This window comes from Bidens hawaiensis, unplaced genomic scaffold, assembly GCF_021521415.1.
Source record: "Bidens hawaiensis isolate Kalapana, Puna unplaced genomic scaffold, B.hawaiensis_p1.1 tig00002236_1, whole genome shotgun sequence".
In the NCBI taxonomy this organism is placed as follows: Eukaryota; Viridiplantae; Streptophyta; class Magnoliopsida; order Asterales; family Asteraceae; genus Bidens; species Bidens hawaiensis.
In genome coordinates this window covers 2,612,464-2,756,642 of record NW_027491119.1, presented here as the reverse complement: position 1 = coordinate 2,756,642, position 144,179 = coordinate 2,612,464, and the positions used below count along the sequence as shown (strand labels likewise).

At 36.1% G+C, this 144,179-nt stretch overlaps 7 protein-coding genes and 8 pseudogenes across 8 annotated transcripts; 12 read left to right on the top strand and 3 right to left on the bottom strand.

Annotated features, from left to right (window-relative positions):
- The first annotated feature begins 4,351 nt into the window (after nucleotides 1-4,351).
- LOC143611319 (uncharacterized) lies at nucleotides 4,352-7,274 on the top strand (annotated as a pseudogene).
- Nucleotides 7,275-14,998: 7,724 nt separating this feature from the next.
- On the top strand, nucleotides 14,999-23,398 carry LOC143611309 (lysophospholipid acyltransferase LPEAT2-like; annotated as a pseudogene).
- A 33,389-nt stretch (nucleotides 23,399-56,787) lies between these two features.
- Nucleotides 56,788-62,505, top strand: LOC143612405 (MADS-box protein SOC1-like; annotated as a pseudogene). Its single transcript, XR_013149939.1, has 8 exons — nucleotides 56,788-56,897; nucleotides 57,171-57,361; nucleotides 59,772-59,850; nucleotides 59,946-60,007; nucleotides 61,377-61,476; nucleotides 61,578-61,619; nucleotides 61,727-61,768; nucleotides 62,107-62,505. The product of XR_013149939.1 is annotated as an MADS-box protein SOC1-like (transcript).
- A 1,475-nt stretch (nucleotides 62,506-63,980) lies between these two features.
- Nucleotides 63,981-66,936, top strand: LOC143612396 (histone deacetylase complex subunit SAP18-like). The gene is made up of 6 exons (XM_077086391.1): nucleotides 63,981-64,113; nucleotides 65,675-65,707; nucleotides 65,819-65,929; nucleotides 66,013-66,108; nucleotides 66,581-66,658; nucleotides 66,758-66,936. The coding sequence occupies exons 1-6, from the start codon at nucleotides 63,991-63,993 to the stop codon at nucleotides 66,788-66,790; spliced, it is 474 nt and encodes a 157-aa protein (XP_076942506.1). The 5' UTR covers nucleotides 63,981-63,990; the 3' UTR covers nucleotides 66,791-66,936.
- A 4,346-nt stretch (nucleotides 66,937-71,282) lies between these two features.
- On the top strand, nucleotides 71,283-72,633 carry LOC143611301 (gibberellin 20 oxidase 1-D-like). Its single transcript, XM_077085534.1, has 3 exons — nucleotides 71,283-71,803; nucleotides 71,921-72,242; nucleotides 72,351-72,633. The coding sequence occupies exons 1-3, from the start codon at nucleotides 71,283-71,285 to the stop codon at nucleotides 72,612-72,614; spliced, it is 1,107 nt and encodes a 368-aa protein (XP_076941649.1). The 3' UTR covers nucleotides 72,615-72,633.
- An 8,180-nt stretch (nucleotides 72,634-80,813) lies between these two features.
- On the top strand, nucleotides 80,814-83,291 carry LOC143611290 (glyoxylate/hydroxypyruvate reductase HPR3-like). Its single transcript, XM_077085525.1, has 2 exons — nucleotides 80,814-81,257; nucleotides 83,211-83,291. The coding sequence occupies exons 1-2, from the start codon at nucleotides 80,814-80,816 to the stop codon at nucleotides 83,289-83,291; spliced, it is 525 nt and encodes a 174-aa protein (XP_076941640.1).
- A 1,196-nt stretch (nucleotides 83,292-84,487) lies between these two features.
- Nucleotides 84,488-89,136, top strand: LOC143611281 (glyoxylate/hydroxypyruvate reductase HPR3 pseudogene; annotated as a pseudogene).
- Nucleotides 89,137-96,524: 7,388 nt separating this feature from the next.
- On the bottom strand, nucleotides 96,525-97,295 carry LOC143611260 (zinc finger BED domain-containing protein RICESLEEPER 3-like). The gene is made up of 2 exons (XM_077085511.1): nucleotides 97,001-97,295; nucleotides 96,525-96,931 (listed from the first exon to the last, which is right to left on the bottom strand). The coding sequence occupies exons 1-2, from the start codon at nucleotides 97,293-97,295 to the stop codon at nucleotides 96,525-96,527; spliced, it is 702 nt and encodes a 233-aa protein (XP_076941626.1).
- A 2,241-nt stretch (nucleotides 97,296-99,536) lies between these two features.
- On the top strand, nucleotides 99,537-103,276 carry LOC143611250 (glyoxylate/hydroxypyruvate reductase HPR3 pseudogene; annotated as a pseudogene).
- A 768-nt stretch (nucleotides 103,277-104,044) lies between these two features.
- On the top strand, nucleotides 104,045-106,065 carry LOC143612387 (glyoxylate/hydroxypyruvate reductase HPR3-like). The gene is made up of 2 exons (XM_077086383.1): nucleotides 104,045-104,479; nucleotides 105,538-106,065. The coding sequence occupies exons 1-2, from the start codon at nucleotides 104,045-104,047 to the stop codon at nucleotides 106,063-106,065; spliced, it is 963 nt and encodes a 320-aa protein (XP_076942498.1).
- On the bottom strand, nucleotides 106,039-107,221 carry LOC143612378 (putative carboxylesterase 8 pseudogene; annotated as a pseudogene).
- A 4,849-nt stretch (nucleotides 107,222-112,070) lies between these two features.
- Nucleotides 112,071-114,217, top strand: LOC143611241 (glyoxylate/hydroxypyruvate reductase HPR3 pseudogene; annotated as a pseudogene).
- Nucleotides 114,218-114,985: 768 nt separating this feature from the next.
- LOC143612368 (glyoxylate/hydroxypyruvate reductase HPR3-like) lies at nucleotides 114,986-117,048 on the top strand (annotated as a pseudogene).
- Nucleotides 117,022-118,137, bottom strand: LOC143612360 (putative carboxylesterase 8). Its single transcript, XM_077086369.1, has one exon. It carries the CDS (start codon nucleotides 118,104-118,106, stop codon nucleotides 117,114-117,116), a length of 993 nt encoding a protein of 330 aa, XP_076942484.1. The 5' UTR covers nucleotides 118,107-118,137; the 3' UTR covers nucleotides 117,022-117,113.
- Nucleotides 118,138-131,990: 13,853 nt separating this feature from the next.
- LOC143612350 (zinc finger protein CONSTANS-LIKE 16-like) lies at nucleotides 131,991-133,651 on the top strand. The gene is made up of 2 exons (XM_077086359.1): nucleotides 131,991-133,065; nucleotides 133,243-133,651. Exons 1-2 carry the CDS (start codon nucleotides 132,025-132,027, stop codon nucleotides 133,441-133,443), a joined length of 1,242 nt encoding a protein of 413 aa, XP_076942474.1. The 5' UTR covers nucleotides 131,991-132,024; the 3' UTR covers nucleotides 133,444-133,651.
- The last annotated feature ends 10,528 nt before the right edge of the window (nucleotides 133,652-144,179 follow it).

Below are 144,179 nucleotides of genomic sequence, written 5' to 3'. Positions count from 1 at the left end.
GTTTCAGGTTTGATTACTTAGTTGCAAAATCTAATATGTGATAAAATTAAAGTGTTTGATCGACTCATAGACATTGATTCCACATTTATATTAAGATAATATATAGCCAACTCCACCAACATGGCATCTACAACACATCCTGAGTTTCTTTATGTTGAATTACATAATTGGGAAATTAACAACAATCCATCACGAATCATTGAGTCATAACAAACGACACTAACGAGAAATGCGCTCCACTTCTAAAGTCTCTCTACGGTGGAATGGCACTAATGAGAAGTTCGTTATCAACTGAATAATCAATAACATAAACACCATTACACCACATTCACTAGTTCATGAATGCGGTCCTTCAAATGTTTAAACACGAGTCTATTCTATGTATCTAGTCCGTAGCCCTAAAGATTTTTTATTGTAGATGCCTAGATGGTAGTAATTTACTATACCTTACTAAAGCTGTTATCTAATCAGAATTATTAGTCGGGTAACATTTAATAGGATAGCTCAAAATGTTACTTTAGCGTAATCTTTTTTATTACAAATTGTTATTTAGTCTTTGTTCTAGTAAAAGTTATTTGAAAATTTCAAAACATTACTTAAATCCTCATAAAAGTTTACTTTACAATTAAGAAGTCCTAAATACACATGATGGATATTTTAACTTTACTTTTTAGACGATTCCAAATAATAGATACCTGATTTTAAAGAATCTCAAGCCTTAATAAGTAGGCCAGAGGCCCGGAGTCACTTGCACAGTTTATGATCGTAATACAAATCTCATCATGAACTATTTGTGTTAAGGTCGTGTTTATGGCATCCTAGACAAATCTCACGTAGTTATGTTTATGTTACGAGAAATGCCGCCGAGGCTAGGGTTGATAATTTCCGACACGAGTAATAGTATGACAATAAGTAATTAAATTATGTTATCCTATCAAACTTATAATTTAATAAAAGGGTCGTGTAAGGGGGGCGTTAAATAGGGTGTGTTAGCGGGTCGGTGGGCTCAACCTGAACACAACCCATACCCGAAATTGTGGGAGACACATGAAAGCCACACGTCCTTTGCAAATTCAACATGTTAAAAACGTTACCCGAATTAGCAGTGAAGTCGTCTAGTCAACAAACACCAAAGGTTATTTGCTTCATAAACTTATGTAAATTTTGTACCCAACTTTTTGGCTTATTATCTGGAGATGTTAACCTTGTAACTTGTAGGCCTGAATTAGTCAATGCATCATGCATTATTGGTATGTACTTTGTGCACTGTAATCGCACGCAGAACAAAATAAAAGATGGTAACTGCACACTAGGGGTGTGTATGGTTCGGTTCGGTTCAGTTCAGTTATTAGCTTCAATCGATTTTTGGACAACTGGTTTTCGGTTAGTTTGTCGGTTTTCGGTTCGGTTAATAACCAAAATCAAACCTGGGATAAGACTTAGGCTTAGAAATATATGAAATGGAGATATAAATATATAAAATAGAGGTATAAATACATTATACAGGGAATGTAGGTATAGAAGCTAGAAATATATGAAATATGAGAGGCAAGCTTCGGTTAAATGAGGGTAAAAAAACGATAATTGATTTTTAGTTAATCCGGTTTATTTGGGCTCATCCCATTCCACATTAATTGTCTATAGGAGGATAGGGCTGTTCACGAGCCGAGCTGAACCAAGCGAAGGCTTGCTCGTTGCTTGGCTCGTTTACAACCGGACCGAACCGAATGGCTGAATTTCGAACCGAACGAAAATCAAAAAGAGCCAAAATCGAATTGAGCATTTTTTGATCGAACATCGAGCGATTTTCGAGCATTATTTATTACTTTTTCACTCTAAAATATTCAATAAAAAAAAATTTTTAAGGCTGTAAATAATATATTTTATACGCAAATTAGTAGTTTTTAGATAAGTGCGTAACAGGTTGTAAATTTTTAGAAGAAATAAGCTTGAAGTGAGATATAATAAGCATGCAAACAAACTTCTGTAATTCTGAACACCTGAATCAAACTAATAAAACTATAAACTGACGTAATATGAACAATTTAAAAGGGCTTAAAAAATTATATACTTATATTTTATGTGTGTTGTCTATATATTTATATATTGTTCATATATAATTAGATATAAAATAAATTAAAATTAATCGAGCCGAACCGAACCGAACCGAACCGAGCAGACCTTTGCTCGTTGCTTGGCTCGTTTACAAACCGAACCGAGCAGAGTGGCTCGCTTAGCGAAAAAACGAGCGAGCATTTTCCGAACGAGTGGCGAGCGGTTTGGACGGCCCTACGTATAGGAGCATTCTATTAATAATAGGGCTTGAGCTTAGAAGTAAAGACCAACCCACATTGTCAAAAGAATTGAAATCCACAAGACCACAACTATCTTAAAACAATATTGTGAATTTGTGATCATCACACATTCTAAGCATACTGCATACATAAAGATTAACAAACACAATTAGAGAACAATGGCCAAATGCATATGAAACCCGTTGTGTTTTCTCCGCTGCTTAAATTCCGATCTGTTGTAAGCATTCAATTACTCGTATAAGGTTATAAGACTCGTATAGGTGTATTTTGTATATATGACACATAGACATATACGATGCGTATATTTTACTAGTTAACATCTCTTAACACACTCTGCCATCTATACCACCCATATAAGTCAATACAAGTCGTACAGATAGTGGTGAAAAAAAACCAAAAATCGAATTACTAATTACTAATATATATATAATTATAAACTTTGGTGTCGCAAGTGTCATATTGGGCCACTTGGCAGCACCATATTGGTCGTGATTTTTTTTTTGTTTTTGTTTTTGTTCAGTTACCATAACAAACTTATTGGAAACCAACCTAATGTCATGTTTTTTTTGTTTTAGTTTCGGTAGCATAACAAACCTCACAGAAACCGACCAAATTCACGTAGGCTCGCCGCCTCAATGCCCGTGACCGAAAACGCTCGGGTTTTACCAACGCGCAAGTTTACCGACCGCCCCCAAATTGGCCATTGGTCCACCTCAATTTTTACATTTTTTTTGTTTGTTAGCTCCAATACCGTAACGCACGTAACCAAAACTAACTGAATATGTGTCGAGTTACCGCTTCAATGCCGAGACCGATAACACAAGTTTTACCACCGTCCGGGTTTGCCGACCAAATAAACATCGTTTTAAGTATTTTGCATTTTAATATGTTGATTTGGCAAATTAATTTTTTAGGTTTTAACGCTCAAATTTTACAATAGTGTGTATACTGTCACGAACGTAACGGATACCGACCAAATTCGTGTGGACCCACAATAGTAACGTTCGGGTTTTACCGACAGCTGGATTTCAACGCTTGTGTTTTGCCAGCTGCTCCGGCGCATTGCGCCGGGTAAAAAAGCTAGTTACTAATATATAAATAAGAAATTTTGTGCCGCTTAAGCCCCCATTGGGGCGCGTTGCGCACCTTATTGGTGCAATGTATTTTTTTAGTTCCAGTTGTAACGAAACCAATCGAATGACAATTTTGTTTTTGTTTTGTTGTAGTTCCGGTATTGTAACGAACATGACGAAAACCAACCAAATTCGCATAGACTCACCGCATTTTGTTTTAGTTTCAATACCGTAACGAACGTTACGAAAACCGACCGAATGTCATTTTCTTTTGTTTTAGTTTCGGTACCATAAAGAACATGACGCAAACCGATCGAAATTACATAGACCAGCCGCCTCAACGCCCGACATCGACAACGGTCGGGTTTTACAAACGCTCCAGTTTTACCAGCCGACGCCACCCTATTGGTCCGTCCATCTCATTTTCTATAATTTTTTGTTTCAGTCTCGGTAAAATAACACACGTAACCGAAACTAACCGAACTCGAACTCGAACTCGGTCTCCCTTCCAATTCTTCCAAGATCCCCCTTTCTTCTTAGGTTGCAGTTGCTGCTGCAAACACCTGATAACTTCAACCTATTCATCATCACATTAACAATGATGATAAGAGCAGCATTCACCCTCGGTAACCTTTCATTCCTACACCCAGAATAAAGGCTTCCCTGCCGTAGTTGGGTTCATTAGGTCGTTTGCCTTCGGCCATTTAAGAATGATCCATTTATATAGATGAAACTAATCATCTTTTTTTTAGATGGAAGCCGGTTCCACGACTTTAGTGGAAATGATGATCCTCCTCCCCCTGAAAGTATCAACTACCTGAGGCTAAGGCGGATTTGTCAACGGCTGCGCTGCTGGCAATGATTAGAATAGCTATGTTGCTCAAACCTACCGGCGCCTTTTTTTAATAGAATGAAGTTCCCGAATAGAAAAAAGAAGGATATCTGGTTTCAAACTAGATATAGATGTCCGGGAAGTGCTTCCTTGCATTAAAGCACATTCCGGGAGTGAAAGGTCATAGGGCTCATAGACATTATCTATTTCTTATCTTTCCTTTATGGGGATCATAGATCTCTCTTTTCAAAGTTGGCAAAGTGAGAACGCTGGTTCCGCAATAACCAAGTCAATCCAATCCTCAAGGGGAGAGGGGCCCGTATCCTGGGACTTAACTTAAGGATTTAGGGATCCCTCAAAGGACCGGGTTCAGGCTCAACCAAGTCTTCGTCCACCCTTTCTCGAACCAGATCCATGCCTTGGGCTTGTGTCAAAACAATCCACACATCCATTCAACACCAACTTCAAATCTTTCTCACCATCTCTTCTCAAATCCCCTGTTTCACCATCACACTCTTCACCACCAATTGAACCCAATTTCACCTCAAACATACTCACCCTCTTATCCTCACCCAATTGGCGCCAAAACCCACTTCTCAAAACCCTAATCTCATCAATCTCACCATCCCATATCACCTCTTTCTTCACCAAGAACCCTAATTTCAACCCACACACAATTCTTGAAATTCTTGAAATTTTCAATCTTTTTTCAAAAAGACCCAGTTTTAAACCCAGTGTTGAGTCTTTTGCATCGTTGGTAACAATCTTGATCAAGAATCGGCTTCTGGGTCTCGCCGAAAACACCCGGATTTCGATGGTGAAAGTGTGCGAAACAGAGGAGGATGCAAGGTTTGTTTTAGGGGTTTTGAGGAAAATGAATTGTGGTAATAATGATGATAAAGATGTTAAATTTTAAGCTTAGTGTTAGGTGTTATAATACATTGTTAATGTGTTTGTCGAGGTTTTCGATGGTTGACGATATGAAATGTGTGTTTTTCGAGATGTTGGATGATGAAATTATGCCGAATATTTACACGTATAATTCGATGGTGAACGGGTATTGTAAATTGGGGATGGTTGATGTGGCTAGTGTGTATGTGAGTAAGATTGTTCAAGCCGGGCTTAGTCCCGATACGCATACGTACACGTCGTTGATTTTGGGGTATTGTAGGAATAAAGATGTTGATAGTGCGTATAAGGTGTTTGATGAAATGAATAAGAAAGGGTGTCAGAGAAACGATGTTTCGTATACGAATTTAATACAGGGGTTTTGTGAAGACGGGCGGGTTGACGAAGGTCTGATGATAATTGCTCCCCGACGGTACACATGTTTACTGTTTTGATATCGGCGTTAAGTAGGTTAGGTAGAATAGGAGAAGCATGGGGATTGTTTAACGAGATGAGTGGAAGAGGGTGTGTGCCGAATGCTCACACGTACACGGTTCTCATTGATGGATTGAAGCGAGAAAGTTATTAGACGTGATGGAAGAGAAACGTGTGGTTGGGATCGTGGCGGCATACAATGCTTTTATCGATGGATATTGTAAGGAAGGAAAGATGGATGATGCGGTCGAGTTGTTTGAAAAAATGGGAGTAAAACCGAATGTGCGTACTTACAATGAGTTGATCGGTGGATATTGTAAAGCCGGTCACATTCACAAAGCTATGGCTTTACTTGATAAGATGACGAAGATGAAGATATCACCGACCGTTATGACCTACAATTTGCTAGTTAATGGATATTGTAAGCACAACGATGCCGATAACGCGTATAGGTTGATTAGTTTGATGAAAGAGAACGGTGTTGTTCCCGACGAGTGGACCTACGGTGCGTTTATACAGGCTTTATGTAAACGAGGGAGCGTAGAAGAAGCTCATGAGTTGGTAAATTTTTTAAAACTGAAAGGCGTAAATGTTAATGAAGTTATCTTTACAACTCTTATAGATGGATATTCCCAAATTGGGAAAATCGATATCGGGTTGACTTTATTTGACCAAATGCTTATTAACGACTGCTTACCGAATTCTTGGACGTATAATGTGCTTATTCATGGCTTGTGTAAGGAAGACAAGATTCGAGAAGCTACGGTTTTTATAGGGAAGATGATAAAGATAGGTTTCAAGCCGGATATTACTACATACACGGTTTTTATCGAAGGGTTGTTAAAAAGATTCGATTTTGTTGATGCCCGTAAGCTTTTCTTTGAGATTTTTTCGTCTGGATTGAAACCCGATGTTTGTACATACACTTCGTTTATTCTTGTGTATTGTAGTCAAGGGATGGCCAAAGAAGCAGAAGAGATAATGAATAATATGACAGAAGGTGTAGAACCCGATACAGCAACGTATACGGTTTTCATTGATGCGTATTTTCGTGCAGGAAGGTTAGATTCGGCTTTTGACGTTTTAAAGCGCATGATGGACGCTAAACATGAACCGTCTCACCATACGTATGCTATAATAGTGAAGCATCTTTTAATCTTGCCACAAAAGGAAAACATAAAGTTTCAAACTTTTGATGTTAATATCGGTAGCGTGTGGAAGTTAATCGATTTAGAGACCGCTATGAGTCTGTTTTCAGAAATGGTCAAAAGGGGATGTGGACCGAATGTCAAAACGTTTGAGGCGTTAGCCGTTGGGCTTTGTAAAGAAAGTCGGCTCGAAGAAGCTTGTAGATTGGTTCGTCATATGCTAACACTCAGGCTTTATCCGAACGAACATATATACACTTCTTTAGTAAACTGTTCTTGTTACTTGCGGATGTTTGACCAAGCGTTGACTTTACTCAATACCATGGTTGAACACAGGATTTTACCTCATTTAGAATCGTATAAATCGCTGATTTGTGGGTTATATGATGAAGGAAAACACGAAAAGGGTAAGGAGGTTTTTTGTAGTTTGCTTGACGGGTATAAATACAATGCGGACGAAGTTGCTTGGAAGATTTTTCTTGACTGGTTGTTGAAACGAGGGTTACGTGACGAGTGCTCGGAGCTTGCTGATGTCATGGAGGAAAAGGGTTGTCATTTAAAATCAAGAAATCTTGAATTTTAATATCTGCATTTATCATTTTGGGATCTTCGGGTCCTATTCAACGAAAATAAACGCGGGGCCCGTAAATGATGGGCTTTTTGAACAAAAGATCATTGAAAGCTTGTAGACAATTTCACTAGTGCAGATTGGCATCTTGGAGCACATATTGTTTACAGGTAATGTTTTTTATTCTTTTTAAAATTGTGTTTAAAGTTGTTGAAATAGATTTAATACCTCTTGAATTTGTTTGTAGATTTTTTTTTCTAAACATCTATAAATCTATTATTAATAAAATTGCTTTTATAAAAATTTGAATTTATGGACGCAAGTGGTTTCGGGTCAACCCGACCCATTTCGATCCTTACCAAAAAAATGGCATGCATTGCAATGTTTGTTATCTGACTGTACTTGCATTTCCATTGAAACTGGGGTACAGACGAGCCAAGCCGCTCGCAAGCTATTCGAGCTCGGATCAATAAAAAGTTCAAAGCGAGCCGAGCTTTTTCGAGCTCGAGCCGAGCCCGAGCCTAAAATAAAGCTTGTTTAATTATCGAGCCCAAGCTCAAACCTTGTATGAGAGCTCGTTTAGGCTCGTCGAGCCTTTTGTATTTTTAAGTTTTACCTATTTTGGACTTCTATGTATTAAATTCACACACAGCCGAGCTCGATCCGAACTTTGACTTGTTTAAGGTACTACACGAGCCCGAGCCCGAGCCGAGCTTAGGCTCATTTAAGGTTTTTCTCAAATATATAAAAATAATTAAAACCAAATATAAATTAATTAATGAATAATAAACGAACTGAGCCCGACTTGAAAAATCAACTCACAAGCCGAGCTTGAGCTTTAGAAAAAGAGCTCGAAATGAGCTGAGCTCAAGCTCCCATAAGTCAAAACGAACCAAGATCGAGCCTAGTCGAGCTTAGGCTCGTATCGTTTGCATCCCTAATATTTGAAATGCTTGGATTTAATATTTAATTAATTAATAATTCAATTGCAGGTGAAGGTGAAATTTGTTATAAAGTTTGTTGTTCTTGGCAACATATGAGACAGGATTTCTTTTTACAAGATTTTATGGGGTTAGAGCAAATTTATACATATTTGTAATCAAATATTAATTTTGTGAATTGTAATGAGAATCATTAACTCTAATCCAGTTGCAGGTTTGGTTAGTATGTTTGTACAACAGTTGATATGAGTTGTATGAAAATAAACGCAAAACATGAGCATTATCGTTCGTTTGATTGGTACGAGTTAAGCTCGTTATGATACCGACAATAAATGGCATAAAATTAATATTTTGACATTGTAACTACACTCATATAGCTTATAATAAAAAACTAAAAAAGTTCAAAAAGAAACAACTTATGATCAAAGAGACATTAAGTTAGTTGATATTTGTTAGCTTCGTTACAGTTCTGACACTAAACCAAAAAATTAATTTACTAAACGCCTAGAGTACTCATATGGCTTATAATACAAATGAATAACATATTTAAAACAACGTTTATTCAATCAGTAAAACCCAGGTGGTTGCTTCAACTTTCAACCTATAACTTGTATAACTTCAAAACAGAATGTTGTGTTTTAAAGGTATTAACCAGTCTGAGTCAACCCATCCCATATAACCCTTACTAAAATGACATGTTCTTGAATCGTTATTCGATAGACCGATTTTACCATCGATAGAAAATTCCAACGGAATAGACATGGAATTCGATTCACATTAACAATCGTATTGGTAAAAAAAAACCTATCATAAACCGGTCAAGAACCTGAGAGACCATTTTAACCTGAACCGGTTTTAACTTTGGAACTATTTGTGTACCTCTAGCTTTAACCGAAACTAGTTTGGTACCTGCGCTTTGCAGCAAAGTCGACAATGTTGGGGAGGGGGGGGGGGGGGTTGGGTTAGTTTCTCAACTATTTCGTTTTGTGGTTGGTTATGAATGACTTAAAAAAGAATTAGCAATCAACAATTTAGTAATAGCATGAGTAATAATAGCACATGAGAACAGTGTCCACATAAGAGATTAGTAATAGCATGCTTCAACCCCCAAAAGTTTACATAAGATGTTGTCACCGTTGAAAGTATGGTTTAACTAATCAATCTTTTAAACCGGAACATTACCATTATTATGAAGCAAAAGTTAAATAAACATCCGGGTGGGAAGAGCTGATACGCTGCAAGATTAGTTTCTGTCATAAGATTTGCACATCTCGAGTATCTCCTCCATATGGGTCGACCACCATTCCTCGTTCCAATCGGTTGTCGTTTGTTACTGGGTCATGTCTTTGTTTACATGTGTGGACACCGAATCACGAGTTTCCTGTTCGGTTGGTGTAGTGGTTATTGGATGAGGGGACGCTGCAAAAAAAAAAAATAAATAAATAAATAAACCGTTAAACTTGTTAGTAACAATGAAATGTATGATGTGTAGATGTATGAGAAGAAGTGTATTGGGTAATGTAGAATACCAGCTGAGCTTTTGGTTGGTGTAGTAGTTGTCGGGTTAGTCGTTGGAGCAGGTTGGGCCTGATCGTTCATTGCGAGATTACACGATTGTCCAGCGATTTTGCATGACTCATAATATGCATAATATCGTTTGGTACCTTCCTTTCGTAGTGAAAAAGAGGCCGCTGGATCGGGCCGACTTGTTTTGCTAGTAGTTGTTGGGTTGGTCGTTGGAGCTGTTTTGCTAGTAGTTGTCTGGTGTGTCGTTGGAGCAGCCTGGGGCTCATTGCTCGTTGCGAGATTAAGCAATAACTTAGCGGCTTTGCGTGACTCATAGTATCGTTTGTTACGTGCGCTTCGTAGTGCAAGTGAGACCACTGGATCGAGCGGGACTTTTCTTGTGCGTGTTCGCATTTTGGGCGGATGTGTACGCTGTAACTGTGAAAAAAATTGTCATACTCCATCAATGTGTGTGACAATCATTGTAATTACATGTAAAAATTTTTTGGGACACATAGTACACAACAAAAGATAAATTGATAAAGTTTCGCATATTTAGTCAAAACCCTAAATAGCATTAATCATAAGTTTTAAACAAATGATTTCTTTAAATGTAATGATGGCCTACCAAGAATTATGTTTCAAACGAGCCAAGCTGCTCGCGAGCTACTCGAGCTCGGATCGATAAAACGCTCGAAATGAGCTGAGCCTGAGCCTCGAGTAAAGCTCGTTTAGGCTCGTCAAGCCTTAAAGAGCCTTGTGTATTTTTAGGTTTTACCTATTCTGTACTTCTATGTGGTAATTTCACACTCCACAACCGAGCTCAAGCTGAGTTTTGGCTAAGTTACTACACAAGCTCGAGCCAAGCTTAAACTCGTTTATGGTTTTCTCCAAACATATAAAAATAAATAAAAACACACATAAATTAATTAACAAATAATAAACGCGCTCGATCCCTCGTAAGTCAAAACCAGCCGAGCTCAGCTGAGCTCGGGCTCGGCTTGTTTGGACCCCTAAATGACTTATATTTTGTTGATTTAACAATTCATATATAATTATTAGAAGGTTTAGATCTATCCATGAAATTCAAAAATTACTTACTAATTTATAACTTATCTAATTTGCCATGTACGTAATTATAGAACCTTAACAATTGTTTTTTTTTGTTGTTTTTAACGATAACCACTAAACAATTATATAAGAAATATAAAAAAAGCATCATGCAATAAACATATAAGCATATGCCTCAAATGTCATAGATAACACATTTATAGAAGTTGTAACTAAACAGTTATAAATTACGACTTTGCAGGCTTAATATTTACTACATCCTGCTAGATAAAGTTAAAATGCAGATTCTTATTAATAATTATTCACGGTAGTAAAGCTAACCTTTGAAAACGTGGGCGAAAGATCGTAGATTCCTGGAAACACACCCTGAAACAAAAACCAATATCATTTCACATGTTTACACATACCCCAATATCCACATATCACAGCAAATTGATGAAATAAGCAAAAGCTTTAACATTAATGCATACGATTAATACTAACACTAACACTAACATGGATCATGTTGTTTATCTCTGCAGATTGCTTAATACTTAAAAAACAAACTAACATACACTCATAGGCACACAAATGTTTTAAGGGAAAAAAACTTTTTAGCTGCATTATAGATATATATATCATCTGTAGTATTTGCAAACGACTCACGGTTTATATTTTGGTTACTAATTTTGATTTAAAGGTAGTCCAGGAATTACGCAATCTGAGTTTAAACAAATTTCAACAAAATGGCCCATATGAAATTATTATTATGTTCATGGTCGTGATGTGACCGATTAAGCATTCAGTGTTCTAACTTCTAAGTTATCATCTCCTTACACGTTAATCTACAAAATTCTAACATTAACTATCTATGGCTATAATGACAGTTGACTTATTGGATTTCAAAATTTCATAATATCTTCCTAGAGCCATTGGACTTTTGACTGACATATAAACATATCTTATGATGTGCTACAGATTTGACTAAAAATATAACATATTAGACAATCATCCTTATCATCAGTTCGGCTCGTTTACATCCCTAAAACCAGAAAATCAGAAACATATACACAATGAAGCAATCTAAACCAGAAGCATATCAATATACTGCATTATAAGCAAAAGCAAATTTAAAACACAAGTATATCAATATACTTTACATTAACAGATACAGTACCGGTACCATGCCGAAAACGAGTGAAACTGCATACCGATTTTTTTGGTTCGGTACTGGTACCATTGAAAATAACATAAAAAACGAGTACCCATACCGACACCAATTGTGTTCGGTGGTAGTAAAATATATTTTACCACCTAACACAATCGCTACCGGTACCGGTTTAAACAAGCCGAGGCAAGCCCAGGCTAGACTAGGCTCGAGCTCGGCTCGTTTTGACTTACTTGAGCTCGGCTCGTGAGTTGTTTCTTCAAGCTCGAGCACGGCTCGTTTATTATTTATTAATTAATTTATACATGCTTTTAATTATTTTCATATATTTTGATTAAAACCATAAACGAGCCAAAGCTAAGCTCGAGCTCGCGCAGTACCTTAGATGAACCAAAGCTCAGCTCGAGCTCAAGTGTGAAGCTCGGGCTCGATAACTAAACGAGCTTTATTTGATAACTAAACGCGCTTTATTTAAGGCTCAGGCTCAGCTGGTTTCGAGCTTTTTATCGATACTAGTACTATTAAAAATAACATATAAAACAAGTACCGGTACCGGTTATATTATGTGGTAAAATATGATACATCATCTCTATTTATTGTTTAGGCAGAAGCAAACTTAACAAATATAACATATTAATGTACAGAATAAAAGCAAATAAATCGAAAATTACAAGTTAAACACATATCGAAATGAGAAATTAGAAGATATAAATTGAAATTAGAAATCGGATCGAATAATAGGACCTGTGAATTGGAAGAATTGGAAGATGAATTCGCCGATTTAGGGTTTCATTCGACAGGTAGAAGAGAAGCGTCTTAATAATAATCAAGCGTTTTAAAAAGAGAGAAACTTTACTATCTTACCCATGAGAGTAGGTGGGGGTGTTTACGAAAACCGAAACCGAAATAAACCGATCTGATTAACTACTTGTCGAATTCATAGAGGTGCACATACTAGTTTAAAACTTAGTTCAAACCGGTTCGGTTTAGTCAACAAAAGTCAAAACCGGTTTATGATCGGTTTCGGTTCGGGTTGAAACCGGTTTCTTACAATGTTTCGATCAGTTTCAGTTCGGTTTTGTTCGGTTTCGGTTCGGGTTTTGACCGGTTTTTGCCCGGATTTGGCCGGTTTTGGTTCGGTTAACCGGTTTGGAACCGGTTTTGGTGGAGAAAACTACAAACCGGTTTCGAACCTACGGTTTCAATCGGTTCCAAACCGGTTTCTACATAATCGGTTTCAAACCAGTTCGGTTTCGGTTTAGTTTTCGGGTCGGTTCGGTTAACTGGTTTATTTGCCCACCTCTACGAATTCGGATGAAATTTTAAAAAATTAGCCTAATAAATAGCATGTTCTTTTTAACAGTGTAATGGTATGGTGTGATGGTTAAAGTTGAGAATTTCTTTGAACTCGTGTTCAAAACATTACTCAGTGAGGTTTTTAAGTGAATCGGGTATGAAGTGTCAAAATCTATATGAGCGGTTAGCATCTCGTCTAAAAGAGATTCACTCGAGTATTTGAGATAGTTTCAAACTTAGTAAAAAAATGAAAAACAAAAAAGACAAAGTTAAAAAGTTATTCCCTAATGTTTCCCTAAAGTAACAAGATTGGGTACTAAGGTTTAAAAGTTGCAAGTTTGGGTACTAAGGACTTAATTTTGTAACATTGTTAGATACTAACTTTAACTCCAGTTAAAAGTTAATGGAATTTGCGTCAACTCGCCACCGTAATGCTCGGGTTTACCAATGCCCAGGCTTCAACGCTCGGATTTTAACAACGCCCGAGCATTGAAGCGGCGAGTTGACGAAATCCCGTTAACTTTTAACGGGAGTTAAGGTTGGTACCTAAAATTTATACTAAATTAAAACCTTAGTACCTACACTTGCAACCTTTAAACCTTAGTGTACAATTTTGTTACTTTTAAAAACGCTAGGGACTAATTTTATAATTATGTCAAAAAAAAAAAGCATGATGATGTGGGCTCAACTACTGAAGCCTATTAAGGACTTATTTCTACATTCTTCATTTTTTTTAAGTGCGAATTTTATTAACAAGAAAACACCAACACTTTCTACCGAGAAGCTAGTAAGGGTTAGGTAAACAAAGACCAAACAGATTGCATAACCAAGTTTTTCCATCAATCCCAATCTATATCTATGATCTCCTTTTTTTCTACTCTCACTCTAACATACTTATTATTACTATTACTTTTACCATAACTATTGAACTGAAGAGCTCAAGTTTAAGGGTCCTCTCTAAAGGGTTTCTTGTTATTGCAACTTCTATTTCTACTTAGAGAAGAGAAAAATGAAATACATCACGCTTGAATTGGTCGAGTCACCCTCTTGCATTACTACACGAGCCCTTATTTTAGCCATGCATGGAGGGTTACTGAAATAAATTTGATGTCATCCGCGGGACAATGATGAGCCGTGCTTTGTGTTCTCTACAAAAAGTTTGGATGTGTGCTTTCATATGATACATGACCACACTAAGTTTTGAAAGAACAACATAAAAGATGTTCTAATTACACAATTAAATTTCATAACCCTTAGTGGCCTATGGTTGATATGTCATACAATAGACTGACTAATCTTGTTACATGAAATTATAATAGTTTTTAGGTGCTTAGAATCAAGTTACACAAAAGACAACATGGCAAACATCTATTGAGCATATCATTTATGTAAAATTTATTAAATAACACTAGTTTTGTACTTAATACTTTATGGTTTTGCTCGTAAGTTGAAAATGTTTTTTTTAATAGTTACAAATGCTCATCTATTTTTACTCCTAAACTATAAAAAAATCTACTTTCATACCAAGATTTAAATCTAATTTCTTAAGTTGGAGTTATTAAAATCTAATATTCCTGTGATTGTTATTATTGTTATTGTTTCTTGTTGTTTAATTGATTGACAATCTCTATTCCAAATGCACCACAACCATAAACACAAATTAAAGCACCCTTAAAACACTCCATGGTGTCCCAAATCATACAAATTATTATCATCTCTCTTTCTTTTTTAAACTTTTTGCATGCAAAATTCCACCACCTTTGCATGATCATCTCCCAGCAATGGCAGCGATTTCCGATCTCCGATGCCCGCTAATCCTCACGACACACAGCCTCACACACACCTTCGCCGACGACAACTCCCCCTCCCAACACATCCTCACCATCAACGACCACCCGCACACAACCGAGTCCTCCCGTTTCGCAAATGCTTTTGCAAGAACGGATGAGAACCCGTTTGAGGTGCTCGGGTCCGATGGATTTGAAGCTCCCGTGTCCACCACGGTCGACCCGTTTAGAAATCAAACGCCGAAAGTTGAAGGAGTTTACGAGTGGCTTAAGATGTTGATTTGTTTGCCCATAGCTGTGGTTCGCCTTGTGTTGTTTGTATTGTTTTGTATTATTGGGTATATCGCGACCAAATGTGCCTTGCATGGTTGGAAAGATAATCAGAACACCATGCCGAGATGGAGATGTAGGGTTATGTATGTCACAAGGTTGTGTGGGAGGGCCATTCTTTTTTCATTTGGGTAAGATTGAATGTTTATTTCTTAGGCAAATTAAACGGGTTGTATTTGGTTGGCTTGGTTAACCCGTTTAGTTAAACAGGTTGGGTTAGCAGGTCAACATGTGTAATTAAATAGGTCAACCCACTAACCCGTTTATGATTTATTAAGGGCTGTTCCAAAAGCTTGAAGCTCGGACTCGTGGCTCGCTCGATAAAAACTCGAATAAAACTAGCTATAACAAGTTGATTTCAAACATCCTTAGCTGATTTGGATCATTTTTGTAACCGAGCCAAAATCGAGCTAGAGCCTAGCTAAGTTGCCTCGTTTAATTTTGAGCCCGAGCTTGAAACCACCCTGGCTCGTGAACAACCCTAATTTATTTTACCCATTTTTTACAACCCTAATAACAAGCTTACAACTTGATTATTACCCGCCAACCTGTTTGACACGTTTAACTAAACAGAGTAAATAGGCCGACTTCGGATTACATGACTTTGTAGTGTGTATGGGTTAGGGTTGATGTTTTTTACACAATAGATATATGGGTTGTGTTCGAGTTGATTTGTTTAATTAAATGGGCCGTCTTTGGCCTGACATGTTTAACCCGCTTAGTTAAGTAGGTTGACATGACCTGTTTAATTAAAAAGGTTGACTCACTAATCTGTTTATGACCTATCTAACCCATTTTTATTAAATTAAACGGGTCGTGTTTGGTTGGCCCAGTTAATCCTTCTAGTTAAATAGGTTGGCATGTCAGCCGGTTTATGATGTATTTAATTTAACACATATTTCCAACCTGATCAGCAAGTTTACAACTTGATTATCTGCCAACCCGTTTGATACGTTACAAAAATGGGGTCACACTATTTCAAGGTTAGGGTTAATGCTTTTCACACGAATAATAAAGCGGGTGGTGTTCGGTTGAGCCGTTTAACTTGTTTAGTTAAACAGGTTGACCAGCCAACATGCTTAATTAAATAGGTCGACCCATTATCCCGATTATGACCTATCTAACCCGTTTTTTACAAACCAGTTAACAAGTTTACAACTTAATTAAGTACTACCTGTCAACCTATTTGACACGTTTAATTAAATGGAATAAACAGGTTTGTTAGGGTTGATGTTTTTTACACGAATAAAAATACAGGTCGTGTTTTGTTTAAACGTTCAACACAACAAGATTGACCGCCCCCCCGCCCCCCCTAGTTTTCTTACATTTGGAGCCTATTAAGATTAATGATTATATTGATGCTTACCTATTTATAACTTAAATGATGCAGCTACCATTGGATTAAAAGAAAAGGAAAACCTGTTCCAAGGGAAGCTGCTCCTATGGTTATATCTAATCATGTGTCATATATTGATCCAATTTTCTTCTTTTATGAATTATGTCCAACAATTGTCACATCTGAGTCCCATGATTCCATGCCATTTGTAGAGTCATAATTAGAGCAATGCAGGTAATATTATAGTTATTAAAAGTTTTGTAATGTTATTAATAATTTAATATCATGACTTTGTTACATTAAATTTGAATTTTGTTATAATGTTTAATTTTCAGGTGATATATGTGAATAGATTCTCGTATCAGTCACGGAAGCAGGCTGTAAGTGAAATAAAGGTAACAAGCCTTCGTTCCTGATCTTTATCGTTACGCATTATTTGATTTTTGTGCAAATGTGGTTTACTAGCTTCAAGTTTTTGCCTTGAGTTATTATAAGTTATGGACTTATGGGTATGTGATAAGTTCTTTTTTTGGACTTCATGAAGTTATAGATAAAAGTAGTTGAAAATTGGTGAGTTGACTTTGTTGACCAAAATATGTTCAAAGTTATAGAAGTATAAAACACTTGCATTTTAGTCAAAAACACAGGGAACCTTTTTTTTTTAATTATGAAGCTGTGGAGCTACTTACCTGTGTTCAGCGGGTCATGCATAGTAATGTTATGACTCCAAGATCAGCAAATATAGTTTTTAAAATATTGGGTTTTGCGATTCAAAAAGGGGTAGCGGCGCAGCTTGTTACCCGCTTGCCTTCTGTTTCGATGTAATCCAATAAACAATCATATATTTTATGTTTAGATGAGCGGGTTAAAAAAAAAATTATGAACTTAATAGAAAACGTTATAAAAAACTTGCATTCAATCAAAACTTATAGAAAAAAGTAGGTGAAAAATTGGTCAGTTGACTATTGTGGACCAAGATATGTTCAAAATTAAAACTTAGTTAAAAGTGTTTCTTTTGGACTTCATGAACTAAGAAAAAAACAATATTTTCATAACCGGATCGGACAATGAACTAGACGGGTAACCGGTTCACCAGTCTGACCTGCCGAACAACTTTCGTCTAAAAATGGCGGCTAGGGATAAAAATAAAAATTTTCAAAAAAAAATATTTTTTTTATAGTAAAATCGGCTCATTGGTCTAGTTTTCCGGTCTGACCGGTTCAGACCGGCCAATTCTCTGGGAACCGACCGAACTGCATAGAACAGGACCGGTTAATAGACCGAATCCCGGTCGGACCGGTCTGGTCTCAACAACACTGGAAAAAAGTAGTTGAAAATTTGTGACTTGACTTCTGTTGACCAAAATATCTTCAAAATTACAAAAACACTTGTATTCAGTCAAAGCATAGGGAAAAGTTGTATTTTTGGACTTCATGAACTTATATAAAAAGTAGTTGAAATTTAGTCAGTTGACTTTTGTTGACCAAAATATTTTCAAAGTTATAAAACAATTGTAGTCAATCAAACACAGTTAAAAGTTTTGTTTTTGGGACTTCATGAACTTTTAGAAAAAAAATAGTTGAAAAATGGTGAGTTGACTTTAGTTGACCAAAACATTTTCAAAATTACAAAACACTTGCATTGAATCAAAACATAGGGAATTTGATACAGATGTGTAATATCAAGGATTTCAATACAGAGAAAGGCCTCAACCAACGCCTATCCTCGCGTACTTATATTTCCCGAGGGAACCACAACAAATGGGAAGCAACTCATATCGTTCCAACTCGGTGCATTCATCCCCGGTTATCCTATACAACCGGTGGTCATTCGTTATCCTCATGTACATTTCGACCAATCATGGTAAAACCGTCTCTCGTTTATAGTTTCATACTTTCATTTGGATTGTTGAATGTTAAATGTTAATAACTTAATATTAGCTTTACTTGGTATATCATGTTTATACAGGGGCCATATCGCGTTAACGAGCCTCATGGTTAGAATGTTCATGCAGTTTCACAATTTCATGGAGGTATGCAATTATGCATAAGTTGAAGGCATTTTAGTTTTTAAACTTTTATAATATGTGTTTTTGTTTTAAACAAAACAGGTTGAATATCTTCCTGTTATGTCACCCTCTATACATTATAAGGAAAGTACTGCAAGGTTTGCTGAAAGGGTTAGTTTATTTCTTTATTTAAAATTTAAAATGTTTTTGGTGGTATAAAAAAGTTAATAATAATAATAATAATTTAAGTACTATATGTATGTGTTGGTGCAGACTGGGAGAGCAATGGCTTCGGCTCTAAACGTTGCACAAACACACCATTCGTTTGCAGATTATGTGCTTCTTTCAAAGGCAAACAAAGCTGGACAGGTATATGTTAGGGTATATATATATGCATATGCATGCAGAAGCAACAACACACAATCACGATCAAACAAAGAACATAAACGAACACGAGAACACAAGGATTTTACGTTGTTCGGTTCCAACGAGAAACCTACGTCCATAGGCTTCAACTAGGATTTTTATTGCTTTATACCTCTCACTACTCGTGATGAGAAATTACAAGTACAAGCCGCCTATTTATATTCACATGTTAGGATTAAAAATCTTGTTAAAAAAAAAAACATAAACGAGCTAGATATAAATTAAAACCGGGCTGCCCGCCCCTTTAGTTCACTGTCAATAATTTAGTCTTCTAAACGAACCGGGGCCAATACCAATCAAGCCTCCATAGGGGTGCAAACGAGCCGAGCCGAGCTCAGCTCGTTTCGAGCTCTATTTTCAAAGCTCGCGCTCGGCTCGTGAGTAGATATTCAAGCTCGAGCTCGGCTCAGGCTCGGGCTCGGGCTCGGCTTGTTTACTATATATCAACTATTTTTTATATAATTATAATTATTTTTATATATTTTTTTCTATTATAATTTTATGTATAAAATAATATATATTATTGAGTTATTTTTATTTATTTTTTCATAACATTATATATATTAATTAATAATTATTAAATATATATTTTAATAATTTATATAAATGATAGGCTCGTTTAGGCTCGCGAGCCGGCTCAATCTCGATAAGTGAAGCACGGGCTCGGGCATGTTTATTAAACGAGCTTACTTTTAGGCTCGATCTCGATGAAGCTAAGCTCAATCGAACTTTTTAACGAGCCGATCTCAAGTAGCTCGGCTCATTTGCACCCCTAAGCCTCGACGCATAACCCACCGGGATATTATACTAAAGTTACATTGTTTGACCAATGCACATAGTCAAAGAAAATGGTTGACTTTTTGTCAAATGTTAAGCATTATTATTTGTTCTTTTTGCAGGAGAATTTCTCACCCTTTATGGTTGAAATGGCACAAGTTCAAAAGGTAAGTTATTTGTATTATTTTTCTCTTATAAAACCAAACCAAATTTATAGACATGGTTATAAGTTATAACTTATAAATACATATGTTTGACTTTATGTCAAATGTCTAAAATACCCTTGAATCTTCACTTGAAATCTTGAATATTTGCCTTTTACATGAAGTAAATAGTTACAATGTTTATGATTTTCAGTTATATCAGTTGAGCTCTGCAGAAGCTGTACAATTCTTGGAAAGATTTCTTGCCATGAATCCAGACAGCAGGTATATAGCTACAAATCATTTTTTTTATCAAATTATTAATTATTTATGTTTTGTAAACTACAATATGATTTTGTTTGCAGTGGCTATGTTGCATATCAAGATTTTATAAGGGGTTTAAGATTGAAACATTCTCGCCTTTCGGAACATGTCAGTTAACGTACTCCTTCCATTATTATTATATCTAGGGGTGGCAAATGTGACCCATTCGGTTGAATGGGTTGCAATAAAATGTATATAATGGGTGAGAATAAGTCAAACTAAAAAAAAAGGATTGAAACGGGTCAAAACGGGTTGACATTTCTTGATTTTTTTTAATGGAACGAGAAAAATGGAGGAAACTTTTTAGTTTTTTTACTTTTTTAGTTTTTGATTTATATTTCGAGTTATGATTTTTTAATTATTTTTTTTTAAAAAAATTTTTAATGAGGGGCATTTGAAATGGGTCAAAATGGGTTGAGATTTCAAAAACTCAGCATTAAAAAATTCAAAATAAATAAATAAATAAATAGTTAAAAAATCATAACTCGAAATATAAATCAAAAACTACAAAAGTAAAAAAACTAAAAAGTTTCCTCCGTTTTTCTCGTTCCATTAAAAAAAGTCAACCCGTTTTGACCCATTTCAATCATTTTTTTTAGTTTGACCTATTGTACACATTTTATTACAGCTCATTCAACCCAATGAGTCACATTTGCCATCCCTATATTTATAACTTATCAAATAACAAAAGAAAAACATAGAATGTAATTTATTAAATTATTTTGTGCTTCAAGTTCTCTTCTTTGTGACAGATTTTTGGATTTGTTGATGGTGACAAAGATGGATTCATAACCTACAAAGAGGTAACCATAGGTGCATAAATTCCATTTAATCAGCCTTCATGTTGTGGGTCTCATTTCTCTTTATAATTTAAATAAAACAATGGGATCCACGATACGAAATGAATCTCATAAGTCATTTTTACGGGGTCCCCTTTGGTTATGTGGTTATGTACCGACACGAGTTAAACTGGCCTGAAAGAACAGGACTTGTAGGGCATATTCTTTGTGTCATCAATGGGGTATGCAACAAAACATTAAAGCTGGTGTTATGTTGAAAACAACCTTTTCCAACCAAGACACTTAGGTGATGTTTGTTTTTCCTGAAAGAACAGGACTTGTAGGTGATGTTTGTTTTTCTGGAAAAGGTCTGCGCAGGTTTTTTTGTCTGCGCCGTGCAGACCACGCGCAGACCATCTGCAGATTGTTTGTTTTCTTGGGTTTCATTAAAAAACGCTTGTGCAAGCTTTGCTTGCTGCAGACTTGGCTCATCCACTTCTGAGATTTTTAAAGGTTGCAGAGGGTTAAAACACCACACCCTACTAACACCCACTGTCCACCACCACCACCGTCCACCACCCACCCACCACCCACCACCCATCACCACCACCCACCATTACTGTCTGCCGCCACCACCACCAATGTCCACCACCCACCACCACCAACCACCATTGCTTTCTACCACCACCACCGTCCGCCACCACCACCCACCACTACCACTACCACCATCCAACACCCCCCCACCCCCCACCCACCTACTACCACAGTTAGTACACCATTACCAGTTTATTTTAGCCATCTACAGACTTTAACAAACAAACAATCTTATTCTTACAGAATGAAGAGGTTTGGTCCAACTCTTCTTCTACAGATGTCTGCGGATGTGGTCCGCAGACCATATATATTTTACCTCTGAAAAAACGAACATCACCTAAATTTACTCAAACATTTTACACCAAAAATGAAACTCGACTAGTACAAAATATTTTGAAAATAATGTTATTGAAATCTTTGTATGATCCCGGCCAGTATTGAATATAGATTAATATACCTTTGTTACTTTTGCAGATAGTTTAATCTTGTACATATAATTCAATTCACCTTTACAAGTAAAAAAGTACTCATTTTAATTAGTATCACCATGTGTGTCAGGGTGGACCACTGGAGGTCCAAATGTCCAATTTCTCTGATTATATGTGGTTCTTACTTCATAGTAGGATGACTCTATAGGTTGCTTATTTTTTGTGGGCCCCACTTTGATATTTACCAATAGGCTTAACTCGTCTCGTTTGGATCACACAGTTCTTGGTCGGGTCTATTCACGTTCTGAAGCTGCCTTTTTTCCAACGCGCATGTGAAGTGGCTTTTAATGAAAGCGACGAAGACAAAGACCGTTACATTTCATTGTTCGAAGTAATACTAACTATTAATAAACTTTTCTTATATTTTGGTTGGTTTCTACTTTCTTAAATAACTTTTATCTTATGCATAATAAACAGTTTGGAGGATCAACCACACGAGCTATCCCCGACTTGACCACAAGCGAGGTCATTAATCCGTTTTCATTCACTCAAAACCATAAAAATGATTCTCTTTCGAGTAAACTGCGGTTTTCGTCCCTATGGTTTGTTCAAATACGTGGTTTTAGTCAAATAGTTTCAAATTTACGATTTTCGTCCTTGTGGTTTCATTTCATTTGCAATTAAACCCGAATGCACTAATCTTGTTAAGTCTGGTAGTTAAACCCATCAGCGTGTCCTTCATGTGGGAGGCAGTTTTGTCCCTTTTCTCCCCAAATAAACCCCAGTCCTAATTTGCAAGGCCCCTCACGTGAGGGGCTGGGGTGCATTTTGGTTTTTGGTGGGGGGGGGGGGATAAAACTACCCCTCGCGTGAAAGGCACGCTGATGGGTTTAACGGTTAGACTTTACGAGTTTAGTGAATTCGGGTTTAATTGCAAGTGAAATGAAACCACAGGGATGAAAATCGCAAATTTGAAACTATTGGACTAAAACCGTAGATTTGGACAAACCACAGGGACGAAAAACGCAGTTCACTCTTCTCTTTCGGTTCTTTGTGTTAAAAGGTTTGGATTTGTAAACAGGTACAAGGACTCTTTGAGTTGTTTGACATTGATGGTGATGGTAAGATTAGCAAGGATGATTTCATGACTTGCTTAAAAAGAAATCCATTGCTCATTGCACATTTCAATCAGCTTTTCATGCATAAAGATTTGGAAGCAGAAACAAGTTTAGAGGAAAGGACTTGATGATAAAACTCTCTTACATCTTCCTTATTTTTGCTGTTTTATAAATATTCTTTAGTGTATAAGTTTTGTACTTTTGTATACCTTAGCAATTCATGAAAACATCACCATTAAAAAATTGTATATTATGGAGTGTGTTCAACTGTTCACAAATAAATATATTTATACGGTTTTTACAATTCTCTTTTTAAAATTGATGTTGAGCGTCTCTCTCTGTAGAGAAGGAAAGAGATAAGTGGATTTAAACGAGAACCCATTTAGACTGCTAGTGAATGAGAGGATTCAGGAGAAAACAAAAAATACGAGAGAACTACTATTGATCAATTAGGTTTAAAAAAAAACTTTTTATTCATTTATTTTTATTTATAAGATTAGAAATGTAAAAAATATAAAAAAAAATAAATAAATATGTTGCACACAAAGTTACATATAAGTGACGTAGAAGTTATATTTAAATTCATGAGCTACGTACTTTTATTTTTATTTTTTATCTTATTTTAATTCTAACTTTTTAAAAAAATCGAAAAGGAAATTATTTTGTTAGTAGTAGTTTTACAGGTTTTCTCGTAAATTTTTCACGACTCCTCTTCATTTTAGTGAATATATATTACATTATAGTTTTACAATTTCCAAGGCCGGCTCTAAGGGAGGGCCGGGTGGTTGACGGACCCCAACTCGACACTTTTCTAGGCCTGATTTTTTTTTAATTATATGTATTTTTATGAAAAATAATATGTATATTTAATGTTTAAACTTAATTACAACCACTAGTTTGGTTTAGTTGTAAATGGGTATGACTTTCAACCAAAAGGTTGTGGGTTCTAGGCTCACTTGAAATCTTTTAACCTTATTTTTATCCAAAAAGTTTTTTACACAACCCAACCCCAATCATAACCAAATAAGCTTATTTAAAAATTAAATTTTTTAAACCCAACAAAATACCACTTTTATCTAAGGCCCAAATATTTTTTCGTCTTTAACCCAAAATTTTTTGACAATTCTCGAAGACGGCCCTTACAATTTCTAAACTCTCCCAAAAAATTAGTAAATATATTTGAAGTATTAGTGATTAAACAATATTTAGCTGTAAAAAAATACAATTTAATATTTTCAGAACAATTTAATTGACGAGACATATTATAGGCTTTTAGCCTTTATGAAAAGAGAAATGAAACCACCAACTTAATTCAATGGTTCACATATTTCATTAGTCAACAACATTTAACACCCCTCCCCCACCTCACGTATTTCTAACCTTAATAATCAATTTACTATTATCATAATTATAATAAAACACACATGGCTTGCTTATACAGACTCATGCATAAACAGATAAACTTATATTAAAGTTAAATACTACAAATAACAATTTGTTTTCAAACGAAAAGTTAAACAAAAAAACTTAAATAATAATAAGTGATATAGAGCCCGAATAATAAATTTATAGTGAACGAATTATATAATCATCTATTATAACATTTTCCAGTTACAATTAGAATGCTTAAGTTAATTAATGTGGGCGAGTAAGAGGCCTTGAGTTTATAACTCAACCGTCACAAAGTAGTTATCGTGTACGAGTCTTACTACGACATAGTCACATATTTTTGAGACTAAACGTGTTAAACATGTCAAATTTCCTCGAATGCTTACAAAATGAACTACCATGTCATACATTGAAATAATTAGCTACCCATGAGTATGGTAAATTCAGCAAGTGATATATTTGTTTCAGAACATTGAATCCGAATATATTATTGCATTCTTTCTAAGACAATGTGTCGTGGAAGGCCCATGAACACGTGGCTTGTTTTTAGTGGTTGACAACTTGACATCCCTCCTCTTTGAAGTCTGCCAAATGATTGGCACCTCCGCTCTAATTAGCATCCCCGGGTTATGCTCTTGAGTAATGGTTTTAACCCTCTTTGGCGCCCTGGAAGGTGCTAACATGGCCAAGGAGTGGTGCCCCTCTTGCAACCACAACACTCAGCCTAATGTTATTAGTGTAACTCATCCGATGAATGTTTTTTCAAGATAAGTATATATTCAAAATCCCAATTCCACATTTCCATGCGTCTCCGCATCTTGTATAAAGTATATGCAAGATGTTTTGCTCAACCATAATTATATGGAAAATATAAAGAGAAAATCACGAAACTAGTTATTTTGATACATGATACATCTATATAATAATATTACAAATAAATCAATGTTATAATCAGAAATTGCACAATAGTGTCGCATGTGATTTTTAATTCACTTATTCCGAGTTATCATATGAAACGCTGATTTAAGTGTCCTACACGGTTAGTTCACTATTCACAAATCACATTTTTCGTATCAACATTTAAGTGTTTTTAAACTTACAATGAGGTCGAGTTTTTCTTCGCACGATACATTTTTAATGTTAATTGCTTTTGAAAAAAAGGTATTATCACAAAACCTAAAGTTGATTTGACAGGTGTAGTTATTTGAAATAAAGTCATACTAAATGTAACTTCTAGGTTTCAATAACATCTTTCTTATGTGTCTTAAATTATCTAGCATATCTAAATAAAGATTTAGGATGAGCTAGTAAGTAATTATAAGAAGATAGATAGGGAGAGGTAGGATGGAGGCACGATACTGACAATTGAATATAACTGAATTTAAGTGTTGATAGAACATTATATTCATAAGTTGAAAATGAGGTATTGGCTAGTTATTGTTGGAAATAATTTCCAACTTAATAGGTCCGTCATGTGTATATGACCAATTTGGACCTATTGGGCAAATGGAATTACGGTTTTATTATATTTGGTAATGTTTTGGCTAGCAAGTTTGGTTAATCTATATAAGCCGAGTTATAGTTAGACATTAGAATAAATGAAGTTGGTGCAACCAAGTTAGGATTCATCAAGAGTCAAACCGAGTTAGGGTTTGAGAGTTGTAATCAGTTTTTTGAGTTATATTTTCTGATTAATATAAACGAGTGTTATTCGTTTACTTAAGTGTTTGATTATCGATCCGGGACTTGAGTAATCTCATAAAGTTTAAATTAACGAGATGTTTATTAACTTATTATCTCACTGTAAAAGCGACAGTAACGTGATACGATAACTAGCAGCTATCTCATAACACACAATCTTACAATTCTATAATATATTAATTTCTTATGAATCATGTTAATTGATATAATTTTTAAGGATCCAAAAATATATAAAATCTATTGAAGATATAGCATCAGTCATTTTCGTTTTCATTTAGTAATTGATCCACCCTACCCTATCCAACCTATGATCTTATAGCCTTCCTAAAAGCATTCTTAATAAGTACTCTATTTTCCTCACAACAAGATCCAACATAGTAGACGTTATAAGTTCTTAAAAAGCCTCTAAAGCGCCCGGGAACACCCCTTCCCATCCCATGCCCCAGGCGCTTTGGACTGAAGGTTGGTGATGGGCGTTTTGTGGAAAGCGCTGGGTGGTGGTGGGGTTTTCAAAATAAGCCGTTAACCAACGACTAGTTTTAATTTAAAAAAAATTCAACTTATTTATTAAAATATACACTATATAAACCAAACTATCAAAATTAAATAAACACAACTATTTCTCTCATTCACTACCAATATTATATAACAAATTTTAACCAAAAATTTCAAACCAATATGAATCCATTCAACCATTCAATGTTTGGTTTTGGACAATTTGTAACCAGCCTACGCACGAATACCCCCCAACCGAACACTACTCAACTGACTCAACTGAACACCACCCAAGCGAGTCTACCAACCCCAACTTCTCGGTCGGTGTTAATTTCGACCATAACATGTTGTCGTACATGCAATATTTAGGGATGCCCAACTTCCAAGTCGGTGTTTTTAACCCACTATCTCAACCGAACTTCCCAGTGACACAAGACGAGACGGTGTCGGGACACAACCCGGTTCGAGCAAACCTAAAAATCCGGCTCGAGCAAATCCGGACGAGGACAGTCACACAAAACGGAAGACGCAAGCGAGTCTAGAGTAAAAAACAACTTTGTCGTGGACACCCGAGGAGTATTTGACCTTGCACGATTGTGGACCGCGGTATCGGGATATCACAATTGCCGTAAGTGTTGAATATTTATCTTATTTATGTACTAATTTTTCCTTTAACAAAATATTAGCGGTTACTAATATGTTTTCTAAGTTTTTTTTATAGCAAACTGTCAAAGATTTGGCCTATTTTGAGACAAAGTTCAGGATTTTGTTTTCAAACTAATGGCCAAATGGGATGTACCAAAAGTCCGATTCCATATCGAAAAAATGGTCCGATATAAACACCAAATGCCAAACTTTTCAATCGGTTTACAATTTGCTTTTTAACTCGTGGGGTAGTGGTGCTGGTGATGTGGACATCATTGCGGCGATGTTGCCTGGGTACCAAAGTACTCGACGGACCGTTATTTACATGAATTGTTGGTATGATATTCGTAATCATCCCCCCCGGTGGGTTCGGAAGTAGGCGGCAATAAAAAATGCCCAAAACCTCGTCATCGCTTGATCTAGAAACGCCGCAGCCTGATGCTCGAAAATCGACTTAAACGATGATGAAGTCGGTGATTACGGTGATAAGTATGCGGAGTTGCCTCGACCAGGGATAGAAGAAGTCGTAGAAAGGGGAAAGGGGCGGGGTCGTCATCGGCGGGTACGAATGTGAAAATGAAAGAACTCAACGAAGTGAACCACCGACTTGCCGATATACACGGCCTTGGGAATCAACGTTTTTAAGTGATGCAAGAAAATTCTAAATTCAACAAGGTGTTCTCTTGGATATTGAACGAGAGGCAAATGGACAAAGATATCGTGTTTTTTTTTTCAGGAATTGATACCAGACATACCCGAAGACTAGCCGAAATAAAAAGAGATAAAGTTATTAAATGTATAAGCTTGATCAGTGATATTTATTATTAGTACTAGTTTTGTGTTTTTTTAATTATTATTTTAATATATTGTTTTAATTTTAATGTTCTTTTTTTTTAATTTATTTTATTTAATGAAACTTTATTTGTTTTATTTCCATTAAAAATAAATAAATAATGAGATAATGATTAGAAGATGTTCCATCCATCACACCTTTTTTTAACGCAAAAACTTATATAGTGATGCGGCGTTACATGACGCAAATGTCTCTCATAGGGGCTCTATTCACTAAACATGATCTAATTAAACTAAAAGTCACTATATTTTTTCACTCTAAAAATAATGTTTTTTATATTTTTGTTATTAACTTTTTTTCTTTTTTCCTTACAACCACTTTCAAAAAATATTAAAAAAATTATAGAGTATGAACAATATTTCTTCAAATTCACTTATATACAGTAACAATTTCTTTTGTTTCTGCTCAACCACCTACCAGAGCCGGTCCTAGGGGGGGGCTAGGTGGTCGACAGCCTCCGGCCTGACACCCTGTTAGGCCCGGATTTTTTTAAACATACGTATTTTTATGAAAAATAATATGTATATTTAATGTTTGAACTCAATTACATAACAACTAGCTTGGCCTACTGGCAAATGGGTATGACTTCCAACTAAAAGGTAACATGTTCTAGTCTCATTTGAGACATGCTTAAGCTTATTTTTATACAAAAGTTTTTTATACAACCTAAATTATAACCAAGTATGCCCATTTAAAAATTAAATTGTTTAAACCCAAAAAAATACTCATTTTACTTAAGACCCAAAATATTTGTCACCTCCGGCCCAAAATACTCCTTTTACTTATGTCACGCCCCATTAAGCGAATTGCGGAAGTGTAAAACGGAAATGCAACAGATACAACTAGTATCTAATACATTGTTCATAAAGAAACATTACTAACTAATTTACAATATATTACATCGTTCTAACATCTTTTACAAACTAGGTGATACAATCAAACCGGTTCTTCAATTACTTTACTTCTAACTCAAATGCCCACGACATCAATCACCAATCAGACACGTAACGCACAGAAAATTACTTCTCATATCTGATTACCTGAAAAGCATGTTAAAACAGGTCAACTACGAATAGTTGGTGAGTTTCATAAGTTTTAATGAAATCAATTCTGCGCAGCATATAGTCATAGTTTGTATGTACGCACGTATATAAGAAAATGTATTTACATTTATATATGTATATCTACGTCTTTGTATACTGATATGTATGTGTATAAGTTTATGATAGAGTTTGAAACTACGATAAAATCGTGACTGCTCATTCGTACTTCGTGCCTTCATTTTCCAAATAAAATCAACCACTATGGCTCATTTTTCACCCACAACGGTTCCACGTAAAATCACCACTATGGTCCCTCTTCTGACCATTATGGTTTCACGTAAACTCAAACATTACACATTGTATACACAAACAATTATTATTTTCTACACATAGAATTTCCTACGCCTATCCACATAGTATGTATATATATATATATATACACACAACACACACACACATATATATAGTATTTATCACGTATTATAAATCACTATGGCCCCCTTTCCGCCCACAACATATATAATCATAATATTTTCTTAACACTCATGTCATAATCAAGTTATTTCTTTTAATAAGTTGCAGCAGAACTTGGCTCATAGGCCATACTCAACTTTACTTTACAAGTTGCAGCAGAACTTGGCTCATAGGCCATACTCAACTTTAGTTTATAAGTTGCAGCAGAATTTGGCTCATAGGTCATACTCAACTTTAGTTTAGCAAGTTGTAGCAGAACTTGGCTTATAGGTTATACTCAACTTTAGTTTACAAGTTGCAACAGAACTTGGCTCATAGACCATACTCAACTTTAGTTTAGCAAGTTGCAGCAGAACTTGGCTCATAGGCCATACTCAACTTTAGTTTAGTACTATTGTGGCCCCCCTTTCACCCACAATAGTCCCATGGCCATTACAGACCACATTATTCCCAAATTAGTTATGTTTAACATTACATGACGTATTTGTATAAACAAGTTGTCACGTGTAATTTCATTATGTTTTGTCATTCGTACCATCTCCACTTAATATACCGATCAATGATAATAATCACCTTTCATTAGTACGTAGTTAATCATTATGGTTGTAGGGACTTTTCATATATACATGTTCAGATAATCTATATCCTGAACCGTTTTCAGATAGATAATGTATATAAACACGCTTTTAGGTTTGTAAACAGTTTGAAAAGAGAGGTCATGAAACTCACGGTTTTGTAGGCACTCAATGCGAGGTCAGCTCAGGGTTCGTTCCCTTGTTATCACTTAGTCCCTATAGTCCATATTATAATAATATTAATATTTTAATATTATTATAATTTTTATACTAAGCTGGGCTGTATAGCTAGTCTGGGTGTGGCTGTAACACCCAGAAAGTGGCAATAGGCTTAGGTTGTTATGTTGTTCAGTGTCTAATACTTAAAACTGAACTTGGCTCAGTTTCCCCGTTTTCCCAGCTGGCCAAGTTGTTCGTTTACAAGTTCATAAAACAGTTATGGGGAAATAAACTTGGGTAAATGTGTTGGTTAATAAAATGATTAAGTTATAAAGAAAGATCACATATTGGGGTCCTGATTAGCTACGGGGCTCGTTTCCGTTTATTCAGTTTGATTTGAAGAAAAACGCCCACAATCTATCCAAATTGTCTGGATTTCTCACAAAAAGTTCGTTTTCACATAATTAATCCGAAAATATGCTTCTTTATCGTTGTTGATGTTCTGATATTCCAACAGGTTCGTTAATCACGAACTTGCCGGTTTTCGTCATAATTGAATTTGTTTAATCTTCAAATTAGCATAATTAATTATCCGTTAATCATTAGATCATGAAAATTTAGAAACTTATCAAATAAAATATGTAGATTTTTATAGAAATATTTATGGAATTATTTACCGATTTATAAATTTATAAAAAATCATTTTATATGCTATATTTAGCCCGAAAATCATCCGTTTATACCAAATAATTTTCAAAAAATCCGCCAAAATTCCTGAGTGATTAAAACTCTTCCCAAAATAACCTGTAGCAATTCCAGAAGCTAAGAATCTTTCCAAATACCATTTTCGAGCCAAAAACGACTATGAAAATCTGAATAAGCGCAATTACACAAAACATACCTAGGGTATTTCAAATGACCCAAAACTTCATATGTAAACATAATATATCAAATCTGATTTCCCCACAAAATTTCATAATTTTTCCAGCATTTGAAGTATTTTTCCCAAATAAACGCCCCAAATCGGTAATAAATTCGCCAAATATTATCGGATGGTTGAAAAATTACCAAATTTGGACAGGGACTCAATGATATGGTCCCTGATGTCCCTGAAAAATTTCATGACCTAACAATATGCACGTCACAACCTTAACCTAAACAGCCTGTAATCGAACATTTCGGCACTACCTTTGCGGTTTTCGCCCGTTTTCCCTCTCTTAATCCAATTTCTGGGTTCTTGTGCTTCTATATAATCTAAGTACAAGTCCTATATCACAAACCAAGCATGTATCATCAAGAGACCAGCCATGAAAGTTAGGGTTTCGGTTAGGGTTCTAAACCGAACTTTTGAGCCATAAAAACATCGTTTAAACCCTCTAATCCGTGTTTATGGCCAAAAAAAACTATCAAACCAGGTTACTAACCATGTGTAGGATGAAAACATGTTTTTGGACCCTTTTTAGAGTTTTTACATGGTTAGAAGTGATTTTTGGCAATCAAACTATGTTTATATGAATTCAAACATGTTTAAACATGCATAAATTTGATCAAAATAAAAACTTTACCTTAGGGTTTGTTATGGATGAGTAAGAACAGTAGGTTTATGGTCCATAAGATGCAAGAAGGTATTGATAAAATATCTTGGAACTTGTTTAAATATGAAAAGGGTTTAAGGGGGGGAAAGTCTTCTTTGGCGGGCTGGGCTTGTTGGGCCCCCTTTTGGGCCCATTTGGCCCACTTTTCTCGATTTAAGTGCCCGAACGTGAAATTCCAAGTCCAAGTTTATTTCGGGTTCGGTTTTTGGCACGAAAAATATAACGGGTACAACAAACAGTGCGAAAACGAGTGTTTTCGGCTATTTTTGTGTAAATTTATAAAAACATAGTATTTGTTTGTAAAAAATGAAAATATTTTCACGGATCACTTAAAACATTCCCACTAAGTGTTTTGTAAGTCTTTTCCGGCTTAACGGATGATACAATGCTTGTTTCGGAACTATCTTTCGCGTTTAAATTTATAGCGGGTAGTTAAACGAGCATGTTTTCGTTTAACTAGTTTACTATCATACTAAGGCCTTAATATCAATATATTGGCTTATAATAGACATATATCACTTACAGATGGCCCCCCGGGACATCCGGGTCATAACCAGACCCGTTCGGTTATTCATTCATTCGTTACGCAATAAGCCGTTAATCGATTATTCGATAAACGAATACTAAGGTATACTTGATTTTGTCGCGAATGTCACAACTTAAGCCGATGATGAATGGTGTTTGAAAAATCAATATGAGATAATTAAGAAGTACAAGAAGTATGACTAAAATTTATTATCCTTGTTTTAGTTTATTGCATCGCCATAATAGTTTACGAAAGAAGATAATAATTTTAATGTTAAATTATTATTTATTTCAAGAGTTGACTTATGAACCAACATACATGACTATAGCGTTGTAAATTATCAGCGCCGCATTGTGCGGGCACTCCTATAGTATATACAACCAACAGAACTATAAAATAGTATACCCGATACAATTTTCGCATAGTGGACTAAACATTTTTTTCTTGTGAATGACATTTAAAAAGTATAACAGTATTTACTGTCATACTAAAGAGGGTAAAATCCCAAATTTATGGTATAATATATATGCTTTTTTAAATGTATAGGGATTTTCTAACATATGTTCTGAGGGTACATATAAAAAATTTATTATATAAATATTCATGTTACATTAATCTTATAATAATTACCATATTTAACCTTTTATTCTTCCCTCCTTTTTTTTTTTTTTTCATTTATGACTATTAAATAGAATTTTTCTAATTCCCTCAAAGATCTAAATTTACTCTTTCGTCATTTTTAATTTCCTACCATTTTTCTATTCATTTACATGTAAAAAATATTCAAATATGAAAGCGATTTGTTTATGTATATTCAAACTAATAGTGACATTTTAATATTAAAATATAAAAAGTTTAAAAATCAAAAGAGTAAGTAATTTCATTATTATATGATAACAAAAGAATAAGTATTTTTAACATTTATGATGAAATATAGGGTGGTAATCTACTTCACTGTGCATATCAATTTTTCTGTTTTAGCCAATTGTTGAGCGTTATTAGCATCATCAGAAGCATGTTGCTTTGGGCATGTGTTGAAGTTGTTTAATATGAATACTTATAGGAAAATTGTGGGACATTAAAAATGATGAAAGAGTAATTTTAAAAGGAATTAACAAAAATTTATTTAGTAGTCATGAATAGAGAGAAGATTTAGAGGTAAACAATAAAAGTTTAAATATGATAGTTATTATAAGATTAATGTAATTAATATGCAATTGTAGTTTCAACAAGAATATTCACGTAATAAATACTTCTTACATGTGCCCTAAGACACGTGTTAAAAAATCCCAAATATAAATTGCTTTGAGTTAAGAGAAAATTGATAGAACTACCATTTAATAAAAAAAAAATCTAGTCGAAAAGAAATTCCCTATTTTACCCTCTAAAGTCTAAACTATCAAATAATTTTCAAATCGCATTTTGTTGATACGTAGTTTGACTAAAGACCCAAAATACTTCCAAAGTTCCAATATCTTTACATACTTTGTGTGTTGGACGTAATTCCCTCTAAAACACAAGACAATGTCGGATTGGGTCAAGTGAGCCGATTTTGAGTTATGGAAATCGAGTTAATTAATTAAATAAATCAGAGATAAATTAAATTAGCTTATTTAATTTGTAATAGTTAATTAGGCTAGTTATTAAGCATGGTGTTTAATACTGTTTCTAAAGTTGGTGAGTCTATTTCTAATTATGTCGAGTCATAGTCTATACTAGGATAATAACCCGTGTTACACACGGGTTGAAAAAAAAAGCAAATGTCATATTTATTAAATAAAAAAAAAAGAAGAAGAAGAAAATTTTACTTGAACTGTAGCATATTACATAATTATTTTAATTCAAATTTTAGTATTCTCTATCACGGGTAACTTTGCACCCGATATCTTTAAAAATCAAAAACCTATTGTAAAAGGTCATTAAAGTATTATAAAACAGATAATGTATGCATACGCCATCCAAGTATTATAAAATGTCATTCAAATAAAAAAACAACATTTGACAGTAAAAAACTTTAAATCAATTAAAAGCTTTAAATGTTAAGTTTGATCAATGCTTGTGTTATATATTGGTTTAAATGTTTATTAGCATTATGATTAAAATTAATTTATTAATTATGTGGAAATTATAAACATGGAAAGTGGATGAAATTGGAACACTAGGTGGACACTAGGGGTGTTCTTCGGGTTATTTATTCGGGTTTTGGGTTGTTTGGGTGGGGTTGTTCGGGTTTGAGCTCAAAACAAATTGACCCAATCTGTCACACCCCGACCAAAGGCGGCGGAACATGCCGAGGTGTAACGATTGTCCATAAGCACATGACACTAATTAAAGTGACAGTATTTACTAAACTCATTTCATTTCACAACATCGAAAATGTCACATAACAATTATCCATAAAATAACCATAAACAAGATATCACAAAATATGACAAATTGATATTGTTCATTTTTACTAATATCCTAAGGTCTTTGATGTCGTTTTCTTCACAATCATAAATTAACCAAGATGCAAACCTGCAACATTTCATAAAATAAAGTTTGTCAACACAAAGGTCGGTGAGCAATTCATAAGTTTAATCATATTAGTATATAATAAAGATAGCCACAAAACTTGCATACGAAACGATAAATAAAAGTGGTAATTTGGATAAATAGATATCGCTAAACACATTAGCGACACCTAGCTATAAGGGGATGCCAAATAGTCTAGGATTTTATAGTTATCGTTAATTGCATTACGTTAACGACACCTTGCTATAAGGGGATGCCAAATAGTCTAGGATTTTATAGTTCCACCAACCAAAAGCGATAAACACCTAGGCATATAAGCATAGAACACCAAATCGAGCAATTATTTAGGTAAAGTATACAACTACGTTTGTGGTTTAAGATTCAATTATAAAGCATTTTGTCGAATAAGTATGAAATGTCACCCCCAAAATAAAAGATGGAAAATGGGGTATGAAGTACTCACCTTCAAGTAGTAAACTTGAAAGATGATAATTTGGAGATTTGTCGGAACGACGAGTTTAACACACAATGCCTAAAAAGAAAAGAAGTCTTGAATTTAGAAAGGTTGTCTTGAAGGTCTTTAAACAAAATAAATGTTGAGAAATGTAAATAATTAAAGTTCAAGGTTTAAAATGTGACTATTTAAGAATTTATAATAATAACCCTTTAAAAATGTAAGTTTCCTCGAAACCGGGTTAAAGTATCTAACCTTAATATTTACTCAACCTATGTTAAGTAATAAGGTGGGTAAAATGCAAGAATGCAAATCCCTTTGGAATAAAGAAACTAAAACGGGTTTTTTTTTATCGAGTGTTCGGGTTGTCGGTTCGGGTCTTGATAATTGGTCAAACCCAAAGTCAACTTTCCAAAATATTGAATGTTATGAGATAACTCAATAAAATTTAATAAGACTTAACCAAGTATGTAGTTCCATTGTTTTAGAACTAACAACGCACGTTAAGCGAGTGTTCGGTTTTGTCGGTCCAAACTTTGTTATGAGATCAAGTTGAATCCAACATTTCCAAGTACTTAAGAAAACATTTAAAAATCAATTTGTAACTATTTTTAAAGAAATATACAACTCTTGATGGCTAAAAAAAAACACACTTGTGTGTCTTAAGCGAGCAAGAATCGGTTTGGTTCGGTTTCCATCTTACAACAAGTTCATAAATGGTTTCCACATGTCCAAACACTAAATAACTTGTATAATAATGTACAAATAAAAAAATTCCAAAAGTTAACAATAAAGTCTTTAAACAAAAGTTCGGTTTTCGGTTCGGATCGTGTTTCGGGTTAAGACCGAGGTAAGATTCTACAAACCCACAACCATAGAATTTGTAAAAATGATTTTAGAAACTTATATCTAACACTAAGTATGTTTAAACAAACAAAACTAGTAACAAAGTTCAGTTTACGGTTTAGAGCTATTTACGGTTAAACCGAAGCATAGACTCTTAAAAACCCATAACCATGGAACTTGTAAACATGACCAACAAACTAAAATAAGCAAGATTAATATGTATGAACAAGTTATATAGATGTATATATATCAAGGACACGAAGTCCTCCATGAAGCCTTGCCTTATGGGGTCCGAAACCTCACCGACTGGAATCGGAGAAGTAACTACCAAAGGTAAACAAGGGGTGTATATTATATATATGTTGCACAACCATAAACAAGTATTAATAAGGCTACATAAACTAATTAAGATGAAAGACCAAAATCCTTAAAGAACACTTAAGAAGATAACCTTGAATCTTTAATGTTTGAGAGAGTTTTTTTTTTTTTTTTTTTGGAGTTGTAGCAAGGGAAAATGAAGAGGAAAGGTGGTGTATATATAGGGTAATGTTGGTGGTCAAATATGGGTGTGAGACACAAGAGTTTTCATGCAAAATGGATCAAGACAAAAACACAAAACAAAAAAAAATAATAATAATAATAAATAAATAAATAATAAATAAAAATAAAAATAGGATGTTTTCAAGACCCAACAAGTGTGAAACAATATTGTAACATAAATCCATCACTTTGATTATAACATAAGCTTCGGTTTACATAATAAACAAATACAAAAACGAATACAAACAAGACTCGAAATTGACGAATGTCACACAAGAACCGACCCAAATAAGTCCGGTTTGTTCGGGTTTCGGGTTATACGGTTCTGGTAAATTCGGGTTGTGTTTCGGGTTTAACAAATTAAAAAAAATCCACCTTTAACAATATCATAAATTAAAAAACCATATTTCAAGCCGTTATAAAACCATAATATACAGCCATATTCAACAATAACATATATTATTTAGCAAAACATGAAATTTATGATACAAGAATGCATTAGATGATATGAAGGAGGGTTGTAGTATGTGGATTAATACCTATATAGATCGAAGAAACATGCTCAATAAATATTGGTTTAAATATTATACTATTTAAGTTTTTGAATTGAAGATACATTCTCCGCATGCTTTATGGTCATTAATACATTGTGATGTGATAGATCCAATATTAATTGAAGTATTGAGAACAACCGAACAAGAATACGTAAGGTCACTGTGCTACTTCACCGCTAAACTACCTCTTGGTGCATGTTTTGTGACCGTCGCTATGCAATTCTGTTCAGTGTTGTGGAAGTACGAAGTTAGAGCAACTTCGCCATAGGCGAAGTTGTAACAACTTCTGCCATAGGTGAAGTTAGAACAACTTCGCCATAGGCGACCCAAGCCCGCGAAGTTTATATATATATATGTGTGTCTTGTATAGGTTCGTGTATCCAGAAAAGCTAGAGTTTTTGTGTTCAGTTTATTTGTCTAGAGAGAAACCGAGAGAGAGAGTCGTGTGGGACGACCCGAGGTAGAGCTCACCTCGGGTCGGCCGTCGTTTGTTTTCATGTTTGGTATGTAAGTGTCTCGGTTATTATATAAAAGATCTGCAGATGTGTTTATCCCATTCGTGTGTTTGTTCGTGTGTTTGTTTGTGTGTAATCGTGTTCTTAGTATTCCACACCATAAACGAGTCTAGGAGGATTCCGCACTCCTAGACCTCGTGCGGATCTCGTATCGATCAGCGACGCCCCGCGGGGACTTACAAGTGGTATCAGAGCCTTAGGCTCTTATGCTATGGTTCGATATCTGCGTTTTGGTGTTTCTGGCACGTTTCTGATGCGTTTTTGGCCGATCAGCGCCGCAGGCGAAGTTATGGGGATCAGGCGAAGTTGTCGCTTAAATTTTAGGGTTTAGGCGAAAATATAAGGTTAAGCGAAGTTATTCACAACTTCGCCTACCTCACAAGTTCGCTTATCTCAGGCGAAGTTATCTGTCAGGCGAAGTTTTGGACAGGCGAAGTTATGGTCAGGCGAAGTTAAGGAGGGGCGAAGTTGACTTTTAGGCGAAGTTGACTTTAGGCGAAGTTAAAAAAAAAAAGTGTTTGGAGTTTTCGTCTGTATGGCCAGGTGTACACGATTATTGTGAGACCGAAGACGCTATTCCGTCAACGAGTGAATGTTGTTATCTCTTGGTCTTACGTGTGAACAAATACGTGTCAACTCTGGATATGGAGTTGAGTTTGTGAATGGGATATTGATTGAAACTGGATATTGACACATATTTGGGTGTTTGTGGGCAATGAAATAGTTGTTGTTCGAGGTTGACCAACTGAAGAAAGTCAAATTGAACTGAAGGTTTTCGTCATTACTGGATTGCGGTCAGAGCATATTATTTATGTTATTTTCAAGGCGTTCGAGAATTGGATCCTGAAACGTGATGCTTATTTATTAAAGTGAAAATTTTGGAACAAGTTGGATTTAATCGGGAATTAAAGTGTTTATGCTCTTGATCGTTATCCCTGGTGATTGAAGATGCTTCAGATTAATTAATGGTCATGTGTGTTAGATTCTGTCAAGGTGGTTTTGTGACGAAATTGATCACTTGATGTCGAGTAGTTGAAGATTAAACCTTATCGTATTCCGACGTGTTGGTGAAGTTGTGGAGGGAGCCCAACTTCACGTGTTGGTGAAGTCAGAAGGACTTCACGTGATTGGTTGAGATGATCAATTAGGCACGAAGATGCATGCATTTCAAAGACCTCAATCTATATTGTCGGAGAAGCTTACACTGAAGGGGAGATCTGATATGGAAGATGCTGGGTGATTGGTAGATTTGTGAAGCTACAAGACAGTTTCAGACACGGCTGGTTGAAGAGCAAACAGAAGATCATCAGTTAAGAGGGAGTCTGTTGGTGCATGTTTTGTAACAGATGATCTTTTGTGTTTGTTAGAATTGAGAGCAACGGTCAAAGGGGAGTCTGTTGGTGCATGTTTTGTGACCGTCGCTATGCAATTCTGTTCAGTGTTGTGGAAGTACGAAGTTAGAGCAACTTCGCCATAGGCGAAGTTGTAACAACTTCTGCCATAGGCGAAGTTGTAACAACTTCGCCTACAGGCCCAAGTCCGCGAAGTTTATATATATATGTGTGTGTCTTGTTTAGGTTTGTGTATCCAGAAAAGTTAGAGTTTTTGTGTTCAGTTTATTTGTCTAGAGAGAAACCGAGAGGGAGAGTCGTGTGGGACGACCCGAGGTAGAGCTCACCTCGGGTCGGCCGTCGTTTGTTTTCATGTTTGGTATGTAAGTGTCTCGGTTATTATATAAAAGATCTGCAGATGTGTTTATCCCATTCGTGTGTTTGTTCGTGTGTTTGTTTGTGTGTAATCGTGTTCTTAGTATTCCACACCATAAACGAGTCTAGGAGGATTCCACACTCCTAGACCTCGTGCGGATCTCGTATCGATCAGCGACGCCCCGCGGGGACTTACACTACCCTATAAAATTAGGGATACATGCATCGATGTATTAGACTTCGGGTTATCCGGGTCAACCCAAATCTGGGTATTTCAACCCAAATACCGACCCAAATATCTTATCTCGGGTTCGGGTTAGGAGTTTCATCGGTTCGGGTGAATTCGGTTTGGGTTATTTGGGTCTCGGGTCGCTTCGATTCGGGTTTGTTATTCGGGTACGGTTAAAAAACACACCCCTAGTGGACACCCTAGGAGAAGGACAAGTGGACAAATTAGTTTTGCTTTCATATATTAGTTAGATGATCCAATTCAAGTTGTAATTATGGTTAGACGAGTTTGTAATCAATTTTAGAATATTTTTCTGGTTTTAGGATCGAGAGTTATTCAATCCAAATTTATCGTGTGTGTTCACATTTGGTGAGTTATATCAATGAGTGTTTTTGTGTGTAAAACGGTCATGCGATACAAAAATGCTAAAATATAGTGCTGATCATATGCAGGAATCTTAACATGGTTTTCTTAATTAGGTATGTTTTTAAAAGTACTTGTTTTAAACATGGGTACTATCGTAGGATTATTGTTATATAATTTAACTAATATTAAATCATAGATGTTTTATCAATAGAACGTGTAAATAAAGATTTCGTCTAAGATAATTCTTATTTGATGTTTCATTCAAAAAAAGTAATGAATACGTCTTTTCTTCTTAGCTGTTGACGATGACCGAACCTTAACCTGCTTTATACTAAATGATCGATGGAAATAACAAACTCAATCAGGTATCATGGGATCGGTTCAAGTTGGGTCCACAAATGTTTCAAGGTTTGTTCATATGACACGCCTCTTACTCTAGACCACTCTCTAAATGTATAAAGGTGTGTGTGATATTAGTCTATATAAATGATGTGTAATGTGACATTCATTCGCATAAATGAACACACATATTGCATATACTAGTACTATCTTTTCTTTTTAGTGGTTGAGAGTGATCGAACCTTCACCTTCTTCACGCTAAAAGATAGATATAGAACAATGTATTTAACCATGTATTATCGGACCAACTAAAGTGGGGTCCACAACTGTTCCTGGATTCCTTATTGCACAGCTCTTTCTTAGGCTATGTGTAGTGGATGGAAAAATAGAAGCAATTTTTGACACGTGTCGCCACATCAACAGATTGACGATTTTTATTTTAGGGGTGTAGTGGTGTTATAGCCTAATATATATATTACACACACAAACATATTAAAAATATATTATTTCCAAACCCAAACCCGGCGACAAATAGGCGTCGCCCCCTCCCCCTCAACAAATCGCCCAAATATCGTCTGGGGGCGGTGTTCAAGCCAAAATTCCTCCACTTTGTCGCCCACTACACACACCCTTAAAATCGATCTCCATGTATATAAATGTGTTTGTATGTGGTATCTTAATTCTTAACATCTTACATCTATTGGCATGCAACATGACATTCATTTGTACAAATGAATAAACATTATATATACTATTACAATCTTTGTTTTTCACCGGTTGATAGTGATCGAACCTTTATGTTCACCCACTCACTAAGAATGTAAATGAGCTGGTGGTGAAGTATTAAGAAAGAGACTTTGTGTTCCATGTGACTCAGGTTTGATTCATGCCCCCATCATTTAGTTTTGGTGGCACCAGGTCATGATGGGAGACTAGGAGAGTAGGTGACGTTCACTAATTCAATTCTTAAACTGAACGGTATACTTCATCGCACAGTCGTGCCTTCGGACAAGTGTTTACGGACGTTAGGCCTTAGGTGAGGGTTAATGTATCTCGATGTGGTGAATTAAGCTAGTAGCTAGCCCATTTAAATGATTCGTTGGCTGGTAAAAAAAGTATTTCAAGACCGACTAAATTAAAGTTGGGTCCACAACTATTTCAAGATTTTCCATGCCTTTTTCTTTGAATCAATTTGTATATATATAACGTGTATGTATGACGTGAACGTTTTAACAACTCGACCATTATGACATGCAACATGACATTGATTCATATAAATACTAAAACTATATTATACATCATAAACCTTATTTACTAAGAGATTCTCTAAATAGATATAAACATTCATTACATCGTATATTAAAAGTGCGGTTTTGAAAATTATGCCAACTTTCAATTCGTGAATTATATTTTTATACGAGTCTATAGGTTTAACAAACAAATGGCTTGGCAGGTTGGTTAAAGCTTGAATGTTTATGGTGTTGTGGGTGGGTTGACGTGGCTCGAATCCCACAAGGGCCGGCCTACGTGTTTTGTTCATAATAAATTAACTTGATTAAATTTGATTCTTAAATAAATTAATAACAATTATTTTTAATAAAATCGAGTGTTCCTAGAGTATTTAGGGAATGCTTGATGGCCTTTTAGCCCTTTAATGATTCAATTAAAAGACTATCTCTAAATTGGTAATAAATAATAATTAGAGTATGCTCAGTTCACTAAAAATATATCTATTAATGGTGCATGAAGCCTTTTAATGAGCAAGTTTTAGAAATATGTCGAATAATTCAGAGACTACCTCTTAATTAGTGAGGTTTCTTAATGATTCAATATAAGATTGACAAGCCGCCCCTTAGTTTAACATCTATGTTTCTACATTAATTTTATTCTCTGTGTTTTTGTTTCTTTACACACATCTTACTATCAAACTAAATTATTCTAAAATACAAATGTTTAGTCTGGCAAGATACTAACCTAAATAAAGTTACATAGTTTATTACTATATATATAAGAAATAAGAAGTTTTGTGTCGCAAGTGCCCTATTGGAACTATTCCGTAAATTATGTTTTTGTTTTTAGTTTAGTCACTGAAGAAACACTAATCGACCCCGGGCAGATTACGGATAATCTGGGGGTTAAATAGATGTTTCCCACGAGGGGTTAGACCCGGCAAAGATGGTTCTTCTGATAACCTGCAAAACAGACACCGTGAGCTCGTCACTGAGAGGGGGGGTACCTCCTTGTGACCACCCTCCGGCGTGAGAATCAGACTAGATTGCTCTTGAATATAAGTGTATATTAAGAGATTGCTAGAGCAGATATCAGGTATAAGATGTAAGATACAAGATAAGATGAGATGATCATACCATTTGGGATATTTATAGCCGAAGGTAGGTTTCCAAGAGGGTATAGCCGGCTGAATAGTATTCCTGTTCTACCAACTGTGGCCTACGCACGTGCCATGCTGGCAGTTGGTGGGTAGGCAGCGGCTGACAGTGACCAGGCCTGCTGTGTACTATTCCTTTTCCACCAACTGCAGGCTATGCACGTTGTATGACAGGAGTTGGTGAGTAGGTAGCGGCTAATAGTGACATACAGTACAAGAGCATGCTGCTCGCCATACTGTTGTCAGTGGGCTGTCGTATCTCTGGTCAGATCTTTTGCCCATACCTCGTCAGGTACAGTACAAAAGATCTTCCAGTATCGTACGGACTGGCTCATTTGGGCGGGAGTATTCCCCCTCCCGCCTTTGTGCGGGATTGTTCCCGGCTTTGCTCATTCCTTCAGGTGACTACTGAATTATTGAGAGCTAAGTGTCTTGTGCGTGTAGCCTTGTTGCGCGGGTGGTCTTCCCTGATGGCTTGTATCCGCAGCTGCGGGAACAGGCGGAGTATTTCACCATTGGGAGGCATTTCCTGCGGGAACAGCTTGCGTACTGCGCGTAAGGACGTCACGTCTCTGAGCATGGTGGGTCCTGCGGATCCAGTTGGTTTCTGCGCAGACGTCTTTCTTCAAGGTGAGTCCTGTGGGTCCAACTGGGCTCTGCTGGGACCTACCTCTTCAAGTCCCCCCAGTCCAATGTTCTTCTCATGAGTGTCTAATAAGTGAGGTGAACTTTTGGACTTAAGCAAAGGGTTTTTGAAAAGGGTTTAGTTTTAAGGTTTTCCATGGGGATTCTTCCCGCGGAAGTCCTTATGTCACTTTGCAGAAATTCCCGACTTTCCTGCTTGATCTTTGGGTATGATGCGGGTAGGTCTGTAACCTCCTCGCAAGTCAGGAGCGTTGAGTCACACTTGTGTGGATTCTCCATGAGGTTTTGGTAGTTTTGAACATAGTGATCAATTATGTTAAAACCACCAATTCCATCTTGAAGCTTCAAACAATGTAGTTCTCGACGTTCCCGCTATGCGGGGATGTTATTCCCGTTTCCGCAAGCATTGCCCAGAAGATCCTTCTTGGTTTCAATTCCCTGCGGAGCGCTAGGTATGTGAAGGGTTTTGCCTTAACACTGTACCCGTACTCGTCTTACGGTTACTTTACTTCCAAGGTATTCCTGGCGTCAATTCCCTGCGGGTGCTACGTATGTGAAGGCTTTTGCCTTAACACTGTACCCGCACCCGTCTTATAGTTACTTGGTCGCCGAGGTATTCTTGGCTTCAATTCCCTGCAGGTGCTAAGTATGTGAAGGGTTTTGCCTTAACACTGTACTCGCACCTGTCTTACAGTTACTTGGTTGCCAAGGTAAGGGGTATTTTCCCGCTTACTTTTGAATCTTTTTGAAATTTTGAAATTCGAAGAGTTGGTGAAAGGATAAGAACAGTCCAAACTGTTGAAACGTCGTCCGACGGTTTCTTCTGACTGTGTCAGGACGTGCAGGAAGTTATGGTGACGTGACAGTACATGGTCATTCAAGACGCTTTTTCAGGCGCGTGGGCGCGATTTTTCGGGCGCGTGGCCGCGAAATTAATGGCACGCGTCCTTTCAACAGCTGTTGCCAGCTTGCTCTTTGCCACGTGTCATAGTTTCATTGCACCTGCGATTTCTCTCTCTTCCGCGTTAAATTCATCGCATTTATTGCGATTAGTATATAAAGGGGGAGAGGGTCCTTTGTAATCCACACTTTCACTTTTCTCTTCATCTTCAAAACGATTTCCGGCGAATACTCACCTTTTCAGTCGAGCATTCTCTTGAAATCGTTCTCTTCTTTCATACCTGCAAGATGTCTTCTGCTCACGATCTTGAGGCTACAGCCCAGGAGGCTGGGGTGTACGCCGAGAACCCGTCATCCATGTCCGACAAGGATGACAAGAGCACTGCTGGCGAGTGCCAGTGTGCTCTGCCTGTCGATCTATATCAGTACATCGTCAGGAAGTTCATGCTCGAGTCTTTCGAGCCTAAGTTTCCTGAACCTCACCAGACGGTGTATGATGCCCCCAGAGGCAAGATCGGGGTATATGCCGCATTCTTTGTCTATGGGAATCTAAGGTTCCCCCTGACGAAGTTTGAGTACCGTGTTCTGGAGAGGCACGGTGTACACCTGACTGAGGTACACCCGATGGCGATCGCAAAGATTCGCCACTTCGAGTGGGTGTGCCGGATTCTGGGCGTTGAGCCCTTCGTCGACCGCCTGATGACCTTCTACTCTTGGAGGTGCATCCAGGGGTGGTATACTCTGATAACCCGGATCAAGGGTTTGAAGATTTGCGCAACCGAGCGCAGTCTTCGTTCATGGAAGCGGGAGTTCTTTTATATCACCGCTCGCGCCATCCCCCTTGCCATGAAGTTCAAGAATGGGCAAGCACTCCCCAGCCTTCACGCCTCCAACTACCAGGAGGCGAAATGGTTCTCAAAGATTTCCCGAGTCCAATCTCCGGTTTACCGCTTTGCGGAGTCCGGGATGGTGATGCTCGGGATGAGCCGGGTGTGGAAGGATGCGGAGGCGCAAAAGATCCCGATCGTCCTTGAATACGGTTTGAACTCTGTCCCTTACGGTATGCTCTGTCTTCTTTGTTTATATAGGTTTGTCTTCTAACTGTTTTTCTTTTATTTCAGAGGGGAACGACTTGCAGTCGCTCCTGCATCCGTGGGAGGCTGATAGTCCCGCTCGGATGGGTACTCGTGCTCTAGATGAGAACGAGTTGCCCATCCTTGAACAGACGGCGGATTGGTTCGTGGAAGTCTACCCGCCAGGCCACGAGATCCTGAGCGCCAGGCGGCCAGGTAAGGCGTTATTCAACCCTCGACCTCTCAATGCTGAAACCTCTGCTGGAATTCCTCTAATCTTGTGTTCTGATGAGGAATCCGCAGATGGTCCTCCGTTGGTGCGGAAGAAGAAGGCTGCCGGCGGGAAGGGGAAAGCGAAGGTGGCCTCCACTGCCGATCCGGTGCCCCGGTCTGATTCAGAGACCGAGAGCGAGGAGGTGGCGGGGAACCCTGGTGGTGATAAGACCACTGCTCCGGAGGCTGCGACGACTGTCACCTCCGGAGAGCCCAGGATGACGACGGTGAGCGGCGTAAAGAGGCCGGCTCCATCGGGTTCGTCCTCGCCTGTCCGCACTTTTAGGCTCAAGAAAACCCGTAAGTACAAACTTCCTTTATTTTTAACTTCATAGCTTTCCATCATTAATACTTATCTTCTTTGTGCAGGCGTGGATGCTACCGCATTCCAGGGTGGAACGGGAGGAGTACCTCCGGACCCATGATGGTAGGCTTGGTCAGCCTACCTGAGGCGACGACCCAGGCGGCTGCGCCTGCTTCAGTTGGTTCAGTTGCTCACCCAGTTGAGCCAACTGTTACAACTGTGATGACATCACCGCCGGCTGTCAGTGCCATATTTACTGAATCTTTCACTGAGCCGGCGGTTACTTTTTCTGTAGACTCCGCAGCGGCGACCACGGTTGTGAGTTCACCTACGGTGAGTTCACCTCCGTTGGTTTCTACTACCGCGGCGGCCTTCACCATGCCTCCTCCGTCATCGGCAACGACGGCCGATCCTTCAGGTATGCTTGGGGCTTCTCGCCAACCTCTGCCTCCTTCCCATCTGCCTGACCTCTTGGACGGATTTTCCTTGGGTTCAGGTGATGGGTTTGGCGGCTATCGGCCTGTTGTCGACCCTACAGGTGCGTAGGGTTCTTTTGGCCTTTTTTTTATATCATCTTTTCCTAACTGCTTTTCGTTTTTTGCGGTGTCGGATTCAAATGAAGTGTATGTTCCACGATGGAACATCCGCCGAGGAACAACCCTTCGCACGCCTGTGGAGTGCGTGGAGTGGGCTCGTCACGCAGCTCCCAGTGGTGCGTTGGGGGAAGCCATGGCTAGCTACCAGGAGGGTAGGCTAACCAATGAGCTTCGGGTTCTCCTGGCCCGGATGCAGCCGCGCGTCGAGCTGCTTTGTCGTGAAAACGACAAGTTAAAAGCAGCTCGCATCCGAGAAGTAGCTCAGGCGCGGGCTGTCCGGGAGGAGAATAGGAGGCTTACCGCAGTGGCTGCGGAAAAGGAGAAGGCCTTCAAGGCCCTCGAGGTTGAAGTTCAGGCCCGGCTCGAGGCCCGTTCCAAAGCTGCCCAAGCTGTTAACGAACAGCTTCGGCTGGCTAAGGAAACTGCACGGAACGCAACCGAGAGGGCCACCAAGGCTGAAGCTGTTGCTGAGCCTTTACGCCTCGAGAATGAGGAACTTAAAGCCAAACTAGAGGCGATCCAACAGGCTCATGATGCCTTGGCGATGGAAGACGCCAAGAAGCTCCAAGAGATCTTGGACCAGAGGGGCGTGCTTGACCACACTGAGCGGAAGCTAAAGGGCGTTGAAGAGGCTGCTGCAAAGGAAGTGTTGCTTGCCAACCTCAATAAAAGTGAAGCCGAACGCGCCCGTAACCAAGCTCAAGCCGCCCTCCAAGAGGCTCTGGTTGCCAAGGAATGGCTTCTTCGAGAAGCGTTGTCTCAGGTAAGCTTAACTTCATAATGTCTTTACGCTTTTCTTTGTAAATAGAAAAGGTTTTGATACTTGTATTTTTTCTTTTTGTAGGTTGTGCATCGGGTCTTCACGGATACGTCTTATGACGATGCTATGAGCGCAGCCCTCAACGCTTCTAATGAGGATGGAGAAAAGGCCGGCTTCCTGCTTGGTCTAGGGTTCGTTGAGAAAGGCATCCCGCCTTCCAACTTCCCTTTATTTGATGTGGATACTGAAGCTGTATATGACCAAGCAGTGAATCAGTATGCCGCCTTCCCGTATCCGGTGGTGGAGAAGGTAAACGAAGTTGCCGCTGCTGATGATGGGCTAGCTATCCTTAAAGCTTTCCTTGAACCGCCACACTCTACTGATGGTGCGGGTCCAAGTGGAAGTGGTCATGAGGCTTGATCCTGAAGATCCCTTTCCACCATTAGAGTAGATTTTTATTTTTGTATAGCTTCTATTGTATGCGGGTATGTACCCAGCAATCTTTGTAATATTTGAATTTCGATGGAATAAAGAGTATTTGCCAATCCCTTGCCTTGTTTATTTCACGCATATTCTGATTTAACTTAGTAGTTTCTTTGGTACTTAGATAATTTAACTTTTCAATGTGGTAGATAATAAGTTAAAGTTTTGCGTCCTCTTTCATGATTGTGCGGATAAGACCGTCACTTGCACTTAGTAGGATGGCTAAACTTTACCTATATCTGACCTGCGTGGAAGTTTTTCTCATCTTTTCCTTTGAAATTTTCTAAGTGTTTAGAATAAGTTAACCTTTGAACGTGGTAGATAATAGGTTGAAGTTTTGCTTCCTCGTTCGTGATTGTGCGGGTAAGACCGTCACTTGCACTTAGTAGGATGGCTAAACTTTACCTACATCTGACCTGCGTGGAGGTTTTCCCCATCCTTCTGTTAGAAATTTTCTAAGTATTTTGAATAAGTTAACCGTTAGACGCGCGGTTGTCAATAGGTTAGTTCGGTTTCCTCTATCATGATTTGTGCGGTTAGGACCGGCACTTTCATTTAGTGGGATGACCAAAGTTTACCTATGACTGACCTGCGTGAAGGTTTACCGTTTTTTGGGTTTATGCGGGTTTTGCCGCCTTCCCCACGCAACGACTTTCCACGTAATTATGCGGTGAGTACCGGCATCAGTGTTGAATAAATTAACCGTTCGACGCGTGGTTGTCAATATGTTAGTGGTCAGTTTCCTCTATCATGATTCGTGCGGATAGACCGGCACTTTCATTTAGTGGGATGACTGAACTTTACCTTTAACTGACCTGCGTGAAGGTTTACCGTTTTTTGGGTTTATGCGGGTTTTGCCGCCTTCCCCACGCAACGACTTTCCACGTAATTATGCGGTGAAAACCGGCATATCCGTGTGGAAAGTTCATAAGTATAAATGTAAAATCATCAGCGTCGATGTTCTAAGGAGAATCATTTCCATTAGAAGTGGCTCTGGGCCTTTTCTTTACAAATTTGGAATTGATCTACATGCAAACTGTGTAATTGAGCTCCCTTCCATGTTGTTGGGATAGGAGTGCCATCGAGCCGATATGCACCTGGTTCGGGATCTCGTTGTTTACGCAGTATGTAGTCTCCGGCATTGAAGCTGCAATTTTATTCGTGTTTTCCCCAGCTGGGGTTCTACACGCATCAGCCTGCTCAGCGTTCGTTACGCCACGAGGTGTGCGAGCGTCCCATCTCTGACAAATGCTTCGACGATGTCCTTTACGTCTGTGCATTCTTCAGTGTTGTGGCCTTTTGTCTCGTGAAAGTCACAGTATTTGCTCCGATCAGCATTGTGACGATGTCGGATTATTGGAGCCTTTGGCCATGGGAGCTCCTCAGTGGCGAATATCTCGGTGACGCTTTTGGTGAGTGGCGTCCATCTGGAGTTCTGGTTCGACTGTACGTTATCCCTTCCGCCTAACCGATGTTGCAAGCCGGATGAGGTGTCAAAGTTTACCCTTGACTGCCAAATGCCTAGCTTCCGCTTTTTGTTTAGTTGGGCGGTAAGGACGTTGTCTTCTCTTGTTTTCTGGGTGTAGAGGTTTGTGCTCTGGGGGAGGTCTCTACCCAGTTGCTTCTCCGTTTCCGCAAAGCGTTTAGCTGCTGTCATGATGGCATCCCATGTGGATGGCATGCCATCTTTACCCGTTAAGGTGCGGATGAGCTCTGGGTCGTTCGCGCCCTGGATGAAAGCAGCGCGAACAAGATCTTCGCTAATATTACCCAGACTTAGCTTCTTTGAGTTGAAGCGAGTGATGAAGTCTGGCAAAGATTCATCTTCCTCTCGAATGCATTTGAGGATTGTCAATTGCTCTTCGGTATACTTTCTTTGTTGGCTGAAGTGTTGGCTAAATTTCTGCTGGAAGTCTTCCCAATCGTAGATGTGGTGGACCGGTAGACGATTGAACCACGCGCTAGCTGCCCCAACAAGCGTCATTTGGAACATGTAACACCACGTAGGTTCCGTCCAACTACTGACGGTTGCCCCCGCCATGAACCTGTTCAAATGATCGTCTGGATCAGATATACCATCGTAAGTGCCGATGTTGGACATCTGTTTGGCACTTTTCGGGACGATTTGCTTCCGCAATGTCCCTTGCAAATTTGGACGTTCCCGCCTTTATAGCAGTTGGTGTAAATGTTTTGGAGAAGTCACGTGGGTTTCCACCTGCGTTTTTTGGTTTGAAGGCTTCTCCAAAACGCCTTCTCGGTTGGGAGTCCGTTTCCTTACGCTTCCCTTTCGCCCTATGACGAGGGTTTGCGTCACTATCGGATTCCTCCGAATCATTGTCCCAGTACTCTCCGAATTCCTCAGGCTGTTGGAGTGAACGTAAGCGTTCATCCAACTCGGCTTGGAATTCTTTTTGACGTGCTTCCGCCCACGCTTTAACTTCATCGAGTGTTTGGCGGGGGAGCCTCGTTCGTTGTCTCTCTAACTGGGTATCGGTGAATCCCAGTGAGCGATTATTTACTGCACTTGCCCCAGCTTGGGTAACTGGGGTAGTGTTTGTAAAATTTATTGCACTTGCCCCGGCTTGGGTAAACGGGGTAGTGTTCGTAAAAACTGTGTAGTCGCCGGTATTCCCCTCAGTAGCTGGGGTTGTGGTTACCGGAGTTTCTTTAACCATCTTTCCAGAAGTTTGAAAAAACTGAAAAGAAATGAAGTTCTAGCTTTTATGCACGGATGGCGCCAATGAAGAAACACTAATCGACCCCGGGCAGATTACAGGGTCGATTAAGAAGTTTGGTGTCGCAAGTGCCCTATTGGAACTATTCCGTAAATTATGTTTTTGTTTTTTAGTTTAGTCACCGTAACGAATGTAACGGAGACCGACCGAACGCCAATTTTTTTAGTTCTGGTATCATTACAAGCATGACGAAAACCGACCGAACTTCCGTTAGACTCACCGCTCGGGATCGACAACGGTTGGGTTTTACCAGTGCTCTATTTTACCGACCGACTACACCACATTGGTCCACCTCAATTTTTATAATTTTTCTGGTTTTATTTTTAGTTTTAAATCTGGTACAATAACGCATGTTACCAACACCGACTGAATTTGCGTCAACTTACTATATAAACTTTTACCGACAAGCCCGACGCAACGCACCGAATAAAATGCCAGTTACTTAACGAACGAAATCTATACCGACGTTTTAGCCATATGACCCCGACAACACTCTGGTTTAAAATAACTATAATTATTATAAAATATTAAAATCTAATAATACGTTTTGTTGTTAAATATATTTAGTGAATACCATCCCACCTGGACATAGTAGGCATGGCCAACAAAACCAAACTCAACCTGTGTGTGTGGGCCCGGAATATAGACTGGGACACCACCTGCTTTTGCAATGAAAACCGATGCGTTTTCGATCTCTAATTGGTCCATACTCTTCTATAATCGTACTATGATGCTGACACCTATTTTGGTCCCTCAAACTCGTACGGTCAACACTTGTTTCTATTTATAATGGCTAATGCATGGGGTACAAGTGCTTATGCACTTACCATCTTTCCCATGTTTAGTAGGTAAGGCTGAGGGGGATGGGGGGCTTTAATGAGGGCTTTAATGGCCTAATGGGGGCTCCAACCAATAATATTATGACGTGTGGTAGAGAGAGAAACTGGATAAGGGGGTGTTGGAGCCCTCGTTGGAGCCCCTGGCCCTGGTGTGGAGGGGCTCCAGCGATTTTTTTTTTTATTTTTTATAAATATATTCAAACAACGTATTATTAAAAAAACTCATAAATTATTAAAAAAAACACACATTAATAAAAAAAACACATTAATATCTAAAAATAAAATAAAAATTAAAGTACTAAAAAAAACATTATTCTTATTCTTCGGCTTGGTCTTCTTCGATCAACCTCTTTCGGATACGTTCCTTTTGCTTTTCCATTAGCATTTGATCGACCGGATTTAGGTTACTGAAGTCTCTAGTAAGAAAGTCCAAATCTCTCATTCGACTTTTTTCCTTTTTGTCATTAGAGACCACCTCCATGGTTTTGTTGAATTTATTGAGGGATTCAACAAGATTGGCGATGTTTACGGCTTCCCCCTCAGCCGGTTTTTTCCCCTTGGCGTCCCTTCCCAATGGCCGCCTCCTCGGCGGTGAAGACGTTTCCTCCTCCGCAATGTTTAGGTCGAATCCAACGCGGCAATCCGACCCGGTTGAAGTGCTATACACTCCAGACGAACTAGTTTTAGTCCGTTTCGCCCTTACTTCCGCATCAAAGTCCGGCGCCACCAGCTCAACTCACTTGGAACACCTTTTCAACCTCTCCCACAACAATAAATCGTCCCACGTCTTCACCATCCCATACCTCCGCAAACACTCCTGCTTCCACTCTTCGACCGTGAAATTGTAAACCGCCAAATCATCACTGCTACTTGGTCTCATACGACCGCTGTTCCTGTTGAAAAGATTAGTAAACAAGCCGACAAATTTTCTGATTTCGGACCACCGACCCGAAATCATATCGGCGTTCCGCTCTGTACTCCCAACGAGCATGTAGAACGTCTCCCTAACCTTTGTCCAATAAATCTTGCTCTTTTGGTAGTCGGCTGCAAAATGAATAAATAAATTAGATTTCCATTTAACTTTTATATTTAACTTTTTTATTAAAAATCATTTTTAAAAACGTTAAAACAATTACCGCAACGCCGATCCTCAGAAATGACTATCCAAGCCCGACACAAGGCTTCCTTCTCATCCGATGACCACGGAGTGGCTTTCCGTTTCGTCCTCGGAGTCGAAGCCGGTCCCGACCCGTCCGTTGCAAGTTGTTTTTTTCGGTGGACGCGTCTTTTTGGTCCCGTAGCTTCACCGTGTGATTCTTGTGTCTTCGGAACAACAAAGTTAGGAGACGGTTGTGTGTTGGATGGTTGAAAGCCGGATGATTCTTGCGGTTCCGAATAAAACATCGGTTGGTGCGGTGACGACCATAAATCGTCGTCAATATAATCTGAATCAAGGTTTGGGTACCAATTTCCAGCCATTTTTTTTAAAAAAAGTTGAGAAGATGAATTGATTTTGGGTGAAGGTTTGAAGTTGTTGTATAAAAATGGGTGAAATGGGGTATTATATAGGAAATTTTTTTTTTTTAATTTAATAAGAGCCCAACGGCTCTTTTTCTAAAATTCAACAAGCTCCTCTCTCTCTTCTCCCGCTAACAGGCTCACGCCTGCATGGATTTTCGCGTTAGCGCCCCCGTTAACGCCCCGGTGGTGTGGTGTTAGCGCCTGGGGGCGCGAGCGGAGGGGCTCTAGCGCCCCCGTTGAAGCCCCACACCCCTCAGCCTAACATATTTATAAATATCAACATGTGATTCGAAACTTTGGACTCAAAACTAGAATTATTTATTGTTCAAACAGTTAATGATCTTTTTATCTTAGCCAAAGTTTTTGAATTTTGAGGATATTTAAATTTTGATGCTAGTGTACAACTACTTGTGCTTCTAGTAATTTTTTAAGATACAAACAAAAATTTCAAGCGTTACGCCATTCGGGGCGCTCTAGTGTCTAAGGGTTGCGGCTTGAGTTTGCAGCCCGGCTACACCCACTACTACAAGACCACCTTTTTGAAGGGTTTAATTTTTATGTTAGAAGCGGTGCACCTCAAAAACTCCTTCTAACCTGCTCACAATTAGGAGACCGCTTTAAATCTCAAAAACCAGTTTCAGCTCTTCATGTTAGAAGTGGTTTATCACCCCTAAATCTGATTTCACAGTTACGTGCCTTTACTTCTTCTATCGCGCCATAAGTTTTCCCCAATGCCCAAAAGCTTTTGAATAAAAAATCAAACTTTTATCCCCCTATAAATACCTATCTTACAATTTATTTTCTACACATTTCTCTTTGTTTCTAAACTCAAACTCACAACCACACGCTATGGATAGAATATATCAAAAGTTTGAACCGACGAAGAAGAAACAACATTGGCAACGACTTTGATGAATGCGTCATATAACCACAACCAAATGGTCTTAGGAGCTAGATTATGGACGGAAATTTTAGAGGAAAATCAACAAAATTTTAATGTGGTAAATCACATGGAACACCAAATCTTTTCAAAGCGGAAGGGTCTGCAATGCAAGAATACTGTGTTCAACAAACCCTACAACTTGCGCACCTGACGGATGAAGCTAGCAAGTGACAAGGACCTTCGCGAGTACAAACAAAACCATATAAATGCATTTAAACACATGAAAACACGTAACGTTCTAAAAGATCGTCCAATCATTCAACTTGAGCAACATGACAATACCGACACTGGCGTTTCGGATGTTGAGATGATTTTTTTCCCGGTTTAGTTTTTTTATGCTTTAATGAATCTGGTATTACATTATATTTTTATGTTTTAATGAATTCATTATATGTTTAAATGAATTTAATATATAAATGATAGTTTATAAAAAAAATGCTATGATAATTAAAAGGCGAGTGACGCCGTTAAAGATGGGTAGGTAGTTCAACATAAAAAAATGAAATGATAATGCATGGTTAGTAGAGTTTGAGAGTAGTCAAACTCGGTACTATAGAGAAACATGCTGAACTCACTAAATATACCTTTTCAATGTTGTAATTGTTTATAAACGTAATATAATATAGTTGTAATTTATATGAAAGGCATATAAATATTTCGAAAGAAAATATCAAACTATATATGTGGCTAAACTTTAAATATTTGTTGATTATTTCTACTGGTTTAAAGATTTTGATTGTTAATATTCAAAATCAAAGACAAAAAATTAAAGACTAAAAGACAAAAAACAATTAAAGAAATAAAATTGAAATATCAAACAGAAATTTTTAACAAGAATTGGGTGAAAGTAATATTCATAGCAACACATATGACTGCTTTGTTCTTTCTTTTAAATATTGTAATTTGCAGAAATTTGTGCCATTTTCTTCTTTTGGGTGTGAATTTTATTAAATAAGAAAGCAGCACATAACATCAATTATTCCTAGTTTCTTTATGTTATAAGTTTATTATATTAAGATGAAAAATTACGGGATTACTTCCAATTTCATATATTGTTGGGTTGACACAAAATTGAGATTATAAGCATACTATATATTGGAACACTCTTGAAATAAAAACTAACATTTATGAACAAATAAACATTGCATCATGACATCTTATGATAAAACAGATTTAAGTTTCACAACAAAATCAAAATAAAAAATTAAAAATTGATATAAGAAAAACTTGAATTAAATAACTAAATAAACTCTGATTGAATGAAATCCACTATTCATATGTTTTACGATTTTATAGATAAAATTGGAAATAAGGAGGGACATTTTAAGAATCAAAATGGGTTTAATTTGGATGAAGAAATTTAAGTTCGCTAACATGTTAAATAATAACACTCTTATTTCCGCAAGTTTACTAATAATAACATTCCCAGTCTATAACAAAAATAGAAATGTAACATTGTGTTTGAGCAAATCGGTCGTCAAATCCTAACAAAGACAAATTTAGGGTTCATTCATGTGAGAAAGGAAGAGAGGAAGGGGTTTATTTGTCTAAATTTTGAGAAGAATACTTTATCACTCTTCTATTTTATTTTAATATTCATTTTTAGTAGTGTTAGTATTAATAAGCAAATTCGTGGTAAAGTGTCAACTGTCAACCTGAAAAACGAAATTAAAATATAAGCTCTGATTAATAAAAAGGAAAAGAAAAAGAAACTTAATATATGAACAAACCTTATAAAATATTTTTGTTATATAATCTTTATACTAGTTTCTCTAAATAATAAGATATTGGACTTTCTAAGTATTTGGTTCATCAGATTTATTCATATCAATCCGACATTCTTTTTGGTGATTGTTAGTTTTCTTCGGATATATGGCATCTGCAGGTAGTCAGTCACAAAGGAATACCACAGATTTTTTTTATTTTAGCCTCTATATGTTTTTTTGTCTTTTCACTGGATTCCTTTTGTAATTATTGATAGATTCAATTCATTTGCAATGGTTATTTGTGTAACAATGACACAATGTAATGGTTTACCTTTTAATTACAATTGAACATTATTTGAAGAACAAGATGATGAAATTAAGAAATATGTATAGTTAGAATGATGAATTAAAAGATTTGTTGAAATACTATAATGTATTGTTCACTTTTCTAACAAAACAAATACTTGAACTCTTTAGTAACAAATCTTGTTACCATAAAAAATGGAAAGTGGTTAAATTGGGTTCTTTTAGTTTCCACTTTCTTTTCTTTTTTGTGGTACACACCCATAAAAGGGTACTCTAGCACCAATCAATCATCTCAAATCAACCTTAAACCAATGGCAAATTTAGGCCTACCCCTATACCTCTAGGGTTACCTGTTTGCTAATTTTAGGGTTACCCTTTTCCAATCCCAAAATCCATCAACCAACTTGCAATTACATGTTCCACTCCACAACTTACAAGTCAATAAAGAAACAAGACTCTTAACTTTATAACTTATTTTATTTAAAGTTCATCTACCCATTTTCTCCCCTACTCCATACAATATTACATTACATCTTTAATTTCTTCACAATTCATACTCTCTCTCTCTCTCTCTCTCATCTAAAGAAAGAAAGAACAGCCTTTCCCTGGGCTTCTTCTAAGTTTTGCCTCTTTTGTAAGGTTAAGTTTCTTTCTTGAACAACATCAACTATTTAGCTAAATAACTTATCTATTTTTGGTAAAAAAACCAAAAAAACAAAAAAAAAAACTTATCTTGATTCAAGATTTGTTAAGGGTTTTTGAGTTTTGTTTTTGTTTGATAGATCTTGATCAACTGATCACATAAAGTTCTACCCGAATAACCAAAAACCTAACCGATGAACACCCATCATAAACTTCTCACCCATATTCGTTGACTTGAACATGTGGCCTTAAAACTAGTTCATTTTATAGGGTATTGAAGATGGTGAGAGGCAAGACTCAAATGAGGAGAATTGAGAATGCTACAAGTAGACAAGTGACCTTCTCTAAAAGAAGAAATGGTTTGCTGAAAAAAGCTTTTGAACTTTCTGTGCTTTGTGATGCTGAAGTTGCTTTGATCATCTTCTCTCCAAGAGGCAAATTTATGAATTTGCAAGCTCAAGGTTTCATTTTTTTCACTCAGTTTTCATCTTTAATTGATTTTGATACTTGGGTTCTTTTCCTTTTATTGATTTCAATTTCCTTAAAAAAAAGATTATATACTCAATGTATATATGTGAATATGTGATATACTAAATAACACATGTATATATATGTACATACATACAACACAATCCTAAAGAAAATCAAGATTTTAATCTTTTCTTGATTTTAATTTCCATTTTTCTAACTAAGTTTTCATCTTTTCTTGATTTTAATACATGGGTTATTTTCATTTTATGGATTTCAATTTTTTTTTTATTTTCATAAATTATCTACTCAATGTGAATATGTAAATACTAACATACTTACATACAAACACAATCTTAAACTAAAGAAATGAAAAGAAAATCAAGTTTTTGATCTTTTCTTGATTATAATTTGCTCCGTATTATCCTTTTTATTAATTTAGTTATGGAATTTAGTTATGGAATTTTGTCTTCCATAATCCCGTAAACGATTTAGATTTGTTCTTTTCGTTCTTGCTATAATTCAGTATTTTTTTATAAATATTATATATTATGATGCAATAATCAACTCTAGAGTGTGGTTAACTGCATCTTGAGACAGCACCTAAACAAGACAGCCAAAGACATTAGGGGAGATTGTTTAATATTAATTTTGTTAGAAGCTTTTATTGGTTTTATAATTATAACAAAATAATTGCTATATACCTTGAGAAAGGTGGAAAACTTTGTCACCTTCCAATGTTTCTTCCAATATAAAATTTTAAATTAAACAAACTGAAGATTGTACATAAAACTAGGGATTGAGGTAAACTGTTGTAGATTTGTAGTTAATTGGATTTATATTTTTAACCTTTAATAGATAATAAAAAAAGAAAAATACATGTAAATTAATTTTTAATAATAAAGAAAAGGTTTCTCATAATCTTCAAACTGATTGACTCATGTCTGGCCTGTTTTGATCACTTAACTTGAAATAGTCTGTTTAATATATTATCAAGCATGTCACAGCTTTTGCTTTTCTCAGCTTACCATAAAAAGCATCAATTTATGACTACTGTACATTTGTATCCTTTTTTATCACTTTTATAATACATCATTTATGATATTTGTTTTTTGGCAGTAAAGAATACCAATAGTTGTATTATGTGTTTTTTCTTAAAAACTAAAAAAACAAAACTGTAAAAAACAAGTGCATGAAGAGGGACTTAGTATGATATGAGTGAATTAATTTAAAATGTTGTGGTTAATTTAATCTTTGTGATTGATTATAAAGCAACCTTTAGTTTTTAGTTCCCTAACCACCCTTACAAATCACTTTTTAGTGATTTGCAAGTTGCTGACCATTCAAGGAACCTTGGTTGTAGAGAATCTAGGAGACAAAGTTTAATTAACTTGGTTCTTAAAAAAAATAAATAATAAAAAATAAAATAAAAAAAAAGTGGGTTTTTAACCAAGAAACCTCATTTTAAATCGAAGGTTGAAAACTTTGATTATTTAGGTCGTGCATAATGGGTGTTATAGAGACGGATAAAGCCTCTATACCAAAATGCTGTATTTTATAAACTAGACCCACGCTTTAGCCTATCAGGAACCAAAACCGGGAAGCCCAAAAGAGAACATAACAAAAGTAAGAAAGGAATTTACAAAACCCCTACACCATCTTCCGGTATTATGAGGCGTTATAAGGGCATAAGTGTTTATACAATAAAACCCATATGCGTTTTAAAGTGGTAATGATTAAATGAGCATTATTCATTACATATGTTTTTTGAAAACAATTTTTTACTAAAATTTATTAAAAAGGGTGATGATGATTATGTGGCGGAAAATACCCATTAAGGGGCATTAACCATTACGCATAACCTTATTGAATAATAAATTTCTCGTAAAGTGTTAAGCAATCACAAATATTGATAGCATAGGGTTGCAAACAAATACAAACACAAACTAAAGAAAAGTAAGAACACGAGAATTTACGTGGTTTGGTCTGGATTTCACCTACGTCTATTGGCTACAGCCAGGATATATTTTATTGCTCTCGATCCCTCTCTCTGTCTCTCACACCCACTTTCTCGTGAGGAACTACAAATGCAAAGATTACAATATACAGAGACTAATTAAGGTTTCTAACTTAGAAAATAAGAAAACTCATAACGAGCTTAAATGAAAGAGAATAAGAGCCAACCCATACGCATCCGTAGTCTTAAATCTGTAGTCCAAACTCCAAACTCTCAGTTAAGATGTTATATATGTAGCATATATGATCAGATTATCAGTTTATCACCTTCAAATACTTCTGTTCATACATGATATATTCTTAATATAATATCATGCTACAATTATTATTATTGTTCTCAAGGCAACTTAACATTTTGTCTTCTTTCATGGTTTTTGAATCCACCAGCATGAAGGAGACTATAGAACGATATAGAAGTCAAGTAAAAGACACTCAAACAGATACTTCAAGCGTAGAAGATGTTCTGGTTTATAAACTTAAAACATAATATCCATAAATTAACCAACTGTCTTCATTCTTTAATCTATACTTTGACTTTCTTTTATTCAACTTAATTTGCAGCATTTGAAGAATGAAACTGCTCTCATGGCTAAGAAAGTAGAACTCTTAGAAGTTGCAAAAAGGTACAAATTTAAGTTTTATATCAACGGGATTTTTAACCAACCAGATTTTGTCATGCAAAAATCAAAACAGATCGCTCGTTTAAAAAAAATATATGACATTTGACAAGATTTTTTTGACTTCTGACGAGATTTTGTTGGACAAGTGGCAGAATCTAGTTGGTTAAAAATCCCGTTGAGTAATGATTAAAAAGTTCTCGGTTGATGAGTTTTACGGTGGGCGTTATGGGAACTTGTTGGTTAAATAGACACTTGTTGGTTAAAAAATCCCGTCCAGTCAAATGGACATTTTTGTCACTTACAATTAGGGGTGCAAACGAGCCGAGTTGCTCGCGAGCGACTCATTAAAAAGCTCGATGAGCCGAGCTTAATCGAGCTCGGGCCTGAAAATAAGCTCGTTTAATAAACGAGCCCGAGCCCGAGCTTCACTTATCGAGCTCGAGCCGGCTCGCGAGCCTAAACGAGCTTGTCATTTATATAATTTTTTAAAATATATATTTAGTAATTATTAATTAATATATATAATGTTATGAAAAAACAAATAAAAATAATATATACTATTTTGTACATAAAATTCATCATCATCATCATCATCATCATCATCATCATCATCATCATCATCATCGTACTCAGTATATCCCACCAATAGCAAAGCTATGGTAGGGTCTGAGGAGGGTAAGATGTAGACAGCCTTACCTCTACCCCATAAGGATAGAGAGGCTGCTTCCGGTGAGACCCCCGGCTCGATAGTAGTTTTGCATCAAGCCTTGGACATAAGGCACATAGCACTCAATCATCGGGACACCGGCTGATCGGTGCATGTACCATTGTCTTTCGGCTATCAACGCCACTACATGATGCCTGATTAACCGTCCGTCACTTTTAACGTTATTTTCACGAGATTAGTAAAATAACGTCAAAATTAGTGCAATTTCACTTTTGCCCACCCGAGGGTTCACACATATATACATCATATGTGCACACCGCAAGCAGGGCTTATTTTGTACATAAAATTATAATAGAAAAAATATATAAAAATAATTATAATTTTTTTAAAAAATAATTGATAAATAGTAAACGAGCCGAGCCCGAGCCAAGCTCGAGCTTCAAAATCTATTCTCGTTTGAAAATAGAGCTCGAAACGAACCGAGCCCGAGCTCGAGCGTTGTCGAAGTTAAATGAGCCGAGCTCGAGCCTAGTCGAGCTTGGGCTCGGCTCGGCTCGGCTCTTTTGCACCCCTACTTACAATAGTGCATTTTTATGAATTGCATAAATAAACATAATGACTTCTTATATGCAATTTTTATGTCTATGATAATTAAGAGTTCATTACTTAAGATGTAACACTGATCTTGCATTGATCAAAATGCAGGAAGCTTTTGGGAGAAGGCTTAGGATCAAGCACCATTGAAGATCTAGTTCGGATTGAACAGCAGCTCGAAAGGAGTGTACGAATTATTCGAGCACGAAAGGTTTATTTTTTTTTTCCAAAAAAATGTTTTTCATTTTATATATAGATTTTATTGTTTATTGTAGAATTAACATTTCTTTGTCAAATTTTGTAATGTTTTAGATGCAAGTTTACAGTGAACAGATTGAGCAACTAAAGGCAAAGGTACACCTTATAGAAACCAAGACTTACCTAAGTGTTTTTATTTGCATAAGGTTGTCTTGTTCTCATTGGTTAGTCTAATTGTTTTTTATATACATGAAAATATTCAGGAGAAATTGCTAGCAGATGAAAATGCAATACTCACAGAGAAGGTCAGTAGTTTGTTTACTAATATATTCAATTTTACAATCATAATTAAAAGGACTGACTATACAAACACCACTGACATACGACCAGTATAACATTTTCCACATATCATGTGACTAGTATAATACGAGGAAAATGTTATTTGGGGCCGTATAAAAAAACAAACTTTCTGTATGATTAAGTTGTCTTATGTGACACTGGTGTGTTCTGCAAATGCCAATGTCATACGACCAATATAACCTCATACGGTGTATGTATAGTAGCACCCTGATTAGATTAAATGTCTGAAATAAAAAAATGTTAACTTCTTCAGAACATAGGTTTTCATGTCTTGAATTTTCAGTGTCAAGTCCCGGAAGACCAAGTAACCGAAGAGATGAGGGCAGATTTACGCCTTGTCGAAAATGGAGAGAATTCGGATGTGGAAACTAAACTATCCATTGGACCACCGGAGACAAGAACGAAGCAAAGATGGACAAAGTAACCATTCCGGCTTACACATATATACGCAGTACATATATTTATCTATCGATCGAGATTATGCTATGTTAACATTAATATTAAGATGAATGTGCATGCTTTATGCTTGCAATTGTTGCTTTGCAACAAAATTTTCAACCTGGCAGAAGTCTTGAAATGAATTAGACTTTGTTAGCTGAAAGCACAAGTTACCTTTATTATTTTGCTATTAAAAAAGGTTTAATTAGTTATTGTACATATGTTCATTTGCCACCTATGAAAAATGTTTATGGCATTTAGTGTTGTTAAGTTATATTCGGTTAAGGTAGCGTTTTCTGTTTCGCATGTTTGAATATCAGGATATTCGAAAATGGGTGATTCGCTAGTCAAACTAGCGGATGTGATGGTGTAAGACGAAAATTCTAAAACGATTGTAATTACATAACATAATTTTTATATAACTTAAGCCAACTCACTAACACAACAATGCTCATTAAGACGATGAGCGAAAACCATGCAAGTGATCATATACTTCTTTAACATCAAAAACTTGTTATAACCTAATACCGTTTCAGATCTTGTCATGTTTCGCCTTTTAAACTTTAAACAATGCTCATTACAATTTTAAACTTTAAACACTAATATACTAGTACCTAAGATTAGAGACGCACACAGGAACCGGTTAACCGACGCACCCAAAGATCCAAACTTGTTTGAAACCGATTATATAGGAACCGGCTTGGAACTAAAAGTTCGGGAGTGGTTTATTATTTTCAAACTGATCAGATCTCAAACCAGGCAAAAGCCAATCATAACTAGAGGCGTACAAATAAGGTTTTTCTAATACTTGGTTCCAGGAATGAAGCCGGGTTCGGGTATAACCAAGTATTGGAAATTGGTGTATTGGCCAAACCCCGGTCAGATTCGCCTCAACACATCATCTCTAAAAACCATATCCTGTGTACCTGGATCCGGGCCGGGTATAGATTAGGGTATAATAAGACTGGGTATTTGAATATCCTATTCTCGGGTATTAAAAAAACCCTATTTTCGGGTATAATTTAGGTTTTTAAGGGGCTACTCTTTTTTGGGGCATTTTTCGTGTATTTTTCAGGTATTTCTCGGGTAATTTTGGGTTTTGAAAAACTCGGTTTCGGGTATTGGAAAAATCAGGTTCCGAGTATGGAACCGGCTCAACTTTCGGGTATTACCGATAAGTCCGGCTCATGAGCCAGCGAAACCGGGTATGGGATTTAGACTCACATTTAATTAAGGCATTCAAATCCAAAAAAATAAATAAATTATATATAAATATATAGTATAATTAGCAAAGTAAACTCAAAGTTATGCATCCTCTAAGCTAGAAGTCATGATATCGAGACTTGCATCAAGCACCCCCCCCCCCCCCAACACACACACACACACAATTGTCATGAAAAGGCCATAAAATCTCAGTCCGATTTAGGCCTTCAAAATCGTTAAGCCGATTATCGAGTACAAATCGGGTCTGGTCCCGGGTACGAGTTTTTATACTGAAATGCATACCCTACAGGTTGAGTACATGTTCCGGTAATAAAAACCCGAGTATAAAAAACTCCAGTGCCAAGTTTTTTTCCAGGTCCGATTCCAAATTTTATTTTCCGCTCTAATCATAACCCGGTTTGGGCCTATTTATTAAAACTCAAATCAAGCCTATAGGTCCAGACTCAACACCACTCTTAACACAGGTACACTTGCAGAGTCATCATCCATCGTAACTTGTTGATCAATGGCAGCACGCGGCGGAGACGGCCAAAGACGAGGCGGCGGACGCCCACTTCCTCCGTCCGCCAGAGGACCGCCGGTTCACAACAAACCTGGACCTCGATTCGAACCGGTCGATCGAGAAAGGGTTAGGGTTTACTCTCTCTGTTCGTCCAATTTCAATTACACTTTCATTTTCGTGAAATTGGTGTTGTATTTGATCTGGGTTTGGGATTTAATTGGTGGGTTTTGATGGGTTTGTGTTACTTTTAATGTTTGAAGTAATTTTTCTAGGGTTTTGAATTATGCTAATTAGTTGAATAAAATAATAAGATAAACATTTGTTAATGAGGATTATTGTTGAAAGTGAACTGGGGGATTTGGAAACTGCAAATTAATAGTGATGTAAATGAACCAAACGTTTGGCTGGAGGTTCGTTTATGTTTGTTCGTTTAATTAGTGAACGGACGTGAACATGAACTGGGAATTTCGTTCGGCTAACTAAATGACCGAACGTGAGCAGAGGCCATGCTCGTTTACTTGTGTTCGTTGACGTCCGTTTATGTTCGGTAATGCTTGTTTGTTCGTGTTCGTTGACGTTCGTTTATGTTCGGTAATGTTTGTTTGTTCATGTATAACTAAAGGACGGAACACGAACAAAGGCCATGTTTATTCGATTGTATTCATTGACGTCCGTTTATGTTTGGTAATGTTTGCTTGTTCGTTCATTTAATAAATGAACGAACATGAACAAGGAATTTCGTTTGACTAAGAGCATGTTTGGGATTGAGTTTGAAAATTGCTTATTGGCTTATTGGTGTTTTCAAAAAGTCAATAAGTTAAAATGTGTTTGGCAATCACAAAATTCTTTTTTATTTTAGCTTTTTGAAAGGGTAAAAAAGCAGTTTTCTAAAAGCCCCAAATGGCCAAATCCTGGCTTTTCAAAATGGCTTTTTGAAAAAGCCAATAAGCATTTTCCAAAGTCAATCCCAAACATGCTCTAACTAAATGACCGAACATGAATAGAGGCCGTGATTGTTCAGTTGTAATAGTTGATGTTTGTTTATGTTCAGCAATGTTTTTTTGTTTGTTTATGTTCGTTCATTTAATAAATGAACAGACATGAACAAGGAATTTCGGTTTGACCAACTAAATGAACGGACACGAACAGAGGCCATGTTTGGTAATGCTTGTTTGTTCGTTAACGTCCGTTTATGTTTGGTAATGCCTGCTTGTTTATGTTTGTTCATTAAATGTTCTTTATATTTTTGTATGACTTTTCTAATCTTGTCATATAAATTTAACCAAAATTATCAACTATAAAACAAATATATACATGAATTATGTGATTAACTTATATGTTAAATTAGTATATGAATATGAATGTTAAAAAAACAGCAACACAATGCCTTGTTTTGTTCAGTTCGTTTACAGCACTATTCGTTAGTGTGAAATTTCATTGCAATAATTTTTGATGAAGTGTTTTCTTTGACGTACAGACTTATCAACTATAAAATAAAAATATGTGAATTGTGTGATATAATTTAAATGTAAAATTTACATATGAATATGAATGTTAAACAAAAACACCAACACAAGGTCTTGTGTAGTTTGTTCGGTTGAGTTTGTTTACATTCGTATTCATTAGTATGACATTTTATTGCAATACTTTTAGTTATTATTGATGAAGTGTTTTCTCTGACATACAGACTTGTCCATTGCTACTTCGAGTTTTCACCAAGGTAAGAATGCTGTTTTTAGACACTGTAAACTTTTTTTTTTCGCCTAAAACTTTTATTAGTGATGCCTTTAGTTATGACTTATGGGTGTTCTTTAAATTAATTTTTAAACAGGTTGGAGGTCATCACAACCAGGCAGAGTTTGCAGTCAGAGGCAAGGAGCCGAAAGATGAAGTCCAAATTTACACTTGGATGGATGCTACGCTTCGTGAGCTAACCGATTTGGTATGTCAAATGATCCAAGTTTAATCATTTAATTAAACTTATATTTTTGTATTACATATTCATTTTATCATTTTTTTTTCCAGGTAAAGGAGGTTGCACCGGAAGCTAGAAGAAGAGATGCTTTGCTGTCGTTTGCTTTCGTATATCCTACTAAAACTGGCCATTTTACTGTCAAGGAGGTATTAATCTTTATGGCTTTTAATCAGTGTTGTAAAACTCGCCAGGCGGCTGGCCCCCTTGTAGGAGTACTCGGGATATAACATAAAATAATTATTGGATATTATATATATGTTAAGGCAAGCATAATTCATATGAAAAAAAGTATAATTCAAAAAGTTCATGTTTTACTGTTATTTTTAATTTTTTACTATATATATAAAAAAAAGAATCGTGGCCGAGTTGACCTTGGAGGCCGAGTAATCCTGAGTACTCCGACTTTTGCCCGACTTGGACCTTGGCGAGTAATGGTGGCCAAGTTGGGAAAAGGCGGCACGGTAGATGTCCGAGGACCTTGGAATCTGACTTTTACAACACTGCTTTTAATTTTATAAATATGAATTATTGGGAGTATTTAGGATTAACAAAACAAATATGTTCTTCATTTCTTGTAACCTTTTGTTTTGACTTTTTGTTGCATGTTGTGTCTACAAGGTCGGGAAAACGTTCTCCTATCCTAATGCAAGACGACCAGACGATGGCAGCAAGGCTCTTGGCACCCTTAGCTTCGAGGTACTTTTGCGTTTGACCAAGTTTGACGTATGCACTTCAAATAATTTAATTTAATTTAAAAAAATTCCTGGACCGATCGATTTGCTTTCAAATTTGCAGATCGGCGATTACCTGGATGTGGCAATTCTATAGGCTTTCAGGTGGCTTGTTAGCGTAGTTCTATGTTTCCATATCGGCTTTATTAAACCGTATGTTCTGCTATATCATGCTTGTATTGTTTGTTTGTGCGCGTGTTTGATACAAGTTATTTGGTTGAACAACAATATCACCACTTTTGTGCAAGTCATTAATGAAAAAGAACTTTTAACGATATATGTTACCTTATTTAAAAATATTAAAATGTGTTGTATTCTATTATAAATCTTGGAGCATTCACAACCCATCCCCTAAAATTATGTGAGGGTTTGTAAATTATAGGGTGGGGTTGTGAGTGGTTGTGAGTGTAAATTATAGGGTGGAGAGAGAAAATGTAGTCATTTTTTGTAAATTTGAGGAAAAGGTAGTAATTTTTTTGTAAATTATAGGTGGAGAGAGAAAACTGTAATGAAAAAGGTAGAAAAAAATATTATTTAATTGAACAGGAGAGAGAAATGTAGTGTTTTTTAGACCGTTCGCATCAGTTCAGAGTAATTTTCTCTACAAACAGCCTAGTCAGCGTGCCACGTCAGCATTCTATTTATTCTTTTCACAAACACTTTTACCTACAACAATAACATATTTATTCTTTCCACAAACAACCTCATAATTTTCATATCACTAACATTATGAAAGGACCCACAAACCACCATGAAGGATCTTCAAGGATGGATGGCCTCCACATCAACCTCCACAACACTTGTCTTTTCCATTCTTCTCATAAATTTCCTCCACGTAAGCTATGGATGGCCTTGATGCGGAAGGTTTTAGTGTAATTGTATGATATATATGGATATAGGGATAGGGAACGGGATGAGAATGCTATATAGAAAAATAAAGGCTTGCTGCAGAATTTTCATATATTCCTCTACAAATTTGTGGAGGATAACCGACCATTCCTAACGACAACAAAGGGCATTTGGCTCAATAATTGGTGTAATTATGGCTGCCACTTCTACCTGAAACCCGACCCGAGAAAACCCGTACCTGAACCCAAACCAACCCGATTCGAAAAACCCGAACCCGAGAAAAAACTAGCCCGAACCCGAACCGAAGTAATTTGGGTTGGTTCTTGGGTCTGAGTTAAGGATTTCGGGTCAACCTGAAAACCCCGAATAATCTTTTAGTTTTACAAACAATTATATTTTTAGATAGCTTCTAAAGTTATCATAATTTGGCCCTAATTGACTATTGTCATTCCACATATTATGGATCTATAGTTTATTGTTAATTTATGTTTTTCATTTATGACTAATAGCAATTGTAAGTGAACAATCAAATCACGCTTGATTAAAGACGATAACGGTTGGAGTTTGTTTTTCTTTTTTTTTTGAATTGTTTATTAGGTTATGTTGGTTTATTATTTGGTTATATACGTTACGACCAAAAAAGAATACGCTATTTTAATTTTAGCATTCTATATTTTTAATTTTTTTTTGTTTGTTTTCTAGGATACTTGAAACCCGGTTAACCAAACCTTAAAAGACTGAACCCGAATTACCCTAACCCGAAAAACTCGTGAGAGATTTGGGTTGGGTTTCATGTCAAGATTTAAAACTTACAAACCCAAAGAACTCGACCTGAAAAACAAACCCAAAAAACACCCTTAGGTGTAATAGGTACTTATAAGAATTTAAATTGTTAATAATTAGAACCAAGCTTGCCAAAAAATCTCATATAACCATCCTCCAAATATTCTGTTCAATATCTTTATCATAATATAAATGTGACGTGTGTAATTTTTAATTTTTGTTAGGTATATATGAAATTAACAAAGTTTGTAGAGAATATATGAGCTTCTTACTAAATCTTACATTTATAAGTATGATATAAATCTATTTTGTGTTTATATGGCATAAAAGACAAGACAACCATCAATCCTACACCTATTATTATTATTATTATTATTATAAACAAGAACTTTGGTGCCGCAAGCGTTGGCGACACCGTATTATTTGATAAATTTTGTTTTTTAATTCAGTTATCATAATAAATGTAATGGGAACCGATCAAATGTTATTTTTTTTAATTTCTGGTACCATAACAAACCTGAAAGAAACCGACCGAGTTCACGTAGACTCGCGGCCTTATTTGAAGCCCATGGCCGACAACGCTAGGGGAATGCTCAAGTTTACCGACCGACCCCCCCCCCTCAAAATAAATAAATAAATAAAATTGGTCGTTGGTCCACCTCAATTTTTATATTTTTTTTTCCATTTTTTAGTTCCGGTACCGTAATGTACGTAATCAAAACCGACCGAATTCGTGTCAAATTACCGTCTCAATGCTTGGAACGACAATGCTTGGGTTTTACCACCACCCGGGTTTGCCAACCAAATAAACATCGTATTAAATATTTTGTTTTCTTATATGTTTATTTGACGAATTATTTTTTTTGGGTTTTAAAGCAGCCGATACTGATCGAATTCACATCGACTCATCGTCGTAACGTTCGGGTTTTACCAATGTCCATGTTTCAACATTGGGGTTTTGCTAGTTGCGGCGCAGAAAGACTAGTAATAAACAAACCTTAAAACAAATAATATTAAATATTTTCTAAAATTAATTTTTAATCAAGATAGCAACATAGAATACGACTAAAACCACCAATAAATGCCCTTGTAATTTTTGTCAGTATCAATATATTATATCATAAAAAATTTAGCCTACAACTTGAAACTTGATAGACAAAAATCTTGGTCGAAATGCTATAAGTTATATACTCGAAGTTTGAACACAAATTAGATTTTGTGTTCTAATACACATTAATTATGATGCAATATTAATGCCAAAACAAAATTAGAGAAATGCATTACTACTTTGAGACACAAGCTATCGAAATCCTCGACCGACGGTCTTTGGCTTTTCTAACCTTATAACACTTCTCCCTCACTCGTATTTGTCCAACTTTTGTGTATTTCTATAAACATTTCAAAATATACAAGATGTAAATTTCTGTCATGACATAAGCCTAACACGAGATTTATTGGTTTTAGTTTATTCTTAATGGGTTATGATCAGTTTCGAGTGGAACCCACAAGCACGTTTTGCTAAATGGGATGTTCAGTTGGCGGGTTGGCCTAGCAGGTTGAACCGCATAGTTTATGAATTGTGTTAGTCGTTATAATTTAAACTAACTAGATACTTTCAGGGCCGTCTCGTGGGTAAGCTAAATAAGGCAATGGCTTTAGACCTCCAGTTTTCTAGGGCCTCCATCTTAAATAGGAGTTATGTATTATGAGATTTTGAAAGTATAGTTCTTTTATAATTAATTAAAGAGGATTGCTTCATATTCCTGCATATCATCCATATTCTATAATTCTTGTATACTATTTAGCGTTATACGCATAAAGAAAAGAAAAAAAAAAATGCCTCAACATTTTAGTTAGTTTTAGGCCTCCGAAGACGTTGAGCCGGCCTTGGATACTTTACACCAAAATAAAAGTACAAACAAGAAATAAGTCAAGTTTTATAACAGTAATTTTGGAGTATTAGCAAGAAAGACATTTTAGTATCAAATTATATAGTTGTAATTTTGAAGTATAAAGCAAAAGTGCTACTATTTTATTATATGTTAATTATAAAATGATGTTTAAAAAATGGTGAAGTGATTTTAGAAACAGAGACAAAATAAAATGTCAAAATACAAGTTGTTAACTAAATTGAAATTAGTTATATTGGAAAAAAACAGCTTTCTTTACGACCAACAAAAAGATTATTTATATACATGCATCAATAACCACTGAACCAATTTACAACCACCAAATCACCTACATGTATTACATTGTCACATTGTGAAACACCGTCAGTTCTCAAAATTAATGCTCCCCGCTTTGAACGATTCGTGATCCATAAATACCCTAGAAACTTAATTTCCACGCCCCCCCACAATCTTAGGTCATTGAATCGGTCTTCCGTCATAACTAATTTGTTTCTCGCTTTCTATACACACCATATTATAACGAGGTATACCGTATGCAACAATTTACCTTTTTCCTTTATCATATTCGAATACTTGTGAATCTCGAAAAGGTCCCGGACGTTAATCGCATACATTGCATGAATGTTACACCACATCAAAATAACTTGCCAAAGATCCCACATGATGGAAACACTTGCTCCACCGATCCTTCACACTCGCCACAAATCAGAATAACTCCAATCCAGCGTGTATGTTTCTTTTAGCTAACTCCACCAAGGATGCAACTCTCTCCAAAAAGTACAATATATAGAATATAATTCATAAATTTGAATTTAAATTTATATATATATATATAATATAATTCATAAATTTAAACTAGTTCATATAAAAAGTGAATAAGAATAAATAGAAAAACAAAGAGAATGACATGTGGAGCTCTATATTTTGTATTGATGTGACTAAAAAAATTATTACAAGATATTAGATTAGCTTATTTAAACAATATATATACATAAACTCACCTAAACAAAATCAGAAACCATCATATTAGAATCTTGTAAGCTATCAATGGCTCCTGTTATTCTCACCTCACCCTTAGAAACAAACCCTTTAATCTTTGATGCTTCTATATTTCAAAAGGAAGCCAATATTCCCTCACAATTTGTGTGGCCAGACCACGAAAGGCCCCGGATAGAACCGTCACCACCACTAAATGTACCTCCAATTGACATGAAGGCGTTTTTGTCTGGCGAGCCACTCTCTGTAGCCAATGCAACTCGTTTAGTCAACTCTGCGTGTCAAAAACATGGGTTCTTTCAAGTTTTCAACCATGGTGTTGACTCGAGTTTGACAAGTGAGGCCCACAAGTTTACCAATCTCTTCTTTGAAATGCCACTAATAGAGAAGCAAAAGGCTCAAAGAGTGTGTGGTGAATATTGTGGATATGCTAGTAGTTTCACTAATAGATTCTCCTCTAAACTTCCATGGAAAGAAACACTTTCTTTTCGATATTCGGCACATCCAAATGGCGCAAACATTGTTCAAGATTACTTCTTGAATGTAATGGGCGAAGATTTTCATGATTTCGGGTAAATCTTGATATTCTTTGTGTGAATCAAGATTTGTTTATAACAATGCAACCCGATTTTTCTTATGTTGGTTTAACTTGTAGAACCTAATTTTGACAATATTGTTGATTTTTATAGGAAGGTTTGCCAAGAATATTGTGAAGCAATGAGCAAACTTTCTCTTGACATCATGGAGCTACTAGGAGTGAGCCTTGGAATCGATCGATCCGAATTTAGAGAATTCTACAAAGACAATGATTCGATTATGAGATTAAACTACTACCCGCCTTGCCAAACGCCATGTCTAACTCTTGGAACCGGCCCTCATTGTGATCCGACATCTCTAACCATTCTTCATCAAGATGATATTGGTGGGCTTGAAGTATATGTTGATGAAAAGTGGCACTCAATTGCTCCTTGCTCCGAAGGCTTTGTTGTCAACATTGGAGATACATTCATGGTTAGTACACAAAACATGATAAATAGATGATCACTTATAACTAATAGAGTAAATATGACTAGATTAACATTGTTTTCACTAACAAAAATTAGGGTTTTTGTTCTCTAGGCGCTCTCGAATGGACTATACAAGAGTTGCTTACATAGAGCGGTGGTGAATAATAAAACTCCTAGGAAATCTCTTGCGTTCTTTCTATCTCCTAACATGGATAAAGTGGTGACACCTCCTAAAACATTAGTTAAGAACGATCAAAGGATGTATCCGGCTTTTACATGGTCTAGTTTCCTTGAGTTTACACAGAAATATTATCGAGCAGACATGAAAACACTAGACGCATTCTCACATTGGCTTAAAAGAGAGAGCAAGATTTAAATCTTTGTTTAGTTTGTAACGCTGATCGCGGACGCACTTTTGTTAAGTAGTGTTAGTTTTGTATAAGACTAATACTGTCATTTGCTAATTTGTCATGACCGAATCTAGGCTGGCTTTCAAATGTAAATCTAGAATAAGTTCAAAAACAAATTTCTCCGGCTCGTGCTACTTATAAGGACAAACCAAATATGGAAGGGCCTATGAATTTCAATATTATGTTGGTGGTTACACTTTCATCTAAGTCAATTTTGATTAATCATGCTTTACCTAAAACCAAAAACGAAATATAGAAAAATATTGATAGTTGTTAAGACATGTGCAAGGGCACGCTCGTTTAACACTATTATGATTTCAAGTGCATAGAAACTCAAGAATTTTACCGGACGAAGCCCTGGAGGCCTGGACTATGAAGTTCCAATGGGGCATCTCCCCCTTGACGGGCCGGTGTTCAAAGAGCACTGATGAAATTTATTTATTTTGCCTTAATGAAATGTCATTGTAAGTTGCTTTATATTTGCGTTAATGAAGTATAAAAATGTTTAGCAATGAGAACTTATTATCAGTAGTAACTAGCTAACTGGTAACTTTGATCAGCGATAAATTGGTCAATCAATTATTATCAAAAGTAACTCATTTGTCGGTGAAAGTTTTCATAGTTGTATGTTGTCACTTAATAGCTGCTGACACTTATAACCGTCAACTGAAATGTTGTGATTATTTCCCTTTCCCGACAATAAATTAAAGGGTTTTTTCTCTTTTTCTTTTTAACCTATTTCTTGTATGTTTTTCATAGCAAATTCTATATCTATTCTTGTATTTCTATTTAAATTATCCAATTGAATTTCGTGACTACCAATAATACCATATATAAAGCTGAAAGTGACATAAACACGATTAAGAGATATATAATTAAAAAAAACACTTTAGTGTGGAAAACTTTTGTCACACATTCGACAGAAACCATATAATTTACAAGAAAAAAAGCTTATGACAAATTTTGTTGTGACATTTGTCATTTGGCATGAACTATAAGAATAAATTGTCACATAACATACGTGGATTTACACGTGTGCAACCAAACAAATATCGAAATATATGTAAATTAGTTTTTATCCCTCGTATTACAGGGTCTGTTTCGTACTAATTGAGGTTTGTTTTATATCGTTCGTTTCTAATATTTATATATTTTGTTGGGTTTTAATTTTATTTATTGTAAGGAAGTTAATAAATGCTTAGGGTTTGATGATGAACGAGCTTCACATATATATGAGATGTTATAACCCGGTTTAAAGCTATCTAGGTTTGGTGAGACCCGTGACTTGCTTATTATTTTTTTTACTATAAAATTGTTTCCTAATTATAATAAATAATATATTTTTTTTTCCAAAAAAATCAGATATAATTTTAATATATCCTTATTTTATAGGATTTTCATATCAAATATTTGATGAGATTAATTTTTAACTTTAATGAGATGTTATAACCCGTTTAAGAGCTATCTGGTTTGGCGAGACTCATACCCGTGAATTCGAATCAAATACATGAGAAACTTTCATTTACAAATAAAACAATCTGGTGGCTTAAGAAAATATAGAGAACAACTAGAAAGTTTTTAAATGTATCGTTTATATATATTTAAGCTTTTCATATTTCCAAAATATCACATTCAAATTCTTTCATAATTTTGTTTTGTCTTATGTTTAATAATAAAAGTCACTTAGTTATAAAGCTATTAGTGACACATTGAAAGTGTTGATATGTAGTGATATTTTTAAAAGTTGTCGGCAACTTTTTTATAATTATACTTTTACATTTAAAATTTAATTATGACAAAAAAAAAAATCTATCTCACCAATCTGGTGGCTTAAGAAAATATAGAGAACAACTAGAAAGTTTTTAAATGTATCGTTTATATATATTTAAGCTTTTCATATTTCCAAAATATCACATTCAAATTCTTTCATAATTTTGTTTTGTCTTATGTTTAATAATAAAAGTCACTTAGTTATAAAGCTATTAGTGACACATTGAAAGTGTTGATATGTAGTGATATTTTTAAAAGTTGTCGGCAACTTTTTTATAATTATACTTTTACATTTAAAATTTAATTATGACAAAAAAAAAATCTATCTCACCATTCTTTATCAGTTTATGTGATAGCATTTGTTATTTACTCACTAAGCACATGACCACTTTGTGAGTTATTATTTACTTTTAAAATACTTAACTTTACCGATATTCTTTCTATCATGTGTAACTAATAACATAATTATTTTCTTGTCACTAAGAAATAGAATGGTATATCATGGAAGGTTCAATGTTTTTTTTATTTTTTTCTTTTTAAACAATAATATTGTATTTCTTAAATAATTACCAAAGCTATGTACTGTATTTTAGAAAAAAAAAAAACTTTATTGCCAAATTAAGGAACACCACGTAATATTGAGTTAATCTCATATCAAAATTTGGGACTATGACATGCCACCCAAAAAAAAATAAAACCGTGTTTAACAACCTTGGGTTCTTGGTGCAAATGTGCATTTGTCCAGAAAAGGTGAATCCGTAAGAGACCGACGATTCAAGGGCTGAGATCCGTTAACGATTGCCAAATCGTCACCCCATAACCTTAACTCAAACATATCATACCATCGAGCATCCATAGTGCCAAATATATACAAACCGTCGCATCATATTTCAAACTTTTCTCACAACCGACTCCACTTTGTTCCACAACACTAAACCTCCATAAACCCCTTTAAAAATATTAAATTTATTTAAATGTGTATGTGTGCGCATAACAAATATATATGTGTGTGTGCATAACAAATATATATGTATATGTGAAAGTGACGTGACACAAAGCCTACCACGTCTCGTCCACCTATTGTTTGAAGACACTAACCTGTCACAAACTTGCTTCACAAGGCCACTCGTTAGCTCCTCGTTTGTGTGCTGCCACATGAGACGGACAAGCACCCACAAACCTTGCGCTGGGTGCTCTAACATTCATTTATCATTCAAAATCTTTATTTCTTTTAAGTACAAATTACGCTTTAGTTTCCTTCCGTCTATTATAATATATTCTTCACTAAACCTAACATCCTTACATTTGCTATTTTTTTTCGTAATATTATGGTTTTAAACTCCATTATTGTAAATTTATATTAGGATGATCATGCTTTATATGCTAACTAAATTGTTATAGGTGGTAAATCAATTAGAAAATATCAGTCACGGGTTGTGGCGTTGTGAAGGTGACATTTTTCTTAACACCAAAGGTCCTCGATCTAAGTCTCGGAAAGTAAAAGAAATTTGTATTAAAAAAACCCTAGTAAAATATCAATTAGTCATATTAAAACTCATTGACTTACTTTATAAGTATATGTTGTATTTCAAAACAATGCATTTGAGTTTGTTATGAGATAAAATTGTAACAAAGTTTATATTTTAATATTATAAAACGTTAATAACTACTTAAAAAGTATGCTACAAGTTCATTAACTCGAAATGTGTTTAATTGTGGCATGGGGAGATTGAGCCTGAATATATATATTAAAACTTTTATTATAATCTTTTAACCATTAAAAATTTATTAAAATACATGCATAATGCTTCATAAGGACGAAAAGGTAAGAGAATATAAAGGACAAAATATAATCAATATGCATTTAAATAATATTATTCATTATGAAATTGAACATAAATTATAGATGGACACCCAAAACAACTTATAATGCAGTTAAACAAAGGCACTGAGACAAGTTATAATTTAACAAAACAGACAATTTAAACAGCACCAAAAAGAAGTTAAGTTTTACATGAATAATTGAGTGACATATGTAGAGAAAGAAATAGTAAACTTTACCAATGACAATAATTTTTATTTGATTTAAGTATCCAAGTTTTCCTTCCAATCTTCTTTTTAATTTATAAAATGAGTTTTTTTTAATTATTATTATATTTTTATGAGTTAAAAGTGAGATTTTTCTAACGTAAATCAAATTTTATACCACATTATTGTTGATATTGCAACAAAGCCACCTTTCAATATATTATATAATATGAAATATAACTCGAAAACCTCTATTGCACATAACTTGTGTCTTCTTGATAAGCCGTAACTTTGTTACTATTCAATGTCTAACCATAACTCAGTTTATCTAGACTAAGAGGTTATTTGGTAGAGTCTTAATAATTTTATTAAGAGTATACCTCTAAATCAGTCAACGTTAATGTGTTTAGTTTACAAGAAGGACACATTTGAATCAGTTAGCAAACCCCTTATCCATTAAGTTTCAAAATGACGTTAAATGAAAATTTTACCCTTTTGTCCATTCAAATGTGTGTATAACCTTAGTTTGCCAGTCACGCACCACCTCCTCGACCTACCACCTCCTCCACCACCAATCAGGGCCGGCTCCGAGAAAGCAAAAAAACTTTTGGGTCGAAGGCGAAAAATTTTTTAGGCCTTAAGTAAAAGGAGTATTTTGTTAGTTTTAAACAATTTAATTTTATATGGGTTTGGGTTTACTTGGTTATTATTTGGTTGTTTAAAAAATTTTTGTATAAAAATAGATTTTCCAAGTAAGGCTAGAACCCACAACCTTTTGGTTGTAAGTAATGCTCATTTGCCACTAGACCAAGTTAGCAGTTATATAATTGTGTTTATACATTAAATATCCATATTGTTTTTAATAAAAATACATATAATTTTTTTCAAAAAAAAAAAAAAAAAAATCGGGCCTAGCGGGGTGTTGGGCCTGTGGCCGTCGACCACCCCGCCAACCCCCAAGGGCTAGCCCTGCCACCAATTACCACCACATCAGCGTAGTCGACACTTACTAGCTTAGAGTCTCTTAACCATTCCGACGACTTATTAGTACAACACTTACCAGTACAAAGATCCTTAACTTGATAGTCACTACATTACCAGTTTTAATTACAATGCAATAAACATACATATATTTTAATTAAGAAACATAACAAGCTACTACATTAATAACGTCCTATAAATGTGCTTATTTGTCGTCGCTATCCATTTATAGGACGTTTGCTTGTCTCCAGTTATGATAAAAATGTCATTGTTATACCACGTCATTTTAATTATAAGCCATTTAGTTTACACTTTAAATATTTGATAGTTATCCAATTGGTCAGTTCAGAGTCAGAAGTGTCATGTTTGGACTTGTGATAGCCAATGCTAATTAATATGTGTTTAATGCAAAAGTTAGGTAGTGAAAAGGAAATAATATTAAGGGTTGATGAAAAAATATGTATAAATTACTATACCTTAAATATAATAACTTTAAATTAAAAAAAATAATAATTTAAGGAAATGAATAGCTATTTTACATTATTAGGTTAGAACCCGTGTATCAATGAATAGCTATTTTACATTATTAGGTTAGAACCCGTGTGATACACGGGTGATTAAAAAACACAACAAAAAGAATAATTGTTTCGGCTTGGCCAAGCATAGGACAACTTTATAGGACGTTATACGTGACCTTCCGCTGTGAGTTCAAGAGCCAGAAGGTTTACCCCGTGTGATATCACTAGACGGTTTACCCCCTCCCTTTCTCCTAATCACGTACTCCCCGCCCAATCGCCCATCTCTCTCACACATCGATCCAAAGATACTAGCGGGTGGGGTGGTTACTTCTTTTTATAAAACAACTCACTTTAACACAGGGTGAGACTAGGATGGGTGAGTACCTTTTTGTAAAACAACTTATTTTAACTCGGTGGGTGAGGATAGATTGGTACTTTTTATATACATTTTGCTATGAACTTGTTTTGACCAAATTTCATTTTGTTAAGAAGTCATCTTGACTCAAACCCATCAGACTCGACATGTTTGCCAGGCCTAGAGAATGATCTGGTCGAGTTAACAACTGAACATAATAACTTGAGTATTTTTTACAAACAAACCCTTCATCTTTTCTTCACCTTTCTTATATGCCCTCATATTTTTTCTAACTTTTTATACGAACTTACACATACATATCAGAAAATAGAATTCCATATTCTTTTATTACTTACATAAAGTTTAATAAAAAAATTTACATTTTATTTATTTTTTTGTCTAGCTAAAATATTTTGAAATACTACATTTAATATTATATTTAACTATAAAACAAGATCTTAAAATGCTAAATTCGGGTAGATTATACAAGAAATGTTTTCTAAAACTTTCTAAAATACTGTTGTTACGTTTTCAATATGAATTCAAAACCGAACTGCATCAACATATGGGTATATATTTACTAGTTTTTATTTAATTACTAACAAATGACTATTATGTTTGAATATTAGTGAATAAATTATATAGAAGCATGTGATTAGATCAAGTTGAAGATTCGCACACCGAAGCATAGACATGTTGGTACATAGGGGTCATGTTCCAAGTGATGCGGCTAAAGTCTTCACCTTTTTTTTAAGGGTCAAATATTCTATTAATATTGTAACAAATTACAAATTCATAATTATAAATGGCATTGTTTCATAAAACATAAAAACAAAATAAACCTCACTAGGTACTATATTAACAATAAACTATAAATAAACTTATGCCAAAATAAGTAAATGTTATATACTATGCTTTATAACAAAATATATAATTAGAAACTTATATAAAAGTAAACATAAAGTTTGGTCAAGTGGTCGGACCAGTAAACTAGACCGAGTTTACAACTATTTTTTTCTTTCAGATTCTAGTTTTTTTATTCATTTATTACTCTCGTGGTGGCACATTGACTGTTAAGTGGCAGTCGGCTGTATGGTTTTCCGGCAAACACCCAAGCCAAACTCTGAAGCCAGCATAGACAACATAGTCTTGTGAGAGTAAGGCAACGAGGCTCTCCAAATTTAAGAAGTGCGATGACCTCACATACAAAAAAGTCGTCGTTCCAAAAACAAAGCCTATATCTATATACACACATATTGTTTACCTAGTTTTAATTTTTGTAATATTTACGACATCATCATCCGGATTTTGAACTTGGTCCAACTAATCTGACTAGTGAACTATCCTGATCCAAGCCCACGTTCAATTTTTTTGGCCCAATTAATTATTCATCCAAGTCTTGTTCCACAATCCACAATACATTTTTGGGCCATAACCCATGGTGTTAGGGTTGTAAACAAACTAAACGAGCTGCTTGTAAAAATTTGGCGAAAAATTCGTATACAACATGATTTAGTTGGTAGCTAGATCTAGTTGTTGACGCTGATCATTCTCAATTAACCAAATAAAATAAACTATTATTTGTGCGTGTTCGTTTATGTTCATGATCAAATTGTATGCGAACAAGTTCATTTTCTTAATTAATGAACATGAACAAAAAACTTCCTTCAGTTAAATGCTCACGAACCATTCGCTTCTCCGATGAAATCTCAACGAATAAACATGAACAAGGCCTGGCTCATTTCAATTCTAGGCGTTACAACATACATGTAGGCATGGCACCGGGCCGGGTTCGGGCCGGTATTTGTAATCTCATACCCATACTCAACTGTAAAATTCACGTTCATACCCGGATCATTACCCGTGGGCATCGGGCATACGTGATAGTTTGTTAAAAAAAATCCCTTTAGGATTTCCAATTAAGTATATTTTTTTATCATTATAATTATCGTATGTATATTTTATTTATATATGAAATATTACGAATTAAAATATGGCACATTACGTACAGATAAACGTTATCATAAATAAATAATATTACTATAATTTTTATATAACTTTATAAATAAACTTGATAACATGTAAAATATAAATATAAATAGTATTTTTAAATACACATCTTAAATACAAAATATATTTTCTCTTCGAATGAACCAACAAAAATGAGATGTTACTAGACAAAGGTTAAGTAAAAATAAAATTAAGAATGAAAAATTTTCGGTTTTATAATTCATATATACAGTTCAGGTGTCTGTGTATTCGGGTAATCGGGCCGGGTATCACCAAATCCTATACCCTGCCCGTACTTGCGAAAAAATTTCTAAACCAGTCCCATACCCGACCCAATATCCGTCCGGTGTTGCGTATACCTGTCCCGAATGCTTCGGTCGGGTTATTTTGCCATCCCTACGACACATGGTACTAACTTAAGTCAATAATACAAAGTTGTGTTCTCTTATCTTAAAGAATCCACACTACAACCATTCAATCTAAACTTAACTCTTTTTATCTCCATGGATCCTCAAGAACTCCGGCAAGTACTCGTCCTCCATCCGTCACCCATCTTCGTCGTCCACGAACACCCCTTCTTTAACAAATTCAACATCTTAAAAGCATACGAGTCGCCATTACCCATTCACGAGTTCCTCCATGCCAATGCACAGTCTGTGAAAGTTGTCCTATGCTTGGGCATTGCTCCGTTCACTGCGGATGTTATTCGTGACCTTCCGGCTCTTGAACTTGTTGTTTCGGCTCCCACGGGTGTTAATCATATCGATATGGACGACTGCCGACGTCGTGGGATTATTGTTACTAATGCTAGGGATGTGTTTTTGGACGATGCGGCGGATGGCACCGTAGGGCTGTTGATCGACGTCGTGAAGAGGATTACAGGCGGAGATCAGGTTGTTCGCAGTGGGCATTGGCCGAGTTTAATGGAGTATCCTCTTGGTTCCAAGGTAAGACACTATAAGGGTGCAAAGTGCAAACAAGCCAAGCCTGAGCCTGTCTCATTTTTGACACATCGAGTGTGCGAGTCGTTTTTTTTTAACTCTGGCTCCGCTCGTTTACTATTTATTAATAGATTATATATATATATTTTTTTTTTAATTTTATGTAGTTTGAGAAAACATTAAACGAGCCTAAGCTCGATAACTAAAACAGTTTTTCATCTAGGGATGATGATAAGTATTAAGTAAATATATGATTATGATTCATGAAAACGAAATTGATTTACGTTTAAAAATAATATAATAATTTATATAACGTTAGAAAAAAAAATTGAAAATGATACTTTAATTTAGTTTTGTAGTGACCTCATGTAGTGTACGAACCCAACAAAATAATTTCCATTTATAGAAGTCACATGTTTTTGTCATGACAAAGAAATATCTGGACACTCCGGTTTAGTGAAACATCTGTCTATTCTAATAAAGTAAAATAATCTATATACATGGCACTCTCACAATCCTCCTCGGTTATGCTTTCCCGTTCATTCTATAAACCCGACAAAAACAATCAAGCGGATCTTTTATGACCCATAACCCGAAGCCTAATATATCTCTTAACACTTCCTTTCTGTGAAACCCTAATCACCGTTTACCCATATCTCTCTCTCTCTCTCTCTCTCTCTCTCTCTCTCTTGCTGTACAATTCTACGCATCCTAATGGATCGAATCTCCTCCTTGAATGATTTAAAGCTTCATACAGATTCGATCTCTTCCTTGATCGAATTGAACTGATTATCGTGCTGTAACATATGAACATCATATTATGCTATTCCAATGTTAACTATTAATACCGTTTCATTCATACTTAGGTGCGTAATTATTAAACTGTATACATATTCTACACAATTTTACACAAAGAGGAAGCTAGATGATAGCAAATTAGCAACAATGATAAAAAAGATTGGATAATTTTTGCACCACAATTTATCATTCTGATTTTATTTGATTCAAATCTTTACCGTCGAGGTAGCAGGGGCGGCACAAAAGGAGAGAGTCTATTTATCCAAACAGTTTCTGTTCATAGCTCGTAAGTTGGTTGAAATATCAAGTACATGGATGATGACAGTAAGTTGATTCCGCTTTTATTCTGTACTTGGATTATGTGTTCGTTGTTAGTGCATTCTGGTATTGGTAGTTTGTTTCTTTTTGAAATTAGTTTTTTGAGTGATTTGATTAAGATTCATTAATTTTTGTTTAAATGTGTTTGATGAATCTTCCCTGGTAAGTTTCAAGCCATAAATCTTCATTAACCCTTGATTATCTATCTAGCAATTGCTAGAATGAAAAACTTGAGTTTTTGTGTGTTGTGGGTCCATGATAGTCCTTTTCTTATGATGGGTGGGTTGGGTAATGTGTCAAAACGCGGTCGCATTGAAACTTGAAACACAATACGCCATGGGCCAAATAAACATTGAGAGTAAAACTGAAATTTTTAGAAGTAAGAAAATAAAGTTTTTGTAAGGATGTAGGAAGTTAGACATTCATAGTTTGGTCAAAACTGGTGTGGTGATGGTTCGTGTCAAAATGTGAAATTTGATCTGGTACAAATCATACGAGACAGCTTTATATTTGCAAATCTAACAATATTCAACAAATGATGTCACACAACACGCACAGAAACATTATGTGTTGCTTCTTTCAGTTTTCATGCTTGATTACAAGGCACTCAGTTTTGGCAAAGGGCCTAAGGTGTTGGTTTTCTTTCAGTTTTCTAGCTTGTGTGGAATCATGCTAAGAAGCCTTTGGATTTTAGAGAAGCGACTGAATCTGCAAAATAAATCATATGATTTCCTTGCCTTAGGTGCTAAGAAATCTAAAAATCTGCTTCTCGTGTCATCATGTTAGTTTTTTTAAGTGGTCTAATCCATTTTTGTTTTTCTGTTTTTACTATTGTCATTTCAGGTTAGAAATTTCTTTGCTAAGGAAATACAAAGGGTCTTCAGGATGTTTATGTTGAAAGTTTCTAGAAAACTTCTCCCCTGACAAGTATTTTAAATATATGTCTTTTTTATTGGTAATTTAATCGCATTTTTAATAATTGCAAGTTTGTAACTTAATTTAGCTGCATGATCATAGTTGTCAATAGCGATGATAACGCTCGCTATAGCGCGTAGCAGGATTTCATCACTATCTCATATTTAGCGTTTAATAGCGGGAAGAATAGCGATCTTTTAGGTTTATTTATTTTTTTTCCTCTGTTTTAATTGAAATAGCGAAGCTAAACCCTATATTTTAGCTGGATTTCAGGGTTTTTTGTTAATATACTGATAAAAACACCGTTTTTGTCAAATATATGTGTAAAAATACATATAAAATATTTTTAATTTTTTTTTCTATTGTACCGCTAAACATAAAATAGCACCCGATATTTGGCCGCTATCGCTACGTAGCGTATAGGTAGCTTGTCGCTATCGTCCGCTATTCGCATTAACAACTATGTGCATGATAGGTGTATTTTCTAGAAAGGTTGTTTGGGGTTCCTAGGAATCATCTCACTAGGCCTATAAGACGCCCTTGACATTTTATTATTATTTCAATTAAATCATTATTTATTAACTATATTAATTAATATATTATTTTTATGCTCATTATATCTATAGCTAAGAGTTAATTACACAGTTTTTTTTTCTAAAGATTTTTGTGTACTTTATGTGATGGGAGCTCTTTACATTGCAACAAACATGGCCTTAAAGTTGATAGCAAAGTAAGTTTTAAGCACATAAATATAAATGAAATAATGTAATTTTATTTATCAAATAATTATAATTGATACTATTGTAAATAGAATTATAGATATAATACATTTATTTATTTAATTATTATTGTTTAAGTTTATTTGTATTTATATTGATCATCACGTGTATTACACGGGTTCTAAAACTAGTAATTAATAAGTGCAAACACTTAAAGAGGAAAAAAACCTTAGTTAATATACTTAATAGTCACCTTACTGTCAAAAGATGCGATTTTCAAACGTTTAATGTTGCATTCTTGCACCACCATTTATAGAAGTCACATGTTACCGTTGAAGGTAAAAGAGTGATGATTTAGGGAAAATGGTCAAATTGTCCATTTTGATTATTGATCATCTTATTCCAAAAGTGTCCATAAAAATCCCACCATCACCATTCACCACCAACCAATTCACCAATCTAGAGTTTACTTCTCTTATCTTAACAATGAATCCACAAGTACTCAAGCAAGTTCTTGTCCTCCATCCACCATACATCTTCACCATGCATGAACACCACTTTTTAAGCAAATTTCACCTCCTCAAAGCATATGAGTCATCGTTACCTACTCGCGACTTCCTACACGCATACGCGCAGTCTGTGAAAGTCGTCCTATGCTCGGGCACATGCCCGATCATAGCAGACGTGCTACATGACCTTCCGGCTCTAGAACTAATTGTTTCGGCCGCCACGGGTGTTAATCACATCGACATGGCCGAATTTCGTCGTCGTGGGATTATTGTTACTAATGCAGGAGATGTGTATTCGGATGATGTAGCTGACGGCGCCGTGGCGCTGTTGATTGATGTCATGAGAAGAGTTACTAGTGGTGATAGGTTTGTTCGAGGTGGGCGTTGGCCCGCTCTCGGGGAGTATCCTCTTGGCTCCAAGGTATAACACCTAAAAAAAACCACCTTATAAATATTTAAAATATTTAAAGAAACTTTTGTTTTTAAACATTATAAATAATTAGAGTAATTATTATTATTATTTTACGGTTTAAAAGAAATTACATTATAAAAGATAAAGTATGGTAATAAATAGGTATATTGGTTTTTATTAATCCCAACTATCGTTTTTTGGTCACTACCGGTCCCAACTAATTAATTGGCTGCTGATGGTCCCAACTTTTAACGTATTTGTTCTTAACGGTCCACGGCAACAGAATCCTAATGCCGTTAGTTTCAAGTTGCCGCAAAAACGTGTTTGGTCGGAAAACTCAAATTTTTTCCTGAAAACTCAATGTTTTCGTCCCAAACATCTTGGTAATTTTGTATCGGACCTTTAGGAAACTTTTTCTAGTAAAAGCCTCAATTATTGAGGTCGCCAGAAACCCTAGATACATCATCGGAATCGGTTGATGGTGCTCAAGTGGTGGCAGTTGGTTGGCGGTGAGTCAACTGGTGGTGGTTGCGGTGTTCAGGTGGTGTTTTCCGGCAACAAATTTGATTTTTACGGCCAAAAACTTTTTTCCGACGACCTGAAGCTAACGACATTAGGATTCTGTTAGTCACGGACCATTAGGAACAAATACGTTAAAAATTGGGACCGCCAATAGCCAATTCATTAGTTGGGAACGACAGTGACTAAAAAGCAATAGATAGAATTAATAAAAAACAATATACCTAATAAATCCACTTATTCCAAAGCTACAAAATAATAATAGTTACTTTAGCATTAACATAATTAGTTAGCGTAATTGCTTTAATTATTTATACATTTTTTACATGCTATTATCGTTTGCATTTGATTCATACAGTATGCAGCATAAAGTATATGATTAACGACAATGGGTGAGGCTAAGTATAAAGTATATGATTTTGATCTTTGATATAACAATCTCTCCTAAATCGAAAGAAATAAAATACGCCATTGGACAGGAAAAAATAATGATAAATCAACTCTATATATCGTTGTTTGCAATTAATGTAAACATATACAAGAAAAAAAGAATGTATTTAAAAACAATATAATTTGGTTGTTTATTAGTTTTGTCATGACATACTTATCAAGAGACTCTCGTTCAATGAAACATAATAAGTGCAAACACTTATAATGGGGTAAAGTCTTAGTTACCATTATCGTAGGTCACGTTCGTTTTACATAATTCATGCGAATTCAAATGATTTGAAATTAAAATCCCATTATTTTGCGTGTTCATTTCGTTTGAATTTGAATCTTAATAATCTTTTGGTGCGTACGGTTGTCAAGGAATTGGAATTATAATTTAATTCCTTAAAATTCCTTTAAATAAAGGGATTCTAAATTCTTCCAAAATGTGGAGGATTTCAAGTGAATTTGTTGGAATCTTTTCTCGAGTTATTTTTTTATTTTTAACGAGAACAACAAATAAAAGATTTTGGTTTTTTTTACTTTTTTTGTTTTTGATTTATATTTTGAGTTATGAATTTATTATTATTATTTTTGAATAATTTTTTGAGTGGTTTTTGATCTTAATAGAAAACCCCTAAAAAAATTCAAAATAATAATAATAATAATAACAAAAATCATAACACAAAATATAAATAAAAAACAAAGAATCTAAAAAAAACTAAAATGTTTTCGCCGTTATCCTCGTTAAAAAAAACTCGATTCCAATTCATTTGTCAAATGAGCACACCAAGAATGGAATTTGATTTCAATTCCTTCAAATTCCAATTCCTATTGGAATGTTCAGATTCCAAATCTAATTCCTTCCAATTCCAAATCCTATACAAATTCCATTCCATTCTGTGAAAAGAACGCGTCCTAAGATTTTAAACATTTGGCATGCCGCATTTTCCCACCACGAAAATTCGAGTGTCCCGTCCGAGCCAGAAAAAATATGTCCCTTAAGCCTTAACATACTAAATATTGTAAATAAAATTTTAAACGATTAAAGTTATGGCAATAAACATAATAATTAGCAAAATAATAGTATTAAATTGATTTCATCACATCCTGAATAGGCTAATAGCTAAGCGATGATTTGTAAAACTTTTTTAGCATTCTTGATAACAATTTGGTGATTAAATTATTCGTAGTTTATGCTATCTGATATTTCTTTCTCGATAGCTATTGCCAACAGCACGCTATGTCTTTCTTGGGTCATTGTGGATCATAAATAAGATTTCAATATCTACAATTTCGAAAAGCTTCTTTCTGTAGATGCTACTGTGGCTGCTAGTGTCCGAAGTCGACGCTGTTGCTATCCCACCTACTCATTTCATTATTTATTTAAATTTTATTGATTAATTAAAGGTAATGGAATCTTTTCAATTTTTAATGAGCCTATAAATGTTAGAGTAATTTAAAAAAAATGTGTCTAAAAAGTGTCTGAGTATTATAAAAATAATGAGATTATAAACGTTCGAGTATTCTATATAAATAACATCAATAAATTTTTTAGAAAAATTGTACCCCAAAAAAAACATGCCCCGGCCAGACGCCCACCTCTCCCGCCCTTAGAGCCGGCCATGGGTACACTCTTGATTACATGTTATTGTACTCTCTAAAGATATGCATTAATGTAGTCAGGAACACGTATTTAAACACAACTTGAGTATATCTAAACAGCCTATTAAAATGACTTGATGCTTAAATGTTTCACCGACTTTATTAGAACTTTAGCAAATTTTTTGATATATGTAGGATTAAAAAAAAAAATCAATTAGACCACTTTTAAATCATGAGAAATTATTCTTAACTTGCTATCTAAGTGCTCACATTGCCGTTAGATAATGGCAAACGACCTGTATGGAAGCCATAAACATGATGTTCCTTGGTTATATGTACTAGCTATTATAAAATAAACTAATTAAGGATCGTTGATCTATTTCTTTTATCTTAGTCTTCTAATCGTAGCCCTATTTATAAAAAAAGGTTGGAGATCGGTATGGAAGCCAGAAATGTGATGTTCCTTGGTTATATGTACCAGCTATTATAAAATAAACTAATTAAGGATCATTGATCTATTTCTTTTATCTTAGTCTTCTAATCGTAGCCCTATTTATAAGAAGAGGTTGGAGACCAGGATGGAAGCCAGAAACGTGATCTTCCTTGGTTATATGTACTCGCTATTATAAAATGAATTAATTAAGGATCGTTGATCTATTTCTTTTATCTTAGTCTTCTAATCGTAGCCCTATTTATAAAAAAAGGTTGGAGACCGGTATGGAAGCCAGAAATGTGATGCTCCTTGGTTATATGTACTAGCTATTATAAAATGAACTAATTAAGGATTGTTGATCTATTTATTTTATCTTAGAATGTCTTCTAATCGTAGCCCTATTTATAAATATAAGGTTGAAGGAAATAGGGATGAGCATCAGATACAAGATATCAGTATTGAACTGGTATCGTATCATATCATGTATTTTGGGTCCCTATTTTTTGAGGTTTAGGAATCAATATGGTAACAATATTTTTACCAATTTTTTTGCCTTCATATACCATAACGGTCAAGTAGTGAGCTCATCTCTCGGAGGATATATAAATTTACCACATCATAAAGTGATCGTTGCGGATTTAATTGATATCATTTACTTTTACGCACTATTCATTAATCTTTTGATGTTACGGTTTTCAAGTTAGGAGGCAAACGAGTTGGAATCGTTGGGCTGGGAAACGTTGGACCCAGAGTTGCCGCAAGACTAGAGGCCATGGGTTGCATAGTCTCGTACACCTCAAGGCAGAAAAAACCGTATACCCGCTTTATTTTCTATCCAAATATCCTTCAACTTGCATTTGACTCAGATGCTCTTGTTCTTTGTTGTGTGTTAACCGACAACACACGTCACATGATCGACAACAAAGTCATGATGGCCTTAGGAAGAAAGGGTATCATTGTGAACGTTGGCCGTGGGGCCCTCATTGATGAGATTGAGTTAGTGAAGTGTTTGGTCGGAGGTGAAATTGCTGGTGTTGGTTTGGATGCTTTTGAAAACAAACCAAACGTACCTAAAGAGTTGTTTGAGTTGGATAACGTCGTTCTTTTGCCTCATGGCACGGGTTTTACAAAGGAATCGTTCTATGACACCGCTCCTGTTTTAATAGGTAACTTGGATGCGTTTTTCACGAATAAACCCTTGCTTAATGTTGTAGGTAATGAATTATAGTCTACTAAGTTGTGGTTTATGACTGAATTTTCCTGTATTATGTTATGCTTATGATATCCATTTTAATCTATTTTACTTATGCAAACTTTTGTTTTGTTTATAAATGCAATTCATCTCTATTCTTTTTCTAGAAAAAGTAGAAGTAAGTTTAAACAATATACTAAAGGCGTTCAATATGTAACTCGTATTTTATTTCAAACTCCATTAACCATAGTAAAGTTTTGACACCCATGTTCGAACCCTTGGGCCATGCTGATCTCTTTTTAACGATTTATTATTGTTACATATCTCGTACGAGTTTGATTATTTTCTAGAATGACAACTAGGGCTGGAGGTGGCGAAGCAGCGTGCGGCGGCGGTGAAGTGGGGAGAAAGGAAGGCAGCGGCGGTCGGCTGGGTAGGTGGAGGAGCAGTGGCGGTCGGCTGTGTTAGGTGGAGGAGAAGCGGCGGCGGTCGGCTAGGGAGGAGCGGCGGCGGCGACGGCTATTGCGGCGCCGGAGGTGGAGGTCGTGGTGGTGCGGTGCGGCAGTGGAGGTCGTGGTGGTGAAGGGGAGGAGATGAAGGGGAGGAGAAGGTAGAATGAAAGGGGGGCTAAGGTTTGGAATAAGATAGAAAATATAGAAGGTCTGAAAAAAGGAAGATCCATGTCTTCTAGGATAAGAGGGCGCGAAGACGTTTTTTTAATGAAATGTCTTCAAAAAAAACAAATAGTCTGCAAGCCTAAAGGTCTGCGTGTGGTCTGCGCGACGCAGACATAAGAGGCCAGGAAGATCTTCAAACAAAAAACAAACACCACCTTAATGACTTAATAATGTTTCTTGGCCCAGTAGTCTTTTACCAAGGTTAACCGGTTGTAATTAGAGATGCACAAGCCGGGTTAACCGGTTAGAGTCAATGGGTCAAATAATCATTTAGACCGGTTAATCGGGTCGGGTACTAACCGGTTTTTAGTTAGGAAACCCCTACCCGATATAACCGGTTTCGGGTATAATCGAACCGGTTAACCGGTAAATAACTGGAAAAAAACCGATTTTAAGAAAAACAATTAAAAAACCTAAAAACTGGTTTCGGTTAACCGGTTTCTAATCGGTTTTGGAGCTCAGTAATACAAACCAGTTTGTAACCGCTAGGTTGAATCAGATGGCTTCTTTGAAATCAGTTAGTAACCGGTTAGAAAATTGGGTTCAAACTTGTTAGCCTGTGCACCTCTAGTTGTAATGTACAACTAGAGATGAACAAGCAAATCGGGCTATAAATATATGCAAATACACGTGTCGCATCTCTAAAGCTCATGAACTTCGGAGCTAGAGGCATCGGCATAGCCTGTAGCCCATTTAGCTTGCAAGTTCGAAATAGAGCTCTCAAATTAGCCAGCATATTTTAAGAAATAACTGGGCCTGGATTGGTCTGACGTAGGCCGGTTTGCATGTCCGGAACAACACGTTTTGAAACAATATTTAAAGAAACAATTGGCCAACTGTAAGGCCCCGTTACCGGTAATCCTACTTTCGTGTTGGATTTACTCATAAACACAGTTCTAAATATCAGAGTTAATTAAAACATTTACGCGGAATATAAAACTCTCATAAAACTTTACATAATTCATAACTTGTCTCAAAACATTTATTGTCTTTCACATTAAAGCAATAAAATTAACACATCATAGGTTTTCAGATGCCAGATTCTTGTTCAGTGCCATGTGTCTCCTCAAGCGAGCTGCCTCATCCTACTTACCTGCGTGCATACTAAAAGTCAGCTACGCTGAGTGAGTTCTAGATAATCACATAATCATACCATTCACATAACATTATATTCTTTCATTCAAACTTTTATACTTTCATACTTTCTTACATTCATACTTTCTTACTTTCATACTTTCTTACTTTCTTTTGTATTAACTTACTTTCATATCTTATGTTATAAAGAGCATTACGCCCTACATTCCTCGAGTATTATTAGGGCTCGGTATCCTCTTTCCTCGAGTATTATTAGGGCTCGGTACCCTCTTTCCTCGAGTATTATTAGGGCTCGGTACCCTTCTTCCTCGAATATTAGTAGGGTTCGGTTCCCTAGTTCTCGAATATTAGTAGGGTTCGATTCCCTCTTCGTTACCATACAACCATACATCATACCTCGAGTATTATTAGGGCTCGGTACCCTTTTCGTAACCATACAACCATACATTATCATTTCTTTCTTCTATTATCTCTATCATGTTCATACACATAAACATACATAACATACTTACCTTATACATAGCGTTACAACCTGACAGTACGTGCAATATCCGAAGATCGTTCACGTACCATCAAGCAATCATTCATACATTTCACATTATCCACATAAGGCATACACTTATCTCTTAGGATAAGTGTATTAACAAACATGTTGAGTATGCACACAGCCCCGAAAACATAACACATAAATGGGGCTAGAAACTCACCTGAACACGGTTACGTTCTCCGTTGATCGTAATCCCTTTCTTCAGTTGTGCACGGCTGACTGTATAACAAGTATACATATCAATTTAACTATCCCTACTTATAACATCTTTCTAGTCTTAATTACTACCCACAACGAACGGGGGTCCGGGGGCAGCGCCCCTGGCAGCGGGGTCTAGGGGCGGCAGCCCCTAGCAGGGTCCAAGGGGCAGAGCCCCTGGCTGGGGTCGAGCTGCCAAGTCAGCTTGGAAAAATTTTATTTCCATTAACTGTCTTAACACATTTTCATTAGATTTTAAATTTATTTTCTAAACGAACTTGGCTTTAGGCGAAGTTAAACCTCAGGCGAACTTAGCTTTAGGCGAAGTTAAACCTCAGGCGAACTTAGCTTTAGGCGAAGTTAAACCTCAGGCGAACTTATCATCAGGCGAACTTAAACCTCAGGCGAACTTGTCATCAGGCGAACTTAGCTTGCAGGCGAAGTTCATCAGGCGAACTTAGCTTGCAGGCGAAGTTCATCGCTTGAAGGCGAAGTTGCCCAGATGAAGGCGAAGTTGCCCAGATGTCCGCTGTTTCGGTTTCTGATCAACATTTCGGGCGATTTTAACACCCTTGTTAAGGTTCAATACCACCCACTACACTTCCCGACCATTTTCGGTCATTTATACACTAAAAGCTCGGATCTTTAAACTTCCAAGATCAAGAATCATACCTTTTGAGCTTGTTTGGATCTCGTTTATCTTGGTATCACCACTAATCTTTCTCTCTTACCCGGACCTCGCTCGATCCTTCCTTCTTTCTCGGCCCGGCCGGCGGCGGTTTTGGGTGTGCTTGGTGTGTGTGTATGTGTGTGTTTAGGAGAGTGGAGGAAAATGAAGATATTTTGGGATTTTGGGGGTATTTATATCCCTGAAATCCCATTCTCATTTAACCCATCTCAATTAATCCAAGTCCAAGACTAGGAATGGCAACGGGGCGGGTTTGGGGCGGGTTTTGCTTAACCCGAACCCGAACCCGAAACCAAAAACCATCCCCGTACCCGCCCCATTATGTAACACCCCGACCAAAGGCGGATTATACATCGGGGCGCCACATATTGCTTCATTACTCGCGACACTATTGGTGTCAATATTTATTAATACACATTTTATCGCGCACGCGCAGCGGGGAAAATAAAGAACATAAATCAAAATATAAATCAATATATTATAAATTATAACATTCAAACAACATTAACTTGTCTTGATACATTTTAATTCTAGGTCCAAAAGTAAAAACGTCCTACGTGTCCACAAGCTCCAAAACAGCTACTGCAAACCTGAACATGTGTTAAAATAAACGTCAAACACTTGCGTGTTGGTGAGAAATCAAGTTTAATAGATAATCATAGATAATCACAGTAAATCTGCGCGCAACACGTGTATGTCTAGAGTTTAACAAGGGTGTAATCAGATTGTGATCAAGCCTAAGATAGTTCATAGATCATAGTTCAATCCATGCTCCCAATTGAGCATAATAACGAGAAAACATCTGTGCAAGTGTAAACAAAGAAAACCGTAAACGATAGGTCTCCCGTGTTCAACTAATGGTACCAACGGAACTGCGGAATAGGCCGAACAAAGCGGTTAATGATACACACATACAAATAAACAGCCAAGTAAACGTCCTCAACACATGGGATACTGCGCGACTAAAGTTCAAAAACAAGTTTAAGACTCAAGTTTTGTATGAACACATGAACATCCCAAAGCATTTAAAATAAAAAGGGATTAGATACGAGATAACTCACTTGATAAACGATGCGGTGTAAGATATGCAAGAATCAACTCTTAAACAAGCAAGGTTAACCTATAATTAAAGATTATTGTTTTAATGATTTGTTTTAAGTCTTGATTATAAGTTAGCATAATTAATAAGTAAATTATAATATATATTACCGGAAAAGCAGGAAGAACAAGGAGGAAGACGGAGGCAGAGAGGAAGACGGCCGAGAGAGCAAGGGGCAAGAGAACAGGAGAGATTAAGTGTTTTGTGTGTGATGTGTTAGGAAAAATAATACTATTATTTATAGAGAAACCCTAGGAGACATAATCCCTAGAAAAGGGGAAAAGATCTTCAAAAAGCAAAAGATATCAAAAAGCATAAGAATCCAAAAGCAAAAGATATCAAAAGATATGGCAGCTGCAGGGGGCAAGATAAAGCTGACAGGGAACAGTAACAGGCATGGGCGGTTCAGATAAAGGTACTGGTCAAGCATGGCAAAAGCAGATCTCAAAAGATAATGTCAGTCACTTTTTCTACCAACCAATGGGGGTTGGTACGCATGCTGCGCCGAAAGTAACTATTCAGACATTAGATAGGTTAGGTCAACAGCACAGAAGATAAGACAACACAAAAGCAAACGGCTAGATTTAAACAGAAGATACAAGGGTTAAGCGCGGGAAGGCTGAGTGCGCGAGCGCGAAGGCTGGCACAACAATCCTTAGCGCACTGCGGGAAGAATCACAAATCCTTAGCGTGCTGCGTGAAGAACAAGAATTCTAAGCGCATCGCGGGAAGAACATACATTCTTAGCGCATTGCGGGAAGAACATGCATTCTTAGCGCGCTGCGAGAAGAGTTCTCTTCACGCATCGCAGGAACAAGATGTCTTCACGCAGGCTTCCATGTAAGGAGTCTGGCGCGTGGAGCTGCAGACATCCTTAGGCGGGAAGAACCAAAGGACAAGCAAAGAGAAGAGGGAAACAAAGCGGAAAGAGAGAAGGAAGAGGGACGGGACGGCGGAAAGAAAGAGAGAGAAAGAGGCGGGAAGGAAAATATATATTATTATTAAAAGTAAAATATAAGTATAAATATTAAATAATAAAAGAGAGATCGGGTCAGAGAAACGGGTACCTGGGTCGGGTCGGATCGGGGCAGATGTCACACATTACCCGTCGGGTTTAAATCGGGGATTCCCCGTTTGGTTTTTTGTACCCCCCGACCCGCCCCGTCCCCGAACCCGAAAACCCGAAACCGATCCGACCCGACCCGAAATTGGTTCATCACATAACTGAACATTTATCGAAATAAACTTCTGCATCACACACATGAAAGCTGAAACAATGTGTTACAAAGGAAATAAAACCAAGTCTACATGGCCGAAAAATCATGCCAAATACACAAACTACAAACTTGCGACCAAATCTAAATACCAAATCAAACCAAATCATCCAAAGTCGTCGTGCCACTTTCTTTAGTACCTACCTACATTAAGAATACTTATCAATAAATCAACCAAGTTAAAAGAATAAAAGCTATGTTACAAAAATAGTAAATTTTATAAATATTATTACCTCTTCCACATCCATTTCATATTCAATGGTGCGGCAATATGCCTCGGTCTCTTCCGAACAAGTTTCTATATTTAATAGTAATAACATAAACATATATTCATGATTATGAAGATAAATAACATGAGTAATAATGTAATATTCAATATAGCGTTACCTCGAATCTCATTCAACAACCAACTTTGAGCACACATTAAAGCCTCCAAAGTTTTTGGGTGAAGTCGACTTCGGTGAGGACTTATTAATCTTCCACTTGTACTGAACGCAGATTCAGAGGCAACGGTGGAAACTGGAATTGCCAATACATCTTTTGCCATCCTTTGAAGTGTCGGATACTTACCTCCATTTGTCTTCCACCAAAGCAACAAATCCAGTTCTACTTCATCAGGCAAAAGATTTTCTTTCAAGTAGTTATCTAACTCTGCCATATCATTCAAGTCATCATTCACCTTAGCTTTGGATTTAATGTCAGATAGGAATTTTTGGAATCCACCAGAAGAACACTCTGACAACCCCGAACTGAATAAAGATGAACTAGAACCACCACCTATAAATTAATGTGAATCAAGATAAATCAAATATTAGCAATTTATATTTATACTCATTAAATATTAATATGATTATACCTTCATAGTAGTTTTTACCACGTGAGTTGGTAGATTCATATTCTTTAAAAAAAGCTCGGACAAAATCCTCAAGAGATTTAAACTCTTCCTTTGCCATTTCTTCACCGTATAAGGCAGGCATAAGCAACTCTACGTATTTTAGCTTGTAACGTGGATCTAAAACCGCAGCCATCCCCATAATCCCATGAATTACAGACCAATATTTATCAAACTTGATACTCATTTTATACGCCATTAGACTAATGTCAACAATAGAAGACTTAGTCCACTCCCGCATAGAAAAACGAATCTCACATATCAAAGGGAAAAAGACATTAGCAGTAGGATACTTGTTACCAGAAAACAAAAGAGTTACCCGATAGAATAGTTGTAGCTTGTTACATATCTCAGTTGCTAAGTCCCAATCAAGGTCCGTAGGCAAACTAGTATACCTGGGCTCTCTTTGCTTTAATCGCGTGAAAACATGTCTATAAGGTATAGCAACACTAAGCATCAAATAAGTAGAGTTCCAGCGAGTCTTGCAATCAACGATCAGTTTCTTTGTGTATTCCATTTCAAGTTGATTGGCTGCTTCCTCAAATTTTTGCTCTCTTTTTCCTGATGCAGACCAAAATAAAACACTATCTCTAATTCTTTCAATCCCATCCTCAATAACAGACAAACCATCTTGAACAATCAAATTGAGAATGTGCGCGCAACAACGCATATGAAACAACTCTCCTTTCCTCATGAGTGATCTCAATGGAAGCTTCTGTAGTAACTTGTTGATAATTGCATCATTTGTGGTACAATTATCAACGGTAAGAGTAGACACTTTTCTATCAATATTCCAATCACATAGACAATCATATAGCGTATCTGCAAGAACATCAGCTGTATGTGGTGCAGGCACATAAATAAACCTATATAAAATTTATGCATCAATATAAGTGTAAAATACATTTAAAGTTTTAAACTAACTTTATATTAGACTTGTACAATATATATGCTTTACCTCATGATTCGGCTTTGCAAGTTCCAAGAGTCATCTATAAAGTGTGCAGTGACGGCCATAAACCCTTTTCTTTGATGGTTAGCTGTCCACATATCAGTAGTTATTGCCACTCTACTTGTGATCCTCCCTAATAGTTTCTTAGTTTTCACCCTTTCATATTCATAAATTTTTAAAATGTCGCTCTTGATGGTATTTCGACTCGGAACCTTAAACAAAGGTTGAAGACCTTGAACAAACTTTCTAAAACCATGATGGTCCACCGTTGTAAGAGGATACTCGTGCACAATAATCATCTCCGCGAGATCTCTCCTTGAGTTGTCTGGATTAAACGTGTAGTTGGAGAGATATGATGAACTACCATCAACTTTCTTTTGCTCCATAATCAAGATGCTTTGTCGTATATCTTTAACAGTTCGTCTTGGACAACGTTCAAAATGATCTCGTAAATGCGATGTGCCGTTTTTGCTTGAACCTCCTAGCTTTTTCTTACAATAGTTACATTCCGCCTTATCTTCACCGTTCACTTTCATTAATTTAAAATGGTTCCACACGGCAGATCTTTTCCTTTTACCACCGACATTTTGACCATCTTCAAAAGTATCATCAAGGTTAGACTCATCGTGGGTAGTAAAGTTAGTTGGTGGTGGTTCATTAGAATCATGTACCCCTTCACTGCTTCCTTGAGGAGTAGAATAAGTAGGAGTGTTTGAAGCAACGGGAGTAGGAGTACAAGTGTCTGAAGCAAATTTATCACCTTGTGATGCCATATAGTTGTAGATGCAACTGAAATAGAATGGCACATAGAAGACTTTAAGCAAAAGCCAACTACAGGCTGCTAGAAGATAACAAATTAAAGACATAGTAAAGAGAATTAAAGAAGATTATACAATATGGACTAGTGGCTCGTGATTGCTAGTGCATGATAGATTGATAGGTCAATGTATACCAGCTACACTACAAATTAAGAGGCTCGACTGCTTTCTTCTATTATAGAATTTATAGAGGAATCAATGAGATTATACTTCATATGAACAGGTGGTAGGATGAGAAAGCGGTGGAATGAAACAGAGACCGAGAGGCCATAGAGTAAGAATATGAATATAATTGAGGATAATATTAATATTAATATAGTCTATTATCATGGAAAGAGGAAACCCCTAAAACAAATTAGATTCCCCAAATCAATTATCATGTCAATCATCAATCGCAAAGAGAACGGTGTATCATACGATATGCAACAACAACAAAATTAGGTCAATTTCAAATGAAAAACCCTAAAAAAGGAGAAAACATACTTCGGTGTGTGTGTGATAGTGGGGAAGAAAAGAATGGTGTGTGTGTGTGATTAAAGAGTGAGATTACATACTTCGGCTGTGATCAAAACGAGGAGGAGGAGGGTGGTCCGGTGGTGCAGACGGCGATTGAGTGGATGGTGATGGTGGTGCAGACGGCGATTGAGTGAATCGGGGGCGGACTGGCGGTGGCGGAGTCTGGATGAGTGGATGTCTGGATGTAGGTTTAGGTTTTTAATATATATATATATATATATATATATATTATTTATATTTATATTTATATATTATATCGGGGCGGGTCGGGGCGGGGGTACCTGAACCCAAACCCGAACCCGAAACAATCCCCGAAACAATCTCCGAAACCCGACCCGAAACCGAAAAAATAAAACCCGACCCGACCCGAAATAAGCCGGTTTTCGGGTTTCCCCGTCGGATTCGGGGATTTTTGCCATCCCTATCCAAGACCCGCTCCCTACCCGATATTAATTAATTACGCGAAATCACTAAACATAACTTCCTTTATTTATCATTAAAATTTTTAGGATGTTACAAGTCTTCCCCCCTTAAAGAGGTTTCGTCCCCGAAACCTAACTATTACATAAACAAACTAGGGTAAAACTTGCGCATCTCATCCTCGGCTTCCCAAGTAGCATCCGATCCTTTGCGGTGTTTCCATATCACTTTTACCAAAGGTATAGTCTTTTGACGAAGCTGCTTCTCCTTACGATCAACGATCTCTATCGGTTGCTCGATGTAGTTCAATTGCTCATCAACCTCAATATCCATCAATGGCACGTGAGACGTGTCATCAGCTAGACACTTCCTCATATGAGAAACATGGAAGGTTGAATGAATTCCTTCTAACTCATCGGGTAAATCCAGTTTATAAGCTACTTCACCCACACGATATACAATCTTGCCAGGTCAGCTTGGAAAAATTTTATTTCCATTAACTGTCTTAACACATTTTCATTAGATTTTAAATTTATTTTCTAAACGAACTTGGCTTTAGGCGAAGTTAAACCTCAGGCGAACTTAGCTTTAGACGAAGTTAAACCTCATGCGAACTTAGCTTTAGGCGAAATTAAACCTCAGGCGAACTTAGCTTTAGGCGAAGTTAAACCTCAGGCGAACTTATCATCAGGCGAACTTAAACCTCAGGCGAACTTGTCATCAGGCGAACTTAGCTTGCAGGCGAAGTTCATCGCTTGAAGGCGAAGTTGCCCAGATGAAGGCGAAGTTGCCCAGATGTCCGCTGTTTCGGTTTCTGATCAACATTTCGGGCGATTTTAACACCCTTGTTAAGGTTCAATACCACCCACTACACTTCCCGACCATTTTCGGTCGTTTATACACTAAAAGCTCGGATCTTTAAACTTCCAAGATCAAGAATCATACCTTTTGAGCTTGTTTGGATCTCGTTTATCTTGGTATCACCACTAATCTTTCTCTCTTACCCGGACCTCGCTCGATCCTTCCTTCTTTCTCGGCCCGGCCGGCGGCGGTTTTGGGTGTGCTTGGTGTGTGTGTTTAGGAGAGTGGGGGAAAATGAAGATATTTTGGGATTTTGGGGGTATTTATATCCCTGAAATCCCATTCTCATTTAACCCATCTCAATTAATCCAAGTCCAAGACCCGCTCCCTACCCGATATTAATTAATTACGCGAAATCACTAAACATAACTTCCTTTATTCATCATTAAAATTTTTAGGATGTTACACCAACATTGTCTATTTTATAATTTTCGCATTAGTTTTTCATTTGATGTTACTGGATCCACCCTATATATCACCATTCTAAAAGTACTTGTCCTCCGTCATCCGCGCACATTCGCCATCCATGAACGCTACTTCACGGACCGATTTCACATCCTCAAAGCCTACGACTCACCACTACCTACCCACGAGTTCTTGCATGCCCATGCTTTGTCTGTGAAAGTGATCCTATGCTCGGGATCATGTCCGATCACAACTCAAGTGATAAATGACCTTCCGGCTCTCAAACTCGTTGTCTCTGAGGCCACGGGTGTTAATAACATCGACAAGAATGAATGTCGCCATAGGGGAGTTGTAGTCACTAATGCTGGAGATGTGTACGCTGATGATGTGGCTGATGGCGCGGTGGGACTATTGGTTGATGTTATGAGGAGGATTACAAGCGGAGATAGGTTTGTTCGTGGTGGGCGTTGGTCGAATTTAAGCGTGTATCCTCTTGGTGCTAAGGTATGTGAGTAATAAATGGGACGAGTTATTCCCACACCGTCTGACATGTGATCCCACACCAGTTAGCCATTCATTTTAAGTCCGATGGCCGATTTGACCTTTCAAATGGTGTGGGATTAGATATCCCCTATGTGTATACTATATAGTACCACCCATAATAATAATACTGATTAGTACATAATTTAGAAAAGACAGTTTTTTCAAAGAATTACAAATTTCACAAATTTCCCAAAAACCGGTTATGATTTATGCTCACATTTGAAGTAACATAATTGATAATTTATGCTCTATATTCTATAATAATTGTTATATGCCGCAACTCATATGTTTGATTATTATTATTATTATTATTATTATTATTATTATTATAAGTTGTTTATAGTTGTTTGTGTTGAACATGAAAGGTTATAACTAGACATGATTTGAGTACTGAATTACTGAAATACAACTTACAATATAACTTAAGTACTCCAGTATAAATGTTATTAAGTTGAACTTAGCTTTAGGCGAAGTTAAACCTCAGGCGAACTTATCATCAGGCGAACTTAAACCTCAGGCGAACTTGTCATCAGGCGAACTTAGCTTGCAGGCGAAGTTCATCGCTTGAAGGCGAAGTTGCCCAGATGAAGGCGAAGTTGCCCAGATGTCCGCTGTTTCGGTTTCTGATCAACATTTCGGGCGATTTTAACACCCTTGTTAAGGTTCAATACCACCCACTACACTTCCCGACCATTTTCGGTCGTTTATACACTAAAAGCTCGGATCTTTAAACTTCCAAGATCAAGAATCATACCTTTTGAGCTTGTTTGGATCTCGTTTATCTTGGTATCACCACTAATCTTTCTCTCTTACCCGGACCTCGCTCGATCCTTCCTTCTTTCTCGGCCCGGCCGGCGGCGGTTTTGGGTGTGCTTGGTGTGTGTGTTTAGGAGAGTGGGGGAAAATGAAGATATTTTGGGATTTTGGGGGTATTTATATCCCTGAAATCCCATTCTCATTTAACCCATCTCAATTAATCCAAGTCCAAGACCCGCTCCCTACCCGATATTAATTAATTACGCGAAATCACTAAACATAACTTCCTTTATTCATCATTAAAATTTTTAGGATGTTACACCAACATTGTCTATTTTATAATTTTCGCATTAGTTTTTCATTTGATGTTACTGGATCCACCCTATATATCACCATTCTAAAAGTACTTGTCCTCCGTCATCCGCGCACATTCGCCATCCATGAACGCTACTTCACGGACCGATTTCACATCCTCAAAGCCTACGACTCACCACTACCTACCCACGAGTTCTTGCATGCCCATGCTTTGTCTGTGAAAGTGATCCTATGCTCGGGATCATGTCCGATCACAACTCAAGTGATAAATGACCTTCCGGCTCTCAAACTCGTTGTCTCTGAGGCCACGGGTGTTAATAACATCGACAAGAATGAATGTCGCCATAGGGGAGTTGTAGTCACTAATGCTGGAGATGTGTACGCTGATGATGTGGCTGATGGCGCGGTGGGACTATTGGTTGATGTTATGAGGAGGATTACAAGCGGAGATAGGTTTGTTCGTGGTGGGCGTTGGTCGAATTTAAGCGTGTATCCTCTTGGTGCTAAGGTATGTGAGTAATAAATGGGACGAGTTATTCCCACACCGTCTGACATGTGATCCCACACCAGTTAGCCATTCATTTTAAGTCCGATGGCCGATTTGACCTTTCAAATGGTGTGGGATTAGATATCCCCTATGTGTATACTATATAGTACCACCCATAATAATAATACTGATTAGTACATAATTTAGAAAAGACAGTTTTTTCAAAGAATTACAAATTTCACAAATTTCCCAAAAACCGGTTATGATTTATGCTCACATTTGAAGTAACATAATTGATAATTTATGCTCTATATTCTATAATAATTGTTATATGCCGCAACTCATATGTTTGATTATTATTATTATTATTATTATTATTATTATTATTATTATAAGTTGTTTATAGTTGTTTGTGTTGAACATGAAAGGTTATAACTAGACATGATTTGAGTACTGAATTACTGAAATACAACTTACAATATAACTTAAGTACTGCTTTCTTTTTCGGTACATTCCATATCTCGTATAATAAGTTATAATGGAAAAGTATAAATGTTATTAAGTTGAAACGGCATATATCTAATATCATCGTTTTTTTATTTTAAGTTCAAACTTTTTCTAGTTAAATAAGTCCAAACATCTATTTTACTAATTTTAAACTCAATTTCATATATCTCCATCTAAACTTAAATAAAATAAAATAAAATACAAGTGTCTTTAAATCATGCTTGAAATCATTGTACATTATGCAATGAAACTTGTACATTAATTGGGGTATGTGCAATTCTATAACTTAAGGGAGATGTATGAAATGCTATAAAGAAATAATAATAAAAGAAAACAGGATGACATATGAAATAATAAAACATGATCTCGTTGGTCGTCTTCAATAATGAGAATAACGGTCTTAACAGTCAATTTAATTTTCTTATGTTTTCTTTGTTCTTAAATTTTGGGTATATTAAATAAAAATGTTAAAATAGGAAATAATCAATGATCTATAGCATTCATTTTTGCTAACATATCCAATTATATATATGAACTAGATATTAAAACTCTTAGTATCATAGTGATTAATAGTTTTGATGATATTGATATGATTTTCAAGGTAGGAGGCAAACGAGTCGGAATTGTTGGTCTCGGAAACGTTGGATCTAGAGTTGGCACAAGACATGAGGCCATGGGTTGCATAGTCTCATACACTTCAAGACGGAAAAAAACCATCTACTCCCTTTACGTTCTACCCAAATATCCTTCAACTCGCTTTAGACTCCGATGCCCTCATCCTCTGTTGTGCACTGACCAACGACACACGTCACATGATCACCAACAAAGTCATGATGGCCTTAGGAAAAAAAAAGGTGTCATCGTGAATGTGGCCCGTGGGGCCCTTATTGATGAGGTGGAGTTGGTGAAGTGTTTGGTGGATGGTGAGATTGGTGGTGCTGGTTTTGATGTTTTTGAAAACAAACCTAACGTACCTAGAAAGTTGTATGAATTGGACAATGTCGTTCTTTTGCCTCATACATTGGCCTTGACAAAGAAATCGTTTTATGACGCCGCACAAGTTTTGATAGGTAACTTGGAGGCATTTTTCATGAATAAACCATTGCTTACTCTTGTTGACAACTAAATTTATCCATGTCATATAATGTTTAATGTTTCTTTTTATTGTATTATGTTACAATTGTAAATGATTTTGGTGCCACCAAGGTATTTTAGGAAATTGGAATTTACTTTTAAACCAGATGAAAAATCATAATAAATTTGATCGAGTTAGGAGATGATTAATGCTCCTTTTTATTGTATCATGCTATGTTAATTGGTGATATTAGTACAAAGGAACCTCTAAGGTCACTAGGGATGAGTTGATTCATCAATTTGCTATCATGGATGTTAGGAGAGCTTCACAAATCCTCGATTAGCTATTACCTTATTCATATTTCATAAACTCATTCTAATACCATGATTTTTGCTAATTGTTATGTTTATTGTCATAATTTTAATCGACGGATAAAAAACATGTTTACATTATTTAGTACGTTAAGGCTTAAAGGACATTTTTTTTCCAGCTTGGCCGGGGCATGTAAATTTTCAGGGCCAGCCCTGGCTGAGAAAGCCTCTAAGCTTAAATAACTCAATAATAATAGCATTTACATCATAAATACACATCGAAAAGTAATCTAAAGAAATGTGATATGTTACAAACTTTGAGAATATTTGTCCCTTGAATGAAACTATTGCTATTGATAAACCTCAATGTGGCAAGATTCATGCATGACTTATAATTTTGTAACTTGGTTACTTTTTAATTACTTTTTGGAGAATATTCGATCCACATTATATGGTGTGACTTTGGCATAAATGCAAACACAACTTCAGTTCACTTCATTATTCTAATATGGACTCAAAACATCACCAATGCCAATCACCACATCAAGTACTAGTTATCAAGCCGCCACCCGCGTTCGTGGTCCACGAACAATACATCTCGAACAAGTTCCAAATCCTCAAAGCATACTATTCACCTTTACCAACACAAGATTTCCTAAGAGCCAATCCACAATCCGTAAAAGTTGTGCTATGCTCGGGTGTTACTCCTATCACAGCCGAGGTGTTAAGGGACCTTCCGGCTCTAGAACTAGTTGTCACTACCTCTACTGGGGTCAACCATGTAGATATGGTTGAATGTCGCAATCGCGGGATTAGGGTTACTAATGTGAGAGATGTGTTTTCTGATGATGTAGCAGATGTGGCTGTGGGACTTTTGATTGAAGTCATGAGAAGAATTAGTCATGATAGGTTTGTTCGTTGTGGTCATCTTCTAGGTTCAATGGTTAGTCCCATTTGCATATAAATTTATAACATGTTGTGCAAACAAATACCATATGTTAGTAAAGTTATATAAATTCATGGTTTTAAAAATTGAAACATTACACATGCTTATTATTCTAACCAATTTTTGCATTTATAATATTTTGAAAATTTAAAATAAACATGATTTACAAACCATTATTGTACTTAACGTAAATAATAATAATAATAATAAAAGAATATATATGATTTTACTCGGGCTCACCTAACCCGCATGCTCAAACCCTTGGCCAAGGGTGGCGAGCATATGTGCAACCCTTTACCAAGGGCGTGTCAACATCCGGCAATGACGGCTCTTACGAGCATTCATTGTAGATAGTCTTAGACAATTAGAGTAGATTAAAAAAATTATACTTACGTTGGTTTTACTGTTTTGTTGCAATTCTTTTTTGAAAGTATGTAACACTATTGGTTTTCTTTCACCAATAAATATTAAAAAAAAACGTATTAGATCCGTGACGATCATGTTTTCTAATTTTTAATACAAAACCTTTTTTTTATATGAATTGACATTTTTGTTATCTTATTTGAAGTAAAAACGATAAGAGTTTCATTTCACATAGGTTTAATCGATTCATCATTGAAATTGACCTAACGTGTTACAGTTTAACCAACCCTTCAAACTAAACCGCAAGCTTTACAACAAATGTCACAACCCATAAAACATTCATAACTAGAGGTGTACAAAACCGGTTTTAAACCCAAACTGAACCGGTTTGGTCGGTCAAACCTGTTGACTCAAACCGGTTCGGTTTATAAATCGGCCTGGTCCAGGTCGGTTCGGTCCGGTTTAGAACTGGTTTAACCGGTTTTCCTCAAGCCGGTTCGGTTTTAAAACTGATTTGGTAGATCTTAAGTGGAACCGGTCCTGAAACTGACTGTTTGAGAACCAGTTTGAGTGAAACTGGTTTTATTGTCAAAGCGGTTTGGTTCAATTTGCATAAATCTGGTCCCAAACCGGTTCTTTTTACACTATTCATTACTGTCTGTTATCTACTATTTTAATACTTCCAATTTCAGTTAGGAGGAAAGAGGATTGGGATTGTTGGTCTTGGAAACATTGGTTCAAAAGTTGCTACAAGACTACAAGCCATGGGCTGCATAGTCTCATACACTTCAAGGCAAAAGAAACACACCACACCTTTGACTTACTACCCAACTGTCCTCAAACTCGCTTCCAATTCCGACGCACTCGTTCTTTGTTGCGCATTAACTAAAGACACGTGTCACATGATCAATAACAAAGTCATGACCGATTTAGGAAAAAACGGAGTCATTGTAAATGTGGCTCGTGGGGCTGTCATTGACGAGGTGGAATTAGTCAGGCATCTGGTGGAAGGTGAAATTGGTGGTGCGGGATTGGATGTTTATGAAAACGAACCAAACGTGCCTAAGGAGTTGTTTGGATTGGACAATGTTGTCGTTTTGCCACATAGTGGCGCGTGTACAAAGGAATGCTTCCAAGATGCTGCTCGACTTGTCGTCGGTAACTTGGAAGCCTTTTTCGCTAATAAACCCTTGATTACTCCTGTTAGTAACGATTTTTAATCACACAAACATAAATTGTACTTTTATTGTTCATTATTATTCAATTCAATAAAAACACAAACTTATTATAAAGTTGACTTTGTGTCATTAGAAGTCAAAATGAAAGCCTTGACATCATCATAAAACACTTGTGCTTTTTGTTGGTCAAAGATCTCTACACCATGGTAACCTTCATGATCAAATTTCTTTATCACATGCACTCCATGTGCTTCTAACATCTTTGCAAACTCCATTTGTCTATCCACCATTGGATCGCCAGCATAACCCCTGACCAGACATTTTGGTAAACGTCTTATCTTCTCAATACGAGATTCATTCAGATCTCGTAAGGGGTTACAATACTCGTGGTCTCTGTCACTGCCTTCAGGCAGTGACAGTGACCACATTAGATCATTCACTTTTAATGGAACAATATGATCGTTCACTAGTCGAAGCTCTGACTCAGTACGCTCGACCCCACTAAAAAAAGGTTGGTTCAATATGAGCCCTACGATCTTGATCGGGTTGAGATCAAGATCTAGCGCACGCAGACACACATTGTAGGATATATTAGCTCCCGAGCTACTTCCCAGCAAGTAGACTTTTGAAAAGTCTGCCAGCTCGGTCAACCACTCATCAGCGCCAGTGATCCCCAGTGCCTGGTCACGCACCCATAACACCGCCTCCATGGCATCGTCATACGCCGTAGGGAGGCGGTGTTCTGGTGCGAGACGGTACTCGACAGTGATCACCAGCGCTGGTGACTGGGCAGATATGACTGAGCATGCATGGTTGAAGGGGTATGATGTGGCGCTGAAAAGGATGAAACCGCCACCGTGGAAGTGGAGGATGACGGGGAGCTTCCCGGTGGCGGTTTTAGGTGGTGACACAGGGCGAAAGAGGCGGACAAAGACGGTATTGAGTTTTATGTCTTTGGAGAGTGCGAGTTGGGACTCGGTTGCGAGTTCGGGTGTTGCAGGTACCGATGGAAGCGGGCGGTGTCGGGTCAAAGACCCATCCGGGTTGTGGGTGATTTTGAGGAAGTCGTAAGGATCCAAATCGGGGTTGGGGTCGGACATGATTGTGGTAAAAACATAGAGATCGTAGTTGTGTATATAAAGGGGTTGATACATGATTTGTGTCTTTAATGAGATGATAGAGTAGTTGTATCTAACTCATTTAATGTGCTGATACAAAAGGTTTTTTTTAAAGGTAAAAAGAAATCTTTTATATCAAAAAAGAAAAAAATTCTTTAAAAGATAACTTTAAATTATTAAATATTCTCTAAAAGTTTAATATATTATATTTATTAGGCATGTGTCGTGTGCGCCTTCAACCGACAAAAACGCCCCAAACCACCTTGGAGCACCTCACCTAGGGTGTTTTGGACTGGTTTTGGTTTGGAGCGTTTCCTACAAAGTGCCTCCCTTGTTATTCATCAAACCGGATCAAACTTTTTCTAACAAACTTCAAATAATCGAATCTTTTATTTTTTTTTAAACGGATAAGAAAAAACATTATTAGGTAATGATTAGACCATACATATTGGGGCGCTTTCCCCACTCAAAGCTTTAGGAACATCACCCCTGGGGCGCCTTAGAGTGTTTAGATGTTGGGGGCGCTTCCCACAAAACGTTAGAAGGGGGAGACGAGGGGGAAGCTGATTGATGGCTTAATTTGTTTTTTTTTAAATAAAAATGATAAAAAATAATAATTTAATGATTTGAAGGAGCTACATCCATTACACTACTTTGTTGTAAAACGCCCCTATGGTGATGTGACGTCACATTGTGAAAAACGCTCCATAGAGACTCCATTCACTACACATGATCTTAAAAGGGCTCCATCCTCTAAACCCTTTTGCTATAAAAACTTTATGATGACGTGGCGCCACATGATATAAAACTTTTCATAAAAACTCCATCAGCTACACATGTCCCTGATGGGATGCATAATTGCATATGATATATAAATTTCATTAACTTTAAATAATACTGTGTTACCCATAATTAATTATGAGAATGATTGCATCTTCACTATTTATTCATATATATGCTTCTTTTAGTTATACTATATTCTTTCATGATAGTCCTTGCATTTGATACAAAATGTTGATGCTTTATAATTTATATACAAGTTTCCTATACACATATTGGTCTGGCATACTTTGCCGGTACACATCTTTTTTTCTTTTTCTATATATATTTTTGTATTTGTATGTACTTACTTTCTAACAATACAAATATTTATTACCAAAAGCATTTATTAAGTTCCACATTAATTTATATATTAGTGTTAACTTATAAAATATATAAAGAAAGGATAATATATATTTAGTGAATTAAAACTATTAGAAAATACTAGATGGTAATTAGTTTAGTTCGAGTTTGAAAGGTACGTTACTCTCGAGTCAAGTTTGAGCTTTACAAATAGAGTTCTAAAGGAGTCAAGCTCGAGCATTACAAATAGAGCTCTAAAAGAGTCGATCTGGAGCTCGGATTTAGCTTTCCGTTAAACAATCTTTTAAATTTCTTAACATACGTTTTACATCGCCGTGTCTTTTTCATGATTTCCAAATATAGCGCCGCGGGTTGTTTTTAAACATAATGTACAAACAATAATCAGAAATAAGTCAATAACAAATCAGTAATTCAATCATTAAGGCCTAAATTCATTATTTTAGACAAAAAATTTTCGGCCCATTTTTCATGCTTAAATGGCAAAACCGGAAAAACCGAAACCAAATTTCGGTTTTTGTTTCTGCTTTAGCCCAAAACCAACCCAACCCAAATCAAACCGGATGCTTTGGAATTAAGGCTGAGATGCCTTTAATATATTTCACCTATTTCAACAACATTTTCATGCTAAGTAATCATGCATTTAAGTCTGGTACTTTTGTGACAACGCTACTTCTTTATTTAATTTTGTTTTTAATTTATATTTAAATTGATAAATGAATAAACTAATCAGTCCCCTTCGGTTTTCTTGGCCCAACCAACGAACTCCATGGCCCATGCCCGTTTCTTGGTCCATTTTGATATCCTTAAGCCCATTACTTTCTTAAGTGTGCCCCAACTCCAAATTCCCAATTCATTTTTCTAACTAATCCGTAACTTTTCAAGCTATAATTTGTAATATTAATAATAGAGAACAAGAAATATTAAATCATGTCGAGGGGTGTGGAATGTGGAGGGTATGAGGGGTCGGGTGTATACGCATATAGACAAAATAAGGATTGTCTCTTCATATCATCTTAAATCTCGACACACTGGCGCCAGAAACATTAAGGTCCAAAAACGTTAATTATTATTACGTTGTGAAAATGTTGTTTTGTTTTCGCGTAAGTTGTTACTTTCTTCATCATCATGCGCCATAAGGAATTGTGAAGCCTGTATTGAAGTGGGTCCATGGGAAGTGACATCTTGAGGCTATCAGTTGCAAGGTCTCATATCCACTAATGCATCAAGTGGAGAAAGATCACCGAGTAGAATGAGCCACCAATTGGGTTGAAATTTGAAAATAAATTATGGACCACCTGAATCACTCTAGGAGTAAAGGGTATAGAAAACAAAACATATTAATTGGATAATAATAATAAATTAAAAGTATATCGGTTTTTATTAATCCTAACCGGCCCCAACTAATGAATTGGCTATTGACAGTCTCAACTTTTAACGTATTTGTTCCTAATGTTCCGCAACTAAAAGAATCCTAACGTCGTTAGTTTCAGGTCGTCGGAAAAGCGTTTTTGGCCGAAAAAGCCTAATTTGTTACCGAAAAACACCACCTGAACACTGCAACCACCACCAATTGACTCACCGCCAACCAACTACCACCACCTTGAGCACCATCAACCGATTTCGACGATGGTTGTAGGGTTTCCGGAGACCTCAATAAATGGGGCTTTTACTAGAAAAAAGGTTCCTAAAGTCTGATACGTCGTTACCAAGATGTTTGGGACGATAATGTTGAGTTTTCGGGAAAAAATTGAGTTTTCCAGCCAAAACGTTTATCCGGCGACTTGAAACTAACAACGTTAAGATTCTGTTAGTCGCGGACCGTTAGGAACAAATACGTTAAAAGTTGGAATCGTTAGCAGCCAATTCGTTAGTTGGGACCGGTAATGACCAAAAGACGATAATTGAGATTAATAAACGCCAATATACCTAAACTAAAACAAACACTAGTTAAAAGACGGAGTAAAATAGTAGAAACCGTAAAAACAAGTCATTTTTAGGATGTGATATATCCCTATAGTCCTGCGATAATCATCGCTATAGCAATGATATACGTATGGTATATGTTTTTTCCTGTGTATAATCTGTTTATATCACAATGCTCTCGATACATTCTACATGGTTTGTTGTATGTACATGTATATTACCTTTCAATTGTATATCTTTAGGATCACATTAAAAATAACATAGGTGCAACTTCATAGTGAACCAATATTTTTTATTGACACACGCGTAGATAAGTAGCTGTGAAATACATTATGTACATTATTGTATTACATATATAAAATAAGAAAAACTTGCTAAACAATTACTTACAATACAAACGTCCTACTATGTAGGATAAGGTTTTATTATGTCTTCGACAAACGGAACAACACCTAACACGTTTCTTGATACTAATACTAGTTTTTCTATCCGGCGCATTGTGCCGGGATAGCTGGCAAAACCCTAGCATTGAAACCCAGGCGTTGGTAAAACCTGAGCATTACGACGATGAGTTGACCAAAGGGTCAGTAAAACCCGAGCATTCGGCCAGTACCAATTTAAGGTACCAGAATTAAAACAAAAGGGTCGGTAAACCTCAGGCCCTGCGGTGGTGAGTCGGTAAAACCTGAGCGTTGTTGGTCTCGGGATTTGTGGCGGTAAGTCGACACAAATTAATTTGTTTCAATTACGCTCGTTACGATACCGAAACTACGAAACAAAATAAAAAATACAAAACAAAAAACAAAAAACTTTGTCCAATAAGATGTTAGCGACACCAAACTTCTAATTTATATATATTAGATAATTAGTCAAGACATTTGGATAGGATCACCCAAACACTATGACTCCCATGCGTATATAGTAATGTTGCAGCATCCTTGTATATCAGGGTGCACGACCATCTTAAAGAATCGTTAATATTTTATGAGCCGAAGACGAAAAAAATTTAAGAGCTTAAATAAAGGGGTTTTTTATGTTTTGTTTAAACGATTAATTTTTTAAATAGGCTTACTTGTTTATAATTTTGGTTGTGTAAAGAAAAACTTTTATGCCAATTGACTTAAATGAGTTGGCTAATTAAGTTTAAATATTCAAAATAAATATCTTTTTGTATCAATATCTATATATAAATTAAAAAAAAAAATTCTGGTCTACCGAGTGATTAGGCCGGTGGCCGTCGGCCAACCTGTCCTCCTTCAAAGCTGTCACCGTCTATGTGTTGTTGACTTGAAAAAAATTATGATTAAATTCACAAACATTATTATTTATTAGTATTAGTAACTCAAAACTTAAAAATAATTACAATCCACAATTCCACAAATAACTACACGAGTCCTCATCTAGTAATACACCATGGAGCTCCTTTATTCACTAACTAACTAGATTTTATCTTCCGTATTACGGGGGTTATTTTACATTATTCGTTTTTAATATTTATATATGTATATTTGGATTTTAATTTTATTCGTTGCAAGAAAGTTAATAATTAATATACCTGATGTTTGATGATAAAATGGTTTCACAAATAAATAATATTTTATAATCCGATTTAAAAGCTATCTAGGTGTGGTGATACTCATTACCCGTTTATTTTCTTTATTATAAATAATATCTTTTTTAAAATAAAATAGGATATTAATTTTTAGTATACTCCTATTTTATAGGATTTTCATATCAAATATTTTATGAGATTAATTTTTAACATAATGAGATGTTATAACCCGTTTAAGAGCTATCTGGGTTTGCTGAGACCTTTACCCGTGAATTCGGGTTAAATGCGTGAGAAACCTTCATTTACAAATAATGCGAAAAAATAATTTTCGCATTATTTTTTCATTTGATGTTACTGGATCCACCCTATATATCACCATTCTAAAAGTACTTGTCCTCCGTCATCCGCGCACATTCGCCATCCATGAACGCTACTTCACGGACCGATTTCACATCCTCAAAGCCTACGACTCACCACTACCTACCCACGAGTTCTTGCATGCCCATGCACTGGCTGTGAAAGTGATCCTATGCTCGGGATCATGTCCGATCACAACTCAAGTGATAAATGACCTTCCGGCTCTCAAACTCGTTGTCTCTGAGGCCACGGGTGTTAATAACATCGACAAGAATGAATGTCGCCATAGGGGAGTTGTAGTCACTAATGCTGGAGATGTGTACGCTGATGATGTGGCTGATGGCGCGGTGGGACTATTGGTTGATGTTATGAGGAGGATTACAAGCGGAGATAGGTTTGTTCGTGGTGGGCGTTGGTCGAATTTAAGCGTGTATCTTCTTGGTGCTAAGGTATGTGAGTAATAAATGGGACGAGTTATTCCCACACCGTCTGACATGTGATCCCACACCAGTTAGCCATTCATTTTAAGTCGGATGGCCGATTTGACCTTTCAAATGGTGTGGGATTAGATATCCCCGTGTGTATACTATATAGTACCACCCATAATAATAATACTGATTAGTACATAATTTAGAAAAGGCAGTTTTTTCAAAGAATTACAAATTTCACAAATTTCCCAAAAACCGGTTATGATTTATGCTCACATTTGAAGTAACATAATTGATAATTTATGCTCTATATTCTATAATAATTGTTATATGCCGCAACTCATATGTTTGATTATTATTATTATTATTATTATTATTATTATTATTATTATTATTATTATTATTATTATTATTATTATTATTATTATAAGTTGTTTATAGTTGTTTGTGTTGAACATGAAAGGTTATAACTAGACATGATTTGAGTACTGAATTACTGAAATACAACTTACAATATAACTTAAGTACTGCTTTCTTTTTCGGTACATTCCATATCTCGTATAATAAGTTATAATGGAAAAGTATAAATGTTATTAAGTTGAAACGGCATATATCTAATATCATCGTTTTTTTATTTTAAGTTCAAACTTTTTCTAGTTAAATAAGTCCAAACATCTATTTTACTAATTTTAAACTCAATTTCATATATCTCCATCTAAACTTAAATAAAATAAAATAAAATAAAATACAAGTGTCTTTAAATCATGCTTGAAATCATTGTACATTATGCGATGAAACTTGTACATTAATTGGGGTATGTGCAATTCTATAACTTAAGGGAGATGTATGAAATGCTATAAAGAAATAATAATAAAAGAAAACAGGATGACATATGAAATAATAAAACATGATCTCGTTGGTCGTCTTCAATAATGAGAATAACGGTCTTAACAGTCAATTTAATTTTCTTATGTTTTCTTTGTTCTTAAATTTTGGGTATATTAAATAAAAATGTTAAAATAGGAAATAATCAATGATCTATAGCATTCATTTTTGCTAACATATCCAATTATATATATGAACTAGATATTAAAACTCTTAGTATCATAGTGATTAATAGTTTTGATGATATTGATATGATTTTCAAGGTAGGAGGCAAACGAGTCGGAATTGTTGGTCTCGGAAACGTTGGATCTAGAGTTGGCACAAGACTTGAGGCCATGGGTTGCATAGTCTCATACACTTCAAGACGGAAAAAAACCATCTACTCCCTTTACGTTCTACCCAAATATCCTTCAACTCGCTTTAGACTCCGATGCCCTCATCCTCTGTTGTGCACTGACCAACGACACACGTCACATGATCACCAACAAAGTCATGATGGCCTTAGGAAAAAAAAAGGTGTCATCGTGAATGTGGCCCGTGGGGCCCTTATTGATGAGGTGGAGTTGGTGAAGTGTTTGGTGGATGGTGAGATTGGTGGTGCTGGTTTTGATGTTTTTGAAAACAAACCTAACGTACCTAGAAAGTTGTATGAATTGGACAATGTCGTTCTTTTGCCTCATACATTGGCCTTGACAAAGAAATCGTTTTATGACGCCGCACAAGTTTTGATAGGTAACTTGGAGGCATTTTTCATGAATAAACCATTGCTTACTCTTGTTGACAACTAAATTTATCCATGTCATATAATGTTTAATGTTTCTTTTTATTGTATTATGTTACAATTGTAAATGATTTTGGTGCCACCAAGGTATTTTAGGAAATTGGAATTTACTTTTAAACCAGATGAAAAATCATAATAAATTTGATACGAGTTAGGAGATGATTAATGCTCTTTTTTTTGTATCATGCTATGTTAATTGGTGATATTAGTACAAAGGAACCTCTAAGGTCACTAGGGATGAGTTGATTCATCAATTTGCTATCATGGATGTTAGGTGAGCTTCACAAATCCTCGGTTAGGTATTAGCTTATTCATATTTCATAAACTCATTCTAATACCATGATTTTTGCTAATTGTTATGTTTATTGTCATAATTTTAATCGGCGTATAAAAAACATGTTTACATTATTTAGTACGTTAAGGCTTAAAGGACATTTTTTTTCCAGCTTGGCCGGGGCATGTAAATTTTCAGGGCCAGCCTTGGCTGAGAAAGCCTCTAAGCTTAAATAACTCAATAAAAATAGCATTTACATCATAAATACACATCGAAAAGTAATCTAAAGAAATGTGATATGTTACAAACTTTGAGAATATTTGTCCCTTGAATTAAACTATTGTTATTGATAAACCTCAATGTGGCAAGATTCATGCATGACTTATAATTTTGTAACTTGGTTACTTTTTAATTACTTTTTGGAGAATATTCGATCCACATTATATGGTGTGACTTTGGCATAAATGCAAACACAACTTCAGTTCACTTCATTATTCTAATATGGACTCAAAACATCACCAATGCCAATCACCACATCAAGTACTAGTTATCAAGCCGCCACCCGCGTTCGTGGTCCACGAACAATACATCTCGAACAAGTTCCAAATCCTCAAAGCATACGATTCACCTTTACCAACACAAGATTTCCTACGAGCCAATGCACAATCCGTAAAAGTTGTGCTATGCTCGGGTGTTACTCCTATCACAGCCGAGGTGTTAAGGGACCTTCCGGCTCTAGAACTAGTTGTCACTACCTCTACTGAGGTCAACCATGTAGATATGGTTGAGTGTCGCAATCGCGGGATTAGGGTTACTAATGTGAGAGATGTGTTTTCTGATGATGTAGCAGATGTGGCTGTGGGACTTTTGATTGAAGTCATGAGAAGAATTAGTCATGATAGGTTTGTTCGTTGTGGTCATCTTCTAGGTTCAATGGTTAGTCCCATTTGCATATAAATTTGTAACATGTTGTGCAAACAAATACCATATGTTAGTAAAGTTATATAAATTCATGGTTTTAAAAATTGAAACATTACACATGCTTATTATTCTAACCAATTTTTGCATTTATAATATTTTGAAAATTTAAAATAAACATGATTTACAAACCATTATTGTACTTAACGTAAATAATAATAATAATAATAATAATAATAATAATAATAATAATAATAATAATAATAATAATAAAAGAATATATATGATTTTACTCGGGCTCACCTAACCCGCATGCTCAAACCCTTGGCCAAGGGTGGCGAGCATATGTGCAACCCTTTACCAAGGGCGTGTCCACATCAGGCAATGACGGCTCTTACGAGCATTCATTGTAGATAGTCTTAGACAATTAGAGTAGATTAAAAAAATTATACTTACGTTGGTTTTACTGTTTTGTTGCAATTCTTTTTTGAAAGTATGTAACACTATTGGTTTTCTTTCACCAATAAATATTAAAAAAAAACGTATTAGATCCGTGACGATCATGTTTTCTAATTTTTAATACAAAACCTTTTTTTTATATGAATTGACATTTTTGTTATCTTATTTGAAGTAAAAACGATAAGAGTTTCATTTCACATAGGTTTAATCGATTCATCATTGAAATTGACCTAACGTGTTACAGTTTAACCAACCCTTCAAACTAAACCGCAAGCTTTACAACAAATGTCACAACCCATAAAACATTCATAACTAGAGGTGTACAAAACCGGTTTTAAACCCAAACTGAACCGGTTTGGTCGGTCAAACCTGTTGACTCAAACCGGTTCGGTTTATAAATCGGCCTGGTCCAGGTCGGTTCGGTCCGGTTTAGAACTGGTTTAACCGGTTTTCCTCAAGCCGGTTCGGTTTTAAAACTGATTTGGTAGATCTTAAGTGGAACCGGTCCTGAAACTGACTGTTTGAGAACCAGTTTGAGTGAAACTGGTTTTATTGTCAAAGCGGTTTGGTTCAATTTGCATAAATCTGGTCCCAAACCGGTTCCTTTTACACTATTCATTACTGTCTGTTATCTACTATTTTAACACTTCCAATTTCAGTTAGGAGGAAAGAGGATTGGGATTGTTGGTCTTGGAAACATTGGTTCAAAAGTTGCTACAAGACTACAAGCCATGGGCTGCATAGTCTCATACACTTCAAGGCAAAAGAAACACACCACACCTTTGACTTACTACCCAACTGTCCTCAAACTCGCTTCCAATTCCGACGCACTCGTTCTTTGTTGCGCATTAACTAAAGACACGTGTCACATGATCAATAACAAAGTCATGACCGATTTAGGAAAAAACGGAGTCATTGTAAATGTGGCTCGTGGGGCTGTCATTGACGAGGTGGAATTAGTCAGGCATCTGGTGGAAGGTGAAATTGGTGGTGCGGGATTGGATGTTTATGAAAACGAACCAAACGTGCCTAAGGAGTTGTTTGGATTGGACAATGTTGTCGTTTTGCCACATAGTGGCGCGTGTACAAAGGAATGCTTCCAAGATGCTGCTCGACTTGTCGTCGGTAACTTGGAAGCCTTTTTCGCTAATAAACCCTTGATTACTCCTGTTAGTAACGATTTTTAATCACACAAACATAAATTGTACTTTTATTGTTCATTATTATTCAATTCAATAAAAACACAAACTTATTATAAAGTTGACTTTGTGTCATTAGAAGTCAAAATGAAAGCCTTGACATCATCATAAAACACTTGTGCTTTTTGTTGGTCAAAGATCTCTACACCATGGTAACCTTCATGATCAAATTTCTTTATCACATGCACTCCATGTGCTTCTAACATCTTTGCAAACTCCATTTGTCTATCCACCATTGGATCGCCAGCATAACCCCTGACCAGACATTTTGGTAAACGTCTTATCTTCTCAATACGAGATTCATTCAGATCTCGTAAGGGGTTACAATACTCGTGGTCTCTGTCACTGCCTTCAGGCAGTGACAGTGACCACATTAGATCATTCACTTTTAATGGAACAATATGATCGTTCACTAGTCGAAGCTCTGACTCAGTACGCTCGACCCCACTAAAAAAAGGTTGGTTCAATATGAGCCCTACGATCTTGATCGGGTTGAGATCAAGATCTAGCGCACGCAGACACACATTGTAGGATATATTAGCTCCCGAGCTACTTCCCAGCAAGTAGACTTTTGAAAAGTCTGCCAGCTCGGTCAACCACTCATCAGCGCCAGTGATCCCCAGTGCCTGGTCACGCACCCATAACACCGCCTCCATGGCATCGTCATACGCCGTAGGGAGGCGGTGTTCTGGTGCGAGACGGTACTCGACAGTGATCACCAGCGCTGGTGACTGGGCAGATATGACTGAGCATGCATGGTTGAAGGGGTATGATGTGGCGCTGAAAAGGATGAAACCGCCACCGTGGAAGTGGAGGATGACGGGGAGCTTCCCGGTGGCGGTTTTAGGTGGTGACACAGGGCGAAAGAGGCGGACAAAGACGGTATTGAGTTTTATGTCTTTGGAGAGTGCGAGTTGGGACTCGGTTGCGAGTTCGGGTGTTGCAGGTACCGATGGAAGCGGGCGGTGTCGGGTCAAAGACCCATCCGGGTTGTGGGTGATTTTGAGGAAGTCGTAAGGATCCAAATCGGGGTTGGGGTCGGACATGATTGTGGTCAAAACATAGAGATCGTAGTTGTGTATATAAAGGGGTTGATACATGATTTGTGTCTTTAATGAGATGATAGAGTAGTTGTATCTAACTCATTTAATGTGCTGATACAAAAGGTTTTTTTTAAAGGTAAAAAGAAATCTTTTATATCAAAAAAGAAAAAAATTCTTTAAAAGATAACTTTAAATTATTAAATATTCTCTAAAAGTTTAATATATTATATTTATTAGGCATGTGTCGTGTGCGCCTTCAACCGACAAAAACGCCCCAAAGCACCTTGGAGCACCTCACCTAGGGTGTTTTGGACTGGTTTTGGTTTGGAGCGTTTCCTACAAAGTGCCTCCCTTGTTATTCATCAAACCGGATCAAACTTTTTCTAACAAACTTCAAATAATCGAATCTTTTATTTTTTTTAATCAGATAAGAAAAAACATTATTAGGTAATGATTAGACCATACATATTGGGGCGCTTTCCCCACTCAAAGCTTTAGGAACATCACCCCTGGGGCGCCTTAGAGTGTTTAGATGTTGGGGGCGCTTCCCACAAAACGTTAGAAGGGGGAGACGAGGGGGAAGCTGATTGATGGCTTAATTTGTTTTTTTTAAATAAAAATGATAAAAAATAATAATTTAATGATTTGAAGGAGCTACATCCATTACACTACTTTGTTGTAAAACGCCCCTATGGTGATGTGACGCCACATTGTGAAAAACGCTCCATAGAGACTCCATTCACTACACATGATCTTAAAGGGGCTCCATCCTCTAAACCCTTTTGCTATAAAAACTTTCTATGGTGATGTGGCGTCACATGATATAAAACTTTTCATAAAAACTCCATTAGCTACACATGGCCTTGATGGGATGCATAATTGCATATGATATATAAATTTCATTAACTTTAAATAATACTGTGTTACCCATAATTAATTATGAGAATGATTGCATCTTCACTATTTATTCATATATATGCTTCTTTTAGTTATACTATATTCTTTCATAATATATACAAGTTTCCTTGCATTTGATACAAAATGTTGATGCTTTATAATTTATATACAAGTTTCCTATACACATATTGGTCTGGCATACTTTGCCGGTACACATCTTTTTTTCTTTTTCTATATATATTTTTGTATTTGTATGTACTTACTTTCTAACAATACAAATATTTATTACCAAAAGCATTTATTAAGTTCCACATTAATTTATATATTAGTGTTAACTTATAAAATATATAAAGAAAGGATAATATATATTTAGTGAATTAAAACTATTAGAAAATACTAGATGGTAATTAGTTTAGTTCGAGTTTGAAAGGTACGTTACTCTCGAGTCAAGTTTGAGCTTTACAAATAGAGTTCTAAAGGAGTCAAGCTCGAGCATTACAAATAGAGCTCTAAAAGAGTCGATCTGGAGCTCGGATTTAGCTTTCCGTTAAACAATCTTTTAAATTTCTTAACATACGTTTTACATCGCCGTGTCTTTTTCATGATTTCCAAATATAGCGCCGCGGGTTGTTTTTAAACATAATGTACAAACAATAATCAGAAATAAGTCAATAACAAATCAGTAATTCAATCATTAAGGCCTAAATTCATTATTTTAGACAAAAAATTTTCGGCCCATTTTTCATGCTTAAATGGCAAAACCGGAAAAACCGAAACCAAATTTCGGTTTTTGTTTCGGCTTTAGCCCAAAACCAACCCAACCCAAATCAAACCGGATGCTTTGGAATTAAGGCTGAGATGCCTTTAATATATTTCACCTATTTCAACAACATTTTCATGCTAAGTAATCATGCATTTAAGTCTGGTACTTTTGTGACAACGCTACTTCTTTATTTAATTTTGTTTTTAATTTATATTTAAATTGATAAATGAATAAACTAATCAGTCCCCTTCGGTTTTCTTGGCCCAACCAACGAACTCCATGGCCCATGCCCGTTTCTTGGTCCATTTTGATATCCTTAAGCCCATTACTTTCTTAAGTGTGCCCCAACTCCAAATTCCCAATTCATTTTCTAACTAATCCGTAACTTTTCAAGCTATAATTTGTAATATTAATAATAGAGAACAAGAAATATTAAATCATGTCGACCTATTAATCCTAAGATCACAATGATGAAAGACAACATGATTCTGATATGATCGAGTTTCTGTTTGTGGTGTGTGATTAGGATGGCTAAGGTGCGGAGGCTCATGAATTTTAGAGAGAGAGAGAGAAGAGATGTGTGTGTGTGGGGGGGGGGGGGGGGGATTTGCTATTTCTGATTTACTCGTTCTCGATCTCTAGTAAGCTCAACATATGTTTCTATACCCAAGGAGAAACTTTAATTATGATAGCAAGGGTAATAGCGTTCATCGATAATTACCAATCATAGAAGATTTTAAGTCAATGGTCATTATAATTAAATAAATTATCCTGAAGGTCATATTATTAAATGTCAATCTTACATATACATATAATTAAATCAGGGTACATTCTTTTTAAAACAAAAAATATTAAGAAGTACGAAAATCACATAAAACATTTGTAGTTAATGCATAAAAGAAGTGGGGTAGAACTGCGTAAACTACTTGATTACTATCATGCATGTTTGTTGTATAATTTATACGGGCAGTTATATGCATATTGACATGCCATATAAGTCTAATTGACTGTGTACCAATTTCACAAAAGTATAGTTGTATTCCGTTGGTAGGGTTTTATGCACTATAATTTATTAACTTGTGTTAACGAGTAACAATGCCATTTTCTTCATCTAGTTTGTTGCCGTTTTTGTGATATATTGGGGATTTGTTATAATAGTGATATTTTGTTTTATTTATTTGGCCGAATGACTAACTCGACACATGAGGCTTGAAAACTTTGATGATGGAGAAAATCGAATACCGAAAAATCCTGAACCCATATAAAAAAATTCCTGACTCCACCACTGCTGTTAACAATATGTATTTATATGCCTTTGATGTAAGTTTTGACTTTTTGTGTTATAAAATAGAAATTTTAATACTATATTTTAAAGGCTGTAAGTTGCATCACACAAACATGTTTATTTACATTTGTATAGAAGAAGTTTTGTTGTCTTTTAAAAAAAAAGTTAAATAATTTCTCTCTAGAATAACTGACAATTTCTTTTTCTGGTTCATAAAATAGTAATGAAAAGTCATTTTCACATGGTTCCATTCCAAAACAACCTTTGTATGTATTAGAAATTATTTTGAAATACTAGTACTAGCATTGATGTGATATAAAACATATAAGGCTCCTTTATTCTTTCTATTATTGAACTGTACTTTTGTTGTTCATAAGTAAACCCATCTCCAATCTTTTTTTAACATGTTTTATAATTAGTTATATTTGTAGGCACAAGGAAATGTGGAGAAAAATGCTTTTGACCAGCAGTATTTCACATACTCTATTTTACATCGATTATATTAAACTACGCCTTTGCCATATTTTACACAAATAATGCTAAACTATGCATTTGCTCATGTTTGAACCCGCGATCCCATGTAAGAGACAGGTGTTTCTACCAAGTGAGCTGACCCTAAAGTAGCGGCTATACTATACATATTGAACCATATAAATATATAAAGTTTTGAGCTACGTACCATAATATGCAAAAGATCATTAATATTTGTAAATGAACTTAAGACACACTCGAGGGGTGTGGAATGTGGAGGGTATGAGGGGTCGGGTGTATACGCATATAGACAAAATAAGGATTGTCTCTTCATATCATCTTAAATCTCGACACACTGGCGCCAGAAACATTAAGGTCCAAAAACGTTAATTATTATTACGTTGTGAAAATGTTGTTTTGTTTTCGCGTAAGTTGTTACTTTCTTCATCATCATGCGCCATAAGGAATTGTGAAGCCTGTATTGAAGTGGGTCCATGGGAAGTGACATCTTGAGGCTATGCAGTTGCAAGGTCTCATATCCACTAATGCATCAAGTGGAGAAAGATCACCGAGTAGAATGAGCCACCAATTGGGTTGAAATTTGAAAATAAATTATGGACCACCTGAATCACTCTAGGAGTAAAGGGTATAGAAAACAAAACATATTAATTGGATAATAATAATAAATTAAAAGTATATCGGTTTTTATTAATCCTAACCGGCCCCAACTAATGAATTGGCTATTGACCGTCTCAACTTTTAACGTATTTGTTTCTAATGTTCCGCGATTAAAAGAATCCTAACGTCGTTAGTTTCAGGTCGTCGGAAAAACGTTTTTGGCCGAAAAAGTCTAATTTGTTGCCGAAAAACACCACCTGAACACTGCAACCACCACCAATTGACTCACCGCCAACCAACTACCACCACCTTGAGCACCATCAACCGATTTCGACGATGGTTGTAGGGTTTCCGGAGACCTCAATAAATGGGGCTTTTACTAGAAAAAAGGTTCCTAAAGTCTGATACGTCGTTACCAAGATGTTTGGGACGATAATGTTGAGTTTTCGGGAAAAAATTGAGTTTTCCAGCCAAAACGTTTATCCGGCGACTTGAAACTAACAACGTTAAGATTCTGTTAGTCGCGGACCGTTAGGAACAAATACGTTAAAAGTTGGAATCGTTAGCAGCCAATTCGTTAGTTGGGACCGGTAATGACCAAAAGACGATAATTGAGATTAATAAACGCCAATATACCTAAACTAAAACAAACACTAGTTAAAAGACGGAGTAAAATAGTAGAAACCGTAAAAACAAGTCATTTTTAGGATGTGATATATCCCTATAGTCCTGCGATAATCATCGCTATAGCAATGATATACGTATGGTATATGTTTTTCCCTGTGTATAATCTGTTTATATCACAATGCTCTCGATACATTCTACATGGTTTGTTGTATGTACATGTATATTACCTTTTAATTGTATATCTTTAGGATCACATTAAAAATAACATAGGTGCAACTTCATAGTGAACCAATATTTTTTATTGACACACGCGTAGATAAGTAGCTGTGAAATACATTATGTACATTATTGTATTACATATATAAAATAAGAAAAACTTACTAAACAATTACTTACAATAAAAACGTCCTACTATGTAGGATAAGGTTTTATTATGTCTTCGACAAACGGAACAACACCTAACACGTAGAGGTGTTCAAAAAAACCGGTCCCCGAACTGGTTTGCCGGTTTAAACCGGAAACCGGTTATTTTAAAAACCGGTTTTTTTAAAACCGGTTTGACCGGTTTACAAACCGCCGGTTTGTATATCGGTTATACTTTTTAGAGCCCAAACCGGTTTTGAAACCGGTTATAAAAAAAACCGGTTTTTTTAATTAACCGGTTACTAAAAAACCGGTTAACCGGTTTTTTTAAAAAACCGGTTTATGACCGTTTTAGAAAAACCGGTTAACCGGTTTTTTAGTAACCGGTTTATGCCGTTGAGAAACGGCTATATAGCCGTTTTTTTCATTTTTTGACCGTTTTTTTTTTATTTACCATTCTACCCCCACAAACATCTATATATAGTTTAGGTTGGGTATTGGTTAGAACACACTCGATTATACAACTCCAAACGCTCCAAACGCTCTAAACGTTTATTTCATACGCGATTATTTTGTTATCTCACGCTCTATTATACCACATTACCACTCCATACGCTCTAATTTCGTAGTCGATTATCATGGCCTCCCAAAGTGCTACTTCATCCGTCAACATGGGTGCCTCGAACACGGGAGAAACGGTCGTTCGGGTCATCCCCACGAAACGAAACCAAGATGTTTGGCAACATTTCGACCTATGCGAAATGTCTAACGGTAGCCAAAAAGCTCGATGCAAACATTGTTTGAAGTTTTATGGCAAAGATGCAAACTCCACTTTAAAAGCGCATGTACAAAGGCCCTTTTGCAAGGCCTTGAAGGACGAATCGGGAAGTAGTTCGCAGCCGGATATGACGAATCAAGGAACGGTGTTTACGTACAACCTTGAAGCGGTACGTCAAAAGTTTTCAAACTTTGTGATTCAAAATACACTTCCTTTCAACCACTTCGACAACCCTCAATTCACGGAGATGATGCAAAAGTATGTTCAACCACGCTACCAACACGTAAGTCGTTCGACCCTTAGAAGAGATTGTCTTAAAGCTTGGAAAAACGCTAAATCCGAACTAATTTCATACTTTTCAAACTTACAAACTGGTGTAAACTTAACAACGGATGTGTGGTCGGTACCTAATGGTTCGCCCGACTCATACATTTGTGTGACGGCTCATTGGGTTGACCCCGAGTTGTGGCAAATGATGAAACGAACCGTTGCGTTTCAATTGTTTGATTACCCGCACACGGGTAGAAATATTTTTAAACTCTTGGATAAAGTCATTCGACAATACAAGATTGAACATAAAATCTTTTCAATTTCGTTTGATAACGCGTCCAACAATACGGCCGCGGTTGGCCATTTAAAATTAAAGTATAAACCTATTTGTGATGGAGCGTTTTTTCATAGCCGATGCATTGCACATATTATCAACTTGGCCGTGCAAGATGGGTTAAACGTGATCGAAACGCAAAGAAACAATTTTAAAAGAATGTTACGAGATGTTTTTAGCAACAATAAAACATTTTCAAGATACAAAAAATTTTGTGATGAAGCTAATTGTCAATGGTTGGGGCCCAATTGGGATTGTCCAACAAGATGGAACTCGACTTGTGATATGTTTGAGAAAGCCATCCAACAAAAAGAATCACTAATTGCGTTTCATCAAATAATGTCAAATAGGGGTAAATGTGCACCGTACGATCCTAGAAACTGGTTATTGATTGAGATCCTTAAGGAGGTCCTTCAAATTTTTAAATCTTGCACAACTAGTTTATCCGGAGTTTACTATCCAACAAGCCCCATTGCTTTACCAAAAATTGCTGTCATGTGCACAAAGTTGAGTGAACTTCATTGTAAAGGTGCACCTTATTTTGATATGGGTGTAAAAATGAAAGAAAAATTTAGAAAATATTTTCAACAACTACCCACTGTTTTGACATGTGCTGCTGCGTTAAACCCTTGCATAAATGTTGGTGGTGTTGAAGCTTTAATAGAAAAAATTTGTGATGAGCTAGAGTTAAACGACGATCAAAACCCCTATTATAACCAAACTTTAAAGAATGCTTTCAACACCACCTTGTCTAACATGTATGATGTTTACTTTACAAAATACGGGTCGTCTTCCCAAATTCATGATTCGTTAAGAGCTGTTGCCCAATCCCAATCCCAAACCGACCTTGAAATGGGGATGTACTACATGATTTGGGAAGACGCCGGTAAACGTCAAAAGGTAAACACCCCAAGCAGTGAACTTGGAAGGTATGGTGGTACCAACTTTGTGAAACACATGACTCCAGATGAATTTAGAAGTCTTGATTTGCTGGCTTGGTGGAGAGGTAAGGAGGATGAGTTTCCGATCCTCGCCGCCATGGCCAAAGATTTACTAACGGTCCAAGCTTCCACGGTAGCTTCGGAGTCTGCTTTTTCTGTTTCTGGCAGGGTTATATCGATTAGGAGGACTCGACTCACTCCACCAGCTGTAGAGATGTCTATTTGCTACAAGGATTACTTGGACTCTTTAGATAGGGCACAACATCAACGCTCACTCGAGGGGGGAATGGTCTATGAGGCGGGCTTGTATGAAGACGAGGTCAATCAAGGACACACTCAACCAATGACCGATGAAGAAGCCGCGTACGACGATTACCTAAGGAATAGCTCGGGATCGGGTAGCGAGGAAAATAATGAGTAAGAAACAGCAAGTTGTTAATGTAATCGTGTCTAAGCATTCTTTAATGTTTGTATTTTTGAGTTACGAATATGCGATAACGATTTAATGTTTGTATTTTTAATGTAAAAGCTATAAATGAAAGTTATGTATTTTTGAGTTACGAATATGCGATAACGATTTAATGCTTGTAGTTACCGGTTTGCCTTGTAGTTACCGGTTTGTTTATACTGTGAAAAAATAATGGTTATTTAAAAAAAAAAAAAAACCGGTTAACCGGTTAGACCGGTTATTAAAAAACCGGTTAATAAAAAAACCGGTTTATTAACCGGTTCTAACCGGTTCCTAAACCGGTCCTAACCGGTTTGACCGGTTATGGTTTTCATACACAAAAACCGGTTATTAACCGGTCCGGTTATTAACCGAACCGGTTTTTTTCCTGGACGAAAAAAACCGGTCCGGTTAATAACCGAACCGGTTTTTTTAAAAAAACCGATTTGTGCACCTCTACTAACACGTTTCTTGATACTAATACTAGTTTTTCTATCCGGCGCATTGTGCCGGGATAGCTGGCAAAACCCTAGCATAGAAACCCAGGCGTTGGTAAAACCTGAGCATTACGACGATGAATTGACCAAAGGGTCAGTAAAACCCGAGCATTCGGCCAGTACCAATTTAAGGTACCAGAATTAAAACAAAAGGGTCGGTAAACCTCAGGCGCTGCGGTGGTGAGTCGGTAAAACCTGAGCGTTGTTGGTCTCGGGATTTGTGGCGGTAAGTCGACACAAATTAATTTGTTTCAATTACGCTCGTTACGATACCGAAACTACGAAACAAAATAAAAAATACAAAACAAAAAACAAAAAACTTTGTCCAATAAGATGTTAGCGACACCAAACTTCTAATTTATATATATTAGATAATTAGTCAAGACATTTGGATAGGATCACCCAAACACTATGACTCCCATGCGTATATAGTAATGTTGTAGCATCCTTGTATATCAGGGTGCATGACCATCTTAAAGAATCGTTAATATTTTATGAGCCGAAGACGAAAAAAATTTAAGAGCTTAAATAAAAGGGTTTTTTATGTTTTGTTTAAACGATTAATTTTTTAAATAGGCTTACTTGTTTATAATTTTAGTTGTGTAAAGAAAAACTTTTATGCCAATTGACTTAAATGAGTTGGCTAATTAAGTTTAAATATTCAAAATAAATATCTTTTTGTATCAATATCTATATATAAATTAAAAAAAATATTCTGGTCTACCGAGTGATTAGGCCGGTGGCCGTCGGCCAACCTGTCCTCCTTCAAAGCTGTCACCGTCTATGTGTTGTTGACTTGAAAAAAATTATGATTAAATTCACAAACATTATTATTTATTAGTATTAGTAACTCAAAACTTTAAAATAATTACAATCCACAATTCCACAAATAACTACACGAGTCCTCATCTAGTAATACACCATGGAGCTCCTTTATTCACTAACTAACTAGATTTTATCTTCCGTATTACGGGGGTTATTTTACATTATTCGTTTTTAATTTTTATATATGTATATTTGGATTTTAATTTTATTCATTGCAAGAAAGTTAATAATTAATATACTTGATGTTTGATGATAAAATGGTTTCACAAATAAATAATATTTTATAATCCGATTTAAAAGCTATCTAGGTTTGGTGATACTCATTACCCGTTTATTTTCTTTATTATAAATAATATCTTTTTTAAAATAAAATAGGATATTAATTTTTAGTATACTCCTATTTTATAGGATTTTCATATCAAATATTTTATGAGATTAATTTTTAACATAATAAGATGTTATAACCCGTTTAAGAGCTATCTGGGTTTGCTGAGACCTTTACCCGTGAATTCGGGTTAAATGCGTGAGAAACCTTCATTTACAAATAAAGCAATCTGATGGATTGAGAGAATGGTCGTTTTACATTTTTTGTTTTTTAATATTTAATTTTTGGATTTTAATTTTCTTTATTGTAAGAAAGTTAATAATATACTTAGGGTTTGATGATGAAAGGGTTTCATAAATAAATGATATGTTATAACCCGTTTAAAAACTATCTGGATTTGGTGACCTATGACCCGCTTATGTTTTTTACTAAAAAATTGTTTATTAATTATAAATAATATCTTTTTCATTTTTAATTGGATATTAAATTTTAGTATATCCCTATTTTATAGAATTTTCATATCAAATAATTGGTAAGATTAGTTTTTAATTTAATGAGATGTTATAACCCGTTTAAGAGCTATTTGGTTTTGGTAAAACCCATACCCATGAATTTGGGTTAAATCAATGAGAGGCCTCCATTTAAAAATCAAACAATCTCGTGGCTTCCATAAAAAGGGGGAGCGACCACATCGCGACACGTAAGATTTTAGGGTTTTCATTTATATATATTATAGATAAAGTCTTTTATGTTTCTCTCCCTCGAACCATCATCGTCTAATGGATCTTATAAGAGTTGTGTATTCGGGATTATGGAAGATGAAACCACCACACCCTTGTTGAGTGTAGTAAAGGGCGTATGCCTCCGGCGTATCCTTCTCGAAACTGACATCCTTTGACATCACGGTATCTTGAAACTGGCAAATTTTCAGCTTTGCCTTTTGCAAAGATTGAACCGACATCTCACATTTGTAAGGATTTACACCATATCCCTAGACTAATAAGTCATGAGTAAAAACAATAAATCTTCTAACCAAACAAATTACAAAAGACGTCATTTTATGCATTTTAACTTGTGATCGATTGTGCTATATTTTATGCACAACAAACATCATACAAAAACTAAACACATAAATACTTCTAACAGAGAAAAGATACAACAAAAGATCGCTCATAGTTTTTTGCTATCTTTTATACTCGAAAATTGCTTCTCTCTCCCTTATGTTTCATGTTCAAGACAAGTTTATTCAAATATATAATTAGTTTTGGGTTCTTTTATAAAAATATAATGCAATCAAATATGATCTACTATAAAAAAATTATGACACGCTTTATCTTATTTCAAGTAATAATTTCTTTAGTAAGATCTCATACGTACGGTGCACAACATTATTATTTTATTTTTTTTTGACAATAAAATAGAATGCCACTAGCTATGAAGGAATAAAACAATTACAAGAACAAGAGTGGGGTTTTCAATACAAATTTAATTATTTATGGTTTTTAAATTTTTATTGCGTACCCTCTAATTAAATAAAATGAGCCATCGTGAATTGTATCATAAATCAAAACTACTTTTGCCAGATATTATGAATTCTAGGAAAATGTTAGCAACTTCGAAACACGCATAGAATCATATTTCTTTGTTATCTGTCAAAGTTTCAAGGCATGTCGGGTCAGATAAGAATTAGGGGTCATTCGGGTGTCATCCCATTCTTTCATTCATCATGTGCTTATTTTCAACGACTTTGCTTAACAGTGAATAATTAATCTATATATCTATTCTAATAAAAAAATAATAATTGTGACACTTGTGGCTTTGTGATTAAACCTTACAACTTTTTTCTCTCGAAAACTAATATCTTAGTTTACCCTAATATATGCCATAAATTAATAATTATTCCCTTTCCTTTTATACTATTTATATTATATCTATACATATTTATAAAAATAAATATTAATATATTATTTTACTATATATTCCAAACTACTTGATGAAATTCAAAAATTGACAACAAACTATATTTGTTAAAGATTGAAATTGATATAATTTTAAATGTTACATTAACATATTGTACTATGTATATTGTTGAAGATCGTAAAGAAAAACAATACTCGAATATGTTTTCGTTTTACAAAGCAATTTTTTTAATCATTAAATTATAAATATATATTTAAAATTCGATCCATTTTTTTTTAAAATCAATCCATTTATCTATTATTATTATTATTATTATTGTAAATTATCATATAAATTATAAATATACGCTTTATATGTCCATTTATTTTTTCCGGTTAATTTAGTAAACTATATATATGTTAAAATGTAATGATAGTATATACAAATCACTTTTATATATAACAAAGTTTATCATATTTAATTTCTTGGTTTTTTTATCAAGAATTGTTTCAGGTTTTTGTGGAACTTAAATTTGATTTTTACGAGTCAAAAGTTGGTATTGATTGTTTAATTGTCATATAAATTATAAATATACGCTTTATATGTAACCTGAAACAATTCTTGATTAAAGGAGTGTTCTCGGGTACGTTTTTGCACATGCATTTTTTTATTAAATTCATTTAAAAATCATTTTGTGATATAAATAAAATCAACTCATGTACGAAAGTATAGATACAAGCATATATGTAATACATTTTTCATATACATTATGTAATTATTTGTTTTACTTGTAACTTTATAATTGGATCATCTCGTGTGTTGCATGGGCTCTAAAGCTAGTAGTTTTATATGAGAGTGGCATGCTTACTATGTTGCTAATATTTTCTCCAAATGCATCAAACACGATGAAAAAGCAATTACTATATATATAATGAAACACAACTTTGGTGCCGCAAGTATCAGATTGGGCTACATGGTTGCACCTTAGTGGTCACCAATTTGTTTATTTATTTCTCTTTTTGTTCCGGTACACAGACCAAATGTCAAAATTTTTTTCTTTTCTTTCTTTTTTATTTCCAGTACATTAACGAACGTGACGAAAAACGACTTAATTCATGTTGACTCACTGCATTTACCATAACACACGTAAAGAAAATAGACCGAATGCCATATTTGTTTTTGTTTTTTTGTTTTGTTGTTTTTAGTTTTGGTACCGTAACAAACGTGACGGAGACCGACCAAATTTGCGTAGACTCAACGCCCATGAACCCTCAGGTTTTATCAATGGCTGAGTTTTACCGACTGATGTCACCCCATTGGTTTACATCATTTTTTTTTTGCTTTTGTTTGTTTTATTTATGATACCGTAACGCACGTAACCGAAACCGACCTAATTCCCTTCGACTTACTGCCTCTACGTCCGAGACCGATAATGCTTGAGTTGTACCACCGCAAGGGTTCTACTGATCTGCCCCAACGCAACACGTCGGACGAAAACACTAGTTATTAATAGTTGTCACTTGCGGCTCAATTGCTACAACAAGCAACTTTCGTAGTTCTCAAATCAAATAGTAACCTTTACCATGACAAGGGTTTTCGACCCATGTAAATTTTGAAATACATTACAAATGATCAGTTAATTTTAACCCTTATTTATTAAACATGCTGTAAGGCCAAAAATGTTACTTTACGATATCAAAAGAATGAAACCCGTTAAATATATTATGGTCAAGTTAATAATTAAAGTGGACGATAAATCATGATACGAGACGAGAGCTTCGGGGCACGCATTTAACTTCAACGGAGAGAAAGCTTCTAGATTATTTATGTTTTGCCATAAATATGTCGCATGTTGTCTTTGTATGTGTGTGTGTTTGTATGGTGTTTTCACCCACTCAAGGGGAGTTCACCTTAAGTGGGATCGGTTCGTTTAATAATATAAATCTTTTATTCGATCATGAGATCATTCGTTTATATTATATTTATTTGTTTTCGTTCGATCGTTTGATTTCACCGCACTCGTCTCGATCATTTATTTATCTGATAACGGTTTTGGGACCTACACATATATATAAAATACACAACCCAAAAAATAAATAATTAATTAACTTATAAGTTGAATAGCCATTGGATAGACCATATATCCTAGCCCTAGCCCCCATGGGACCCACAAGAATCCCCATGAAAGAAAGTTAACCAATCAGAAATCAGAGTCTAGGATTACCCAAAATAGCACAACGAATCAGCAACTTGATAAGACCAATTCATGGGCCCACAAACCCTAATCTTCAAATTTCCTTCTTATCAATGAACCCCACCACACTAACACGCGACCCCTCGAGCCATGCAATCACAATCGTGACTTTTGGGGACCAACAAGCAATCAGTGATTATAAATTTAGATTAATCACACTGTTTCCATATATATATATGCAATTCAACAGGCCCTCGCACTACACTTTTGAAATTTTATTTAGCTAGTATAATTAAGCTAGTTTTATTATTCGTACCACTTTCTTGCTTGCTTTCTTTTTTTCCATTTTGATTTCTTTCGTTTAGTCGTTAGGTAAATAAATCCTCATGATTGTTGCAAAGAAAACCGCGAATGCGGTAGGAGGCAAAACAGCTAGGGCTTGCGACAGCTGTGTGCGCAGGCGGGCAAGATGGTATTGCCCTGCTGATGACGCTTTCCTTTGCCAAAGCTGTGATGCCTCGGTGCACTCAGCTAACCAGTTAGCTGGTCGGCATGAGAGGGTGTTTCTAGAGACAGCACCCTCTAAGCTCTTTGGTTCAGGCGAGCCATCGCTTGAACCAACCTGGCACCAAGGGTTCACCCGTCGTGCACGCACCCCACGACAACGAACTAAGTGTTCTCATAACTTAGATGTAAAGAACGATGGAGTGAGCTCGGGGGCGGCTTTAGTTCCTGAAATAGGCATTCTAGAAGCATCATTGCTTGATGATGACGACGAAGAAGACGAACTTTTGTATCGAGTTCCGGTCTATGATCTTTTTGAAAGTGAACTGTGTAATGATTCTAGTGAAAAAGGTAGGAGCTTGAATTTTGTAGGGGAAAGCAAGAAAGAAGATGATGCATGTGATTTGGATGATCTTCAAGGGTTTGATCTTCCAAATGATGATTTGGAGCTTATGGATTTTGCTGCCGATGTTGAAAGCTTATTAGGGAAGGGCTTTGATGATACATCGTGCCGAATTGAAGATTTGGGGCTTACCAATAACTATAAAGATGATGAAGATAATTCTAACTACATAGGAGTTTGCTTTGATGAAAATAGAGTGAAAGTTGAAGATAAAGAAGTAGAAGAACTTATAGGTTTTGATTTGGAAGCAACAAGGGAAACATTAGATAATTGGGACTTTGATTGTGATACCTCCATGATGATTAAAGAGGAGGAGAAGAAAGTGGTGGTCGACATCGCGGGGGAGCATAATATGATGGCGTCAAGCGATCAATGCGATAACCCGAGGACGAGAACATCAAGCATAACTTTGAGGCTTAATTACGAAGATGTGATTAATAGTTGGGCTGATCAAGGTTCTCCTTGGACGAATGGAACCCGACCCAAACTCAATTCTGATGGTTCCTGGCCGGATTTCATGGTGCTCATCTCTCACTATTTACTCTTTAAATATTTGTCATGTCTATCTGTCTGTCTGTCTATCTCTGACTGTTTGTCAGTATTGTCTCTATGTCTGTCTATCTATCTGTCCATGTATCGACCTATTTCTCTTATTGAATTTTTTGTTAACTAAGTACGTATTCGCTTAATGTATTAGGGGTTACAATGGGTGGGGAATGGCAATTCGCCATTCGGAGGTGTAGGAGGAAGCGATGGTGGACGAGAAGCTAGAGTGTCAAGGTATAGAGAAAAAAGAAGAACAAGATTGTTCTCGAAGAAGATACGATACGAAGTGCGAAAACTAAATGCTGAGAAAAGGCCAAGAATGAAAGGGAGATTTGTGAAAAGAAACATTTGATCAAGAACCTATTGCAACTTCTAGTTTTCAACTAATGTTATCAAGATTCAAGAACTAGATCCAAGAACAAATAGGCTTTGTTCATAATTAGTATGTTGTTTTCCTACTACAAACCTTCCAAATTTGCTTATTTTCTTGGCAAGACTTGGAAGGGTAATTAGTTCTTTAAATTTGTAGTATTATATGGTATATATGTGGTTTTGTTTCATATTTCATGTGATCTACGATGTATATGATTATAAAGAAGCATATATATAGTTGCAACTTGAGTTGAACTCAGTGGCGAGCCACATGTTTCACCGGGTTCGGCTGAACCCGGTCATTTTTCGGTTTTATATATATAGGTACGATTAACGAGCGAACCCAATCTTTTTCGGCAAGCGAACCCAATATCATTTTAAAAAGATATTCGAACTCATTGATAATGAAAATTTGACTTCAAATATTTTTAGTTACGAATATTTTTTTGATAAAATATAAAAAGTGTTTAAGAAAACTATAAAAATTAGTAACAAACATTATAAACGAGTCAATAATAACACATATACAATATATAGATTATAAAAAAAAGGCCCAAAATTATTAGTAGAATCTGATAGTTAGCCCAACTAATTAACATTAAGCATAAAACCTAAACAAAAATTAAACAAAAAAAAGCCAAAACCAACGACCGATGAATTTCTTTTCTATCGACCAGATTATCGCCTCCTTCGCTAGTTCGGGCCCGAAAACAGCGACAATGTACTTTTGTTATGATAATGATATTGAGTTTTATTTGTTTGGCCAAACGATCGACCCGATCCATTCGGGTCCGAAAACTTTGACGCCGGAAAAAACCAAGCACCGAAAAATCTCGAAACCATAGAAAAAAATTCTTGGCTTTGCCACTTGGTTGAGTTGAAAAGGAATTCAGAATTGATTTTGTTAATTGTATTCTCTACATACAAAAAATGAAAAACTACAGAATAACTAATATGGCCATGGTTCAAAGATGGAAGTACAATAATTGAAAATTGTGAATTCCTTAATTCTTGCAACGGCTCTTTGATTGCTAATTTTTTGTTGTGATATCTTCCAAGAAAGGAATGAGGTAACAAACTGATCTTTTGGTCTTTTTTATTTATTTTATTTTTTTAACACTCCCCCTCAAGTTGAGTAGTAGGGTCTCCAATACTCAACTTGCTAAGACAATTGTTGAATACTCTTCCATTGACGGCTTTCGTTAGTATATCTGCTAATTGGTCTTCTGATCGGATGAACGGTAACTCTACTGTCACACCCTGAGCAATGAAGGCGGAAACATCGAGGCGCGACATGATTGCTCATTGCACAATGACACTATAAAGTTACAATAATTAAACAACTCATTTAAATCCATATTATCATAAATAACACAACAATTGTTCATACAAAATGCCAAATAGATAGATAAACAAATAGCTTGTTCTTTTATTTTCTAATATCCTAAAGTCAAGATAATAAGTTTCTTCAAGTAATCCAATCAAGCTAACATCAAACCTGTAACATTGCATAAAATAGAGTTTGTCAACACGAAGGTTGGTGAGCAATTTTCATAGTTTTGGACAATAAGTATATAGTATGAAATCCACAACTAGTATATGAAAACAATAAATAATAGCAACAATTTAGATAATAAAACCGTCAATAAGAATACATTGACGACAATAATGAAGTCGTCAATAAGAATACATTGACGACACCTTTCTATATGGGGATACCATATATACTCGGAATTAACGTATGATCATACTTTGATGAGGCTACCCGCCTTAGCATTCAAGAGGCTACCCGCTTTAGCATTCAAGAATTTGCACATAATCATGTAAAGCATATAACACCAAATCGAGCATTTATTTAAGTAAACATATACAATACGTGTTGTGGTTTAAGACTCAAGTATAAATCATTTGAATTTGAATAAGTATGCAATGCCACCCCCAAAATGAAAGATGGAAAACGGGGGATGAAAAAGTACTCACATTAACAAGTAACTTGAAAGATAGTGTCGTGAATAATCGGAGAGATCGGTTTAACGAGCAAGACCTATATTAAACGGGTTCTGTGTTAGTAGGTAGTCTTGGAAGGGTTTAAAATAAAATACATGACAAATAAAGTAAATAAATAAAGTTTAGGATTTAAAATGTAGATATTTGAGAAATTAAAGAAACGAGTTTTGTAAAATAAGTTTACTCGAAACCGGGTCTCGGTATTCTATTCATTAGTTTTTTTCTTTTTTTTACTCAACCTATGTTAAGTAATAATGTGGGTTAAAATGCGATATTGCAAAACCCTTGGTTATAAGAATACCCAAAACGAGGTTTAAATGAGTGTTCGGGTTTGTCGGTTCGAGACTTGATAATTGACCAAGCTCACAGTTAACTTCCCAAAATAATAAATGTTATGAGATAACTCAATAAAATCAAAATAGACTTAACCAAGTATGTAGTTCTATTGTGAAGAACCTTAACGTTCGTTAAGCGAGTATACGACCTTATCGGTTCGAACTTGTTATAAGATCAAGTTGGTTACCGACATGCCAAGTATGTTTAGAAACTAACTAAAATTGATTTAAAATATAATCTTGAAGAAAAATATGAGTTTTGGTGGCTAAAAACACACTTGTGTGTCTTAAGCGAGTGAACTCGGTTTAGTTCGGTTTTTGGTTCGGTCCTTGACTAGGAATAAGACCGATGATGGTTACCACATACCCAATTACCATGGAACTTGTAAAATAACTTATAAATAATAATACTCAAGTTTTACATTCAAAAAGTTAACAATAAAGCTTTTAAACAAAAATTCGGTTTTTGGTTCGGTCCTTGACTCGGAATAAGACCGAGGATGGTTACCACATACCCAATTACCATGGAACTTGTAAAATAACTTATAAATAATAATACTCAAGTTTTACATTCAAAAAGTTAACAATAATGCTTTTAAACAAAAGTTCGGTTTTTGGTTCGGTTCTCAACTCAGGATGAAACCGAGGCTAGTCACCACATACCCAATACCATGGAACTTGACAAATATGAACAATAAACTAAAATATGTAGAAGTTAATCAAGTATAACAAATTATATGGTTAGATTTGTTAAATATATAAACAAGGACTACAAAGTCCTCCATGTAACCTTGCCTTACTAGCCCGATATTTCAACCGGCCGAGACCGGAGAAATGAAAGACCGAAGGTAAACAAGGAGTGTATATTATATATATGTTGTAACATCAAGCTTTAAGTGTTGAGAAGTTAGTTAAAATGAAAGATTAGCTTATGAAGAACAACCTTAGAATTCAAGAATTTGAGAGAGAAATGAAGAAATGAGCAAGCACAAATGAAGAAGATGGGTGTGTATATATAGAGTAAGTTGAATGGGTCTTTCATAAAGGGTGTTTCATGAAAATGGGTTGGTTATAGACCCAAGAAGCACAAACTACAAATGGGTCCTTCAAGTCTCCATTTTGGTAGTTTTAGTCCCTGGAGTTCGTTTTGAGCGTTTTCGGGGAATTTTAAGAACCGGAAAGGGTGTTTTTTATCCAACAACTATAAAACAAATATTTAACATACAATTCATCATTTTGATAATATCGAAAGGTTCGGGAAACAAAACGGGTCGGGTTTACATTAAGAATACAAGTATAAAATAACCCGAAATTGACAAATGTCACATCTATAATTCCAGCTTCAAGTTTCTCTTTGATGATATTTCGATCAACCTCTATGTGTATTGTACGATCTTGTTGGACCGAATTCTCTGATATTTGTATTGCGGCTTTATTATCACACATAATCTTGCTTGCTTCGCTTGGAGGGAAACCGATTTCAGTCAAAAGTTTGTGGATTCATATAACTTCTGCCAAGCCTCATGCAATCCCCCTAAATTCAGCTTTGGCGCTAGATAAAGCTACTACCTTTTGTTTTTTGCTTCTCCAAGTTACCAAGTTTCCGCCAATTAGAGTGAAATACCCTGATGTAGATCTTCGATCGTCTTGATCTCCTGCCCAGTCTGCATCAGTATATACCTGTACATTAAGATGCTTGTTGAAAAAGAACTCCATGGCCCACTGTTCCTTTCAAGTATCTGATAATTCTTATTACTGCCTCCATGTGGGTTACTTGAGGTTGATGCATAAACTTGCTAACCACTCCAACTGCATTTGCGATATCAGGACGAGTATGTGAAAGGTATATTAGTTTATCCACTAAGCGTTGGTATCTTTCTCTGTTTGTTAACTTGGCTCCTTCTTCCATACGAAGTTTATGGTTCAACCTTATTGGTGTGTCGGCAGGCTTGCAGTCAACCATTCCTATCTCGGCTAGGAGATCAAGAATGTATTTTTTCTGGCATATAGAGATCCCTTGCTTAGACCTTAGCACCTCAATTCCAAGAAAATACTTAAGTCTTCCTAGGTCCTTCATTTCAAACTCCGCGAACAAGTTTATCTTCAACTTTCTTATTTCTTCCTTATCATTTCCTGTAATAATCATGTCATCAACATATATAATTAAACAAGTTACAAGTTTACCTCTTCGTTTAAGAAACAACGTATGATCAGAGTTGCTTTGTTGGTATCCATATTTCTTCATTGCTAGAGTGAATCTGCCAAACCAAGCTTGAGGAGATTGCTTGAGGCCGTAAAGAGATTTTTTCAATCTACATATTTCTTTTGCCTTGAAATTTCTTTTGAACCCGGGTAGAGCTTCCATATAAACTTCTTCTTCTAATTCTCCGTGAAGGAAGGCATTCTTAACGTCAAACTGATGAAGAGGCCATTGTTCATTTGCAGCGATTGAGAAAAGAACTCTGATTGTGTCAAACTTTGCTACTGGGGAAAAAGTCTCTAAGTAGTCAACTCTGTATGTCTGGGTATAGCCTTTAGCTACTAACCGTTCTTTATACCTTTCAATGGTTCCATCGGGCCTGTGTTTGATTGTGAAGACCCAACGACATCCCACAGGTTTCTTTCCTGGAGGAAGATCACATTTTTCCCAAGTGTTGTTTTTTATTAGTGCCTTCATCTCGGTATCCATTGCATCTTTCCAGTTCCTTGATTCCAGGGTTTGTTCGATTGACGTTGGAATTTGTTCAATGTAAAGGGAAGATGTGAAGGCCTTGGCTTCTTTGGAGAGGTTTCCATTTGCAACGTTTGCCAAGGGATACCTAGAGGATTTAGACTGTTTTTCTGAAGAGTATCGTTTTGCTGGGATACCTCTGTTGACTCTTGGTGGAAGAGCATATCTCTCTGTCATATCTTCCTGTCTTGTCCTTTCTTGTATTGGTTCTTCTTGTCTTGTCTTTTCTTGTATTGGTTCTTCTTGTTCTTCCTGCACTGTTTGTTCTACTTCTAGCTCATGTTTATTAGATATATTATTATTTAGACCTTCATGATATCCTTGATCTGTTATATCTTCTGTTGTTTGAGAGTTACTTACCTCGGATGTCAAGTTAGGAGGATTTTGACCTGGAACACTGAATGTTGGTCTACTAATTTTTTGTGAAGTGTATGACTCATCTTGGGTATTGTGATTGACTGTTTTAGATGTTGAAGTCCATTTTGGAATCCATTTAAGCCAACTTAGTGTGTCATGTTCGTTCTCCCCCTGACCACTATGTTGGGAGGTATAAAAGAATTCGGTTTCAAGAAAGTCACAATTCATAGTAGTGTATATATGACGGCTTTTTGGGTTGTAGCAGCGGTACCCTTTTTGATTGACACCATAGCCTACAAATACACATTTTTCAGCACATGGATCGAGTTTGGTTTGATTGCTTTTCGGTATGTGAACAAATACTGAACACCCAAATATTCGTGGTTGTAACGTAAGAGTAGATGGTAGGCTGGTGAATTTTGAAAGGGCTTGAAGAGGGGTTTTTAGGTCAAGGGCTTTTGTTGGTAGCCGATTGATAAGGTATGTAGCAGTGGCGACAGCTTCGGGCCAGAAGGACGCAGGTACTTAGGATTCTATCAGTAAAGCACGAGTTATTTCTAAAAGAATTCGGTTTTTACGCTCAACGGTGCCATTTTGTTCGGGAGTATAGGAGCATGAGGTTTGGTGGATTATTCCTTTTGTTTGACAGAATTGTTTCATTGAATCATTTATGAACTCTCCACCGTTATCTGATCGAAGGATTTGGATATTGGTTTTAAATTGTGTTTGAATCATTGTATAAAACATACTAAATTTATCAAAAACTTCATATTTATGTTTTAAAAAATAAATCCATGTCATACGAGTGCAATCATCAACAAAGAGAACAAAAAAACGAAAATTTTGTCCACCAACAACTTTGGTTGGACCCTACACATCCAAATGGATAAGGGAAAACGGTAAATTAGCTTTTGTGTTATTTGGTTTAAAAGTATGCCTATGGCTTTTAGCCAAGACACAAGTTTCATAATTTAAAGGTTCATTTAAAGGAAATAATTTTGGAAATAAAAGGTGTAAATAGCCGATCGATGCGTGTCCTAATCTCCTATGCTATAGCCAAGCCTCTCTATTAATAGTTCCATGTGCCAACATCACAGTTCCATGTTGAGTCACTTATTCCACATAGTATAATCCTTGGCGTTCGGTGCCACGCCCAATAATCGTTCCGGTCCTGATATCTTGTAATATACAGAAGGTCGGGTGCATTAAAACCGTGCAGTTTAATTCTTTTGTCACATGACTAATAGATAATAATTTATGTGATAAGGACGGGACATACAAACAGTTTTAAAGTAGGTGATATTTCAATGGTTCCTCCTCATTTTACGGGAACCATTCCCCCATTGGCAGTTTTTATGTGATTAATTTTAGGTTTAGAATTCGAAATTATGTCGGACAGTTCGAAAGTCATGGTGTCGGTAGCACCACAATAAAAAATCCATGACTTATTTAAATTTTCACATGTTTCGGCCATATTAACTTCTCCCGTATTTTTATGTGGGTTGTTTTTGTAAAAATCAGAACCTCGGTGGGCTATATTTTTAAGCATATTATACTCTTGACCAGTATCATAAATAATAGAATTTTTAGGGGAGGGTTCTCAGAGTTGTTAGTTACTTCAAGGAGGTTATTGAGTAATTTTAAAACTAAGGGATCAATAAAGTTAGGGTTGCAAATAAGAGGGCTTGAGTGTAGTCTCTCAAACCTAATACCTTTGTGGCAATTTGTTTGATGTGCAGTTCTATCTCCAATTGACGCCATACATCGGGAGATACTGTCTCTTGCTCCGCCACCAAATCCACCATCTCCGGCCACCGAATGGCCGTTGTTTCCGGTGGCCCCTGAGTTACCGACGGCAGCCACTGATTTTGCCCCTTCCTTATTCTCTTCGCGTGGCCTGTTGGTAGTTGCTAAAGCCACCCCAATCTGAGATGATTTTTTGGCAGTAAGATTTTGTTTTTGTGTTTTGATTTGAGAATTGATACCATGTTTGATGAAGTTGGCTGTTTTGGTTGGGAGAAGGTCACTGTTTGTTTGATTGTCTGAGCTATTGTCAGCAGACATGTTTTGGTTTTGAGGGAGTTGAAAGAAAGGTAGATAATGTGTAAATGGGATATGGTCCTAGCACCATTTATTGCTTTGATACCAAGTTGAAAAGGAATTCAGAATTGATTTTATTAATTGTATTCTCTACATACAAAAAATGAAAAACTACCGAATATATAAATACGGCCATGGTTCAAAGATGAAAATACAATAATTGAAAATTGTGAATTCCTTGATTCTTGCAACGACTCTTTGATTGCTAATTTTTTGCTGTGATATCTTCCAAGAAAGGAATGATGTAACAAACTGATCTTTTGGTCTTTTTTATTTATTTTACTTTTCTAACAGGTTAAACTACCATATATTAATGCAAGTTCAAGACAAAAGGAACTTGGTCTCGATCGACGATTATTTTGTATAGTTTGTGTAATTTTAAGAGTGATTACAAGTTAATTATATATGATGTTTGGTATTATTTGGTGCGAGAAATATCTCGCATATATAGCTAAGTGAAACTTACACATTTATGTGACAACACAAAGCCACCTAAAAAGTAAAGGATATGTGAAGTGGTGTTTGTGTATTTACACTAACGGTTATCCTACTTTGTTGGTAGTAAGCATCACAACAAGAAACCAAAACATGACAAAGTAAAGATAAAAGCAAAGACACCCAATATAATAACCTTAGCTGTTTTTTGAATTAAATAGACACTTTCTTTTTCACAATGAGATGTTAAGTTTCACAATTGAAAATGACATGGACGCCTGAAAGTTGTATGAAAAACAATCTTTAAAAAGTTACAAATTAATTAAGTTTCTACTGAGTGATAACCAACATTGAATCGTCAACTGAAATGCTGCAATGGTTCATCTCTGTATAAAGGGTTCATCTTGTCTAATTTATTATCAAATACAACGAATTAACATTTCAAATTTCGTGTAAAAAAAAGTTCTCGCTCTTTGCAGAAACATTTTATGTTTTATTTGGTCATTGATTTCGTGTACCCATAGAATATTTTAATTTGAAAGTAATAACATAAACTATTAAGAAAGCTATCAAAGTTAGATCGAAAACAAGAAACCTATATTTATATTCTTCAACTAACTACACGATAATCATGTGCCATATTTTCCATAAATCACTCAAATTAAGCAACGTATTTGGTGAAAGGAAGCATAGTAATGCAAAACGAACTTATAAACCAAACACACACGTAACGTAAATTCTCACATTAGGAGTGTTCGGAAATGCTTCAAATAAATTTCAACAATTAATTTATTGTTTAAATTAAAGTGTTTAATATACATATATATATATATATATATATATATATATATATATATCTTACTTGAAAATTTTATATTCTAATTTATTTAATATAAAATGATTTAAAGATGTAGGTCCCTATTCGGGTGGATCTAACAACGTCTTTGGATCAACCTAACTTAGTGCTAACGGAAATCACACTAAGCAACCAAGAGGTCTCGGATCTAGAGATTATTTTCTTGTAAAGAAAGGTGAGAGAGTAAGAGAGAGAAGGCCGAGAGAAGAGAATGTTAGAGAGAGGGAATTTTTGCAAAAGATTGTGTTTCTCATGGCATGCTCCCTATTTATAGGGTGGCATGCATTAGAAGCATAAGTTATATTCATCAAGGCCCAATGGGCTTCTTTACAATGGACCGTGGCCTAATACATACAAAATGACCAATCGGCCTCAAATACATAACCGAACCAATACAAAAGACTAAAACATACAAAAGGGACCTAACAATCTCCCTCTAGTCTTTAGTATTGGAATCCGTCGGTGTCATAATCAAGCCAGCCGTCCTCGGGTAGTGGAAGTTCAACAACTCTTCGAACAAACTTGTTGAAGGCTTCCACTATCCAGTCTGTGTTCTGACGACCGATGTCCTCGACGGTTCCCAGGGGTGAATTGTAAAGCTTCTTGATATCTTCTATATGCAACCCCATTAGCTCATGCTCGTTAAATACGCGAATCTCAGGAAGATCTTTGCAGCGTATGACAGCCTCCCCTGTTGTGTTGTCAAATTCCCAGCCTGTGAAGTCTCAGAGGATGTTGGGAACAAAGGGCTCTCCATGGTAGATGATATGACAATTCTTCGGTGCCCTGTATCTCCACATGGTTCGTGGCTCTCCGGTGGCTGGGTTTATTTCTCTCGGGTTCTTGTACTTCTGACCCTTATTTGGCTCAAAATGCTTATAATCAACCTTCGACTGTCGATGAAGATAATCTGGAATCCAACTATCCAAAGTGCTCCCAACCGCACCATGACCTAGAGCTTTTCGAAGATAATTGAGGTCAAGCTCTGGTAGTGACTTCAGCTCATGATGGTTGAGATAAATCAGATCACCACTATATCGCCTAATCGCCCAACACACGTTCTCCTTGTTATACTTTGCATATACAATCAGCGTGGTAAGGATAGATGAGATCACGGGCGCATGTACGACTTGACACTATATGATTCTTTCTCTTTCTCTTTAGTGGTTCCTGGGTCAAGTCATCAGTTGGAGTGGAGATGGGAACAACAGCAGGAATCTCTGTAGTTTGAACTAGAGCAGGAGGAGTGTCGGGATTTGGTGAGTAATTGATGCAATCGTCTTCAACCCTCGCCTCCGTATTCCGATCAATAAGTTGCTCCAAGTTCTTTCCTGCTTCGATAAAGTCATCCATAGCACCTGCAAAGTCATCAGGAAATAAATCTTTATACATGTCAGTAATCTGTGTGTCGTGTTCCCTGACTTTGCCAGCAGAGTCGTGAGCAGCAGGGTCTTGAACATCATGTTGAGCTGGTGGAGGTGATTGAGTGTTATCTCCACCTCCACCTCTTGCTGCCCCGGCCTCTCCGTCTCCACCTGCTCCACCTTCATCATCATTATCGTTATCTTCATCAAAACTATCATGAACATCATCATTATCATCGTCTTCTTCCTCATCATCATCTTCTTCATCACCATCATATCCACCACCAGCACCGCTAGAGTGGCCGCCCTGTTGTACTAACCGATGAACAGTCGCCTCTCTTTCAGACACAACAGCCTGTACTCCTCGCACGGTCACAAAAAGGCATGCGGCAGGCTGTGAACCACCGACTTGAGAAGTCTCACCAGACCTTCTCCAAGTCCCAAACATAGCGTCAAGCCTATCCTCCAGACCATGAAATTCGTTTTCTTGAATGCCCATGAGGTCTGAGGCCACCTGGTACTTGCTCACCA

What these genes read in the sequence shown, in the direction of transcription:
- LOC143611260 (XM_077085511.1), bottom strand. Translation starts at nt 97,295, where the DNA reads ATGGCATCACAAGGTGATAAATTTGCTTCAGACACTTGTACTCCTACT. An exon ending in TTGTAAGAAAAAGCTAGGAG is followed by an intron (nt 96,932 to 97,000) that starts GTTCAAGCAAAA and finishes GAACTGTTAAAG; the next exon opens with ATATACGACAAAGCATCTTG.
- LOC143611290 (XM_077085525.1), top strand. Translation starts at nt 80,814, where the DNA reads ATGGATCCTCAAGAACTCCGGCAAGTACTCGTCCTCCATCCGTCACCC. An exon ending in AGTATCCTCTTGGTTCCAAG is followed by an intron (nt 81,258 to 83,210) that starts GTAAGACACTAT and finishes TTGTCATTTCAG; the next exon opens with GTTAGAAATTTCTTTGCTAA.
- LOC143612350 (XM_077086359.1), top strand. Translation starts at nt 132,025, where the DNA reads ATGATTGTTGCAAAGAAAACCGCGAATGCGGTAGGAGGCAAAACAGCT. An exon ending in GTTCCTGGCCGGATTTCATG is followed by an intron (nt 133,066 to 133,242) that starts GTGCTCATCTCT and finishes TTAATGTATTAG; the next exon opens with GGGTTACAATGGGTGGGGAA.
- LOC143612360 (XM_077086369.1), bottom strand. Translation starts at nt 118,106, where the DNA reads ATGTCCGACCCCAACCCCGATTTGGATCCTTACGACTTCCTCAAAATC.
- LOC143612396 (XM_077086391.1), top strand. Translation starts at nt 63,991, where the DNA reads ATGGCAGCACGCGGCGGAGACGGCCAAAGACGAGGCGGCGGACGCCCA. An exon ending in GCCATTTTACTGTCAAGGAG is followed by an intron (nt 66,109 to 66,580) that starts GTATTAATCTTT and finishes TGTGTCTACAAG; the next exon opens with GTCGGGAAAACGTTCTCCTA. An exon ending in TTGGCACCCTTAGCTTCGAG is followed by an intron (nt 66,659 to 66,757) that starts GTACTTTTGCGT and finishes TCAAATTTGCAG; the next exon opens with ATCGGCGATTACCTGGATGT.
- LOC143611301 (XM_077085534.1), top strand. Translation starts at nt 71,283, where the DNA reads ATGGCTCCTGTTATTCTCACCTCACCCTTAGAAACAAACCCTTTAATC. An exon ending in GAAGATTTTCATGATTTCGG is followed by an intron (nt 71,804 to 71,920) that starts GTAAATCTTGAT and finishes TGATTTTTATAG; the next exon opens with GAAGGTTTGCCAAGAATATT. An exon ending in ACATTGGAGATACATTCATG is followed by an intron (nt 72,243 to 72,350) that starts GTTAGTACACAA and finishes TTTGTTCTCTAG; the next exon opens with GCGCTCTCGAATGGACTATA.
- LOC143612387 (XM_077086383.1), top strand. Translation starts at nt 104,045, where the DNA reads ATGGACTCAAAACATCACCAATGCCAATCACCACATCAAGTACTAGTT. An exon ending in GTCATCTTCTAGGTTCAATG is followed by an intron (nt 104,480 to 105,537) that starts GTTAGTCCCATT and finishes TTCCAATTTCAG; the next exon opens with TTAGGAGGAAAGAGGATTGG.